At 45.1% G+C, this 138,854-nt stretch overlaps 11 protein-coding genes and 1 long non-coding RNA gene across 30 annotated transcripts in view; all 12 read left to right on the top strand.

The window, feature by feature from the left end:
* The window catches only part of pard6gb (par-6 family cell polarity regulator gamma b), a 39,653-nt gene extending 11,572 nt beyond the window's left edge, over nt 1-28,081 (top strand). The window contains exon 3 of the mRNA XM_081376739.1: nt 25,242-28,081. Within this exon, the coding sequence (XP_081232865.1) occupies nt 25,242-26,251 (1,010 nt within the window). The 3' untranslated portion in view covers nt 26,252-28,081. The remainder of the gene's footprint in view (nt 1-25,241) is intronic.
* A 251-nt stretch (nt 28,082-28,332) lies between these two features.
* Nucleotides 28,333-34,397, top strand: bloc1s4 (biogenesis of lysosomal organelles complex-1, subunit 4, cappuccino). Its single transcript, XM_081377146.1, has 5 exons — nt 28,333-28,728; nt 31,970-32,041; nt 32,709-32,810; nt 32,894-33,028; nt 33,124-34,397. The coding sequence occupies exons 1-5, from the start codon at nt 28,423-28,425 to the stop codon at nt 33,217-33,219; spliced, it is 711 nt and encodes a 236-aa protein (XP_081233272.1). The 5' UTR covers nt 28,333-28,422; the 3' UTR covers nt 33,220-34,397.
* A 5,222-nt stretch (nt 34,398-39,619) lies between these two features.
* On the top strand, nt 39,620-43,817 carry LOC308697904 (uncharacterized protein). 4 transcript variants are annotated; one of them, XM_081377579.1, is made up of 5 exons: nt 39,620-39,787; nt 39,876-39,925; nt 40,013-42,831; nt 42,973-43,407; nt 43,453-43,817. In XM_081377579.1, the coding sequence occupies exons 1-5, from the start codon at nt 39,759-39,761 to the stop codon at nt 43,741-43,743; spliced, it is 3,624 nt and encodes a 1,207-aa protein (XP_081233705.1). In that variant the 5' UTR covers nt 39,620-39,758; the 3' UTR covers nt 43,744-43,817. The 4 variants fall into 4 exon arrangements, with proteins under 4 accessions (XP_081233705.1, XP_081233706.1, XP_081233704.1 ...); XM_081377580.1 differs by having other exon boundaries at nt 40,013-42,975; XM_081377578.1 differs by having other exon boundaries at nt 40,013-43,407.
* Nucleotides 43,818-44,944: 1,127 nt separating this feature from the next.
* Nucleotides 44,945-50,761, top strand: LOC308697062 (uncharacterized protein). 3 transcript variants are annotated; one of them, XM_081376134.1, is made up of 4 exons: nt 44,945-45,077; nt 45,164-45,213; nt 45,301-49,116; nt 49,646-50,761. In XM_081376134.1, exons 1-4 carry the CDS (start codon nt 45,049-45,051, stop codon nt 50,377-50,379), a joined length of 4,629 nt encoding a protein of 1,542 aa, XP_081232260.1. In that variant the 5' UTR covers nt 44,945-45,048; the 3' UTR covers nt 50,380-50,761. The 3 variants fall into 3 exon arrangements, with proteins under 3 accessions (XP_081232260.1, XP_081232259.1, XP_081232258.1); XM_081376133.1 differs by having other exon boundaries at nt 45,301-49,452; nt 49,550-50,761; XM_081376132.1 differs by having other exon boundaries at nt 45,301-50,761.
* Nucleotides 50,762-51,853: 1,092 nt separating this feature from the next.
* On the top strand, nt 51,854-57,035 carry LOC308697938 (uncharacterized protein). 3 transcript variants are annotated; one of them, XM_081377655.1, is made up of 5 exons: nt 51,854-52,021; nt 52,110-52,159; nt 52,247-55,774; nt 55,968-56,401; nt 56,544-57,035. In XM_081377655.1, exons 1-5 carry the CDS (start codon nt 51,993-51,995, stop codon nt 56,736-56,738), a joined length of 4,236 nt encoding a protein of 1,411 aa, XP_081233781.1. In that variant the 5' UTR covers nt 51,854-51,992; the 3' UTR covers nt 56,739-57,035. The 3 variants fall into 3 exon arrangements, with proteins under 3 accessions (XP_081233781.1, XP_081233780.1, XP_081233779.1); XM_081377654.1 differs by having other exon boundaries at nt 52,247-56,289; nt 56,335-57,035; XM_081377653.1 differs by having other exon boundaries at nt 52,247-57,035.
* A 1,057-nt stretch (nt 57,036-58,092) lies between these two features.
* Nucleotides 58,093-61,316, top strand: LOC308697757 (uncharacterized protein). The gene is made up of 3 exons (XM_081377282.1): nt 58,093-58,293; nt 58,380-58,429; nt 58,517-61,316. The coding sequence occupies exons 1-3, from the start codon at nt 58,265-58,267 to the stop codon at nt 61,240-61,242; spliced, it is 2,805 nt and encodes a 934-aa protein (XP_081233408.1). The 5' UTR covers nt 58,093-58,264; the 3' UTR covers nt 61,243-61,316.
* Nucleotides 61,317-67,621: 6,305 nt separating this feature from the next.
* On the top strand, nt 67,622-73,213 carry LOC308697720 (uncharacterized protein). Its single transcript, XM_081377182.1, has 3 exons — nt 67,622-67,754; nt 67,841-67,890; nt 67,978-73,213. Exons 1-3 carry the CDS (start codon nt 67,726-67,728, stop codon nt 73,137-73,139), a joined length of 5,241 nt encoding a protein of 1,746 aa, XP_081233308.1. The 5' UTR covers nt 67,622-67,725; the 3' UTR covers nt 73,140-73,213.
* A 1,127-nt stretch (nt 73,214-74,340) lies between these two features.
* Nucleotides 74,341-74,959, top strand: LOC308697940. The gene is made up of 3 exons (XR_014031013.1): nt 74,341-74,473; nt 74,560-74,609; nt 74,697-74,959. It is a non-coding gene; the product is annotated as an uncharacterized lncRNA (long non-coding RNA).
* Nucleotides 74,960-90,213: 15,254 nt separating this feature from the next.
* Nucleotides 90,214-96,892, top strand: LOC308696873 (uncharacterized protein). 8 transcript variants are annotated; one of them, XM_081375798.1, is made up of 5 exons: nt 90,214-90,356; nt 90,443-90,492; nt 90,580-94,479; nt 94,865-95,065; nt 95,161-96,892. In XM_081375798.1, the coding sequence occupies exons 1-5, from the start codon at nt 90,328-90,330 to the stop codon at nt 96,816-96,818; spliced, it is 5,838 nt and encodes a 1,945-aa protein (XP_081231924.1). In that variant the 5' UTR covers nt 90,214-90,327; the 3' UTR covers nt 96,819-96,892. The 8 variants fall into 8 exon arrangements, with proteins under 8 accessions (XP_081231924.1, XP_081231920.1, XP_081231921.1 ...); XM_081375794.1 differs by having other exon boundaries at nt 90,580-95,079; nt 95,173-96,434; nt 96,480-96,892; XM_081375795.1 differs by having other exon boundaries at nt 90,580-95,775; nt 95,825-96,194; nt 96,240-96,892.
* A 1,127-nt stretch (nt 96,893-98,019) lies between these two features.
* Nucleotides 98,020-103,013, top strand: LOC308696871 (uncharacterized protein). The gene is made up of 3 exons (XM_081375787.1): nt 98,020-98,152; nt 98,241-98,290; nt 98,378-103,013. The coding sequence occupies exons 1-3, from the start codon at nt 98,124-98,126 to the stop codon at nt 102,937-102,939; spliced, it is 4,641 nt and encodes a 1,546-aa protein (XP_081231913.1). The 5' UTR covers nt 98,020-98,123; the 3' UTR covers nt 102,940-103,013.
* Nucleotides 103,014-104,098: 1,085 nt separating this feature from the next.
* On the top strand, nt 104,099-108,903 carry LOC308697437 (uncharacterized protein). 5 transcript variants are annotated; one of them, XM_081376666.1, is made up of 6 exons: nt 104,099-104,273; nt 104,362-104,411; nt 104,499-107,773; nt 107,819-107,930; nt 108,028-108,445; nt 108,539-108,903. In XM_081376666.1, exons 1-6 carry the CDS (start codon nt 104,245-104,247, stop codon nt 108,708-108,710), a joined length of 4,056 nt encoding a protein of 1,351 aa, XP_081232792.1. In that variant the 5' UTR covers nt 104,099-104,244; the 3' UTR covers nt 108,711-108,903. The 5 variants fall into 5 exon arrangements, with proteins under 5 accessions (XP_081232792.1, XP_081232793.1, XP_081232790.1 ...); XM_081376667.1 differs by having other exon boundaries at nt 104,499-107,738; nt 107,884-108,445; XM_081376665.1 differs by having other exon boundaries at nt 104,141-104,273; nt 104,499-107,412; nt 107,462-108,276; nt 108,326-108,903.
* Nucleotides 108,904-110,031: 1,128 nt separating this feature from the next.
* LOC308697368 (uncharacterized protein) lies at nt 110,032-114,457 on the top strand (the record flags this gene model as incomplete). Its single annotated transcript, XM_081376547.1, has 3 exons — nt 110,032-110,164; nt 110,251-110,300; nt 110,388-114,457. Exons 1-3 carry the CDS (start codon nt 110,136-110,138, stop codon nt 114,455-114,457), a joined length of 4,149 nt encoding a protein of 1,382 aa, XP_081232673.1. The 5' UTR covers nt 110,032-110,135.
* Between the last annotated feature and the right edge of the window lie 24,397 nt (nt 114,458-138,854).

Raw genomic sequence — 138,854 nt, 5'->3', positions numbered from 1 at the left:
TATTTGGAATCAAACTTCACTGGTTGTGCAAGGCATGTTGCAGTGTAAAACATTTAAAAATGGAACCGTTCTTAACTATTTTCATATCGCAAAATAAAGCTTTATGGGCTCCTTGAAGTGCCTACAAGGTTCTACTACAGCAACAGTCTTAACACACATGGACAAAACAGTTTCTTTGTATGCCCCCTGGTTCCAACAAAGCTCTAAAAACTCACAAAACTTTATATTTCTCTTTTCTTTTTCTTCCTTTCTTTTTCCGCTCCCTTTAACTTCCTCAGAGAGGTCAGCAGTGGAGACTTCCTTTATTTAAATGCACTATAAAGATGAAAAAAAAAAAAAAACACACACAAAAAAAAAAACACAGCTCAGGCAGTCTGGGTTAATTTCCTTTTCTTGAGTTCAGCCAGACATGGACTTGATCTCATGTTGCAGACACTGACTCAGGGCTTTCTAATGCCCAGACCCAGAAGCAGATCTCACCCCTGCAGAGACAGACACTGGGGACTTCCACACCAGAGCATTGTGGGAAAGACCCACCTGATGTGCACCTGTCCTGGCCTGTGGTTGGCCAGATGCACAGAAACGCCCCCTAGATATCTGGGTAATGACTAATCTAGGGTCAGAGGAAATGAATGTAACGGGTTCTTGCACATATTCAACTAACTAAAAGTAGCAATGCTACTTATTTAACTAAATTTTTCAGTAGTGTGACAGTAGTTTGGCTGTTGAAAATGACTTAAGATTTCCAGTAACAAATAACTTGAATTTTTTTTCCGTCACATTATATTGTGTACACAGCCGTCCAATCAATCAAGCTGATCATGTGCTGATCAAAGGATCATGTGACGCTGAAGACTGTTGTAGTGGATGCTGAAAGGCTTTTATATCAAAAATCTTACTGACCCCAAACTTTTGAACAGTAGTGTGGTTATGACTCCGTACAATTAATGAGTGTTAAAATAAGTTAATTGTTTGTTTCTTAGTTACTTGAAGTGCATCTAACTACTTTTTTATTCTCTCTATCTCTTTTCTCTATAAGATTAGAGGATTGTTTTGAATTTGCATGTATAGTAATTACGGAAGGGAAATGAACAAAATTCATAGGTCTGGGAACATGACCCAGAAGTTTTGTTTTCCTTATGTAATCCGCTCCATCATGTCTTTGTTTGTGACCATAATAAACTGAAGAAAAATCTGCTGTCCTGTTTTGAAGCTTCAGACTGTTCATCTTTGTCATGCAGCATCTGTTGCCTAAAAATGAATGTTTGAATCATAAGTGTTTTTTTTCTCCCTTACTGTGAAAGTTAGGAAAGAGGATAAAAACACAGACTGTGTTCTTAGTTTTTTTTTTCAAGCCCAAATTAGAAATGAAGTTGACTGAGAACACATGTCCTGTCGGAAGTCTTCATAGCGTGTTAGAGGGGAGGCTACAACTTTATGGTCGATGTAAAATAAGGTTATGTATCATAATTGACTCTCTTGTTCTTTACTTGTCGTTTGGCAGTATATGTTATATCTGTGGCCTTTGTTTCTGCTGGTCAATCATAACCATAACTGACCAATCATGTAAAAATATCTTGTTAAAAGAATGTTAAAGGTTAAACAAGTTAAGTTTTGTGTCATGCTGTTGAATACTACTGACAGTAATTTCAACTTCAGTCCCTGAGTTTGTAAAAACAAACAAAATGTATGTTGTTGAACTGTCTAAATCTGTTCTGGGCGGATGAGCTTCTGGTTGTGGGTCACAGACGTTATTCCTGTGGGTGGATGTTTCTCTATGTAAACAACTTCTTTCTGTTATTTTTGTGTATGTTATTATTAATGCTCAAATGTCACTCCGTGTCTTTACATCACTCATATATTTGATACTACTTGTCAGTTTGCTAACGGTTTATTTAAAACTTGCTGCTGTATCAAATTGTCCATTCAAATTTATATGAAAATCATTCAATTCACAGCACTGCAAATTGGAGCATTAGAAAGTGTGGTGTCTTCGAACTCACTAGTGATCAAGCATAAAGGAGTTTTACTATTGAAATTAAATTATAGATGAAGGCTATTTCTTAAAATGGTTATTGTTTATCTATTATTATTATTATTATTATTATTACTTTGAGAAGTGAATTCGAAACAATAGTAATATATTTCTGTCAAAATTTCATGAAATGCTTGTGAAGTAACTCAGTGAAGTTCATGTTCTCATATGATGAGACTGCAGATGCTGAAAACACCACACGCGTCATGCATGCTTGAGTATGAGTAGTAGACAAAACTGCACCATTTATTCACACAGAGACATGCAGACTTCGTATTTAATTAAAAGTCTAGTCAAATACTAGTTCATATCACCATTTGATCTTGATTTATTAATCCAAATTTTGCGACATTTTGCATTATACAGTAAATTCAATTTTTATGGCTGGTTTCTGTGATTTCCACATTGTGGAAACCATACTGTGATAGATGTAAAAGATGTATAAGACTGTATGAATGAGGTTATTCAAGTTCACAGTGACCTACTGTAGATACATCAAGGCTGAGACTAAATACAGGACACACAGAACATCAACAAACATGAAGGTGTCCTATCTGTGGCTTGTTGCTGCTGTTTTTGGAGACACAGACTATACTAAACTGATAAACCCCTCTTTCAGACAAAAGATAAAAAAGTTTAGATTTATGTAAATGTAGATAGTGGTATAGGAAATGTGGACAGAGGTCTTTTAAACAAGGTTTGTGTCCCACATATGTGTTTTGACTGTTTCACTAATGCCAAAACTGTCACTTGAGCAAACTGACCTCGGGTTAGAAACCACTTAACTTCTACATTTGGCTTCTAAATTTGGCTACTTTTTCCTGTTTTTTTTTTTTTTTCTTCTACACAAAACACCAATTGTAAATCTGTTATTCACAATATAGACTAGCCTATAGTTTGACATTTGCATTTCTGTTAATAGGATTAAGCCCCTTTCTGACTCGTAAAAATCTAAAACAATGAACTATTGTGTCATTCTTTCATGCTTAAAAAATGAACGGCATTTTGACAGCATGGCATTCGGCCGTGCTTGTTAAAGGGGGTAAACGTCTTTATTTGCATGCACTTGTAAATGTGCCTTTTAATCTATACTGGAATGATCTTCAAAGTCTGCCTGTTAAAACTGCAGGAAATTGCTTTTTAAGACATTCTCTGGCATTGCTAGTTTTGTGCACTTTTAATAGCTAATTTTAGAAGAGTAGCACACTTAGTTTCTTCCAAAGAGGAAGACAGAAGTGGGGAAAGTCTGAAACAGTCCATGAGGGATGTCTTAGACCATGACGTGAATAGTACAGGTGTCAGGGAATCGAACAGTGAGAAGATAGAGAAAGCTCAGTTTCTTTTGAAAATGAGTCATGGACTATCTTTATGATTGGTCTTCATTTTGATAGTCATGGACTGTTTATGATTGGTCTTCATTTTGATGACCTGATATTGATTCTTAAAATGATTCTTCTGTTAATGTGTGAACAAAACTTCACAAAACAATACTTGTAGCACAACTACCATCCAAAAATTGCATAAAGTTTTGAGTTTTGTACTTTTGATATGTTGCTTTCAAATTCTGTAAACTTTATGAAATTCATTCAATAAGCTGTTTTGGCCCTCTTAGTGAGCGGCACCACGGAGCGCACATGAACCAATCATCTCTTCCTCTTTACTACTAGTTATAGCATGAAATAAACATCAATTAACACCAGAAGGTATGTTTAAAGATACATTAGTATACATTTTATCAAAATGTATCAAGTCTAATGTAATTGCTCAGTCAGTTTACAGTTGTAAACAGTCACGTAACTTCCATAGCCTTTTTTAACATTTTATTAAATTTTCATTAAATTTTACTTAACCTGTTAGTGATGAACCTTCATTATTTAATGTTTGTTTGAATAAATCTGTCACGAATGCAAATTTTTATTACAGACACTGTTTAAATGTCAAACGAATTGGAAACATAACTATATTAGGCTTGCTGCGATAGTCTGTGTTATCGGTGTTCAGCCGTAACACCGGTTACATCACTTGCCCACCACGGCACCACCCCCACTGTCGTTTAGATTTTTTTTTATAGTAATAAAAATAATTAGAGAACAGACTCTACAATTAAAAACCGAACGTGTCTGCTCAATGCAGCGTGAGCTGAACGACAGTCGCAGCACAGATCAGCAGCAGGAGTCATTTATCACGAGAGTGAGAAGCTGACTGACAAGACGATGGTGGAAGATTTGGTTTCAAAGTGCCAATATTTGTCAATATTTGGGATTTAAGCCCATTGCTAAAAGGGGAACCTGCAAAGGATTAGTTGTGTTTTTCTAGTTGTTGTTTTTTTTTTCATTAAGGATAAAAATGAACCCACTATTCAAGCAATGTCCACCCCCAAATTGGTGCTACTTCGTGCATTCATAACGGTGCGTGTCCACTGGTGCAGAGCAGAGCAAGTTTTTTTCAGTTAATTCCTATGGAAGCTCAACTTTCATTGGAATTAATTGAAAACGCTCTCTCTGCTCCACACCGTTATGAATGCAAAACTCCGAGCTCTGTAAGTTGTTTACGTTCATTATTATTGTAATGTTATGTGCTTTGAGACATGAGGTAATTTAACGCAGTCTCTCATGATGCTTTGCAGACTCTTCATGTGTTTTGAAGGAGGCGTGGCTTTGTAAAGCATTCTGAAGGGAGGGTGGGATCTCGTGCTTTCAAAGCTAGCTTGCTATTGCTAGCCTCTCTGAAATTGCCTAACCTACCTTTAAGTGAGCGATAGTTGATGGCAAAGGTATTCTAAATGTAAAAATAGGGGAAATTAGCATGAACAAATAATATCTAATTTTGGCAGAGAACAATATGGTTCTGATAAATTAATAAATAAATGACATCTGATTAAGGAGTTTTATTTGGTTTCACAAATCTGTAACAAAAGGCAATATATTTGTAGCTCTTCAGAATTTCACTATAATGTGTTTAAATCCTCCATGACATTATTTTTCATACAGTCTAAACTGTTCCTTCATCCTCCCTCTTCTAAGTGTGCTTGTTATTTTTGGAGGAGAACGACAGGCGTCCCAAACTAATTTCGGTAGCATTTTGATTTTCATTGTTTTGCACACGCGTCTCAAATCTCCACCACAAAGTGTTAGTTTTAATGTCTTTTGTACAATGCTTGTGCCCTAAAATGAGTTAGTCCTCCTGATGTTTCATAAGTGAATCACTTAAATAGCGGTGCTTTTTACAGCATAAATCCTTCTAGAAGGTTCTGTCGTGTTTTCTTCTGTTTCCCCGTCTGTCTGCAGCGGCAGCCAACCACAGGGAACCGTTTGCACATCTGGCTGGTCGAGGCAGCAGAGCCCAGGGGCTTCTGGGAAATCTGTAATGGGAGAATGCCTGGCCTTCCACACATACAGCTTACCCACAGCTGTTTGTTCTCACCATGTGTCGCCGCCACGAGCAGGCCTGAAAAATCACTGAACTCGGAATTCAGGAGCAGAAATTAATCTCCCCTCGCTGTGAGATTATTACATCCATGATTGTTTTGATATGGTGTTTATATGCGCCAAAAAGCTGTGTTCCTTTCTGTGCTGTGACTCTTATGTAAGGACAGCAGTGGATTATGCAATTCACGTGCTGCTGGCGAGCAAAGTCGCGTTTGGTCAAGTCCCGGGACAGAGGGTCGGTCCTGCTGAGATTTTTTTGGCACTCATGGAGCTAGAGCAGGACTATGTGTTTCCTCTTTCATATGGGGGAAAATAAATAATAAAATGATACTAGAGGTTGAGTTCTTCATATTCTGGCTGAGTTTAAAGCGTTAGTCACAGTAGCGCGGCTTCACTCCTTTTGTTAGTGGTTACTCTGGATAACGTGCTGCTTTTGTCTGCACAGTGGAGATGAGCCTGAGGCGGTACCATTAACAGCAACGATTCTCGGAAACATCATAAACGTTATTCATAGATTGCCTTTATTTATTTGTTTTTTAGGGGAGATGGCAGCTGTCAGGCCATGCAGTGTCTTTCTGTCTTTCCAGTATAAGTGCTGACCTCTCCAAAACAGTGGGGCATAGCAGTCATTTTAAAGGGTTAGTTCACCCAAAAATTAAAATTAGCCCATGATTTACCCACCCTGAAGCCATCCTATGTGTATATAACATTGTTCTTTCAGAAGAATACAATCGGAGTTATATTAAAAAATGTCCTGGCTCTTCCAAGCTTTATAATGGGAGTCAATGGGTATATTTTTTTGCTTCTCAGACTGTTGTCTATTGACAGTGGTTAAGAGTCTTCTTTGTAATTAAGTCCTCCAAAATTAGCTCAGTGGTAGAGTTGGAGGGGGGTCACACCTACAGCTTTAATAGCCTCAGGTTTGGTTTTAAGCTATGAAACTTTCAGGATGTTTTAATGGTACAAAAATGTCTTGTATGTCAAACGGAAAATTTGATTTGCAAGGTCATGACCCCTTTAAAACCTGTGTAGTTTTTCCTTTCACACTAAAATCATGATATTGAACACTGATATTGTTTCCCTTCTTGTGGCTATACTTTTAAAATCGTGATTATTTTAACATTTACAAATTGACAAATTTTCACTTCCATCTTTAAAAGTGCCTTACTATAACAAAGTAAGCCCTGAGCCCAGATGGACCACTCATACTTGGTCAATCAAAAATGACAACAAGCAGTCTTCAATTTGCATCTCCAGACTATTTTATAACATCAGGCATGAGGACTTTCTTCTGTACTAAGAAATGAACAAACCTTTCCACAATTGTTCATCCAGTGTACAGTTATTGGCAAAGGCTGGGGGTGAACCAACTCTAGGATAAGGCTAGAAGCGATTGCTCCTTAAAAACACATCAAAATAGAATGTCATGAAATATTTGTCGCACATCAACAACCTACACATCCCAGTATAAACGCTGTTGTTATTAAAGTGGTTATGTTCACAAACCACTATAAATTGAACAGGCAAGCATGTGATTTGGCATGGCAGTCAGTTCTAATAATAAATAGCCTAACCATTGTCTTACCTAATGCAGCGAAATATACATTTTATTCTGAATGGATTATATAGGCTATTGCCTTGAAAGCGTGCATAAAAGCTCTCTCTTCATAACCACTAGCTATCACTAATCTTAATTCATCCTGATCTAACAAAGTTCTGCTAATCGATTAAGCTGACTGTACAATGAATAGCCTATCTTTTTAGCCTACATAATGTCTACGCTTTTTTGTTACAAGTTAAATTATAACGAGAGGATTTGAGTGCGTAACACTGTAAAATGCATAAAAAGTGTAATGCAACGTGTTGATCTAAATTGAATGCCGCAATCGACACTTTCATTTTCATTTTATTACTAGATTTAGTTTAAAGGTGCTTTATGTAACTTTTTCACTCTACTAAAGCATAAAAATACCATAATATGTTTGCATATATGGAGTTCACATACTCGTTTCTCTGAAAAACACTTCTATATATCTCACATAATGCTGTAAACATACAGAGATCCCTATCAGCTGGTATTATTAAAGGTTAAAAATTAACAAATTAAATTAAATATAATTTGGTTTTCATTATAATAACAATTATGACACAATAAAAAATATAATACAAATGTAATATAGTGCACATATTTAGCAAAATACAACTCTCTATAGCTATTTTTCTAGTCAACTAACGTGTTGGTCATTAAATGGCTTTCCTGAGGTAAATGTAACGTTCTGTGACATAATTGTTCACCTGCAGTTTTATTGACCTCTTTCCGTGGTTGAAAAACACTGATTGATCGATATTATGTATGAGGCATAAATACCTTTCGGTAAGTTGTACTGTATCTTTAAATAAAAAGTAACAGATGATCGGTTTACTTCATAGACGTTTACTTGAACTGAGGCGCTAGGCAACAGCGATCGGTCACGTCACATTTGCAAGCGCCAAAACGGTATTTATTGTCTGAATTTCGTAATAAAATGGACAGAACATGAGAGCTGAGAATTGTTTTCATATCAAAAGTAACCTGCTCTGTCTAGTCTGTCGGGTGTCAGTGTCCTCTTTGCTCCGCGATGTTTCTCTGTGTGAGAAAATGGATGTGTGGTGCGAGAGCGTGTGAAAAGTGTAAATTGCGTGAGTCTCACGCTGAAGAGTAGAGTTGACAGCCCTGCTTTTAGAAGGGGGATAAATCGACGGCAGCGTTCCCCCTTCCGCCGTGCTTCTTTTCCATGTGAGGATTGTTTACATTAGACTAGAGTGCGCACTGCACCGCAGTGCTTATACATGTGGGGATTGTTTACATCAGAGTGCGCACGTGTTTCGCGCAGCATATACGCAATGTTTGTTTGAGCGGTTGATGGAAAATAAGCTAATGTGCGTTTTATAAATCTAAATTCTGATCTATTATTTTTCACGGTATTTTGAAAAGCCCTTGAAAACAATATCGTGCATATTCATTACCGCGATTTATCGCATTACCGAATACCGGCACATGTCTATCTACCCAGTTATTTTACTTTGAAATGTGCGTTTCCAGGCTGGAATGTTTGATATTGTTTTGGTCTGTGATACTGCACGTTGCCAATTTGCCAATTTTCATTGTCCATTGTGCTCGTTCCTGTTGCGTGTACTCAAACTGGCAACCTCTGTGAGCACCGTCCAGTCTGAGGAGCGATCTCCGATATTTTGAATTCGACTTCAGTGCCTATTTCGACCACTGGTTGTCATTCTTACATACTGCACCTTTAAATGTGCAGGGGCATTTTTGGCCCAAGCCCCCTTTAATTTTTGACCCGTTGCTAGGCCTTCCCCAGCATTACACACACTCCACCTATGGTTGTTGGGCTGTAACCTGACTGATTCTAGTCTCATTTTGTGGTGGTTACAGTTGCTCTGTGTTCTTTTGCCAAGTGTAGCCTACACTGAAGCCACTAGATGACTGCTGTAGAATGTAGTTGATGTTGTGTGGTCCAGCGTGTGTGGCACATTTAAAGGATGCTGTTAAAGAAAGAAAGAGGGCAGACACTGTGTGAGCTCTTTGTGTCACACAGGTGGATTTTAATGGAAACTCTGACACACATTTTCCTGGTGGAATTTCTGAACAGTGACTAGCATAGCTGACATTTCGTATTCACCTTTTTGTTGTTTGTTCTTTCGGTTTCCATTTTAAAGAATAGATTATATTCTTTCACTTTGAATTTTGTTATAAAGTCCCTTTGTTTTTGAAGGATTTTTTTTTTCTTTTTCTTTTTTTCAGCGTTCTGTAAACCATCCAAAATCAAAATAGTTTTAAACAGGTTTTAATTCCTGGATTCTTCCGTCTTGCGGCCTATAATGTCTCTCTGTTTTACCACAAACCTTCCTTCTTACCAAGAAAACTTTTCCAGCCTTAAAGGAATATTCCTGGTTCAAAACAGTTTAAGCTCAGTCGACACATTTGTGGCATAATGTTGATTATCACAAGAAATAATTGACTTTTGACTTGTTCCTCATTTTCATTAAAAGCAAAAATCAAGATTATTCCAAGGCACTTATAATTGATGTAAATGGGGTACATTTTTTAAGTATTGAAAAGCCAGCTTTTAATGTTATAAAGCACTTAAATTATTTTTTTCTGTTAAATTAAAACTTGTGTATTTTATCTGTAAAGCTGTTTTCAACATTTCTGGGTTGTTTTTGGCATTATGTTATGGTTTTAAAAGGTTTTAAAGTGATTGTTTTCCACAATAAAAATAGCACACAAAAAATATAAAAAAATGCAAGCTTCCTGTTGATTGTGGAGTGGCAGGTTTAATTAATCGGAGAATTCTAGCTTACATCACCAAAGATAAATCTTACATTTTCACAGGAAAAAAGGTTCAAAGGTTTCACAAGGTCAAAAAAAAAAAAAAAAAAAAAAAAATTGACGTACATACATGGATGAATCTTTAACAATAAAAACTAAACTAAACTAAAACATGCATTTACAAAGTAGATAGGATGTATATCAATTTCATCTAGAGTTTTAAACGATTGTTTTGGCCAGTTCTTGATTCTTCAGGTCAAAGGATTTATTGCTAAGAAGTAATGCTTTTGAATCTCCAGCCTTGCCTGTAACTGTTCACAATAAGAAACCATTTTTGGGTAAGTTTGGCTTCCAAATGACCTTTCAGCTCACATTGTTCTTCTCCAATAGGGTGTTGTCGAGTGATGCCAAATCAAAGTGAATTCACACAGTCATAAAATACACATCCCCACTTACCAAATCAGAAAGTGACTCTGAAAGAATGAAACTTGTGTGTTGTCCGGTGTCTAGGTTCTCTGCCTGTTGTTGCAGGGAGGAAGGAAGTGGCGTTCACCAGGATTCTGGAGGCTATAGTTGTTTATCGCCTGGAGCAGAGGTTTGTGGCTTCTGGATTCAGCCCAGTGCCGTGCGGTTGGACTGAGATTTGAGGCCTCAGCCCTGTTCAGGGTGTGTGCACCCGGAGAGGTGCATTCTGGGTGACGGTGGTTTAGCCACTCTTCTGAAATTTAACTCGAGGCGCCTGGCTGAGCAAGAGTAGCTGGTTTTTGCAAAGCTTATTCCTGTTCCTTGCTAATTAAGGCTGCTCTCTGGGACGAGACCAGACATGTAGAGCACATGAGCTGTTTATCCTACCACAGCGCTGCTCTTCAAGGGATCTACTCACTTTGATTCAGAGTTTTAAAGGCATGTGTGTGCTTGTTTATCTGAGATTACGCTACACTATTTGAAAAGCAAATGGGTCAGTTTTGAATCATGCAGATGGAAAAAAGTACCTGACGTTATTCTCAAACTGACTGCGTAATCGGATCCGTCTAACAGCTGTCTGTATAAAGCGACATTTAGACGCATGACTAAAATGTTATTTAATTACTGCCTCAAAGACTGCCTTTGTGCCCTTTTTAAAAAAAAATATTATCAAGTGAACAACTCCTGTATCATTAGTGTTTTTCCTCCCCACATTCAAAAACTTCTTCAACCTGATTCTTAAAATTCTCATTTGCAGACAGGCTGTCTAGACCATTTCAGACTATTTTTGGTAACAAGACGTGGATGTGTCTTTCGCATATTCTTTCTGACACAGTCTTCTCTTTTGCAAAGGTTTTCTCATCTCTCAGTCAAGACAGAAGTCTGAAATCTGCACCTGATATAATATTGTGTTCTAGAGCAGTTCATTTTTACATTGTTTTCTTTTTGTCCTTACAAAAAGGAGACTTTAAATTTTGTATTTGTGTAATTTTGTGCAGATATAAGTTGTAATATAATGTATATAGTGTAATGTCTAAACAATTAGCTGAATTAATGATACAGTATATATGATTAACCTCATATAAGATGGTTTGTATGGAAGTTTGTTTCCGCCAAAGAATAAAAAAGGTAATTGCGACTTTCTGTCTCACAATTCTGACATTTTTTTCTCGTAATTTAGAGTTTACATCTGACTTTTATTTTCTCAGAATTGCGTGATATAAAAAGTCGTCAGTCTTTGTCTTTCAGTCTAAAGACTGAAAAAAAAGTCAGTCTTTATTTTCTCAGAATTGGACTTTATATCTTGCAATTGCAAGAAAAAGTCAGAATTGCAAGATAAGCCGCTATTATCTTTTAAATAGTTTTATTCCGTGGCAGAAACAAGCAATTACTTAAAACAAATTCTTTCTAGGTTTTTCTTCTTAAGTTTTAGTGCATTGTTATTATCTTGCAATGTTCTTTTTTCCTCGTCATATTTTTATAAACGATGCGTTTTAATTTAAAATCCTTTAATTATCATAATGAGACACATTTTTTTTTGTTTTATCTTAATTGTTGACCAAAAAAAACTTCATAAATGAATAATTTTGGCTGTACACTTATATTAGTACCTGTCTGGCTCATTTCCTTTGCTTCTCAGACTGTTGTCTATTGACAGTGGTTAAGAGTCTTCTTTGTAATTAAGTCCTCCAAAATTAGCTCAGTGGTAGAGTTGGAGGGGGGTCACACCTACAGCTTTAATAGCCTCAGGATATCGCTGGCTTTGAGTTTTTTGTTTTGTTTTTTCTCAATTATTAGAGAGAAATGGAGATTGCAGTGAAAAGAGTTGAAGATCTTAACTAAAAGATTCTAGGTTTGTTGCCCCACCAGGACAATCCATTCCAATGTGTCATTACCACTGTGCCCTTTGCAATGTTCCTAAACACAGGTAGGTGATTGTCCTGGTAACAATTTAGTGTCTGCTAAATGAATACTTACTAAGTCAAATCAGAAGGTCACAGTAAACAACCTGTGACTAGGGAACAGTACACATCCTACTGGAATTCCTTATGGAAAAACAAAGACAGGGACCCGATAAGGTGGTCCCGGAAAACCTGTATTCCCTCTATTCCAGTGGATGAGTAACAGCTAGTGACCAGTCATTCAACAGTGAAAGAGTAAAGGCCTTGATAAACTTCAGGTGAAGTCAAAGAACGAACTGGTGTGATGTCATTTTGAACAAAATTAGGTCCAAACAAAGTTGTCTTGCAGTTTATTTCTGGAGTTTATTTCTGCTGCCTTTGACATTGAAATCTTCTCTGATTAATTTCTTCTGTTCAGTCCGTCGAGGTCAGGCTCGAGTGAAGCATTCTAGGAACTCCATTTGGAGGAACTAATTTAGGTCCTACTTCAGAGTAGGGTCTAAACCAGCACTATAGGAACTACCCATGACGTTAGTGTACGCTGATTGACCGAACGCACGCAGAACACCAGCACCCGCCATTTTTAAAACAGCTAGAATGTAAACACACAGATTATAGCCTATATGTACTCCATAAACTAACTGTACAAACATGGAAAACAGTGATAGATGGGTCTCTAAACCTTTATGCTGAAGAGAAAATCCAACGCAACTTTGAGGGGACCAAGCCAAACATGATTATGTTTATCTGCCCAGCTAGCAACACTGGACATCAACCACACGGCATAAGCTAATAACCTTTTTTTCATATACTGTCTACTTTCTATAACAGTTCTATCTAATAACATGTTTAACAGCACTGTTAGACAGATCGCTAATAAACACAGAGAATGCGAGCATTGTTTGCTCAGGTGTTCTCAGCGCCGCCAAAATAAAGGTCCGTCGCTCTGTCAAAATAAAAGTCACCGTGCTTGCGTCACTCCCTTAGCCCTCCTACCAGTTCCTATGGCCACTTGGCCAGTGCGAACGCAAACAGCAAAACCGAGTTTGAGGGAGAGTAGTTCTTAGAACTGTTTAGAAGTGGACAGTTCCTAAGTTCCTGTAACTACTTGGTCGGAAAGCGGCTAATGTTAAAAGCGCGAGACGCAAGAAAAAAAGTGCAAGGTCTAGAGATGTCTTTTTTTAAAAAAACTTCTTTTAACTTGAGCAGCACCCTAAGTGAAGAACAAAAATAAACTTCGCTGTGAGTATATTGGGGCCCCTTTTCCACCAATTTCTGGACCTACAACCTTCTGGTAACCAGCAAAGATCTTAAACAACTGTGCCACATCACCCCCTGATTTCAGCTGCAAACCTTATCATCTCCATTTCTGTCTAATAAATTAGCTGAATCTCTGAGCCAGCGGTACACATGAGGTCATGAGAACTGCAGTAATGACCCTGCCACCCAGCTCATTTAGGTGGACTTAATTACAAAGAAGACTCTACACCCCCACAGTTACACAGACACACCCTTTAGTGAGATGGCTGTTTATGGATCGTTCACAGAACGGGCGTGCTCCTGCCTCTTATGTTTTTGGGAGGCTGAGGGCCAAATGTATATTAATTTCTGACCGCACCGTCTGGCTACGCATCCCACACACAGCAGTTGCCTCAGATCCCCCCCGTCCCTCTGTCACCCTCTACCTCCCTCTGTCCATTCCTGCATGCATGGGATGAAATGGCTGGAATACTCCCCATCTTCCTGTTGTCTGTGTAAGAAGAGCACACATGAATCTTGAGTGAGTTCACAGAAGTTCACGTGGACTATACTGTCATCCATTTTTGCAAAGTTTAGTAAGATTAGGATCTCTGTGTTTCTGCTTTTAAAGGATTAGTTCACCCCAAAATAAGTTCTGTCATCATTTACTCACCCTCATATGATTCCAAAACTATCTGGCTTTATTTAATATATATGCTCACTTTTAGATACACTCATAATTAAGCTTTGAATAGGACACCAAAAGCACCATAAAAGCATCATAAAGTCTTGTGCGCTATATCCCAAATCTGTTCATGTCATATATGATTTGTGTGACAAGCAGATTAAAAGTAAGTTATTAAACACTGATGATTTTTGCTTTTAGTGGGCTGTTTATCATTGCGAACAGATTGAGTCAGTAAGTTGAGCTTGAGAAGTGGATAAATTCGCCTTGTGAAGTAATCATTCAGGCAGGGTTTTAAACTGGATCAACTGATTCATTGAATAGACTGCCATTGGAACTTGGAATCGAGAATTGTCCAATTTTACTGGTATTTGAAATGTTGGTGTCATAAACTTATTCGAATACAAGTTTACATGGGTCAAAAATAATGAAAACTGTTTACTTTTTTTGTGGTGGGGCCACAAAATAAAAATGTAACCACTGGCCTATCCGGCCAGTAGAATAAAATCCTAAGCGTTGAGGCATGAATTATGGTTTTAATCATCAATGTGCCAATGAAATCTGGTGCAAAAATGTGGAATCATCACAATTTTTATGTAATAATTTTGTGCGAGTTCACATATGACATGAAGTCCTATTCAGTATTCAGAAACTTGGCCCGCTATGATTACAAATGTATAGTTTAGCCAGTCATAACAGGTCATTTACATGTTCATACTTAGACAAATGTTCACTATGAAATTTGGTGCAATAAGCATTTTAATTTGAATGAACGGCTATTAATACGTCTGTTCAGACTGACACAAACATTTGCATGCAGTCAATGACAGATTTTTACCTGTGAAAAAAGCTAATCAACTAAAAGAAAATTGTGCTTTTGGTCAAAAGAAACAGTGAAAAGGAACCAGCTTTTATCTCTGTACTCTTCTATTTGGTGTTGTTTGGTAAGCACCATAGTGAATTCAAAAATCTGAAAGGCTGTTAAACATATGAATATACTGTTTGACTTCCTTTGTTATTCATAAGTGGGTGTCAGAAATGAAAAGTTGAGTCTCTTTTTTTTTTTTTTTTTTGCTTTGGTCTGAACAGACTAACTGAATACAAAAATCATGCAGATTATTTTATTTTGGTGTGAACAGGCTTTAACAGGTTAATGTTACAAAAATGTAGTCTGGCCTCTTAAAGTTTTCACTACTAATTTTCTCTCATTATATTGTTAACATTACGCGCATCAAAAAGTAAACACACTTGACCACTGATAGATTTACTGCAGCCTTTAGCGGTCACGTGAGAGCCTAAGTTGGCTCAGGAGACAACTTAATCTGTCATCTCTCTTACTCAGTCTTTCACATATATGAATACATACAAACATATGACAGCTTAAAGAACGCAGTTTAAATTGGCTTTGTCTGTATGTGTCATGCTTCACAGGCAGTATCCCTCATGTGAGCAAACAAGGGAAATGAATCTGAACTCTTTGTTTTGTGTTTGGTTTGTCTTTTTTTGTGTGTAGGGGGATGGGGAATGGCTTTTTGAAAATCCTACTTAAATCCTTTCAGCTGTAGTGGTTGGACAGACCACATTCCTCATGCCTTTCCTGCCGCTTTCATTGCAGTCTATTGTTTAAGCTGTCGTACAATATGTAATTCTGAAATCATACTGGCCTATTAGTGGTTTGCAGTTGGATTTCTGTAAGCCAATTTGGCTTAAGCATGCTAAAAGAGGGGTGCGGGGGTGGACGCATTGTGGACGTTCATTTAAAAAAACAATTAGACTCTGTGAATGGTGGGGCACAATGGAAGCCACATATATAGGTCAGAGACCTTTAAAACAATGAGCTCCCCCTCACTGTGAGGGCACCTTACAAATAATGGCACTGGAGCAGAGGCGTTATCTCATTGGTTGCTGGGAGACTGGTGAGCTGTCATTTAGGTTGATCTGATTGGCTTGGTCCCAGTTCCACTCTCAACTGCTGACAACCAAATGTGACAAGGGAGGTATCCCCCCCTCCCTCATGTTTACATTGCACTGATGTTTACATTGTAATTCCCTTAGAAACATCACTGCATAAGGGCTCATACATCTTAATTTCAACATGCTCGGATTTGGGACATAATAATTACTACTACATAATGCAGTATGCACATTGTTACACTGCACTGGTTTCAGTCTTTGTATAGAGTGGTGCAGGTATGACATCACTTTGTAGGCTAAAATGCAGAAGCGAGTTAGCATTCTTAGCACATCCGGTTCAATCATCCCGAAGTCAATGGTTTTTTTTGAATGGGGGTCTGGTTAAATGGCTGAAATAAGGAATGTGGAGAACACAAGCTCAAGACACTTTCACGTTTTATTCCATGACATAAAATACATCAATATTACCCCACTCGTGATTTTTTATTTTTTTTGTAAAGCTGTTATGTGCTTTGAAAAAGGCGGTTGCTAACAAGTGGCTAAATGGGACTACAGAGGCTGTCAAGGAGATTAAACGTCATTACGCCGAAAAGATAAACTCAGTCTGCTTTTACAGCATTGTTTATGCTTATAATTGTGCTCTTACAAACTATTCTAACGTTCTGGGAAAATATTTTTAGATAACTTTGTGTCTAGCTTAGCTTAGTGATGGTGACGTTGAATTTGTGGGGCCGTGGTGTAGTTCGTTTATAGCCTACCTTTAGCTTTTTACTTCTGGCGACTGCATTTAGGCTTCAAAATTCATAAGTTGTTCATCTGTGATTGATTATCTTGATGGAAAAAACATGCAAGTATCATAAACTTTTGTTGATCACAAAGTTTGATTTTAGCGATAATCCAACAGTCTCTTGGAAAATCCTATTGGTTTTTTTGTCGAGGGAACCAGTGTGATGCTGACTGACGGCTGGCCTACAAAATTATGTCACACCTGCACCACTCTATTATCTAATGAGAAATCAGAGAAGAAGAAAAAGACAAAATCCTGCTTGGCCTATACAAATAGGATCCATGGATGGAGGTCTTTTCTGTTTGGCCACTGAGTCTGAAATACTTAGCCAAATCTGTTGGTTGTTGCTTGCCAATTAGCAGTGACTTTTATCTACAGTTACTTTACAGTCCACTGACTAGAGGGGCAGCGAAGTAACAAAGTAACCTTAGGTTAAGTGGTTTGTGTAAGGGCACAATAACAACTGAGCACAATTGTTATGCTAGTAATTCTTTCTCGTGGTGGAACCTGCATCTTTAACCATTAGGCTTCAGAAGTGTATCATGGATCTGCCTTTCATCTAATGACTTTGATTCAGTGTGTAACTCCTTAGTAGATAAGATTAAGTTGCCCAGCTTTGAAAACAAAACAGATTAATTTATCTGTAGAAATCTGTGGGCCACCTGCAAATCTCTGCTGCCATGCAGTTCAGGAGTTCAGCTGTGAATGTGGGAGAAGCCAGTTAAACCAGATCAGGCTGAAAAATTGACAGCTTGAAGCATTTGATAGGACCTTTGGCTGAATCTGCTGTAGCAAAACTCTGGCCATGACGTGTCATTATATTTTTATCATAGAACATGACATGCAATTTTACGCTCATGTTTCTTAGTTCATATTTTTCTGCTCTTATTTCAAAATATTAGATAATAAGATCACTTTCTAATAGTATCTTGCTTTTAATACATTTGGACCTTATCTGTGTGAGCTATTGAGTGTGTGTTACGTGTTGTACGTGTCTACACGTGAGGGTCATCACGGCAAACAGAGGCAGCGGAGTGAGATGGAATCTGAGATCTTGGCACACAATTTCAGCAGGTCTGATTCAGGAAGTGGGTTGTGAAAGGGAGTGTGTTGAGTACAGGTGTGGAAGACCAGCCTGAACCTGCCCAGACCTTGAGAAGACTCTCTCAATAACAGCAGGGAGAAAGAGGCTCGTCCTGACAAGAGACAATGCATGACTGCCTCATGTGGCCAACACTCCTGGCACCAGCCATAAATCTATTTTATGTAGTTGTACTTTTTAAAAACTCTTGTTGTTGAATCTTTTACTTAGACTCCTGCTAATTTACCTGCAAGTCTGTTTTTGTGTGGGAATGTGACTCAGGACCCTCACCAAAAGTAAACATGATTCTTCCAAGAGTTTTAACTTGCGCTGAGTTGCAGTATGTTCTAATTATTTATGTGAAGACTGCAGCATCATTTTCAATCATAAACCGCAGTATAATTCAAAGCTTAGACTCTGCAGAAGAGCAAATCGCAGTTTAAGCATTTTTTTGCTGTGGTTTGGAATCATTTTCATTGTTGGTTTCACAACATTGTTTTTTGCCTTGCATTGCGAATAATTCATTTTTAATGGAAGATGATACAGTATAGCTATGTAGTTACTGTTTCCAAACCAACATATCCTTTTTCTTCTGCATTTTCCATTGTTTCAGCTTTTTTTTATGTTTAAAATTTGGTTGTTATTACGAATGTGTAAAAGTTATAAGTACTTGCAAAACGTGTGGCTATTTAAAAAAAAAGAAAACTATAACCTCTAATCATAGTCCAGTAAAAGTTTATTTTCATTTTTAATATTGTAGCAACGCTTTGTGGATTGCCAGCACCAGTAGAATATACAACATCTTTAAAAAAAAAGTTATTAAATAATTACAGTATATGTGATATTTGAATGATTGAAAAGGCTACTATACACATATGGGTAATTATTCTGTAATATGATGTATTTCAGAGTGAAACAGGATCTTCAATGAAAATTCAGGATGCACTTGGCTGAAACTTGCACTTTTTTATTTTTTTGTATTTTTTTTGTGTAATTGTATTCATATCTGACTCTTTAATCAATTTCATGAATTTTATATAAATAATTTTATATATATAAACGAAATTAAATTGTTTGGAAAATGAAAATAAGCTTAAACATTTTTTTTAATTAATTAATTAATCAATCACATTTATTTAAACAGCAAGGGATTAAAGACCGTATGAAGTTTTTTTTTCACGCATCAACAGAGAACCGCATAGACTAAAAAATTGATCTTGAGATTTAAGAATCCCTATTATTATCAAAAATATATTTATATTAAAATTGAGAAATCAATATTGTCACAGAGTCCTAGAGTCCAAACAGCTGACACGTTTAACTGTTGTAGTTTGTCCACATTGTGAGCACAAAATAAATGCTGAACAGTAAAAAATAATCGCTAATTAAACAACTATTTCATTCAAATATTTAGTCCCTTCAAAACACTTTCGGCCCGAAACCAAAAATTTGCTGTTACGGCCAAAAATGTCCTTGTAGTTTAGCTTGTTTTGGATGCTATGAAACTTTTCACCCCATTTATCTGATTAGCCTAGTTTTTCTTTCCTCCACAAACAGGTTTAAAGGGACAGATTGCGAGTGCCATTTAACACCTTAATCCTCTCTCATTCCTGCACCCCCTCTAAACTCGTTGCTGTTTGGTGTCACCCATGACAGTGAGAGATTAGAGAGCAGATCTGGAACGTCTCACTTAGCAGCTTGTTTGGGGGTTGGGGATCATCTCAAAAGCAGGATGATGTCAGAGCCAGATGAGGACTCACCCCTCATCACTGATGACTCAAACTCACCGCTTGACCTCTGTGAGCACCGCAGGAGTACGGTGTAGCAGATAGCAAATCAGTGGATTAAACTTAAAGGGAGTAAAAGGAGGATATCATTGCGCCATCCACTTGCACTGCATCTGCATATTGTTTATTTGTTGTTTTTTTTGTTGCATGATTTGTGAAATTAAGTTCTTTTAAGTGTCGCCTTACCACAGTAAAGTGTGATAAAATAAATAAGACTTAGATTTTAGAAAAAAATAATGGTGAAACGATGCTAGGGTGTTGTGGGGCGTTGCCAGGGTGTTGCCAGGCAGTTTCTATGGTGTTCTGAGTGGAGTATTAGTCGCCAAAACAAAAGCATCACCACCCCCTCGCAAAAGTATCTTTTTATGCAAATGGTCGGGGTCCCTCTTTCAATCTAAGTCTATGGCAATTTTTTTGGGCCTGTTTTAGTTTAATAATTGCTATGTAAGTGACTTTTTTTTTCAGTAATTATATTGACTTATTAATGTAACATCACAGTGGAGGGCAAATCTCTCAGGCAATTTTCATTATAAATCTTGCTGGATGATTTCCAAATGCAGTTTTGTTTCTTATATTACCTGTTTTCTTCTTGATTGATTATTTCAGCTAATCATAACTATTCCCTTGCTTGTCTTGGCAACAGATGGTGACCGGTGAATACGAACACAAGGTTTACACTGCCAAGCATAATAGTAATCTATTTCTCTTTTCTTACTGCCTTTAGGGTCACACCAGCATCAGGCTGCACAAGCTTTGATCCTGGTATCAGGCCCAGAGACCCCGGCAAAAGCTAGTATGGTTTGCTTACAGTCTTAATAGTTTCTGCATTTTTCTTTGTTCATCAGGACTGAAACTGGTCAGTTTCCTCTTGCTCATGTGAATGAGGTCAAACGCACCACCGACATGCACCATAGCGTGAAGAGGGCAGCCAGTGCATCCTGAACCATGTTCTGCTTCCTGACAGTCATCCTCAGTTCCCCACATCTTTTCCATTCTTGTCTCTTTTTGTCAGCTCCGCACACACTTCATAACCAAACATTTACTTTCAGCATCAGAGCTTTGTGTGATTTCTTTTAATAATCTTTATTTAAATTTCTGTGGACTGTATGTACTGGCAGCTGCTGTAATTATGTAATGTAAAGAAAGGACAAGCTTAGTTAGGTTGGGCCTAAAGGACTCTTAGCATTCATATCCGAAACTTGACCACACTTGCAGAACATATGGGGGGTGGAGAACAAGGTTAAATACTAAGCATATGTTTTCATGTAGAGATGGCTTATGTGTAAAGCTGCATTGAGAAGCATGTGAATGGCACAGTAGACGCACTACCTGTATTTGAGCTGAAATCGTCTCCAGACCAGGGTAGAGTTGGTGGAATGTCTAAAATAAATTTCGTAGTTTGTCTATCTGTTAAAAGCAGTCCTTATGCAACATTGCAAAAAGATGGCAAGGAAGTTTAATCTCCCGACACAGTCTCCACCCTTCACTGCTGCTGTTAACTTCTCCCAGATGTGTTCGCCAGTGCACTGTGGGTATCACAAGTTAAAACCCATAGGGGTGTGTAGGAGCCTGCACAGAGAGCTCTGCTGAGTGTGCACTAGTGAAGGAGGGGCTTCCTCCTTTAATCTCTTTCAGGGCTACAGAGAGAAGCCAAAAGCCATCGCTCCATTCAGCCAGGGAAATTTGAGTGCGACGGTTTAAAGCAAACACAGACGGACTCTCCCAGGGGGCTCTGTCTGAGAGGACATTACCCTGATCCTGCACTGCGGTGAACCCTCGGGTACCTGTGTCTGCTTTATATATATGATCGGATAATATATGCAATTCACACTAGAGTTCCCGAGTTCACCGGGCATGTAGTTTGGTGTATGTTATCTCAAGCAGGGTATTGTTATACACAATTACTTTAGCGCTACCTGACACTCAATGCTAATGCACATCATTTTATTCACTCATGTCATCGGCAGATGACTCCTACGAAGAGCATTATTCAGCAGCAATGCAAATAATAGACCCCAGACAGGAATTTGTGCAGGGAGTCATGGAGATAGGAATGAGAATCGAATTGGCAGTTTCTCCAGAACAAGCAGTAGGAAATGCAGGAGAAAATGGGAAAATAAACCCTGTTGGGTGGCATAATGATTGGCCATAAAACTCTTTTGAGGCCTGCTTTTATGAGCGTTTGTAAAAATCCAAAAGAACTTGGAAAAAGACCCTTTCAGTGTGGAAGTTAACGAGAGGTGGGACAACATAACAAAGCCCTGAGACCTCGCCCACTCCTCTTTCTCACACCCACCCATGGGTGACTGATGGGGACCATACCGCTTTATCGTCAACTGATGAATTATGCTTCAAATATGTTGTAGGTCATCTCGGTTAAGTTGTGGAGCAACTTCTGCATTCCTAGTTGAGGCACTGTGGTGGAATGTGTAGGGTCTATTCCTTTCTGACCAGGCTCACCCACCACATCTCCAGTGACCTCTGCCCTGACTCTGGGGCCGGGCCCCTCCCCATGGAGTCCTGTCAGGTGACTGCAGTGCCAGGGACAGCACTGAAGCGTTACTTCATTCACTTGAGCTGTCTATTTCTGATTGACAGCATATGAGAAATTCTTTCACTGGTTTCTTTGTGCTGAGTTAACTGTTTGCAGGCTTTGTTTACTTTATTTATTTCTGCCTCCATCTCAACAATTCTGTTATTTTTAATGCATGTTTTATGTTGTTTTCTGGTTGTGATTTTTATTGGTAAGGCTGAGTATCCTAGATATTATGTTGTATTAACATTAGAATAGAATTTTAGAACTTTATTATACAAAAATGTATATAATTATCAATTATTTAGGTTTAATCTGTTATGGAATACTTTATTTTAAAATTGTTTTGGTGGAGCAAAGTTATACAATAATAAAATGATAAAACAAGGGAGGACTGTGTCTCTCTCGCTGTGCGTGTGCGTCCGCCATTCACAGATGGTTTCGTTCTTAATTTAAAGGTCAAAATAGCTGTTGAGTAAAGTGTAGAATTATTATAAAAAATAAACTATAAATTAAGTGTTCAATTTATTGTGCCTTCAAGCAGTCAGGACATTTCCATGAAAATTAGGAGTTTTGTAGGCTGAGCTGTTTTAATCTAAATACTTTTTTTCTTGGTCTTTGCAACCTCAAGACAAATTAGGGTTTGGAAATAAATGTTTTCCTAAAAAATAGAGTTTTTTCTAAAGAGAAAAATAGTTTTGCCCTTGAGTTAGAATTGTGGATGTCCATAACCTCAAATTTCAAGAATCTGCCATTTAGTGCCTAAACCTTTAAATAAATAAAAAGTTAATGTGGCTTGCTGTATTTGTTTGTACAAAAGAATGTATGGAATGATTTAAGCACATTGTTAATCACCATTGAATCACCATCCCTCTCTTTTATGAAAACTTCCATTTAATAAAACTTTCTTGGGCAACACCGTTGCCTTCCTTGAACCTGTAGTCTTTGTTTTCTGTCTGGTAGGCACTGTGCCATTCACTTTCCCCTGGAAATGTCTGGAAACTGTCCTTTGATCACTGAGCTGAATTTATTTTCCCATCATGCATCAGTGCAGTGAGGATTACTCTGTCAGGAGTAGTTTAGGCTTGGTGACTTAGTGGCTTGCCCTCACTCTCAGTCCTTTTGGAGGTTCAATAATCCACACTGGGTCCATGCCGATACCAGTCTGGACTGGACACCAGGAGTCAGAATGGAAAATCCAGTGGAGACTAGTTTCTGCCAGGCAAAAAAAAAAAAAAAAAAAATCTAGTGCTCTAGCTCCAACTCCCTGGCTCCAGACTTCAGGTTTAACTTATGTAACTAACGTAAGTTAGTCCCTAAGTTTCTACATGTTCTGCTAGGTGTTCATAGTTTTACTCAGAAGAAGACAGTTGAGGGTGTACATTTGGAGAGAACGGTACCCTTCCTAATGAAGGCCAGAAGCAGAAACACTTCAATGTGTTTCCTATCAAGAGACTTGCAATTGTGGCTGAAATTCCAGGACATAATAAAAGTCTGTCTGGACTCAATCAAAATAATCAGGCCGCCAAAGAGCCAAACTAAGAACAACTGCATCTGGATGCTTTGATGAACATTCGGAAGCTTTGTGTAAGCATTTTTAAAAATTGATTTTAGAGTAATTGAACAGAAGGTGGGCATTTTCTTGCCTGTCTTTCTTGAGAACTCATGCTGGGAAGTCAGATAAACTTGCTCTGGAAACTATGCCTTATATCCAAAGCGAACAGTCCACGTGTGGTTGATGGCTGTCTGATGTAGCACAGAGAGGGTGTTGTTGGACTAAGTTATGTTAGTGTTTAAATAAAAGCCTTATTAAAACACTGTAACTTGGTAAGCGTGTCCTTGGTCTTATGGGACATTTCAATATTGCGCTTCTGTTTTAAGATGTGTTGTCTTTTTCAGTAGGACTTTAAAGAAGACCTTGTGATCACATTTGATCTCTAAATCTATGTGCTTAAATAGTATGCTGTTCTTACCACACTTATCGGCGTATATCAGATAGATAACTTCATCTCTGATAAATACCTTCAACAGAGACCTTTGTGTTCTGTCAGTAGTTAAGGCCACATTTTTGTAATGAAGCGATAAGGTGGCCTCATGTTTTGGTTTAGCATGCCAGAAAAATCATGTTACTCCATAATACATGGAGTATCTGAGGGATATAAACTGTCCAGCAGGTCTGATTAGATTTGCATGCTTGTCCTCATCCACAACTTCATATGAAGCTTTACCTTTTAACAGTACTAACGCTGAAGTTTATCACCCTAATCTCAGCTTCCTTTACCACGCGGTTGTACAAACCTACTCCAGGAGAGCCATTGTCCTGCAAAGTTTAGCTCCAACCCCATTTAAACACACCTGAACCAGCTAATCAGTGTCTCACTAGGCATACTAGAAACTTCCAGGCAGGTGTGTTTAGGCAAGTTGGAGCTAAACTTTGCAGGACAGTGGCCCTCCAGGACTGACTTTGGACACCCCTGCTTTACCGTGTTGATGTACATTTCCATATTTTTGGCCTAAAGGGATAGTTCACCCAAAAATGAAAATTCTATCATCAGTTACTCACCCTCATGTCGTTCCAAACCCGCAAGACTTTCTTTCATCTTCGGAAAACAAATTAAGATATTTTTGATAAAATCTGTGAGATTTCTATCCCTCCATTGACAGCTATGCAACTACTACCTTGATGCTTCAAAAAGTTCATAACTATATTGTAAAACTTATCCATATGGATTGAGTGGTTTAGTCCAAATTTTCTGTAGAGACATTTAGGCTTTTTATTCACATATAAACATTGATCAGCAAACATAGACAGAAGCTCAGATTTCATAAAAAATATCTCCATTTGTGTTCCGAAGATGAACGAAAGTCTTGCGGGTTTGGAACGTCATGAGGGTGAGTAAACGATGGCAAAATTTTCATTTTTGGGTGAACTATCCCTTTATGGAAATGGTCCTTCTTTGTACTTATGAGACATGTTATGTCACTAGATTCAGTTGTAATGAATCATAATTTGCATATTTAATCAACTTAAGCATCATTTTCGTTTACTCTTGCAGAAGAGGTTGACTACAGCAACTTCGGCACCAGCACTCTGACTCGGAAAAAGAAGGCAGTGGTCACTCTTCGGAATGACCTGATCCGCAAACGGCCCCACATCCGCATTGGCATGCCTCAAGATTTCCGTCCTGTATCGTCCATTATTGATGTGGACATCCTTCCTGAATCTCACAGAAGAGTGCGGCTCTACCGGCACGGCTCGGACAAGCCCCTTGGATTCTACATCCGTGATGGCACCAGTGTTCGTGTTACACCCCACGGCTTGGAAAAGGTCCCGGGTATCTTCATTTCCCGCCTGGTACCTGGAGGCCTGGCCGAGAGTACGGGCCTGCTGGCCGTCAATGATGAGGTCCTGGAAGTCAATGGTATTGAGGTGACAGGAAAGACATTGGACCAGGTGACTGACATGATGATCGCAAACAGCCACAACCTTATTGTGACCGTGAAGCCGGTGAACCAGCGCAACAATGTGGTGCGCAGCAGTCGTATCTCGGGCAGCTCGGGTCAGTCATCTGACAGCAGCGGTTCGGTGGGATACCCCGCCATCACCGCTCCCACCGGTGCCACCGCCATCTCTCATGGCTACAGCCCAGAAGATCTGGAGAGTGACGAGGAGTCGGACATCGTAATTGAGAGCAACATCAAGCGGCCATCACGACGCTCCAATGCCTCAGTGGCTTCAACCGCATCCCGGTCCCAGACGCAAACAACCACCATAACCCCACCCAGCCCCCCTACACGACCCCAAACGAGACCTCCATCCACTGTGTCCACGGCCTCTTTCCACTCTCAACCAAGCTTTAATGGCACAGTGCACAATAGTTTGAGTTACAAGTTGCACAAGGACCTTACCCTCCAAAACAACCCCTATCACAGCAGCAACCCCGTTATGCGGGAAAGCAATGGCAGCCTACACAAAATCCTCAGTAGCCTGAGGACAGACCCCCGTCACAGCCTGGCTTTACCCAGAGGAGGGGTTGAGGAGGATGGCACAGTCATCACTTTATAATACAGTCACATATAAAATCCAGACCACCCAGAGACTCGGTTTTTCAGCCTGGGACATCAGACTCAACTTTGAACCTCACCAAACTTTAAGGGTTTTGTAAAATGACTAATTTAACAGAAACAATATCTGGAATTTTACTCTTTTAAATGTTTTTTTTCTTTTTTTCTTCTATGTGTTGTAATGTCTTATGTAAAAAAATGTGTCCAATTTAGTGGTATGTCTCTTTTTCCAAGCAGAGACACTTTTTATTTTGTCTATCAGTGTTTCTCAGTTGTTGTTTAGAGGTTAATTTTAATCATGTTATCTAAATGTGTCTTGGGACCAGAAATTGGGTTTAGACCTGCGTGTGCGTACTGTTGTCTTCTGTTTACGGTTTGTACCTGAAAACAAACATTTGTTCCTGGTATAATGAAAAAGCTGATTATATTATGCAAATGCCAAAATGAATTTACTCTTAATCAGCACACCCCCCCCCCTTTTTTTGTGGCCCTGTCTAATTAAGTTAATAACTGAATAGAATTAATCATCTTTATTATTAACTTTCAGTAATGAATGTCTGCTGTATGTTTAATACCTTTATATGCAGTAATTCACAATTTGGCAGATTCCCTCAGAATGTTTGTTTCCGAATATTTAAATATCACTTGTGTCAGCATTACAAAAAGGCTTTTTGGAAATTGTGGATGTTTTTATTTAGACAAGAAACTCACATCACTTTTTTGAGACATTTACTACTACAGTATGTTGATTTTGGCCCTGTGGGATTTCATTTGACTATGTTTCTGGTTTATTTGACTGCAGTGGAGTGTAATTGGTCATCACATATAGGTATTTCACACTTGTATGTCCTCTTGAAGCCCTCTTGACTTCAGGAGACCAGTGGAATGTAAGTTGCTTCCCTCTGTTTTATTCTGTACACATATTTGCTGTCACCTCACTGTTAATGAACCCTCACCTCTGACCTCCACTCAAATCGCCACAGCTGAACAGACTGCTGTCTCATACTAGTCAATATCCTTAATGGCTTTAATGTTAATGCTGCCACTGAGCATACGGTCCAAGCAAACTTCAGGTATAAAATTAAGTCTTATATCATTTTTTTCATGGGAACACACCAGTTCATTCTTAATTTTGTTTTATAGAGAGAGAGTCTGTGGAATACATTTGTATATAATTTAAAACCACTGTGGATCCCTTCATTTTGCTTTTAGGTTGACTGCATTGTATTTGTCTTCTTAAACAAAGACTTACCTTCATATCCACCATTTTTGTGCCTTACTGCCCCTCCTACAGACATAGTTCACTCAAACAGACTAAGTATTTGGATCTGACCACTGGAAATATTTTCATTTTGGTAAAAGCAAGGGCATGGTATAACATGTGTGAGTCAAAATACATTTGTTCTGTGTCGCCATCTGTTGGTCACTGCCTGAACTGCGTCTATTTAGCTAAGAATCACTTTATATTTTGCATTAATTATTTGCCATTCGTATCATTGTTGTTGTCTTGGATCATCTGTATGTCTGTGTATCATCAACACTGAATAAATTTAACAAATTCAAAACAGGATGAGCTAAAAATGAGATTACTTAAAAAAAATTAAAATAAAAGGGATGACAGATTGTGTCTTCGGTCAGTCGTGTTAGGACAGCTTCAGAGTGCCGGTTACTATAGACCAACATTTCAGTGTCTAAATAGCCAGGCAGTCAAACCACACTTAAAATGGTAGTTACAATACAAAATACATGTAAATAATGTCTATATGGTTTTTACTGATGGCAGTCTTTTTTTGTTTGTTTAATAAAATAAAATTGAGATGGACAAAACATTCTATAGTGTTCTTTACATTCATAGTTTTTGTTAAGATCAACGACCAGGCTTAAGATTGCATTGCACAGCAATTTCCTGGATCCTTAATGAACCATATTTTTTTAAATAGTTTTAAATATAATTAGGAAGTAAACGCTATCTGTCTGATTTATTGACGTGTCAAAAATTTACCATTTTTAAAGTCATCTATCCCTTTGAGTCTGTCTGCTTTGACCCTTATATATATCACATGACCAACATGTGGCCAACCCGTTCTCTGATTGGCTATTAAACTTGCGCATGCGCACATGCTGGTCTGCGTTCACTTCCACATAAACAAGAGCTGTAGTGGATAGCGAAACATGGAGCATCGCTTTGACAGGGCAGCAGCGGTGCTGTCACCCCTGGAGGAGTCCAGCGCAGAGGTGAGCAGAGACAGCGGCATCGTGTCCCAAAGCGCCAGCAGCTTGTCTATGGTGAGTGAGGCCCTGAGCAGCGGTACCGTGTCTCAGAGCCCGAGCTTCGGCGCTGCAGTGGCCCAGAGCCCGATCTCAGCAGCCGGAGAAACCCAGGACCAGAGCCAGCCGGAGCAGACACAAGACGACGAACTACTGAGACACACGGCCATCACATACTCCTCTTATATCAGAGCCAACGCGGAAGAAGAGGTAAGGACACATGCAAAGTCCTTCTTTGGCATGCCTGTTTAACATGATAATGCATAAACTTCAATACACACAATAAAAGCAGGATAGAAAAAATGTCAGTTTATCATCAACATCATCATCTTCGTCTTCATTATTATTAGCCTATATCACATGTAAGCATGTTGTTCTTCTGAATATGTGTACTGCTCTGATTCGGCCATACTGCAGCACGAGTGTGAATATGATCTTGATGCAACATATTTAAACAAGGAATGATTATTGATATCAACTTGTATTTTCAAAACAGTTTTGCCAGTTCCCTGTCTATATTTTTAAGGAATATATTAAAGAAAATCGTTCTAAAAGAAGCCACAGCATAATCAACTTCTGAGTAACACCCAGTAGTGATGTTTCATTCCTGAATGAATCGGAATAAAGGATTCAATTACTCACTCATAAACACACTAGTCCTGCGTCCGATTATGCCTACTTCTTTACTATATAGTAGGTAAAAAAAACCGTATGTTAGTGGAGTAGCATGTCCGAATTCATAATATTCATAAAACAGTTGGTGAAAAATACCTGGATGATCTACTACTTTTTGAGATTCTGAAGTTCGCATCCATTGGACAGTGGACACTTTGTTATCCCGTCCGGCCATGGAGAAGTGAAGTAATGCAACTGACACAGTAGGTCAGATGACAGTGACAACATGGATGTTGTAATATGTCTTAATTGCATGCATAGCAGTTGTGCCCTTTCAGTCGGATTGCAGTGCCCCCGGAAGCAATTTCAACATGCATACTATATTGAAGAAACATGTTTTAAAAGTAGTAGGCTACCTACTAGACGCCGGTTTATGCAGCACAGGTCTTACTACGTACGTAAACAATAGTTTGTACATGATGTGTGTAAGCATGTGTGAATTAGGCTCAATTGGTGATTTTTTTTTTTTTTTTCATGAGAAGTTTTGTGTACAAAAACAAATAATCTACGCAATTATTAGTGAATGAGACCCAGTGTCTCCACCTACTGGTATAGCGATGTAACCTTCAGAAAGTGTCACTGAAAACTCTCCACAGCTAATGCACAAACACTGAATTGGTAGTGTTTCACTGTTTGTAACACTACATAAACTGATAAATTGTTGAATATCTGAATGCCATTTCGAATGAATGGCAAGTTGCTTTAGATGAACCATAGTGTGTGACTCATGTTGGCTTGCAGTATGTGGTTACTCCCATGAGTACAATATCACATTGTTTCCCTGCATAACAACACTTTATAATGCTATTTGTAATAAGGTGATTATGATGGAAGTACAGTTGTGATCGGAGTCCTCTATCTAGAAAAAAAAACCATTGAAACAAATATCACATCTTTTATTTTTTAAAATCATCTTTCTTTGAGAAAGTATGGGAACCTTTAGGATCAGCTCATATAAAGAGGTCATAAGTCAGTTGTTTCATGTGATTACAATCATGTGAGTTTTAGCACCCCCTGCCCAATGAAGAACATGAACCTGGGTTTGGCCATGCCTCTGTCGGAAAAGTTTAACCAGGCTGGATAAGATTATAAAACTATTTCTGCAATTGGATAGAGAACGATGTGAAGAAATTCAAAACAGGGTTGCAAAGAACTTTAGGGGAGCATGTCATCTGCACACCACTCTAGCATTCATGAGTCCACCATCATCAAATACTGAAAAAGAATGTGTCTATGGCAGGATAGTTTGAAGAAAACCATTGCTTTCAAAGAAGAACACTGCTGCTCATTTAAAGGGTTTGTTCACCCAAAAATAAAAAGTCTGTCATTAATTACTCACCCTCATGTCACTCCAAACCCGTAAGACTTTGGTCTTCAGGACACAAATTATTTTAATTTTTTTTTTTTTTTTATGAAATCTGAGAGCTTTCTGTTCCTCCATTGATAGCTACGCAACTACCACTTTGTTTGACGCTTCAAAAAGTTCATAAAGAGATTATAAACTAATACATATGATTTGAGCAGTTTAGTCTAAATTTTCTGAAGAGACACAATTGCTTTATATGATAAACCGATTGAATTTTGGATTTTATTCACATATAAACATTCATCAACGCACACATCCGATCAGGTAAACGGAAGTTCCAACATGTTCGCTTGATGTGAAAAAAACATTGAGGTTCATTCTCGTGTGTTACGAAGCACGTTTGAGCTTCAGCAAGAACCAAAGAGGTTTGTTCTTGCGAGTCAAGCAGGTTCGGTTGACCTTTATGACCTTTTATGTTGGCTGATTAATGTTTATATGTGAATAAAATCCCAAATTCAATCGGTTTAACAAGCAATTGTGTCTTCAGAAAATTTGGACTAAACTGCTCAATTCATATGGATTAGTTTATGATCTCTTTATTAACTTTTTGAAGCGTCAAAGTGATAGTTGCGTTGCTGTCAATGGAGGAATAGAAAGCTCTCCGATTTCAGCAAAAAGATTTTCATTAGTGTTCTGAAGATGAACGAAAGTCTGACACGTTTGGAACGACATAAGGGGGTGACAAATTAATGACAGAAAACAAAAAATTTTGGGTGAACTTTCCCTTAAGGTTTGCCTTGTGGATGACCAGAACATTTTAGGGCCCAAGAAGGGCCCAAGTCCTGAATGTATCATAAGCCGAACAAATTCAGGATTAGTTTTAGTTTGACAGAACCCAACAAATTCATTCAGTCTCAATCAGTAGAATATACATTATCAACTTTCTCTGTCAACTCAGGATTTAATTTAATGTGTGCACATGAAAATGTCTTTCATTAGCTTAATATTACTTTTCAAACTTGAATTGCTCCCATATAATGGATTAAAGGGATAGCTCACGTTAGTCATTTACTCACTTTTGTCATTCCAAACCTCTATGACATTCTTCTGTGGAACACAAAAGATATTTTGAAGAATGTTTCACTGAATGAACAAAAAAACGCTTTTCTAAAAATAAGTCTCTTCAATGCATCTGTATACTCGTCCTGTTGGAACACAGTGTAGTTATCAAGCCTAATTTGTCAAGCATGATATGGGTTAAATAAAGACTGACTTGTTGTCTGTGCTGCTGACTGAATTATGTTCCTAACACCGACTGCTTTTTACATTCTTAACGGTCCTCTGTTATTTATTTACAAGGCAGTGAAGCAACTGTTTATCCCTGTGACATGTACATCACATGCACACTATGTATGTACAGTCTGTCATGTGTTTTGTTTTCTTGATGTTTATCACATATTTGCTGTGCAGGTCCTGTGCTTGGAGAAAAGCCTGGAAGAAATGCTTACAAGAGTTGATGAGTTTGTTGGTATGCTTGATATGGTAAGATCAATGTCTTTTTCCCCCATTTGTGAAGTTGCTATTAAAATAATTTAAACTAAACTGAAATATAACAAATAAATTAAAGCTTACAAGAACAATAAAAAAACGAATAAAAATGAAACAACTTTTAGCTAAATTAACAAAATATAATTTGATTGGACAGAAGATGTGATAAGAAGCTAAAGTCATGATGTCATAAAAATCTGTGATCCATTTTAGCAGAAGTGAGAGACTTTTGTCTTTGTTTTGGAACACCAGCTTATTCATAACCCCAACATACTCATACTAAAAGCTAAAACATTCAAATTGATTTCAGGGGGCTTTTAAGTTCCTGTTTACACCTGGTATTAATGTGTTTTAATCTATCTGATCTCAAGTAAACGAGGGAGACGCATACCCGTTTACACCTGGTATTTTAATACGTCTCTTTTGTCCACTTTCAACCACTTCTGTCCTGATTTCTTCGAGGGGCGGGTAAATGTATGGGCTTTTTCAGATCTTTTGATCTAATGGACAAAATAAGCTCACACAATTTACATCTTCCCTCAAATTTTCCACAGACTCTGCTGTGGCCCGATGCAACCCCTGCACTGTTGCCAAAGGTGTTTAACTGACCAGTCTGCAAATACTTTAACTGAAAAACATGCTATAACTTGTTGTTTTATAGATTCGAAATGACACCTCACAGGTGGTCAATGAGAACCTACCACAGATACAAAGAAAATCGGAAGAGATGAGAGAGATTTACCGAAAAATCGACAAATTGGAGGTACTAACTTTAAAAAATGCCTGAACCATGGTGATGGATTGACGTTTTCTTTTGTTGCTTCAAGTGTAGCTTCTAATTCTCAGGGCTTTGTCAAAATGGTTGGAGCCAATGTCAATGCAATGGAAGAACAAGTAACTCAAGTTGAAGGTGAAGTTGGAACCCTACCAGGCGCCTTCAAAAAGATCTTTCGCACAATGGCCGTGCCAGGTTTTTTAAATGTGAGCTCTTTACATGTGTATGTACATGCTTGCCATAGTAGTTGGCATAGAACTGGCACCAAATGTTTACTGCCTCTTCTTTTTTTCGTCTTCAGAAACCTGCAAGCCCAAGAAGGCAATCACAAAGACACCAAGAGCTTCCCAGTGTATTTAGAACAGACGATTACTTTAAACCTCAGTCTGAGCAGTAACGGAGAGATTATCGTATTGACTTTATGAAGTACCGACCAAGACCAGGGTTCTCCAACATCAGCAGTGCTGCCTGCTTCGAGGTGCAAACACCTGCTGGGATTGCTAACACAAACATTTCACAGTCACTCTATCTGCAATTTATTAAAATGAATCCTGATCAAAGCCAAGTGTTATTTTAGTAGGCAGTCTAATGGCAGCTAGTTTTCTAAACAACAGAAGCTTTGGTTTTAAATAACTTATTTTTTTTCTGAAGTGCCTCTCCAGGAAGTCTGACACTGTTTCTTATAATTGGGAAAGCATGCTTGGAAAATGTCAGAACATTAGTTCAAACGTTTATATGATTTTTATTCGAACTTGTACATAGTTTTACAGCTTTATAATTATTTTGCCCTTTGTCTTTTCTTCCAGTGCTTGAGATCTTTTTGCACTATTTTCACTATTGCTATTTATCACTGATATATCTTATTAAGGTCTAAAGTTCGATGTCTGGCACATGTTGACGATTAATATTTAATTAATTCATATAACCAGTGTTAATTGACTCTGGGTTATGTAGCATTCAGTGCCGCACTCAGCCAAACAATCGCCACAACAAATATTGTTTTTCATGGACCATTTACTTTTATACTAATATGTCCATGGACAGTTGTTATGCTAATTGTTACATGATGATAAATGTGACTAATGATTGTCTGTTTGTAATAAATTTTCAAATGTAGCCTATAGCATAAAGTGACTACATTTCATTACTGATCAGTTGTTGTTTTTGGTCAGTTGAACAGCTTTGTTGAGTATTCCACAGAAATTATGAGAGTTTGCTCTCATCTGTTAATGTGTTGTTAAATTGTAGTGGGATTTACAAAAAATGTGCTTGCATGCACATTTATTTGTTAGAAGGATATTGATATTGAACCAATGTTGAGCCAAACCTACAACCATAAAATTGGATGACAAAGCTGTATTTTATAGGAAAAGAATACAAGGCTGATAAAGAATGCAAGCATTTTGAATACAATGAAAACAATGGGGAAAAGTTGTATTTCTTTCTGTGATTTACATTACATTACATTATATTACATGTAGATCTGAAGACACAAGAAATCACTTACATAATAGTTCAGCATTTGGACATATTATATCGGTTAAAATAAATTGTTTTTCTAAACTCCACGTGATTACTCCAAACTCATACTGATTACATTTTTCCTGTGTGAGTAAATAGTCCGTTTCACCAACGAATCGTTCTTTTGAACAGATTAATGTAATGATTCAGTCAAAACCTGCTGTTCACAAAGCGTTAGTCAATTACTATTTAACTTTATTCTTGTACAAACAGACACGTACCAGACAACAACATAGTGTCGGCCCAGATGAGGGCCGGATCTGGTACATGTGGATTCCACGTGTACCAGATGTGGCCCGGATCTGGGTGACACTATGTTGCTGTCTGGTATGTGATAAAGAATAAAGTTAAGCATTAGCCTATACTATCAATGAACTACATTTTTTTTTTTATCAGTTTTTTGTTTAACATGACACAATATAACATCGTGACTAGGCTATATGAAAAGAGGTTGTTTTACTGTTATAAAAAAAAAGGATTTGTGAGCATTAGTGGAACTGAAGGTTTTAGAATAAAAATTAAACGCATGTGATCGCTGTCATGTGGTGAATCAATGCCCATGCAGCCGCTCTAGAGAAGCTGCGCAGTTGAGCCAGCCGGCTGCTCTCGAATCGCTGTTGCAGTACTTGCATGTATATCAGTCACCTGGCGTCAGCGCTGTCTCAAGTCGGACAAAATTTCTAACCGGCATGCACTGCTTCAAGTCAGCCGCCGATCGGTTTGCGCCGAGCTGTATGAAGTTGAAAATACCTCATGTCTCTGCAGTACAAAAAGGGGGCGTTTCCAAATTTTGGGAGAGGAGGTTTTTTTTAAACTATCCAAAGGTACGGAAGCCTAAGAGGCCATTCATTATTTTTGTTTTTGTTTTTTTGTTTTCTCGTGATCGTACGAAGACCCTAAAGCAGGGGTGTCCAAACTCAGTCCTGGAGGGCCACTGTCCTGCAGAGTTTAGCTCCAACCCCAATTAAACACACCTGAACCAGATAATCAGACCTTGATTATCTGGTTCAGGTGTGTTTAATTGGGGTTGGAGCTAAACTCTGCAGGACAATGGCCCTCCAGGACTGAGTTTGGACACCCCTGCCCTAAAGGGACACGGTGGTGGACAAATTGGGGATGGGAGAATTATTTTATTTTTTTCAACACTTTTGCGTTCGTTCCCTCACAAAGATATTTGCGTTCCCTCTCAAAACCTGTTGTGAACTCAGAAAAACATCCTATTTAACGTCCCACTTGTGTTTCAGGCAGCTCCGTAGCCTACGCTAACAATGGAGCGGTTCAATGTTTGAACTTGGACTCAAATATAAAGAAAGTCAGTCAAGAAAGAAAGAAAGTCAGTGAGTGCTTAAGAGTTCAGTAAAGTTTGCCAAAAAAAAATAAAAAATATATATATATATATATATATATAATATTATAAAAAATAAAAATAAAAAAAAAGTTCTTTGTGACTACTGATGTGTGACTATTCTTTACAACTATAAATTCCAGTGTCACAGATGCTCAGTTTGCTATAATAATACCCTCACAGAACATGGTATAGTAATCAGCCATCCATGCAAATCAGTGTGGTGAACTGTAGGTACATCTGTGCAGGCCAACATCTGATGTCTTGATGCCTTCAGCTAGGGATCCCAGAAAACCTGCAATAGAAGTAGTACAGTTCAAAATACATACATACTCGTCTGTATTTGGTATCACAAATTATCATTCCAGGTTAAATTTATAGCTTTGCTCAATATATTCCCCTCTGAATATTCCTTTAGCATGGAATTTTGTGAGAAGTCCAGTGACCTTGTCACGTTTTCTTGTCATTTCCAGAAAAAAAAACTGGGGGAAAAAGACTTGTGCCTACAGTGTTTACCCCAGCCAATTATTCAGTCCAATAAACATTGTCAGAGTTTTACAAGAGTGAGAGGGACAGGAACAGATTTATGGTACTATTTATGAATGAAAGGTAGAGGATCAGTATTATCACAGACCCCTAATTGTCACGTAAAAGTTTTCTCAGTTTCACAAGTTCATTCATTTTTCAGACAGAATGGAAGTCTCTTTTCTTTTATTTCTTTCTTCCCTTTGTTTCGTTTACAATATTTGCGAATAAAATATTGTAAGAAAATATTGTGAGAAAATGGGACACGTGTGAGATCCGCATGTGCAGCAGTGACAGCAGAATCAAAGAACACAGGTAACAGAAAATGGCTCACTGCTCTTGACTAAAGTAAAGAATGTTTGTAGCTTTAATATTGATCAATCTACATTTAATTTATAATTTATGCAGTTAAGACTGTAAAGTTTTTTATAACTTTATTCAATTTCTGTATATTTACCTGTTAGACAGGTAGAAAGGGCACAGGTAAATATGACAATTATGGGCTTATGTAAAGATAGTTCACTTAAATTTTAAGTTGTTATATTTTTGGAGCCTAATTAATCTTAAATTTGATTGCTTTCAATTATACTGTAATATTGAATGGTGATAATTAATGTTTAAAATTGAAAAATAAATAAATAATTGAAGACATCAGTTGTAATGGTATCCATGATACTGGCCTTCATTCATAAAAAGATGCCATTAAACAATCATTTAAAATATACTGTCTTTATGCTGTTTCTACATAAATTTGGAGATTAACTGTAAAATTATAAAATATATTAAAAAACTTTTATTAACATAACATGCTTTGTTCTCTCCTGCGTTTACACCTGGAGATGAGTTTTGGTTGATCAGATCAAAAGTGCATGCTAAAAACAGGTGTAAAGGTGTTTAAAATGTTGAGCTTATATCCACTTTCAACAACTTCCAGAGGTAGTCGAATGCATTTGACTAGATTGCTTTCATAGAGTAAACACACATGTGGTCAACTGTCAAATGACCAACTGACCCAATGCATTAACATTATGGGAAGCATGCCACCCTTACAACAGTTTAAGTGTGCTATTAGTATACTTTTAAAACAAAGTAAACTGAAAGTATATAAAATACTTAAAATTGCACTTAAGTATACTTGACATGCTGACAGAAAAGTCTAAGTATATTTGGCCTATACTTGTACTCAATTTTTGATCTAGAACTGAAAGGTATTCTTGGCTGCTTGTTCACTGTTTCATAAATTTAGATTGTTAGATGATTGATTTTTTGGGGAAAATGTATGTTCCTAATTCTGAGTATCTGATTTTTTTTTTAGGATAGTACAATGCTAGTAGTATACATAGGAATTTACTTCAAATCTACTTCACTCTTTCCCCTCCATTGACTGAATTTTCCAGCCAGCCATGTGTTCACTGCTTTCACGGTAGGGGCGCTATAACACATCTTGGAAAGAGTACAGAATCTCCTGATGAAAACAGGGGTAAAGAAGCCACTGTAACAAGTGATAGAAGATTGCTTGCGCAAATGTAAATTAATGCCATCATCAAAAATCTAACAGCATACATATGTTCAAAACTGCCTAACGTTACAGAATGAAATGTTGGCCCAGGAAGGGTTAATGACTCTGAAGCTTTGGGGGGTGCTGATGGACTCGATCTTCTCCATCTGTTTTGATCATCATTCTGAATCCGATCCGAACGTAGTCTTTGACAAATATGTAATTCTCAAATTTTTGTTTAAAATGTTGTTTTTTTTAAATGAAACTTACCCACAGTTTTATTAAATATATATTTTAAATAAAATAATGTTCATACATAATTTTCATAAACTTAAACCTTTAACTTTTGCTTTTTAATCGGCAAAGGTTCTTCTTTAAAATGACACCAAATTTAAGTCTGTACTCCAAAGCTTAACATTATGACAGTATTTGACAGGGACATTTTTGTCCTCTAAGGACCTCAGAGTAATTTTTTATTTTATTTTACACCCTGCCTCACGCCAAATAATGACAGATTGCAAAATTGGAGCGTTTTATTCAACTCCAGATTTTGAGGGAGATCATAGTTTTCAGCCAGTTGGTTTCAAAATTCCACTTATTATTTCGAAATTAGAAAGCAGTATTAGAACGTTAATGTGGTCTTCATAAACATTCAAAGGATTTTAAACCGTTCACCTGCAAGAAGATGCGAAAGAACACGCGCGCTGTTTTCTGTGCATCAGCACACCATTACTGAATTGAACTCTCTTTTGTGTCTTGTCATGCTTACACGGATGAATACACTCGAAATTATGTCAAAATGGCAGTATCCTCCTAAGCCCAGACTCAGAGTTAAAATAAAAAGTCTTAATGTAAACAGTTGGGAGAAAATCAGATCCATGCATTTGGTCTTAAAGTGAAAGTAGCCTAAAACTCTGCTCAAATCTGCTCATGACGGAATAACTTTTAGCTTTAGTAAAGATTAATATATATAATTTCTACATTATAGTATTTTTTACCTAAATACTGTTAGGCCTACCTGAAATCTGTTTATTTCATTTGTATCTTTGTTATAATGTATTTATTTGTGCTATTACTTGTAATATGCTCATAAGTGTCTTTATTTAACATTATTCAAATATTATTCATTTATTTATAAGCTCCTTAGTGTTGAGCCTGTGTGTTTATATATTTCCTTTTAAGACCTGGTCTTTTTGTTATAAAAATAAAGTTATGTCCATTCAGCTGAATAAATAAATAAATAAATAAATAAATAAATAAATAAATAAATAAATAAATAAATAAATAAATAAATAAATAAATAACCTGATGAGAGTCTCATCTGAACACAGCTTTCACTACAGGAAAGCTTACAGGAATAGTCCTGCCAGATTTTTTGTGTTGGCATGTATTTACTCATAACAAATCTGAAATAAGATTACCAGTGTGCTCTAGTTTTCAAACAGTTTCAATAAAGACGAAGAAATATTTGTATTTTCACATTTGAGAAGTGCAGATAATGATGAGTTTAGCAACTCCTAAAGATACTTCAAACAAATCTGTTGACTGGTTAACACAACATAATGCCATAAGTACAAATTTGCAAGAAAAAAACATTTATAACATCTGTTATCATTGAATGAAATAGATTTTAATATAAAAATATATACGGCTGCTTGACCAAATCAATGCTAAGACTTTTGAACAATGAGCATACTGCTTCCTTAAATGCTTAAACGTATTCTCACTGAATAAAAAATAAAGTATTTTAATTAATCCCCAAAAAGTAATTTGTGTGCTGTCTTTTTGTCCAGTAATCATAGTATAAACAAGCAACTATCTTTAATGAAATGGCAGCTGTCATGATAAGAGTTGTAACACCTGAACCTAATAATTGAGTATTACATGTTCCCATGACAACTGATTGTCAGGAAACTATTGGTAAATGCCAGTTGCTGGCAATATAAAGAGTCCCTTCAGTCAACACTAATATGTGTTGGAGGTCAAGTATGTTTTTTATGAATTTTTACTGGTGTTGTTGAAGTGGTAGTTGTTTTTTTGTTTGGCCATGGAGGGTACCACTAGCCGACTCTTAAGGTATGATGATAATTGTAGTATTTGGCATTTAACTAGTGCCACTCATCTAATATATATATATATTTTTTTTAAAAAATTTCATCTACAGTTTTTCTCTGGCACTTCTCAGTCTTTGTGTCTGTGACCAGTTTGGAAGTGGTAAGGTTTATCCAGGCAAGTTCTATAATTCATGTTTGCTAGCATGTCTGTTTGATTCTTTCTTTTCCCTTTTCTATTTTCTTCTAGTTGGTGGCTTTGTCAGGAGTGGTTATCCTGTATACAATGAGGCTAGTTTCCCCATGCAGGATGTGAAGCCACGAAGTTCCTACAGCTGGTATGGCGCTGATGTATCAATGCCTATCAGTCCTCAGAGATCAAGGAGTAACACTTACAGTGCTGCACAAGTTAAGGGTGTGTATAGCAGTATAAGCTATAGTCCTCAAAATGGCTCTTCTGGTTTTGGACCAGTGACTACTGTATATAAGCCTGGTTCTGACTCTGATGCTAGTAGTCAACTTCAAGGATCTCTGATATCTTCAGCTGGTAGTGGCAGTCTTGTTTCTGGTTCTGTGACCACTGCAATGGGTACAAATATGCACATTGAGTCTCTACCTGAGCCAACACAGCTCAACTATGAAACTGTAGTACAGTCTAGTAATGAGTCTGTGGTGTCTAGTAGCCAGCAAATAGTGCAGAACAGCTCCCAGTCCAGTGGCCAAATAGTGGAAGTCAGCTACCAGTCTGCAGTGCAGCCCATTGTCAAGCCTCAGAGAAATAGACATCAAGTTGTTTCCAAGTTATTTTCCGGTAACAAGCCAGTCCAGATTTCAAGTTCTACCTTTTTGGTCAAGCCTTTGCAGCAGAGAAATGAGTCCTCACAACCCAGCTATCAGTTAGGGCAAGCCAGCTTTGGATATGGACTTGTGCCATTACTGAGTGGCCAGCAACTAGTGCAGTCACACTATGGTTCCACAGTTCAGCCTAGTGGTGTGCAGTTAGCACAGGCAAGATACCAACTTGTGGCCCGGCCCAGTCTCCAACAATCATCTCAAGCCAGCAGCCAGAACTCTGAACAAGCTGTCTCGGAATCTGTTGACCAGTCCAGTGGCCTGCAATCAGCCCAAGCCAGCTCTCAGTCTGTTTACCAGTCTGGCATCCCACAACCAGCCCAAGCCAGCTCAGAGTCTGTGGAACCATCAGGTAGTCTGCTGTCAGCCCAAGCCAGCTCAGAGTCTGTGGACCAGTCTGGCATCCAACAACCATCCCAAGTCAGCTCAGAGTCTGTGGACCAGTCTGGCATCCAACAACCTCCACAAGCCAGCTCACAGTCTGTGGACCAGTCTGGCATCCAACTACCATCCCAAGCTAGCTCTCAGTCTGTGGAACCATCAGGTAGCCTGCTGTCAGCCCAAGCCAGCTCCCAGTCTGCGGACCAGTCTGGCATCCAACAACCAGCCCAAGCCAGCTCTCAGTCTGCCCTGCCGTCAGCAAAAGCCAGCTACCAGTTTGTACCCCAGCTTGGTTTCCAAAAACCTACACAAACTGGCTCCCAATCAGGGAACTGGCCCAGTGGCCTGCAGTTAGCACAAGATAGATACCAGTCTGTGGTCTGGCCTAGTGACCTACATCCAGGACAGGCACGCTACCAGTCTGTGGTGCAGTCCGGTGGCCTGCAGTCAGCACAAGCCCGCTACCAGTCTGTGTTCTGGCCCAGCGGTCTGCAAGCAGCACAAGCCCGTTACCAGCCCAGTGGACTGCAGTCAGCGCAAACCAGCTCTCAGTCTGTGTCCCAGCTCAGTGGCCTGCAGTCAGCACAATCCCGTTACCAGTCTGTGGACCAGCCCAGTGGCCTGCAGTCAGCACAAGCCCGCTACCAGTCTGTGTTCCGGCCCAGCAGTCTGCAGTCAGGCCAAGCCAGATACCAGTCTGTGTCCCAGCCCAGCAGTCTGCAGTCAGCACAAACCCGTTACCAGTCTGTGTCCCAGTCTAGTGGCCTGCAATCAGCCCAAGCCAGCTCTCAGTCTGTGGAACCATCAGGTAGCCTGCTGTCAGCCCAAGCCAGCTCACAGTCTTTGGACCAGTCTGGCATCCAACAACCATCCCAAGCCAGCTCACAGTCTGTGGATCAGTCTGGCATCCAACAACCAGCCCAAGCTAACTCTCAGTCTGTGGAACCATCAGGTAGCCTGCTGTCAGCCCAAGCCAGCTCACAGTCTGTGGACCAGTCTGGCATCCAACAACCTGCACAAGCCAGCTCACAGTCTGTGGACCAGTCTGGCATCCAACAACCTGCACAAGCCAGCTCACAGTCTGTGGACCAGTCTGGCATCCAACAACCAGCCCAAGCCAGCTCTCAGTCTGGCCTGCCGTCAGCACAAGTCAGCTACCAGTTTGTGCCCCAGCTTGGTTTCCAAAAACCTACGCAAACTGGCTCCCAATCAGTTTACTGGCCCAGTAGCCTGCAGTTAGCACAAGCCCGTTACCAGTCTGTGGACCAGCCCAGTGGCCCGCTGTCAGTGCAAACCCGTTACCAGTCTGTGTCCCAGCCCAGTGACCTGCAGTCAACACAAGCCCGTTACCAGTCTGTGGACCAACCCAGCGGTCTGCAATCAGGCCAAGCCAGATACCAGTCTCTGTCCTTGCCCAGCAGTCTGCAGTCAGCACAAGCCCGTTACCAGTCGGTGGACCAGCCCAGTGGCCTGCAGTCAGCGCAAACCAGGTCTCAGTCTGTGTCCCAGCTCAGTGGTCTGCCGTCAGTGCAAACCAGCTCTCAGTCTTTGTCCCAGCCCAGTGACCTGCAGTCAGCACAAGCCCGTTACCAGTCTGTGGACCAACCCGGCGGTCTGCAGTCAGCACAAGCCCGCTACCAGTCTGTGTCCCAGCTCAGTGGCCTGTCGTCCGCACAATCCCGTTACCAGTCTGTGTCCCAGCCCAGTGGCCTGCAGTCAGCACAAGCCCGTTACCAGTCTGTGTCCCAGCCCAGTGGCCTGCAGTCAGCACAAGCCCGTTACCAGTCGGTGGACCAGCCCAGTGGCCTGCAGTCAGCACAAGCCCATTACCCGTCGGTGTCCCAGCCCAGTGGCCTGTTCTCAGCGCAAACCAGCTCTCAGTCTGTGTCCCAGCCCAGTGGCCTGCAGTCAGCACAAGCCCGTTACCAGTCTGTGTCCCAGCCCAGTGGCCTGCAGTCAGCACAAGCCCGTTACCAGTCGGTGGACCAGCCCAGTGGCCTGCAGTCAGCACAAGCCCGTTACCAGTCTGTGTCCCAGCCTAGTAGCCTGCAGTCAGCACAAGCCCGTTACCAGTCTGTGGACCAGCCTAGCAGTGTGCAGACATCACAATCCCGTTACCAGTCTGTGGACCAGCCCAGTGGCCTGCCATCAGTGCAAACCCATTACCAGTCTGTGTCCCAGCCCAGTGGCCTGCCGTCAGTGCAAACCCGTTACCAGCCTGTGTCCCAGCCCAGCAGTCTGCAGTCAGCACAATCCCGTTACCAGTCTGTGTCCCAGCTCAGTGGCCTGCTGTCAGCACAATCCCGTTACCAGTCTGTGGACCAGCTCAGTGGCCTGCCGTCAGCACAATCCCGTTACCAGTCTGTGTCCCAGCTCAGTGGCCTGCCGTCAGCACAATCCCGTTACCAGTCGGTGGACCAGCCCAGTGGCCTGCAGTTAGCAGAAGCCCGCTACCAGTCTGTGTCCCAGCCCAGTGGTCTGCAATCATCACAAGCCAGTTACCAGTCTGTGTCCCGGCAGTCTAGATTCCAGGTCTTTCCTAAGCCAGAGCAGTCAAGTTACATGTCTCTTTCCAGTCTTGGTTCCAAACCTTTGGCGCAACCTGGTAAAATACCACTTAAAGCTATGAGTTTGATGCAGTCTGTCCAGCCTGGCTTTCAAGATCCAGCATCTCTGCACTCTCAGACTACTCAAAATAAGCGTTCATCTCCAGGCATATTGAGGTTGTTGCATCAAGTGAAGTCATAGCTGCATACTTTGCCTTGTTTTCTTCATTTAGTGTTTGCTTTGTTTTTGAAAAAATAAACAACCTGTTACCTCAAGTGTCTACTGGGAGTCTCAGTATTGTTTGCACTGCATTAGCATGACCTCATCTTTGTTGAAACACTCAGAATTTAGAACCAGAATCAGAAGTGCTAAAATGCAAACCCATTTCCAGGGTTTGGTCTACAAAAATATTTCATGCTTTCACTCTATAGCATGTAAAGGTCACCCAGAAATTATAATGCTGTCATCACTTACCCCCAAGTTGTTTCAAACCTGTATGAGTTGGATGAAATGTCAGCCCAGGAAGGGTTAATGACTCTGAAGCTATACAATATTGTTGGGATCACTTTCAGAACGATTTTTTTCCATCTGTCGAACGATAAAACACTGACAGACAATCAGAATCCATTCTAATTTAAAGGTTTCACGCATTTAAAATGGATCTGGATCATCCGGGCGCGCGCCTGCTTAGAATAAAAAGATCGTTATCTGTCGCTTGTGTGGACGCATATATAGTTATCTTTATCGTTATCGTGCTTGGTGTGAACAGGCCTTAAGTCTGTACTCCAAAGCCTAGCATTATGACAGTATTTGACAGGGACATTTTTGTCCTCTAATGACCTCTGAGTCTGAGTAATATTTTTTAAATTTTAAAGATTACCAGTGTGCTCTAGTTTTCAAACAGTTTCAATAAAGACAAAGACATATTTGTATTTTCACATTTGAGAAGTGCAGATAATAATGATTTTAGCAACTCCTAAAGATACTTCAAACAAATCTGTTGACTGGTTAACACAACATAATGCCATAAGTACAAATTTGCAAGAAAAAAAACATAACATCTGTTATCATTGAATGAAATAGATTTTAATCTAAAAATATATACGGCTGCTTGACCAAATCAATGCTAAGACTTTTGAACAATGATCATACTACTGCTTCCTTAAATGCTTAAATGTATTCTCACTGAATAAAAAATAAAGTATTTTAATTAATCCCCAAAAAGTCATTTGTGTGCTGTCTTTTTGTCCAGTTATCATAGTATAAACAAGCAACTATCTTTAATGAAATGGCAGCTGTCATGATAAGAGTTGTAACACCTGAACCTAATAATTGAGTATTACATGTTCCCATGACAACTGATTGTCAGGAAACTATTGGTAAATGCCAGTTGCTGGCAATATAAAGAGTCCCTTCAGTCAACACTAATATGTGTTGGAGGTCAAGTATGTTTTTTATGAATTTTTACTGGTGTTGTTGAAGTGGTAGTTGTTTTTTTGTTTGGCCATGGAGGGTACCACTAGCCGACTCTTAAGGTATGATGATAATTGTAGTATTTGGCATTTAACTAGTGCCACTCATCTAATATATATATATATTTTTTAAAAAATTTCATCTACAGTTTTTCTCTGGCACTTCTCAGTCTTTGTGTCTGTGACCAGTTTGGAAGTGGTAAGGTTTATCCAGGCAAGTTCTATAATTCATGTTTGCTAGCATGTCTGTTTGATTCTTTCTTTTCCCTTTTCTATTTTCTTCTAGTTGGTGGCTTTGTCAGGAGTGGTTATCCTGTATACAATGAGGCTAGTTTCCCCATGCAGGATGTGAAGCCACGAAGTTCCTACAGCTGGTATGGCGCTGATGTATCAATGCCTATCAGTCCTCAGAGATCAAGGAGTAACACTTACAGTGCTGCACAAGTTAAGGGTGTGTATAGCAGTATAAGCTATAGTCCTCAAAATGGCTCTTCTGGTTTTGGACCAGTGACTACTGTATATAAGCCTGGTTCTGACTCTGATGCTAGTAGTCAACTTCAAGGATCTCTGATATCTTCAGCTGGTAGTGGCAGTCTTGTTTCTGGTTCTGTGACCACTGCAATGGGTACAAATATGCACATTGAGTCTCTACCTGAGCCAACACAGCTCAACTATGAAACTGTAGTACAGTCTAGTAATGAGTCTGTGGTGTCTAGTAGCCAGCAAATAGTGCAGAACAGCTCCCAGTCCAGTGGCCAAATAGTGGAAGTCAGCTACCAGTCTGCAGTGCAGCCCATTGTCAAGCCTCAGAGAAATAGACATCAAGTTGTTTCCAAGTTATTTTCCGGTAACAAGCCAGTCCAGATTTCAAGTTCTACCTTTTTGGTCAAGCCTTTGCAGCAGAGAAATGAGTCCTCACAACCCAGCTATCAGTTAGGGCAAGCAAGCTTTGGATATGGACTTGTGCCATTACTGAGTGGCCAGCAACTAGTGCAGTCACACTATGGTTCCACAGTTCAGCCTAGTGGTGTGCAGTTAGCACAGGCAAGATACCAACTTGTGGCCCGGCCCAGTCTCCAACAATCATCTCAAGCCAGCAGCCAGAACTCTGAACAAGCTGTCTCGGAATCTGTTGACCAGTCCAGTGGCCTGCAATCAGCCCAAGCCAGCTCTCAGTCTGTGGACCAGTCTGGCATCCAACAACCATCCCAAGCCAGCTCAGAGTCTGTGGACCAGTCTGGCATCCAACAACCATCCCAAGCCAGCTCAGAGTCTGTGGAACCATCAGGTAGTCTGCTGTCAGCCCAAGCCAGCTCAGAGTCTGTGGACCAGTCTGGCATCCAACAACCATCCCAAGTCAGCTCAGAGTCTGTGGACCAGTCTGGCATCCAACAACCTCCACAAGCCAGCTCACAGTCTGTGGACCAGTCTGGCATCCAACTACCATCCCAAGCTAGCTCTCAGTCTGTGGAACCATCAGGTAGCCTGCTGTCAGCCCAAGCCAGCTCCCAGTCTGTGGACCAGTCTGGCATCCAACAACCATCCCAATCTGTTGAACTGTCAGGTAGCCTGCTGTCAGCCCAAGCCAGTTTACAGTCTGTGGACCAGTCTGGCATCCAACAACCAGCCCAAGCCAGCTCTCAGTCTGCCCTGCCGTCAGCACAAGCCAGCTACCAGTTTGTACCCCAGCTTGGTTTCCAAAAACCTACACAAACTGGCTCCCAATCAGGGAACTGGCCCAGTGGCCTGCAGTTAGCACAAGATAGATACCAGTCTGTGGTCTGGCCTAGTGACCTACATCCAGGACAGGCACGCTACCAGTCTGTGGTGCAGTCCGGTGGTCTGCAGTCAGCACAAGCCCGCTACCAGTCGGTGTTCTGGCCCAGCGGTCTGCAAGCAGCACAAGCCCGTTACCAGCCCAGTGGACTGCAGTCAGCGCAAACCAGCTCTCAGTCTGTGTCCCAGCTCAGTGGCCTGCAGTCAGCACAATCCCGTTACCAGTCTGTGGACCAGCCCAGTGGCCTGCAGTCAGCACAAGCCCGCTACCAGTCTGTGTTCCGGCCCAGCAGTCTGCAGTCAGGCCAAGCCAGATACCAGTCTCTGTCCTTACCCAGCAGTCTGCAGTCAGCACAAACCCGCTACCAGTCTGTGTCCCAGCCCAGCAGTCTGCAGTCAGCACAAGCCCGTTACCAGTCTGTGTCCCAGTCTAGTGGCCTGCAATCAGCCCAAGCCAGCTCTCAGTCTGTGGAACCATCAGGTAGCCTGCTGTCAGCCCAAGCCAGCTCACAGTCTGTGGACCAGTCTGGCATCCAACAACCATCCCAAGCCAGCTCACAGTCTGTGGACCAGTCTGGCATCCAACAACCATCCCAAGCCAGCTCACAGTCTGTGGATCAGTCTGGCATCCAACAACCAGCCCAAGCTAACTCTCAGTCTGTGGAACCATCAGGTAGCCTGCTGTCAGCCCAAGCCAGCTCACAGTCTGTGGACCAGTCTGGCATCCAACAACCTGCACAAGCCAGCTCACAGTCTGTGGACCAGTCTGGCATCCAACAACCTGCACAAGCCAGCTCACAGTCTGTGGACCAGTCTGGCATCCAACAACCATCCCAATCTGTTGAACTGTCAGGTAGCCTGCTGTCAGCCCAAGCAAGCTTACAGTCTGTGGACCAGTCTGGCATCCAACAACCAGCCCAAGCCAGCTCTCAGTCTGGCCTGCCGTCAGCACAAGTCAGCTACCAGTTTGTGCCCCAGCTTGGTTTCCAAAAACCTACACAAACTGGCTCCCAATCAGTGAACTGGCCCAGTAGCCTGCAGTTAGCACAAGCCCGTTACCAGTCTGTGTCCCAGCCCAGTGGCCTGCAGTCAGCACAAGCCCGTTACCAGTCGGTGGACCAGCCCAGTGGCCTGCAGTCAGCACAAGCCCGTGACCCGTCGGTGTCCCAGCCCAGTGGCCTGTTCTCAGCGCAAACCAGCTCTCAGTCTGTGTCCCAGCTCAGTGGCCTGCAGTCAGCACAAGCCCGTTACCAGTCGGTGGACCAGCCCAGTGGCCTGCAGTCAGCACAAGCCCGTTACCAGTCTGTGTCCCAGCCCAGTGGCCTGCAGTCAGCACAATCCAGTTACCAGCTTGTGTCCCAGCCCAGCGGTCTGCAATCAGGCCAAGCCAGATACCAGTCTCTGTCCTTGCCCAGCAGTCTGCAGTCAGCACAAGCCCGTTATCAGTCTGTGTCCCAGCCCAGTGGCCTGCAGTCAGCACAAGCCCGTTACCAGTCTGTGGACCAGCCCAGTGGCCTGCAGTCAGCGCAAACCAGGTCTCAGTCTGTGTCCCAGCTCAGTGGTCTGCCGTCAGTGCAAACCAGCTCTCAGTCTTTGTCCCAGCCCAGTGACCTGCAGTCAGCACAAGCCCGTTACCAGTCTGTGGACCAACCCGGCGGTCTGCAGTCAGCACAAGCCCGCTACCAGTCTGTGTCCCAGCTCAGTGGCCTGTCGTCCGCACAATCCCGTTACCAGTCTGTGTCCCAGCCCAGTGGCCTGCAGTCAGCACAAGCCCGTTACCAGTCTGTGTCCCAGCCCAGTGGCCTGCAGTCAGCACAAGCCTGTTACCAGTCGGTGGACCAGCCCAGTGGCCTGCAGTCAGCACAAGCCCGTTACCCGTCGGTGTCCCAGCCCAGTGGCCTGCAGTCAGCACAAGCCCGTTACCAGTCGGTGGACCAGCCCAGTGGCCTGCCGTCAGCACAAGCCCGTTACCAGTCGGTGGACCAGCCCAGTGACCTGCAGTCAGCACAAGCCCGTTATCAGTCTGTGGACCAGCCCAGTGGCCTGCAGTCAGCACAAGCCTGTTACCAGTCTGTGTCCCAGCCTAGTAGCCTGCAGTCAGCACAAGCCCGTTACCAGTCTGTGGACCAGCCTAGCAGTGTGCAGACAGCACAATCCCGTTACCAGTCTGTGGACCAGCCCAGTGGCCTGCCATCAGTGCAAACCCATTACCAGTCTGTGTCCCAGCCCAGTGGCCTGCCGTCAGTGCAAACCCGTTACCAGCCTGTGTCCCAGCCCAGCAGTCTGCAGTCAGCACAAGCCCGCTACCAGTCGGTGGACCAGCCCAGTGGCCTGCAGTCAGCACAATCCCGTTACCAGTCTGTGGACCAGCTCAGTGGCCTGCAGTCAGCACAAGCCCGCTACCAGTCGGTGGACCAGCCCAGTAGCCTGCAGTTAGCACAAGCCCGTTACCAGTCTGTGTCCCAGCCCAGTGGCCTGCAGTCAGCACAAGCCCGTTACCAGTCTGTGGACCAGCCCAGTGGCCTGCAGTCAGCACAAGCCCGTGACCCGTCGGTGTCCCAGCCTAGTGGCCTGTTCTCAGCGCAAACCAGCTCTCAGTCTGTGTCCCAGCTCAGTGGCCTGCAGTCAGCACAAGCCCGTTACCAGTCGGTGGACCAGCCCAGTGGCCTGCAGTTAGCACAAGCCCGTGACCCGTCGGTGTCCCAGCCCAGTGGCCTGTTCTCAGCGCAAACCAGCTCTCAGTCTGTGTCCCAGCTCAGTGGCCTGCAGTCAGCACAAGCCCGTTACCAGTCGGTGGACCAGCCCAGTGGCCTGCAGTCAGCACAATCCAGTTACCAGCTTTTGTCCCAGCCCAGCGGTCTGCAATCAGGCCAAGCCAGATACCAGTCTCTGTCCTTGCCCAGCAGTCTGCAGTCAGCACAAGCCCGCTACCATTCTGTGTCCCAGCCCAGTGGCCTGCAGTCAGCACAAGCCCGTTATCAGTCTGTGTCCCAGCCCAGTGGCCTGCAGTCAGCACAAGCCCGTTACCAGTCTGTGGACCAGCCCAGTGGCCTGCAGTCAGCGCAAACCAGGTCTCAGTCTGTGTCCCAGCTCAGTGGTCTGCCGTCAGTGCAAACCAGCTCTCAGTCTTTGTCCCAGCCCAGTGACCTGCAGTCAGCACAAGCCCGTTACCAGTCTGTGGACCAACCCGGCGGTCTGCAGTCAGCACAAGCCCGCTACCAGTCTGTGTCCCAGCTCAGTGGCCTGTCGTCCGCACAATCCCGTTACCAGTCTGTGTCCCAGCCCAGTGGCCTGCAGTCAGCACAAGCCCGTTACCAGTCTGTGTCCCAGCCCAGTGGCCTGCAGTCAGCACAAGCCCGTTACCAGTCGGTGGACCAGCCCAGTGGCCTGCAGTCAGCACAAGCCCGTTACCAGTCGGTGGACCAGCCCAGTGGCCTGCAGTCAGCACAAGCCCGTTACCAGTCTGTGTCCCAGCCCAGTGGCCTGCAGTCAGCACAAGCCCGTTACCAGTCGGTGGACCAGCCCAGTGACCTGCAGTCAGCACAATCCCGTTACCAGTCGGTGGACCAGCCCAGTGGCCTGCAGTTAGCAGAAGCCCGCTACCAGTCTGTGTCCCAGCCCAGTGGTCTGCAATCATCACAAGCCAGTTACCAGTCTGTGTCCCGGCAGTCTAGATTCCAGGTCTTTCCTAAGCCAGAGCAGTCAAGTTACATGTCTCTTTCCAGTCTTGGTTCCAAACCTTTGGCGCAACCTGGTAAAATACCACTTAAAGCTATGAGTTTGATGCAGTCTGTCCAGCCTGGCTTTCAAGATCCAGCATCTCTGCACTCTCAGACTACTCAAAATAAGCGTTCATCTCCAGGCATATTGAGGTTGTTGCATCAAGTGAAGTCATAGCTGCATACTTTGCCTTGTTTTCTTCATTTAGTGTTTGCTTTGTTTTTGAAAAAATAAACAACCTGTTACCTCAAGTGTCTACTGGGAGTCTCAGTATTGTTTGCACTGCATTAGCATGACCTCATCTTTGTTGAAACACTCAGAATTTAGAACCAGAATCAGAAGTGCTAAAATGCAAACCCATTTCCAGGGTTTGGTCTACAAAAATATTTCATGCTTTCACTCTATAGCATGTAAAGGTCACCCAGAAATTATAATGCTGTCATCACTTACCCCCAAGTTGTTTCAAACCTGTATGAGTTGGATGAAATGTCAGCCCAGGAAGGGTTAATGACTCTGAAGCTATACAATATTGTTGGGATCACTTTCAGAACGATTTTTTTCCATCTGTCGAACGATAAAACACTGACAGACAATCAGAATCCATTCTAATTTAAAGGTTTCACGCATTTAAAATGGATCTGGATCATCCGGGCGCGCGCCTGCTTAGAATAAAAAGATCGTTATCTGTCGCTTGTGTGGACGCATATATAGTTATCTTTATCGTTATCGTGCTTGGTGTGAACAGGCCTTAAGTCTGTACTCCAAAGCCTAGCATTATGACAGTATTTGACAGGGACATTTTTGTCCTCTAATGACCTCTGAGTCTGAGTAATATTTTTTAAATTTTAAAGATTACCAGTGTGCTCTAGTTTTCAAACAGTTTCAATAAAGACAAAGACATATTTGTATTTTCACATTTGAGAAGTGCAGATAATAATGATTTTAGCAACTCCTAAAGATACTTCAAACAAATCTGTTGACTGGTTAACACAACATAATGCCATAAGTACAAATTTGCAAGAAAAAAAACATAACATCTGTTATCATTGAATGAAATAGATTTTAATCTAAAAATATATACGGCTGCTTGACCAAATCAATGCTAAGACTTTTGAACAATGATCATACTACTGCTTCCTTAAATGCTTAAATGTATTCTCACTGAATAAAAAATAAAGTATTTTAATTAATCCCCAAAAAGTCATTTGTGTGCTGTCTTTTTGTCCAGTTATCATAGTATAAACAAGCAACTATCTTTAATGAAATGGCAGCTGTCATGATAAGAGTTGTAACACCTGAACCTAATAATTGAGTATTACATGTTCCCATGACAACTGATTGTCAGGAAACTATTGGTAAATGCCAGTTGCTGGCAATATAAAGAGTCCCTTCAGTCAACACTAATATGTGTTGGAGGTCAAGTATGTTTTTTATGAATTTTTACTGGTGTTGTTGAAGTGGTAGTTGTTTTTTTGTTTGGCCATGGAGGGTACCACTAGCCGACTCTTAAGGTATGATGATAATTGTAGTATTTGGCATTTAACTAGTGCCACTCATCTAATATATATATATATATTTTTAAAAAAATTTCATCTACAGTTTTTCTCTGGCACTTCTCAGTCTTTGTGTCTGTGACCAGTTTGGAAGTGGTAAGGTTTATCCAGGCAAGTTCTATAATTCATGTTTGCTAGCATGTCTGTTTGATTCTTTCTTTTCCCTTTTCTATTTTCTTCTAGTTGGTGGCTTTGTCAGGAGTGGTTATCCTGTATACAATGAGGCTAGTTTCCCCATGCAGGATGTGAAGCCACGAAGTTCCTACAGCTGGTATGGCGCTGATGTATCAATGCCTATCAGTCCTCAGAGATCAAGGAGTAACACTTACAGTGCTGCACAAGTTAAGGGTGTGTATAGCAGTATAAGCTATAGTCCTCAAAATGGCTCTTCTGGTTTTGGACCAGTGACTACTGTATATAAGCCTGGTTCTGACTCTGATGCTAGTAGTCAACTTCAAGGATCTCTGATATCTTCAGCTGGTAGTGGCAGTCTTGTTTCTGGTTCTGTGACCACTGCAATGGGTACAAATATGCACATTGAGTCTCTACCTGAGCCAACACAGCTCAACTATGAAACTGTAGTACAGTCTAGTAATGAGTCTGTGGTGTCTAGTAGCCAGCAAATAGTGCAGAACAGCTCCCAGTCCAGTGGCCAAATAGTGGAAGTCAGCTACCAGTCTGCAGTGCAGCCCATTGTCAAGCCTCAGAGAAATAGACATCAAGTTGTTTCCAAGTTATTTTCCGGTAACAAGCCAGTCCAGATTTCAAGTTCTACCTTTTTGGTCAAGCCTTTGCAGCAGAGAAATGAGTCCTCACAACCCAGCTATCAGTTAGGGCAAGCAAGCTTTGGATATGGACTTGTGCCATTACTGAGTGGCCAGCAACTAGTGCAGTCACACTATGGTTCCACAGTTCAGCCTAGTGGTGTGCAGTTAGCACAGGCAAGATACCAACTTGTGGCCCGGCCCAGTCTCCAACAATCATCTCAAGCCAGCAGCCAGAACTCTGAACAAGCTGTCTCGGAATCTGTTGACCAGTCCAGTGGCCTGCAATCAGCCCAAGCCAGCTCTCAGTCTGTGGACCAGTCTGGCATCCAACAACCATCCCAAGCCAGCTCAGAGTCTGTGGAACCATCAGGTAGTCTGCTGTCAGCCCAAGCCAGCTCAGAGTCTGTGGACCAGTCTGGCATCCAACAACCTCCACAAGCCAGCTCACAGTCTGTGGACCAGTCTGGCATCCAACTACCATCCCAAGCTAGCTCTCAGTCTGTGGAACCATCAGGTAGCCTGCTGTCAGCCCAAGCCAGCTCCCAGCCTGTGGACCAGTCTGGCATCCAACAACCATCCCAATCTGTTGAACTGTCAGGTAGCCTGCTGTCAGCCCAAGCCAGTTTACAGTCTGTGGACCAGTCTGGCATCCAACAACCAGCCCAAGCCAGCTCTCAGTCTGCCCTGCCGTCAGCACAAGCCAGCTACCAGTTTGTACCCCAGCTTGGTTTCCAAAAACCTACACAAACTGGCTCCCAATCAGGGAACTGGCCCAGTGGCCTGCAGTTAGCACAAGATAGATACCAGTCTGTGGTCTGGCCTAGTGACCTACATCCAGGACAGGCACGCTACCAGTCTGTGGTGCAGTCCGGTGGCCTGCAGTCAGCACAAGCCCGCTACCAGTCTGTGTTCTGGCCCAGCGGTCTGCAAGCAGCACAAGCCCGTTACCAGCCCAGTGGACTGCAGTCAGCGCAAACCAGCTCTCAGTCTGTGTCCCAGCTCAGTGGCCTGCAGTCAGCACAATCCCGTTACCAGTCTGTGGACCAGCCCAGTGGCCTGCAGTCAGCACAAGCCCGCTACCAGTCTGTGTTCTGGCCCAGCAGTCTGCAGTCAGGCCAAGCCAGATACCAGTCTCTGTCCTTACCCAGCAGTCTGCAGTCAGCACAAACCCGCTACCAGTCTGTGTCCCAGCCCAGCAGTCTGCAGTCAGCACAAGCCCGTTACCAGTCTGTGTCCCAGTCTAGTGGCCTGCAATCAGCCCAAGCCAGCTCTCAGTCTGTGGAACCATCAGGTAGCCTGCTGTCAGCCCAAGCCAGCTCACAGTCTGTGGACCAGTCTGGCATCCAACAACCATCCCAAGCCAGCTCACAGTCTGTGGACCAGTCTGGCATCCAACAACCATCCCAAGCCAGCTCACAGTCTGTGGATCAGTCTGGCATCCAACAACCAGCCCAAGCTAACTCTCAGTCTGTGGAACCATCAGGTAGCCTGCTGTCAGCCCAAGCCAGCTCACAGTCTGTGGACCAGTCTGGCATCCAACAACCTGCACAAGCCAGCTCACAGTCTGTGGACCAGTCTGGCATCCAACAACCTGCACAAGCCAGCTCACAGTCTGTGGACCAGTCTGGCATCCAACAACCATCCCAATCTGTTGAACTGTCAGGTAGCCTGCTGTCAGCCCAAGCCAGCTTACAGTCTGTGGACCAGTCTGGCATCCAACAACCAGCCCAAGCCAGCTCTCAGTCTGGCCTGCCGTCAGCACAAGTCAGCTACCAGTTTGTGCCCCAGCTTGGTTTCCAAAAACCTACACAAACTGGCTCCCAATCAGTGAACTGGCCCAGTAGCCAGCAGTTAGCACAAGCCCGTTACCAGTCTGTGTCCCAGCCCAGTGACCTGCAGTCAACACAAGCCCGTTACCAGTCTGTGGACCAACCCAGCGGTCTGCAATCAGGCCAAGCCAGATACCAGTCTCTGTCCTTGCCCAGCAGTCTGCAGTCAGCACAAGCCCGTTACCAGTCTGTGGACCAGCCCAGTGGCCCGCTGTCAGTGCAAACCCGTTACCAGTCTGTGTCCCAGCCCAGTGACCTGCAGTCAACACAAGCCCGTTACCAGTCTGTGGACCAACCCAGCGGTCTGCAATCAGGCCAAGCCAGATACCAGTCTCTGTCCTTGCCCAGCAGTCTGCAGTCAGCACAAGCCCGTTACCAGTCGGTGAACCAGCCCAGTGGCCTGCAGTCAGCACAAGCCCGTTACCAGTCTGTGTCCCAGCCCAGTGGCCTGCAGTCAGCACAAGCCCGTTACCAGTCGGTGGACCAGCCCAGTGGCCTGCAGTCAGCACAAGCCCGTGACCCGTCGGTGTCCCAGCCCAGTGGCCTGTTCTCAGCGCAAACCAGCTCTCAGTCTGTGTCCCAGCTCAGTGGCCTGCAGTCAGCACAAGCCCGTTACCAGTCGGTGGACCAGCCCAGTGGCCTGCAGTTAGCACAAGCCCGTTACCAGTCTGTGTCCCAGCCCAGTGGCCTGCAGTCAGCACAATCCAGTTACCAGCTTGTGTCCCAGCCCAGCGGTCTGCAATCAGGCCAAGCCAGATACCAGTCTCTGTCCTTTCCCAGCAGTCTGCAGTCAGCACAAGCCCGCTACCAGTCTGTGTCCCAGCCCAGTGGCCTGCAGTCAGCACAAGCCCGTTATCAGTCTGTGTCCCAGCCCAGTGGCCTGCAGTCAGCACAAGCCCGTTACCAGTCTGTGTCCCAGCTCAGTGGTCTGCCGTCAGTGCAAACCAGCTCTCAGTCTTTGTCCCAGCCCAGTGACCTGCAGTCAGCACAAGCCCGTTACCAGTCTGTGGACCAACCCGGCGGTCTGCAGTCAGCACAAGCCCGCTACCAGTCTGTGTCCCAGCTCAGTGGCCTGTCGTCCGCACAATCCCGTTACCAGTCTGTGTCCCAGCCCAGTGGCCTGCAGTCAGCACAAGCCCGTTACCAGTCTGTGTCCCAGCCCAGTGGCCTGCAGTCAGCACAAGCCCGTTACCAGTCGGTGGACCAGCCCAGTGGCCTGCAGTCAGCACAAGCCCGTTACCCGTCGGTGTCCCAGCCCAGTGGCCTGTTCTCAGCGCAAACCAGCTCTCAGTCTGTGTCCCAGCCCAGTGGCCTGCAGTCAGCACAAGCCCGTTACCAGTCGGTGGACCAGCCCAGTGGCCTGCAGTCAGCACAAGCCCGTTACCAGTCGGTGGACCAGCCCAGTGGCCTGCAGTCAGCACAAGCCCGTTACCAGTCGGTGGACCAGCCCAGTGGCCTGCAGTCAGCACAAGCCCGTTACCAGTCTGTGTCCCAGCCTAGTAGCCTGCAGTCAGCACAAGCCCGTTACCAGTCTGTGGACCAGCCTAGCAGTGTGCAGACAGCACAATCCCGTTACCAGTCTGTGGACCAGCCCAGTGGCCTGCCATCAGTGCAAACCCATTACCAGTCTGTGTCCCAGCCCAGTGGCCTGCTGTCAGTGCAAACCCGTTACCAGCCTGTGTCCCAGCCCAGCAGTCTGCAGTCAGCACAAGCCCGTTACCAGTCCGTGGACCAGCCCAGCGGTCTGCAATCAGGCCAAGCCAGATACCAGTCTCTGTCCTTGCCCAGCAGTCTGCAGTCAGCACAAGCCCGCTACCAGTCGGTGGACCAGCCCAGTGGCCTGCAGTCAGCACAATCCCGTTACCAGTCTGTGTCCCAGCTCAGTGGCCTGCTGTCAGCACAATCCCGTTACCAGTCTGTGGACCAGCCCAGTGGCCTCCCGTCAGCACAATCCCGTTACCAGTCTGTGGACCAGCCCAGTGGCCTGCAGTTAGCAGAAGCCCGCTACCAGTCTGTGTCCCAGCCCAGTGGTCTGCAATCATCACAAGCCAGTTACCAGTCTGTGTCCCGGCAGTCTAGATTCCAGGTCTTTCCTAAGCCAGAGCAGTCAAGTTACATGTCTCTTTCCAGTCTTGGTTCCAAACCTTTGGCGCAACCTGGTAAAATACCACTTAAAGCTATGAGTTTGATGCAGTCTGTCCAGCCTGGCTTTCAAGATCCAGCATCTCTGCACTCTCAGACTACTCAAAATAAGCGTTCATCTCCAGGCATATTGAGGTTGTTGCATCAAGTGAAGTCATAGCTGCATACTTTGCCTTGTTTTCTTCATTTAGTGTTTGCTTTGTTTTTGAAAAAATAAACAACCTGTTACCTCAAGTGTCTACTGGGAGTCTCAGTATTGTTTGCACTGCATTAGCATGACCTCATCTTTGTTGAAACACTCAGAATTTAGAACCAGAATCAGAAGTGCTAAAATGCAAACCCATTTCCAGGGTTTGGTCTACAAAAATATTTCATGCTTTCACTCTATAGCATGTAAAGGTCACCCAGAAATTATAATGCTGTCATCACTTACCCTCAAGTTGTTTCAAACCTGTATGAGTTGGATGAAATGTCAGCCCAGGAAGGGTTAATGACTCTGAAGCTATACAATATTGTTGGGATCACTTTCAGAACGATTTTTTTCCATCTGTCGAATGATAAAACACTGACAGACAATCAGAATCCATTCTAATTTAAAGGTTTCACGCATTTAAAATGGATCTGGATCATCCGGGCGCGCGCCTGCTTAGAATAAAAAGATCGTTATCTGTCGCTTGTGTGGACGCATATATAGTTATCTTTATCGTTATCGTGCTTGGTGTGAACAGGCCTTAAGTCTGTACTCCAAAGCCTAACATTATGACAGTATTTGACAGGGACATTTTTGTCCTCTAATGACCTGAGTCTGAGTAATATTTTTTAAATTTTAAAGATTACCAGTGTGCTCTAGTTTTCAAACAGTTTTAATAAAGACAAAGACATATTTGTATTTTCACATTTGAGAAGTGCAGATAATAATGATTTTAGCAACTCCTAAAGATACTTCAAACAAATCTGTTGACTGGTTAACACAACATAATGCCATAAGTACAAATTTGCAAGAAAAAAAACATAACATCTGTTATCATTGAATGAAATAGATTTTAATCTAAAAATATATACGGCTGCTTGACCAAATCAATGCTAAGACTTTTGAACAATGATCATACTACTGCTTCCTTAAATGCTTAAATGTATTCTCACTGAATAAAAAATAAAGTATTTTAATTAATCCCCAAAAAGTCATTTGTGTGCTGTCTTTTTGTCCAGTTATCATAGTATAAACAAGCAACTATCTTTAATGAAATGGCAGCTGTCATGATAAGAGTTGTAACACCTGAACCTAATAATTGAGTATTACATGTTCCCATGACAACTGATTGTCAGGAAACTATTGGTAAATGCCAGTTGCTGGCAATATAAAGAGTCCCTTCAGTCAACACTAATATGTGTTGGAGGTCAAGTATGTTTTTTATGAATTTTTACTGGTGTTGTTGAAGTGGTAGTTGTTTTTTTGTTTGGCCATGGAGGGTACCACTAGCCGACTCTTAAGGTATGATGATAATTGTAGTATTTGGCATTTAACTAGTGCCACTCATCTAATATATATATATATTTTTTAAAAAATTTCATCTACAGTTTTTCTCTGGCACTTCTCAGTCTTTGTGTCTGTGACCAGTTTGGAAGTGGTAAGGTTTATCCAGGCAAGTTCTATAATTCATGTTTGCTAGCATGTCTGTTTGATTCTTTCTTTTCCCTTTTCTATTTTCTTCTAGTTGGTGGCTTTGTCAGGAGTGGTTATCCTGTATACAATGAGGCTAGTTTCCCCATGCAGGATGTGAAGCCACGAAGTTCCTACAGCTGGTATGGCGCTGATGTATCAATGCCTATCAGTCCTCAGAGATCAAGGAGTAACACTTACAGTGCTGCACAAGTTAAGGGTGTGTATAGCAGTATAAGCTATAGTCCTCAAAATGGCTCTTCTGGTTTTGGACCAGTGACTACTGTATATAAGCCTGGTTCTGACTCTGATGCTAGTAGTCAACTTCAAGGATCTCTGATATCTTCAGCTGGTAGTGGCAGTCTTGTTTCTGGTTCTGTGACCACTGCAATGGGTACAAATATGCACATTGAGTCTCTACCTGAGCCAACACAGCTCAACTATGAAACTGTAGTACAGTCTAGTAATGAGTCTGTGGTGTCTAGTAGCCAGCAAATAGTGCAGAACAGCTCCCAGTCCAGTGGCCAAATAGTGGAAGTCAGCTACCAGTCTGCAGTGCAGCCCATTGTCAAGCCTCAGAGAAATAGACATCAAGTTGTTTCCAAGTTATTTTCCGGTAACAAGCCAGTCCAGATTTCAAGTTCTACCTTTTTGGTCAAGCCTTTGCAGCAGAGAAATGAGTCCTCACAACCCAGCTATCAGTTAGGGCAAGCAAGCTTTGGATATGGACTTGTGCCATTACTGAGTGGCCAGCAACTAGTGCAGTCACACTATGGTTCCACAGTTCAGCCTAGTGGTGTGCAGTTAGCACAGGCAAGATACCAACTTGTGGCCCGGCCCAGTCTCCAACAATCATCTCAAGCCAGCAGCCAGAACTCTGAACAAGCTGTCTCGGAATCTGTTGACCAGTCCAGTGGCCTGCAATCAGCCCAAGCCAGCTCTCAGTCTGTGGACCAGTCTGGCATCCAACAACCATCCCAAGCCAGCTCAGAGTCTGTGGAACCATCAGGTAGTCTGCTGTCAGCCCAAGCCAGCTCAGAGTCTGTGGACCAGTCTGGCATCCAACAACCATCCCAAGTCAGCTCAGAGTCTGTGGACCAGTCTGGCATCCAACAACCTCCACAAGCCAGCTCACAGTCTGTGGACCAGTCTGGCATCCAACTACCATCCCAAGCTAGCTCTCAGTCTGTGGAACCATCAGGTAGCCTGCTGTCAGCCCAAGCCAGCTCCCAGTCTGTGGACCAGTCTGGCATCCAACAACCATCCCAATCTGTTGAACTGTCAGGTAGCCTGCCGTCAGCCCAAGCCAGTTTACAGTCTGTGGACCAGTCTGGCATCCAACAACCAGCCCAAGCCAGCTCTCAGTCTGCCCTGCCGTCAGCACAAGCCAGCTACCAGTTTGTACCCCAGCTTGGTTTCCAAAAACCTACACAAACTGGCTCCCAATCAGGGAACTGGCCCAGTGGCCTGCAGTTAGCACAAGATAGATACCAGTCTGTGGTCTGGCCTAGTGACCTACATCCAGGACAGGCACGCTACCAGTCTGTGGTGCAGTCCGGTGGCCTGCAGTCAGCACAAGCCCGCTACCAGTCTGTGTTCTGGCCCAGCGGTCTGCAAGCAGCACAAGCCCGTTACCAGCCCAGTGGACTGCAGTCAGCGCAAACCAGCTCTCAGTCTGTGTCCCAGCTCAGTGGCCTGCAGTCAGCACAATCCCGTTACCAGTCTGTGGACCAGCCCAGTGGCCTGCAGTCAGCGCAAACCAGGTCTCAGTCTGTGTCCCAGCTCAGTGGTCTGCCGTCAGTGCAAACCAGCTCTCAGTCTTTGTCCCAGCCCAGTGACCTGCAGTCAGCACAAGCCCGTTACCAGTCTGTGGACCAACCCGGCGGTCTGCAGTCAGCACAAGCCCGCTACCAGTCTGTGTCCCAGCTCAGTGGCCTGTCGTCCGCACAATCCCGTTACCAGTCTGTGTCCCAGCCCAGTGGCCTGCAGTCAGCACAAGCCCGTTACCAGTCTGTGTCCCAGCCCAGTGGCCTGCAGTCAGCACAAGCCCGTTACCAGTCGGTGGACCAGCCCAGTGGCCTGCAGTCAGCACAAGCCCGTTACCAGTCGGTGGACCAGCCCAGTGGCCTGCAGTCAGCACAAGCCCGTTACCAGTCTGTGTCCCAGCCCAGTGGCCTGCAGTCAGCACAAGCCCGTTACCAGTCGGTGGACCAGCCCAGTGACCTGCAGTCAGCACAAGCCCGTTACCAGTCGGTGGACCAGCCCAGTGGCCTGCAGTCAGCACAATCCCGTTACCAGTCTGTGTCCCAGCTCAGTGGCCTGCTGTCAGCACAATCCCGTTACCAGTCTGTGGACCAGCTCAGTGGCCTGCCGTCAGCACAATCCCGTTACCAGTCTGTGTCCCAGCTCAGTGGCCTGCCGTCAGCACAATCCCGTTACCAGTCGGTGGACCAGCCCAGTGGCCTGCAGTTAGCAGAAGCCCGCTACCAGTCTGTGTCCCAGCCCAGTGGTCTGCAATCATCACAAGCCAGTTACCAGTCTGTGTCCCGGCAGTCTAGATTCCAGGTCTTTCCTAAGCCAGAGCAGTCAAGTTACATGTCTCTTTCCAGTCTTGGTTCCAAACCTTTGGCGCAACCTGGTAAAATACCACTTAAAGCTATGAGTTTGATGCAGTCTGTCCAGCCTGGCTTTCAAGATCCAGCATCTCTGCACTCTCAGACTACTCAAAATAAGCGTTCATCTCCAGGCATATTGAGGTTGTTGCATCAAGTGAAGTCATAGCTGCATACTTTGCCTTGTTTTCTTCATTTAGTGTTTGCTTTGTTTTTGAAAAAATAAACAACCTGTTACCTCAAGTGTCTACTGGGAGTCTCAGTATTGTTTGCACTGCATTAGCATGACCTCATCTTTGTTGAAACACTCAGAATTTAGAACCAGAATCAGAAGTGCTAAAATGCAAACCCATTTCCAGGGTTTGGTCTACAAAAATATTTCATGCTTTCACTCTATAGCATGTAAAGGTCACCCAGAAATTATAATGCTGTCATCACTTACCCCCAAGTTGTTTCAAACCTGTATGAGTTGGATGAAATGTCAGCCCAGGAAGGGTTAATGACTCTGAAGCTATACAATATTGTTGGGATCACTTTCAGAACGATTTTTTTCCATCTGTCGAACGATAAAACACTGACAGACAATCAGAATCCATTCTAATTTAAAGGTTTCACGCATTTAAAATGGATCTGGATCATCCGGGCGCGCGCCTGCTTAGAATAAAAAGATCGTTATCTGTCGCTTGTGTGGACGCATATATAGTTATCTTTATCGTTATCGTGCTTGGTGTGAACAGGCCTTAAGTCTGTACTCCAAAGCCTAGCATTATGACAGTATTTGACAGGGACATTTTTGTCCTCTAATGACCTCTGAGTCTGAGTAATATTTTTTAAATTTTAAAGATTACCAGTGTGCTCTAGTTTTCAAACAGTTTCAATAAAGACAAAGACATATTTGTATTTTCACATTTGAGAAGTGCAGATAATAATGATTTTAGCAACTCCTAAAGATACTTCAAACAAATCTGTTGACTGGTTAACACAACATAATGCCATAAGTACAAATTTGCAAGAAAAAAAACATAACATCTGTTATCATTGAATGAAATAGATTTTAATCTAAAAATATATACGGCTGCTTGACCAAATCAATGCTAAGACTTTTGAACAATGATCATACTACTGCTTCCTTAAATGCTTAAATGTATTCTCACTGAATAAAAAATAAAGTATTTTAATTAATCCCCAAAAAGTCATTTGTGTGCTGTCTTTTTGTCCAGTTATCATAGTATAAACAAGCAACTATCTTTAATGAAATGGCAGCTGTCATGATAAGAGTTGTAACACCTGAACCTAATAATTGAGTATTACATGTTCCCATGACAACTGATTGTCAGGAAACTATTGGTAAATGCCAGTTGCTGGCAATATAAAGAGTCCCTTCAGTCAACACTAATATGTGTTGGAGGTCAAGTATGTTTTTTATGAATTTTTACTGGTGTTGTTGAAGTGGTAGTTGTTTTTTTGTTTGGCCATGGAGGGTACCACTAGCCGACTCTTAAGGTATGATGATAATTGTAGTATTTGGCATTTAACTAGTGCCACTCATCTAATATATATATATATTTTTTAAAAAATTTCATCTACAGTTTTTCTCTGGCACTTCTCAGTCTTTGTGTCTGTGACCAGTTTGGAAGTGGTAAGGTTTATCCAGGCAAGTTCTATAATTCATGTTTGCTAGCATGTCTGTTTGATTCTTTCTTTTCCCTTTTCTATTTTCTTCTAGTTGGTGGCTTTGTCAGGAGTGGTTATCCTGTATACAATGAGGCTAGTTTCCCCATGCAGGATGTGAAGCCACGAAGTTCCTACAGCTGGTATGGCGCTGATGTATCAATGCCTATCAGTCCTCAGAGATCAAGGAGTAACACTTACAGTGCTGCACAAGTTAAGGGTGTGTATAGCAGTATAAGCTATAGTCCTCAAAATGGCTCTTCTGGTTTTGGACCAGTGACTACTGTATATAAGCCTGGTTCTGACTCTGATGCTAGTAGTCAACTTCAAGGATCTCTGATATCTTCAGCTGGTAGTGGCAGTCTTGTTTCTGGTTCTGTGACCACTGCAATGGGTACAAATATGCACATTGAGTCTCTACCTGAGCCAACACAGCTCAACTATGAAACTGTAGTACAGTCTAGTAATGAGTCTGTGGTGTCTAGTAGCCAGCAAATAGTGCAGAACAGCTCCCAGTCCAGTGGCCAAATAGTGGAAGTCAGCTACCAGTCTGCAGTGCAGCCCATTGTCAAGCCTCAGAGAAATAGACATCAAGTTGTTTCCAAGTTATTTTCCAGTAACAAGCCAGTCCAGATTTCAAGTTCTACCTTTTTGGTCAAGCCTTTGCAGCAGAGAAATGAGTCCTCACAACCCAGCTATCAGTTAGGGCAAGCAAGCTTTGGATATGGACTTGTGCCATTACTGAGTGGCCAGCAACTAGTGCAGTCACACTATGGTTCCACAGTTCAGCCTAGTGGTGTGCAGTTAGCACAGGCAAGATACCAACTTGTGGCCCGGCCCAGTCTCCAACAATCATCTCAAGCCAGCAGCCAGAACTCTGAACAAGCTGTCTCGGAATCTGTTGACCAGTCCAGTGGCCTGCAATCAGCCCAAGCCAGCTCTCAGTCTGTGGACCAGTCTGGCATCCAACAACCATCCCAAGTCAGCTCAGAGTCTGTGGACCAGTCTGGCATCCAACAACCTCCACAAGCCAGCTCACAGTCTGTGGACCAGTCTGGCATCCAACTACCATCCCAAGCTAGCTCTCAGTCTGTGGAACCATCAGGTAGCCTGCTGTCAGCCCAAGCCAGCTCCCAGTCTGTGGACCAGTCTGGCATCCAACAACCATCCCAATCTGTTGAACTGTCAGGTAGCCTGCTGTCAGCCCAAGCCAGTTTACAGTCTGTGGACCAGTCTGGCATCCAACAACCAGCCCAAGCCAGCTCTCAGTCTGCCCTGCCGTCAGCACAAGCCAGCTACCAGTTTGTACCCCAGCTTGGTTTCCAAAAACCTACACAAACTGGCTCCCAATCAGGGAACTGGCCCAGTGGCCTGCAGTTAGCACAAGATAGATACCAGTCTGTGGTCTGGCCTAGTGACCTACATCCAGGACAGGCACGCTACCAGTCTGTGGTGCAGTCCGGTGGCCTGCAGTCAGCACAAGCCCGCTACCAGTCTGTGGAACCATCAGGTAGCCTGCTGTCAGCCCAAGCCAGCTCACAGTCTGTGGACCAGTCTGGCATCCAACAACCTGCACAAGCCAGCTCACAGTCTGTGGACCAGTCTGGCATCCAACTACCTGCACAAGCCAGCTCACAGTCTGTGGACCAGTCTGGCATCCAACAACCTGCACAAGCCAGCTCAGTCTGTGGACCAGTCTGGCATCCAACAACCATCCCAATCTGTTGAACTGTCAGGTAGCCTGCTGTCAGCCCAAGCCAGCTTACAGTCTGTGGACCAGTCTGGCATCCAACAACCAGCCCAAGCCAGCTCTCAGTCTGGCCTGCCGTCAGCACAAGTCAGCTACCAGTTTGTGCCCCAGCTTGGTTTCCAAAAACCTACACAAACTGGCTCCCAATCAGTGAACTGGCCCAGTAGCCAGCAGTTAGCACAAGCCCGTTACCAGTCTGTGTCCCAGCCCAGTGACCTGCAGTCAACACAAGCCCGTTACCAGTCGGTGGACCAACCCAGCGGTCTGCAATCAGGCCAAGCCAGATACCAGTCTCTGTCCTTGCCCAGCAGTCTGCAGTCAGCACAAGCCCGTTACCAGTCGGTGAACCAGCCCAGTGGCCTGCAGTCAGCACAAGCCCGTTACCAGTCGGTGGACCAGCCCAGTGGCCTGCAGTTAGCACAAGCCCGTGACCCGTCGGTGTCCCAGCCCAGTGGCCTGTTCTCAGCGCAAACCAGCTCTCAGTCTGTGTCCCAGCTCAGTGGCCTGCAGTCAGCACAAGCCCGTTACCAGTCGGTGGACCAGCCCAGTGGCCTGCAGTCAGCACAAGCCCGTTACCAGTCTGTGTCCCAGCCCAGTGGCCTGCAGTCAGCACAATCCAGTTACCAGCTTGTGTCCCAGCCCAGCGGTCTGCAATCAGGCCAAGCCAGATACCAGTCTCTGTCCTTGCCCAGCAGTCTGCAGTCAGCACAAGCCCGCTACCAGTCTGTGTCCCAGCCCAGTGGCCTGCAGTCAGCACAAGCCCGTTATCAGTCTGTGTCCCAGCCCAGTGGCCTGCAGTCAGCACAAGCCCGTTACCAGTCTGTGGACCAGCCCAGTGGCCTGCAGTCAGCGCAAACCAGGTCTCAGTCTGTGTCCCAGCTCAGTGGTCTGCCGTCAGTGCAAACCAGCTCTCAGTCTTTGTCCCAGCCCAGTGACCTGCAGTCAGCACAAGCCCGTTACCAGTCTGTGGACCAACCCGGCGGTCTGCAGTCAGCACAAGCCCGCTACCAGTCTGTGTCCCAGCTCAGTGGCCTGTCGTCCGCACAATCCCGTTACCAGTCTGTGTCCCAGCCCAGTGGCCTGCAGTCAGCACAAGCCCGTTACCAGTCGGTGGACCAGCCCAGTGGCCTGCAGTCAGCACAAGCCCGTTACCCGTCGGTGGACCAGCCCAGTGGCCTGCAGTCAGCACAAGCCCGTTACCAGTCGGTGGACCAGCCCAGTGGCCTGCAGTCAGCACAAGCCCGTTACCAGTCTGTGTCCCAGCCTAGTAGCCTGCAGTCAGCACAAGCCCGTTACCAGTCTGTGGACCAGCCTAGCAATGTGCAGACAGCACAATCCCGTTACCAGTCTGTGGACCAGCCCAGTGGCCTGCCATCAGTGCAAACCCATTACCAGTCTGTGTCCCAGCCCAGTGGCCTGCCGTCAGTGCAAACCCGTTACCAGCCTGTGTCCCAGCCCAGCAGTCTGCAGTCAGCACAATCCCGTTACCAGTCTGTGGACCAGCCCAGTGGCCTCCCGTCAGCACAATCCCGTTACCAGTCTGTGTCCCAGCTCAGTGGCCTGCCGTCAGCACAATCCCGTTACCAGTCTGTGTCCCAGCTCAGTGGCCTGCCGTCAGCACAATCCCGTTACCAGTCTGTGTCCCAGCCCAGTGGTCTGCAATCATCACAAGCCAGTTACCAGTCTGTGTCCCGGCAGTCTAGATTCCAGGTCTTTCCTAAGCCAGAGCAGTCAAGTTACATGTCTCTTTCCAGTCTTGGTTCCAAACCTTTGGCGCAACCTGGTAAAATACCACTTAAAGCTATGAGTTTGATGCAGTCTGTCCAGCCTGGCTTTCAAGATCCAGCATCTCTGCACTCTCAGACTACTCAAAATAAGCGTTCATCTCCAGGCATATTGAGGTTGTTGCATCAAGTGAAGTCATAGCTGCATACTTTGCCTTGTTTTCTTCATTTAGTGTTTGCTTTGTTTTTGAAAAAATAAACAACCTGTTACCTCAAGTGTCTACTGGGAGTCTCAGTATTGTTTGCACTGCATTAGCATGACCTCATCTTTGTTGAAACACTCAGAATTTAGAACCAGAATCAGAAGTGCTAAAATGCAAACCCATTTCCAGGGTTTGGTCTACAAAAATATTTCATGCTTTCACTCTATAGCATGTAAAGGTCACCCAGAAATTATAATGCTGTCATCACTTACCCCCAAGTTGTTTCAAACCTGTATGAGTTGGATGAAATGTCAGCCCAGGAAGGGTTAATGACTCTGAAGCTATACAATATTGTTGGGATCACTTTCAGAACGATTTTTTTCCATCTGTCGAACGATAAAACACTGACAGACAATCAGAATCCATTCTAATTTAAAGGTTTCACGCATTTAAAATGGATCTGGATCATCCGGGCGCGCGCCTGCTTAGAATAAAAAGATCGTTATCTGTCGCTTGTGTGGACGCATATATAGTTATCTTTATCGTTATCGTGCTTGGTGTGAACAGGCCTTAAGTCTGTACTCCAAAGCCTAGCATTATGACAGTATTTGACAGGGACATTTTTGTCCTCTAATGACCTCTGAGTCTGAGTAATATTTTTTAAATTTTAAAGATTACCAGTGTGCTCTAGTTTTCAAACAGTTTCAATAAAGACAAAGACATATTTGTATTTTCACATTTGAGAAGTGCAGATAATAATGATTTTAGCAACTCCTAAAGATACTTCAAACAAATCTGTTGACTGGTTAACACAACATAATGCCATAAGTACAAATTTGCAAGAAAAAAAACATAACATCTGTTATCATTGAATGAAATAGATTTTAATCTAAAAATATATACGGCTGCTTGACCAAATCAATGCTAAGACTTTTGAACAATGATCATACTACTGCTTCCTTAAATGCTTAAATGTATTCTCACTGAATAAAAAATAAAGTATTTTAATTAATCCCCAAAAAGTCATTTATGTGCTGTCTTTTTGTCCAGTTATCATAGTATAAACAAGCAACTATCTTTAATGAAATGGCAGCTGTCATGATAAGAGTTGTAACACCTGAACCTAATAATTGAGTATTACATGTTCCCATGACAACTGATTGTCAGGAAACTATTGGTAAATGCCAGTTGCTGGCAATATAAAGAGTCCCTTCAGTCAACACTAATATGTGTTGGAGGTCAAGTATGTTTTTTATGAATTTTTACTGGTGTTGTTGAAGTGGTAGTTGTTTTTTTGTTTGGCCATGGAGGGTACCACTAGCCGACTCTTAAGGTATGATGATAATTGTAGTATTTGGCATTTAACTAGTGCCACTCATCTAATATATATATATATTTTTTAAAAAATTTCATCTACAGTTTTTCTCTGGCACTTCTCAGTCTTTGTGTCTGTGACCAGTTTGGAAGTGGTAAGGTTTATCCAGGCAAGTTCTATAATTCATGTTTGCTAGCATGTCTGTTTGATTCTTTCTTTTCCCTTTTCTATTTTCTTCTAGTTGGTGGCTTTGTCAGGAGTGGTTATCCTGTATACAATGAGGCTAGTTTCCCCATGCAGGATGTGAAGCCACGAAGTTCCTACAGCTGGTATGGCGCTGATGTATCAATGCCTATCAGTCCTCAGAGATCAAGGAGTAACACTTACAGTGCTGCACAAGTTAAGGGTGTGTATAGCAGTATAAGCTATAGTCCTCAAAATGGCTCTTCTGGTTTTGGACCAGTGACTACTGTATATAAGCCTGGTTCTGACTCTGATGCTAGTAGTCAACTTCAAGGATCTCTGATATCTTCAGCTGGTAGTGGCAGTCTTGTTTCTGGTTCTGTGACCACTGCAATGGGTACAAATATGCACATTGAGTCTCTACCTGAGCCAACACAGCTCAACTATGAAACTGTAGTACAGTCTAGTAATGAGTCTGTGGTGTCTAGTAGCCAGCAAATAGTGCAGAACAGCTCCCAGTCCAGTGGCCAAATAGTGGAAGTCAGCTACCAGTCTGCAGTGCAGCCCATTGTCAAGCCTCAGAGAAATAGACATCAAGTTGTTTCCAAGTTATTTTCCGGTAACAAGCCAGTCCAGATTTCAAGTTCTACCTTTTTGGTCAAGCCTTTGCAGCAGAGAAATGAGTCCTCACAACCCAGCTATCAGTTAGGGCAAGCAAGCTTTGGATATGGACTTGTGCCATTACTGAGTGGCCAGCAACTAGTGCAGTCACACTATGGTTCCACAGTTCAGCCTAGTGGTGTGCAGTTAGCACAGGCAAGATACCAACTTGTGGCCCGGCCCAGTCTCCAACAATCATCTCAAGCCAGCAGCCAGAACTCTGAACAAGCTGTCTCGGAATCTGTTGACCAGTCCAGTGGCCTGCAATCAGCCCAAGCCAGCTCTCAGTCTGTGGACCAGTCTGGCATCCAACAACCATCCCAAGCCAGCTCAGAGTCTGTGGAACCATCAGGTAGTCTGCTGTCAGCCCAAGCCAGCTCAGAGTCTGTGGACCAGTCTGGCATCCAACAACCATCCCAAGTCAGCTCAGAGTCTGTGGACCAGTCTGGCATCCAACAACCTCCACAAGCCAGCTCACAGTCTGTGGACCAGTCTGGCATCCAACTACCATCCCAAGCTAGCTCTCAGTCTGTGGAACCATCAGGTAGCCTGCTGTCAGCCCAAGCCAGCTCCCAGTCTGTGGACCAGTCTGGCATCCAACAACCATCCCAATCTGTTGAACTGTCAGGTAGCCTGCTGTCAGCCCAAGCCAGTTTACAGTCTGTGGACCAGTCTGGCATCCAACAACCAGCCCAAGCCAGCTCTCAGTCTGCCCTGCCGTCAGCACAAGCCAGCTACCAGTTTGTACCCCAGCTTGGTTTCCAAAAACCTACACAAACTGGCTCCCAATCAGGGAACTGGCCCAGTGGCCTGCAGTTAGCACAAGATAGATACCAGTCTGTGGTCTGGCCTAGTGACCTACATCCAGGACAGGCACGCTACCAGTCTGTGGTGCAGTCCGGTGGCCTGCAGTCAGCACAAGCCCGCTACCAGTCTGTGTTCTGGCCCAGCGGTCTGCAAGCAGCACAAGCCCGTTACCAGCCCAGTGGACTGCAGTCAGCGCAAACCAGCTCTCAGTCTGTGTCCCAGCTCAGTGGCCTGCAGTCAGCACAATCCCGTTACCAGTCTGTGGACCAGCCCAGTGGCCTGCAGTCAGCACAAGCCCGCTACCAGTCTGTGTTCCGGCCCAGCAGTCTGCAGTCAGGCCAAGCCAGATACCAGTCTCTGTCCTTACCCAGCAGTCTGCAGTCAGCACAAACCCGCTACCAGTCTGTGTCCCAGCCCAGCAGTCTGCAGTCAGCACAAGCCCGTTACCAGTCTGTGTCCCAGTCTAGTGGCCTGCAATCAGCCCAAGCCAGCTCTCAGTCTGTGGAACCATCAGGTAGCCTGCTGTCAGCCCAAGCCAGCTCACAGTCTGTGGACCAGTCTGGCATCCAACAACCATCCCAAGCCAGCTCACAGTCTGTGGACCAGTCTGGCATCCAACAACCATCCCAAGCCAGCTCACAGTCTGTGGATCAGTCTGGCATCCAACAACCAGCCCAAGCTAACTCTCAGTCTGTGGAACCATCAGGTAGCCTGCTGTCAGCCCAAGCCAGCTCACAGTCTGTGGACCAGTCTGGCATCCAACAACCTGCACAAGCCAGCTCACAGTCTGTGGACCAGTCTGGCATCCAACAACCATCCCAATCTGTTGAACTGTCAGGTAGCCTGCTGTCAGCCCAAGCAAGCTTACAGTCTGTGGACCAGCTCAGTGGCCTGCAGTCAGCACAAGCCCGTTACCAGTCGGTGGACCAGCCCAGTGGCCTGCAGTTAGCACAAGCCCGTGACCCGTCGGTGTCCCAGCCCAGTGGCCTGTTCTCAGCGCAAACCAGCTCTCAGTCTGTGTCCCAGCTCAGTGGCCTGCAGTCAGCACAAGCCCGTTACCAGTCGGTGGACCAGCCCAGTGGCCTGCAGTCAGCACAAGCCCGTTACCAGTCTGTGTCCCAGCCCAGTGGCCTGCAGTCAGCACAATCCAGTTACCAGCTTGTGTCCCAGCCCAGCGGTCTGCAATCAGGCCAAGCCAGATACCAGTCTCTGTCCTTGCCCAGCAGTCTGCAGTCAGCACAAGCCCGCTACCATTCTGTGTCCCAGCCCAGTGGCCTGCAGTCAGCACAAGCCCGTTACCAGTCGGTGAACCAGCCCAGTGGCCTGCAGTCAGCACAAGCCCGTTACCAGTCTGTGGACCAGCCCAGTGGCCTGCAGTCAGCGCAAACCAGGTCTCAGTCTGTGTCCCAGCTCAGTGGTCTGCCGTCAGTGCAAACCAGCTCTCAGTCTTTGTCCCAGCCCAGTGACCTGCAGTCAGCACAAGCCCGTTACCAGTCTGTGGACCAACCCGGCGGTCTGCAGTCAGCACAAGCCCGCTACCAGTCTGTGTCCCAGCTCAGTGGCCTGTCGTCCGCACAATCCCGTTACCAGTCTGTGTCCCAGCCCAGTGGCCTGCAGTCAGCACAAGCCCGTTACCAGTCGGTGGACCAGCCCAGTGGCCTGCAGTCAGCACAAGCCCGTTACCCGTCGGTGGACCAGCCCAGTGGCCTGCAGTCAGCACAAGCCCGTTACCAGTCGGTGGACCAGCCCAGTGGCCTGCAGTCAGCACAAGCCCGTTACCAGTCTGTGGACCAACCCAGCGGTCTGCAATCAGGCCAAGCCAGATACCAGTCTCTGTCCTTGCCCAGCAGTCTGCAGTCAGCACAAGCCCGTTACCAGTCGGTGAACCAGCCCAGTGGCCTGCAGTCAGCACAAGCCCGTTACCAGTCTGTGTCCCAGCCCAGTGGCCTGCAGTCAGCACAAGCCCGTTACCAGTCGGTGGACCAGCCCAGTGGCCTGCAGTCAGCACAAGCCCGTGACCCGTCGGTGTCCCAGCCCAGTGACCTGCAGTCAACACAAGCCCGTTACCAGTCGGTGGACCAACCCAGCGGTCTGCAATCAGGCCAAGCCAGATACCAGTCTCTGTCCTTGCCCAGCAGTCTGCAGTCAGCACAAGCCCGTTACCAGTCGGTGAACCAGCCCAGTGGCCTGCAGTCAGCACAAGCCCGTTACCAGTCGGTGGACCAGCCCAGTGGCCTGCAGTTAGCACAAGCCCGTGACCCGTCGGTGTCCCAGCCCAGTGGCCTGTTCTCAGCGCAAACCAGCTCTCAGTCTGTGTCCCAGCTCAGTGGCCTGCAGTCAGCACAAGCCCGTTACCAGTCGGTGGACCAGCCCAGTGGCCTGCAGTCAGCACAAGCCCGTTACCAGTCTGTGTCCCAGCCCAGTGGCCTGCAGTCAGCACAATCCAGTTACCAGCTTGTGTCCCAGCCCAGCGGTCTGCAATCAGGCCAAGCCAGATACCAGTCTCTGTCCTTGCCCAGCAGTCTGCAGTCAGCACAAACCCGCTACCAGTCTGTGTCCCAGCCCAGTGGCCTGCAGTCAGCACAAGCCCGTTATCAGTCTGTGTCCCAGCCCAGTGGCCTGCAGTCAGCACAAGCCCGTTACCAGTCTGTGGACCAGCCCAGTGGCCTGCAGTCAGCGCAAACCAGGTCTCAGTCTGTGTCCCAGCTCAGTGGTCTGCCGTCAGTGCAAACCAGCTCTCAGTCTTTGTCCCAGCCCAGTGACCTGCAGTCAGCACAAGCCCGTTACCAGTCTGTGGACCAACCCGGCGGTCTGCAGTCAGCACAAGCCCGCTACCAGTCTGTGTCCCAGCTCAGTGGCCTGTCGTCCGCACAATCCCGTTACCAGTCTGTGTCCCAGCCCAGTGGCCTGCAGTCAGCACAAGCCCGTTACCAGTCGGTGGACCAGCCCAGTGGCCTGCAGTCAGCACAAGCCCGTTACCCGTCGGTGGACCAGCCCAGTGGCCTGCAGTCAGCACAAGCCCGTTACCAGTCGGTGGACCAGCCCAGTGGCCTGCAGTCAGCACAAGCCCGTTACCAGTCTGTGTCCCAGCCTAGTAGCCTGCAGTCAGCACAAGCCCGTTACCAGTCTGTGGACCAGCCTAGCAATGTGCAGACAGCACAATCCCGTTACCAGTCTGTGGACCAGCCCAGTGGCCTGCCATCAGTGCAAACCCATTACCAGTCTGTGTCCCAGCCCAGTGGCCTGCCGTCAGTGCAAACCCGTTACCAGCCTGTGTCCCAGCCCAGCAGTCTGCAGTCAGCACAATCCCGTTACCAGTCTGTGGACCAGCCCAGTGGCCTCCCGTCAGCACAATCCCGTTACCAGTCTGTGTCCCAGCTCAGTGGCCTGCCGTCAGCACAATCCCGTTACCAGTCTGTGTCCCAGCTCAGTGGCCTGCCGTCAGCACAATCCCGTTACCAGTCTGTGTCCCAGCCCAGTGGTCTGCAATCATCACAAGCCAGTTACCAGTCTGTGTCCCGGCAGTCTAGATTCCAGGTCTTTCCTAAGCCAGAGCAGTCAAGTTACATGTCTCTTTCCAGTCTTGGTTCCAAACCTTTGGCGCAACCTGGTAAAATACCACTTAAAGCTATGAGTTTGATGCAGTCTGTCCAGCCTGGCTTTCAAGATCCAGCATCTCTGCACTCTCAGACTACTCAAAATAAGCGTTCATCTCCAGGCATATTGAGGTTGTTGCATCAAGTGAAGTCATAGCTGCATACTTTGCCTTGTTTTCTTCATTTAGTGTTTGCTTTGTTTTTGAAAAAATAAACAACCTGTTACCTCAAGTGTCTACTGGGAGTCTCAGTATTGTTTGCACTGCATTAGCATGACCTCATCTTTGTTGAAACACTCAGAATTTAGAACCAGAATCAGAAGTGCTAAAATGCAAACCCATTTCCAGGGTTTGGTCTACAAAAATATTTCATGCTTTCACTCTATAGCATGTAAAGGTCACCCAGAAATTATAATGCTGTCATCACTTACCCCCAAGTTGTTTCAAACCTGTATGAGTTGGATGAAATGTCAGCCCAGGAAGGGTTAATGACTCTGAAGCTATACAATATTGTTGGGATCACTTTCAGAACGATTTTTTTCCATCTGTCGAACGATAAAACACTGACAGACAATCAGAATCCATTCTAATTTAAAGGTTTCACGCATTTAAAATGGATCTGGATCATCCGGGCGCGCGCCTGCTTAGAATAAAAAGATCGTTATCTGTCGCTTGTGTGGACGCATATATAGTTATCTTTATCGTTATCGTGCTTGGTGTGAACAGGCCTTAAGTCTGTACTCCAAAGCCTAGCATTATGACAGTATTTGACAGGGACATTTTTGTCCTCTAATGACCTCTGAGTCTGAGTAATATTTTTTAAATTTTAAAGATTACCAGTGTGCTCTAGTTTTCAAACAGTTTCAATAAAGACAAAGACATATTTGTATTTTCACATTTGAGAAGTGCAGATAATAATGATTTTAGCAACTCCTAAAGATACTTCAAACAAATCTGTTGACTGGTTAACACAACATAATGCCATAAGTACAAATTTGCAAGAAAAAAAACATAACATCTGTTATCATTGAATGAAATAGATTTTAATCTAAAAATATATACGGCTGCTTGACCAAATCAATGCTAAGACTTTTGAACAATGATCATACTACTGCTTCCTTAAATGCTTAAATGTATTCTCACTGAATAAAAAATAAAGTATTTTAATTAATCCCCAAAAAGTCATTTGTGTGCTGTCTTTTTGTCCAGTTATCATAGTATAAACAAGCAACTATCTTTAATGAAATGGCAGCTGTCATGATAAGAGTTGTAACACCTGAACCTAATAATTGAGTATTACATGTTCCCATGACAACTGATTGTCAGGAAACTATTGGTAAATGCCAGTTGCTGGCAATATAAAGAGTCCCTTCAGTCAACACTAATATGTGTTGGAGGTCAAGTATGTTTTTTATGAATTTTTACTGGTGTTGTTGAAGTGGTAGTTGTTTTTTTGTTTGGCCATGGAGGGTACCACTAGCCGACTCTTAAGGTATGATGATAATTGTAGTATTTGGCATTTAACTAGTGCCACTCATCTAATATATATATATATTTTTTAAAAAATTTCATCTACAGTTTTTCTCTGGCACTTCTCAGTCTTTGTGTCTGTGACCAGTTTGGAAGTGGTAAGGTTTATCCAGGCAAGTTCTATAATTCATGTTTGCTAGCATGTCTGTTTGATTCTTTCTTTTCCCTTTTCTATTTTCTTCTAGTTGGTGGCTTTGTCAGGAGTGGTTATCCTGTATACAATGAGGCTAGTTTCCCCATGCAGGATGTGAAGCCACGAAGTTCCTACAGCTGGTATGGCGCTGATGTATCAATGCCTATCAGTCCTCAGAGATCAAGGAGTAACACTTACAGTGCTGCACAAGTTAAGGGTGTGTATAGCAGTATAAGCTATAGTCCTCAAAATGGCTCTTCTGGTTTTGGACCAGTGACTACTGTATATAAGCCTGGTTCTGACTCTGATGCTAGTAGTCAACTTTGTAAGAACTGATTTTCCTGTTAAAACAAAACTCACCCTGCAATAACGCCATAAAATGCACCCTGGACAGCGGACAACAAAGGCAGAGCACAGAACCTTGTACTGCCCAAACTTATCTCATTGTTCCCCTGTTTGACTTCAACTCATCCCCCCTCTCCCTCCTCAAGGCACTGAAAGTTCATTAAGAATGTCTATATATCACATATGATGTATCTTGTGAATATGTTGTTTTTCCTTTTCATGTTTGGTGTCATTTTAAAGGGCACAGTGCGATTGGTAAAATGGTCTTAATTTCATTGCAGTCATTGGTTTAATGAAAAAGATTGAAGAACTTAGGAGAATCCTGTATCTCCTCTCTGGCTGATATCTCTTTACGATATCTCAAGAAACCAGGTGCTACCCCCCTGGGGTACATGGATTGGCCCAACCAACTCTAAACAACATTTGTTTAACCCCTTTTGTTCTGGTCTGGTATTTAAGGTGAGGGGACAGAGCAATCATTGGGAATCTTTTACCGGGATCATCCCCCACACAGTAATGCATGGCAGTATTTTCCTGTTGGAAAATCCTGACACATTACTGTGTGTCTTTGTCAGGAGAACATTGCTTACTTTTAGATTCATCTTTGAGTAAATGTATATTTGAATTGGCTTTTAATAAATTACTTCTGTAATTGGCATAATACATTTTTACCTGACAAATAAATGTTACATCTTGATTTATTCTGAAGTATTCTGAAATCATTATTTTAATATATTTAAGGAGGCTGGTGCTACCGCAAACTTAGTTAAGGTAGGTCAAACTACAGGCACATGAATGAACGGAGCAGTAGGCACGTCATCTTGGAGACCTGTTGATTTCTGTCTATCACTGGTTTAGCAAGTTGTATGGAAATGGCTAAAATAAACTACACTCTCTAGTCCGTAAGCAGTAGGCGACTGACTTTAGGGGTATATTAGCAAACCCTACATCCTCTGACTCAAATCAGAATTAACAAGTTTGTGTCCGTGAGAAACACGAATTGGCCGACGTGATCTCTGTGCGGCATTCGGGTCCATAACGTATTAATAACTGAAAGTATGGGATAATCAGGATAATCAAAGATCTAAATTAATTCATAATCGATGTTTATGATTAATTTCTAATCAGAAATACGATCTAAATTTGATTATCATTTGAAATTGGAGTCAGATCAAACGTAGAGCTAAAGTAATACTAAAACTAAGTTCCAATAGATTAAGTAAACTTCACTGGAGCGCTGAAAAGACATACACGCTTTAAACCTTCGCCAGGCCGTTGGATTCCGTCGTTGGGCCAATGGGTGGTCCTTACAAAGTGGTGACAGTCCCTCCGTGATTCTCCAGGTTGCGAGTGTCTTTTCAGCGAAATATTGGGACTTGCAACAAGTAAGAGAAAAAAGATGTCCTTCTCTTTCTTCAGCCGTTTGGTAAGTCAATTCTCTTTTGCCTTTTAGAAGTGTTGAGGGAAAATTCAGACGCACCTCACATAGACACATTTGTAGAATGGGTCGGCATACCCAGTTAGACCGGAGAACGCAAAATCCGGTGGGGCTTGAGAATTAGATAAAACCACATATCAGGGACATGATAGCGGCAGTGTAGATGAGAAAAGATATCCCTTGCTTTAACTTTACCTCCTTGTTTGCCAAAGCAACAAGTGATGAAACCTAAATTGGAATAACATCATCCAAATTTTATTCTGGTACTCAACAGAGGGTTGAAAACTAAAAACTTAAATTCTGAGGTAAATAATGTTGTTACATTTAATTATTTGCTTTGTTGCAACAACATTGCAACACTGGAAATAAGAAAATGGTCACGCTAACTTGTGAAAAAATCTTGTGATTTGATGAGCTAAAAGATAACAAGTAAAATTGTCTCACTTGAATCCTTTGTGTGTGAAGTGTAAAGTTGGACAAAACAGTGCAATGCAATTAGAATATTTCAAAAGAAATTATCTGGGAAAATGATTCCAGTCCTAGAGAACAGCTGCTATGCAGGAGTCCTAGGCTGAAATTTGGAAAAATACGCTAAATTTTAAAACTGATGCATATAATGACAATTATTGTGTTACTAGAGGCTTGTAACCAGGCCTGATAGTGTCAGAGGACATGCACAGCTTGTCCTTATCTTATGAGATAATTTAGACAAAGACCTATATGAATTACATCAAAGTAATCATGGTTCTTTGAAAATCTTTTAATAGTGTCAAAAAGTTCATGACTGATGTCCCGTATATGGTTTAAACAACACCATTTAAGGCTCAGTCTTATAAAACATAGCTTTAATTTGGTTTTATACCAGACTTTGCAATCACTGCATTATTGTATGCTTTCGAGGTCTCAAAAGAGACTGATAAAAGCAACAAGCCATAAAACAATCTTGGCGCCCTCCATGAGACCTGTTTGTCCAACCTTTCTTTCATATTTAAATAAGATTCTTAAAAGAATGCAACTGATAACATCTCAGCCTAAAATAAGATAATTGTGTCCAATTCTAAATTGTAGTCACAAAAATCTTTAAATTGAGCAATGATTTGACCCATGTTTCTCAATGCCTGCAGTCCATTGAATGTTCACAGCATCGAAGCAGCTGTAACTGGTTTCCAGTTTGGGTGTTGCTGTGTACACAATGCTAATGCCAGCACAGCTGGAGCTGCAGGGCCAATCACCTTCTAAAAGATCAGTGAGAAGATAACAAGTCAGTTTGGACAAATTACTCAGTAGAAACCCCCGAGACCAGAAAATAAAATTGGTTTGATTTATACAATTTTATAAAATATAATTTATATTATGACCAGATTGTAATATATCTTATATTGTAATGGCCAAGAATGGCTTTAATCTCGTGATGATTCAGCATTGGGTTAGAAGAAAAAAGAATGTTTAATGAGAATTAAAAGAATCAGAATGTAGAAAGATGGTACGTGTATGTAGGGAACAAGAAGGAGGAACACTACTAGTGTTGGGAGGAATGAGATAATAAATGGTTAGAGAAAGTATTGGTAAGAAAGGAAACTGAAAGGAAGAATGAATCAGAAAGAACTTCTTTACCTTCTATTTGTGCAAAAATCTTTAATGAGAGAAATTACAATGCCCAGTATATACCAACTAAAATGATCAACCTGATTACCATGTCTTAAATGTCCATCCAAATCCACAGGATGATTTCATTTTGATCTAATAGATCTTTAACCCAGTAACAAGGGGAGGTACAAATTTAAATTTTCTCTTGCAACAAAACCACAAACAAAGTGGTGCAAGTGTTAAACTCCTCTCTAGGAGCTTCATCTCACATGGGATCTGATCAGGAAAGGTATTTTACTGTACATGTAAGAACAGTTGTGTGAATTTAAATATCAGGCAGAAAATCTACAGTCTTTATGGACCACAGAGATCCAAATGGTCAAGAGTTGAATGGCACCATAAATTCCAAAGGCTAAAACAAACAAGCACAGCACCACCCCTGGTGATCTAATTGCTCTAAACACAGATCTGGCTAGTGTAAATAAACAACATCATGTAAAGAGATTTCCCTAGCAGACCTGAGGGTCCTAATGCTCACAACACAGCAGACTGTTTGAGTTTAGATGCAATAGCAGTCAGATCTGACTATTATCACTGTTTAATTGACCTTTTCTTTGCAAACACATGATCATGAGAATGATACATGTCTTTGTAAACAAAAACAAATTTTCTTCTAATGGCGTAAAATCTTAACAGATCAAAGCCATCAGTAACAACTGTCTGGCTAAAGCCATCAAATAAATATTGAGATAGACCATCTATCTTAAATGCAATTTGTATAAAGGCTCAAGATTAAACTGTGTTTTCCTCTCTAGGTCTATTTCCCTACAGGCTGACAAATGACTTTCTTTAGAACCAGATTCCACAAGGGTCTGGTTCTGCCTGCCTTAAGCAGGACACACAACTTTACATTAGGAGATGGGGGTGGAGAAACTTCCAAGGGGCCGCTCACACCTCATAACACTACAGAAGCAGCTCCTGTATGTGGCCTCCCGGTGTAGCACTGGAACTAAATTATGCAACACAAATTATGGTAGGATAAAACACCACCCATCTCCTGTACACAAACATACACAATACACACCATCACTATGGCAATCTTAGAACATCTCTACCTGGCATAGATCATAAGACTAACCAGGCCAAAATTATTCACATCATGCAATACATCATTTACCTTCATACATATAGGACAAGGAAAATTATTTTAATAATTTCTTTTCAGCATTACAGTCTTGTCAACTTCCTGTATGTAAATACTGTGCTGTGCATAGGACATGCATGGCTGTGGTCACACATCAATTGATTTAAATCCACATAAAAAATCTTATTGAGACCTATTAATTAATGCAACTGGTCTTTGGACAAAATATTTTTTATGTCCAGTCGTTAGCGTTGTTGCAAACCAGGAGGGCCCCCTAGTTTCCAACAAATGACTAATGACAATGATCTAAACAGCTAAATTTAAAATGCAGGCATTTCTATTTGTCAACTGAACAATTCAGACCTGCACTATTGAGTGTGACCTAGCCTGTAAATCAAATGCACAGAGGATGATTACAAAAGTTAAACCAGAAATTTAAATCTCTGTTTCTATACATTTCATTCTCTAATTGAATCGATTAAAACATTAAGTTTCATTGATGATTTGCACTTATAACAACTAATGTAGACAATTTTACAATTATGAAATTGTGTATTTCCATGTTTAATTATGTGATATACTCTAATTACTCTAATTATGCATACAACTAGTAAATATACTAGTTATGGTGACTTTCTGCTACCCGTCCTTGATTCATCCAGACCAAGTCTAAATCCCACTACCAGATCACTGCGGTAGTGAAGAATTTGGTGATCAAATTACACCTGTTCATTAAATATATGATTTTGAAGAAGAGACCATATTTACCACTCGCACCTTTGACTTTTGGGTTTCATATTTTTGAGTACATCATGTTTTGTTATCTTGTGTTCTTGTGTTTATCCAATAACTTTTCCTCATCTTACAATAACCACAAATACATCAGTGTTCAATTATTGCATGGTCATTCAAAAGTTGTTCAGGTGTCTTACACGCAGTGGAGCGTCATCAGTGAAATGATTCCTTCAACAATGGAGTTCTGATCTACCCGGCAAATGAAACCTTCTGCTTGAAGGTGACCGAGGACTTCTCAAATGGTCAGTTAAAACATCCTAGGGAGGACAAAGATGTTTCCGCAAAGCGTTATAATGACACTTTCCAATGACACTTTCTGATCATGCTGACCAACGCAAACAGACTTGATACAACGAGATCATTCTACAGACTGAATACCAACGCAGCCAAGTGCAGGTGGAAGCAAACCCGGCCAAGAGGGTCATGTGACACCCAGTCCGGCTGCTGCAGAATCCACACATTCTGCCATGCTTTCATTTTAATGTTCAACCTGTCGTAATGTTGTTATTTCAGGTGACGACTGGATTCCTGCACCAATCGACTAACACTGCAAACTACAGTGGTCAGGTCTGTGAACACTAAAAATGTGGAAACAGGAAAATGTCCAAAAAATGTCCCCTTAGGCCTGATCTAAATCTGTCCCAAGGGGCCAGGGGCCGTCTGTAAGAACTGATTTTCCTGTTAAAACAAAACTCACCCTGCAATAACGCCATAAAATGCACCCTGGACAGCGGACAACAAAGGCAGAGCACAGAACCTTGTACTGCCCAAACTTATCTCATTGTTCCCCTGTTTGACTTCAACTCATCCCCCCTCTCCCTCCTCAAGGCACTGAAAGTTCATTAAGAATGTCTATATATCACATATGATGTATCTTGTGAATATGTTGTTTTTCCTTTTCATGTTTGGTGTCATTTTAAAGGGCACAGTGCGATTGGTAAAATGGTCTTAATTTCATTGCAGTCATTGGTTTAATGAAAAAGATTGAAGAACTTAGGAGAATCCTGTATCTCCTCTCTGGCTGATATCTCTTTACGATATCTCAAGAAACCAGGTGCTACCCCCCTGGGGTACATGGATTGGCCCAACCAACTCTAAACAACATTTGTTTAACCCCTTTTGTTCTGGTCTGGTATTTAAGGTGAGGGGACAGAGCAATCATTGGGAATCTTTTACCGGGATCATCCCCCACACAGTAATGCATGGCAGTATTTTCCTGTTGGAAAATCCTGACACATTACTGTGTGTCTTTGTCAGGAGAACATTGCTTACTTTTAGATTCATCTTTGAGTAAATGTATATTTGAATTGGCTTTTAATAAATTACTTCTGTAATTGGCATAATACATTTTTACCTGACAAATAAATGTTACATCTTGATTTATTCTGAAGTATTCTGAAATCATTATTTTAATATATTTAAGGAGGCTGGTGCTACCGCAAACTTAGTTAAGGTAGGTCAAACTACAGGCACATGAATGAACGGAGCAGTAGGCACGTCATCTTGGAGACCTGTTGATTTCTGTCTATCACTGGTTTAGCAAGTTGTATGGAAATGGCTAAAATAAACTACACTCTCTAGTCCGTAAGCAGTAGGCGACTGACTTTAGGGGTATATTAGCAAACCCTACATCCTCTGACTCAAATCAGAATTAACAAGTTTGTGTCCGTGAGAAACACGAATTGGCCGACGTGATCTCTGTGCGGCATTCGGGTCCATAACGTATTAATAACTGAAAGTATGGGATAATCAGGATAATCAAAGATCTAAATTAATTCATAATCGATGTTTATGATTAATTTCTAATCAGAAATACGATCTAAATTTGATTATCATTTGAAATTGGAGTCAGATCAAACGTAGAGCTAAAGTAATACTAAAACTAAGTTCCAATAGATTAAGTAAACTTCACTGGAGCGCTGAAAAGACATACACGCTTTAAACCTTCGCCAGGCCGTTGGATTCCGTCGTTGGGCCAATGGGTGGTCCTTACAACTTCAAGGATCTCTGATATCTTCAGCTGGTAGTGGCAGTCTTGTTTCTGGTTCTGTGACCACTGCAATGGGTACAAATATGCACATTGAGTCTCTACCTGAGCCAACACAGCTCAACTATGAAACTGTAGTACAGTCTAGTAATGAGTCTGTGGTGTCTAGTAGCCAGCAAATAGTGCAGAACAGCTCCCAGTCCAGTGGCCAAATAGTGGAAGTCAGCTACCAGTCTGCAGTGCAGCCCATTGTCAAGCCTCAGAGAAATAGACATCAAGTTGTTTCCAAGTTATTTTCCGGTAACAAGCCAGTCCAGATTTCAAGTTCTACCTTTTTGGTCAAGCCTTTGCAGCAGAGAAATGAGTCCTCACAACCCAGCTATCAGTTAGGGCAAGCAAGCTTTGGATATGGACTTGTGCCATTACTGAGTGGCCAGCAACTAGTGCAGTCACACTATGGTTCCACAGTTCAGCCTAGTGGTGTGCAGTTAGCACAGGCAAGATACCAACTTGTGGCCCGGCCCAGTCTCCAACAATCATCTCAAGCCAGCAGCCAGAACTCTGAACAAGCTGTCTCGGAATCTGTTGACCAGTCCAGTGGCCTGCAATCAGCCCAAGCCAGCTCTCAGTCTGTGGACCAGTCTGGCATCCAACAACCATCCCAAGCCAGCTCAGAGTCTGTGGAACCATCAGGTAGTCTGCTGTCAGCCCAAGCCAGCTCAGAGTCTGTGGACCAGTCTGGCATCCAACAACCATCCCAAGTCAGCTCAGAGTCTGTGGACCAGTCTGGCATCCAACAACCTCCACAAGCCAGCTCACAGTCTGTGGACCAGTCTGGCATCCAACTACCATCCCAAGCTAGCTCTCAGTCTGTGGAACCATCAGGTAGCCTGCTGTCAGCCCAAGCCAGCTCCCAGTCTGTGGACCAGTCTGGCATCCAACAACCATCCCAATCTGTTGAACTGTCAGGTAGCCTGCTGTCAGCCCAAGCCAGTTTACAGTCTGTGGACCAGTCTGGCATCCAACAACCAGCCCAAGCCAGCTCTCAGTCTGCCCTGCCGTCAGCACAAGCCAGCTACCAGTTTGTACCCCAGCTTGGTTTCCAAAAACCTACACAAACTGGCTCCCAATCAGGGAACTGGCCCAGTGGCCTGCAGTTAGCACAAGATAGATACCAGTCTGTGGTCTGGCCTAGTGACCTACATCCAGGACAGGCACGCTACCAGTCTGTGGTGCAGTCCGGTGGCCTGCAGTCAGCACAAGCCCGCTACCAGTCTGTGTTCTGGCCCAGCGGTCTGCAAGCAGCACAAGCCCGTTACCAGCCCAGTGGACTGCAGTCAGCGCAAACCAGCTCTCAGTCTGTGTCCCAGCTCAGTGGCCTGCAGTCAGCACAATCCCGTTACCAGTCTGTGGACCAGCCCAGTGGCCTGCAGTCAGCACAAGCCCGCTACCAGTCTGTGTTCCGGCCCAGCAGTCTGCAGTCAGGCCAAGCCAGATACCAGTCTCTGTCCTTACCCAGCAGTCTGCAGTCAGCACAAACCCGCTACCAGTCTGTGTCCCAGCCCAGCAGTCTGCAGTCAGCACAAGCCCGTTACCAGTCTGTGTCCCAGTCTAGTGGCCTGCAATCAGCCCAAGCCAGCTCTCAGTCTGTGGAACCATCAGGTAGCCTGCTGTCAGCCCAAGCCAGCTCACAGTCTGTGGACCAGTCTGGCATCCAACAACCATCCCAAGCCAGCTCACAGTCTGTGGACCAGTCTGGCATCCAACAACCATCCCAAGCCAGCTCACAGTCTGTGGATCAGTCTGGCATCCAACAACCAGCCCAAGCTAACTCTCAGTCTGTGGAACCATCAGGTAGCCTGCTGTCAGCCCAAGCCAGCTCACAGTCTGTGGACCAGTCTGGCATCCAACAACCTGCACAAGCCAGCTCACAGTCTGTGGACCAGTCTGGCATCCAACAACCATCCCAATCTGTTGAACTGTCAGGTAGCCTGCTGTCAGCCCAAGCAAGCTTACAGTCTGTGGACCAGCTCAGTGGCCTGCAGTCAGCACAAGCCCGTTACCAGTCGGTGGACCAGCCCAGTGGCCTGCAGTTAGCACAAGCCCGTGACCCGTCGGTGTCCCAGCCCAGTGGCCTGTTCTCAGCGCAAACCAGCTCTCAGTCTGTGTCCCAGCTCAGTGGCCTGCAGTCAGCACAAGCCCGTTACCAGTCGGTGGACCAGCCCAGTGGCCTGCAGTCAGCACAAGCCCGTTACCAGTCTGTGTCCCAGCCCAGTGGCCTGCAGTCAGCACAATCCAGTTACCAGCTTGTGTCCCAGCCCAGCGGTCTGCAATCAGGCCAAGCCAGATACCAGTCTCTGTCCTTGCCCAGCAGTCTGCAGTCAGCACAAGCCCGCTACCATTCTGTGTCCCAGCCCAGTGGCCTGCAGTCAGCACAAGCCCGTTATCAGTCTGTGTCCCAGCCCAGTGGCCTGCAGTCAGCACAAGCCCGTTACCAGTCTGTGGACCAGCCCAGTGGCCTGCAGTCAGCGCAAACCAGGTCTCAGTCTGTGTCCCAGCTCAGTGGTCTGCCGTCAGTGCAAACCAGCTCTCAGTCTTTGTCCCAGCCCAGTGACCTGCAGTCAGCACAAGCCCGTTACCAGTCTGTGGACCAACCCGGCGGTCTGCAGTCAGCACAAGCCCGCTACCAGTCTGTGTCCCAGCTCAGTGGCCTGTCGTCCGCACAATCCCGTTACCAGTCTGTGTCCCAGCCCAGTGGCCTGCAGTCAGCACAAGCCCGTTACCAGTCTGTGTCCCAGCCCAGTGGCCTGCAGTCAGCACAAGCCCGTTACCAGTCGGTGGACCAGCCCAGTGGCCTGCAGTCAGCACAAGCCCGTTACCAGTCGGTGGACCAGCCCAGTGGCCTGCAGTCAGCACAAGCCCGTTACCAGTCTGTGTCCCAGCCCAGTGGCCTGCAGTCAGCACAATCCCGTTACCAGTCTGTGGACCAGCCCAGTGGCCTGCAGTCAGCACAAGCCCGCTACCAGTCTGTGTTCCGGCCCAGCAGTCTGCAGTCAGGCCAAGCCAGATACCAGTCTCTGTCCTTACCCAGCAGTCTGCAGTCAGCACAAACCCGCTACCAGTCTGTCTCCCAGCCCAGCAGTCTGCAGTCAGCACAAGCCCGTTACCAGTCTGTGTCCCAGTCTAGTGGCCTGCAATCAGCCCAAGCCAGCTCTCAGTCTGTGGAACCATCAGGTAGCCTGCTGTCAGCCCAAGCCAGCTCACAGTCTGTGGACCAGTCTGGCATCCAACAACCATCCCAAGCCAGCTCACAGTCTGTGGATCAGTCTGGCATCCAACAACCAGCCCAAGCTAACTCTCAGTCTGTGGAACCATCAGGTAGCATGCTGTCAGCCCAAGCCAGCTCACAGTCTGTGGACCAGTCTGGCATCCAACAACCTGCACAAGCCAGCTCACAGTCTGTGGACCAGTCTGGCATCCAACAACCTGCACAAGCCAGCTCACAGTCTGTGGACCAGTCTGGCATCCAACAACCATCCCAATCTGTTGAACTGTCAGGTAGCCTGCTGTCAGCCCAAGCCAGCTTACAGTCTGTGGACCAGTCTGGCATCCAACAACCAGCCCAAGCCAGCTCTCAGTCTGGCCTGCCGTCAGCACAAGTCAGCTACCAGTTTGTGCCCCAGCTTGGTTTCCAAAAACCTACACAAACTGGCTCCCAATCAGTGAACTGGCCCAGTAGCCTGCAGTTAGCACAAGCCCGTTACCAGTCTGTGTCCCAGCCCAGTGACCTGCAGTCAACACAAGCCCGTTACCAGTCTGTGGACCAACCCAGCGGTCTGCAATCAGGCCAAGCCAGATACCAGTCTCTGTCCTTGCCCAGCAGTCTGCAGTCAGCACAAGCCCGTTACCAGTCTGTGGACCAGCCCAGTGGCCCGCTGTCAGTGCAAACCCGTTACCAGTCTGTGTCCCAGCCCAGTGACCTGCAGTCAACACAAGCCCGTTACCAGTCTGTGGACCAACCCAGCGGTCTGCAATCAGGCCAAGCCAGATACCAGTCTCTGTCCTTGCCCAGCAGTCTGCAGTCAGCACAAGCCCGTTACCAGTCGGTGAACCAGCCCAGTGGCCTGCAGTCAGCACAAGCCCGTTACCAGTCTGTGTCCCAGCCCAGTGGCCTGCAGTCAGCACAAGCCCGTTACCAGTCGGTGGACCAGCCCAGTGGCCTGCAGTCAGCACAAGCCCGTGACCCGTCGGTGTCCCAGCCCAGTGGCCTGTTCTCAGCGCAAACCAGCTCTCAGTCTGTGTCCCAGCTCAGTGGCCTGCAGTCAGCACAAGCCCGTTACCAGTCGGTGGACCAGCCCAGTGGCCTGCAGTTAGCACAAGCCCGTGACCCGTCGGTGTCCCAGCCCAGTGGCCTGTTCTCAGCGCAAACCAGCTCTCAGTCTGTGTCGCAGCTCAGTGGCCTAGAGTCAGCACAAGCCCGTTACCAGTCTGTGTCCCAGCCCAGTGGCCTGCAGTCAGCACAATCCAGTTACCAGCTTGTGTCCCAGCCCAGCGGTCTGCAATCAGGCCAAGCCAGATACCAGTCTCTGTCCTTTCCCAGCAGTCTGCAGTCAGCACAAGCCCGCTACCAGTCTGTGTCCCAGCCCAGTGGCCTGCAGTCAGCACAAGCCCGTTATCAGTCTGTGTCCCAGCCCAGTGGCCTGCAGTCAGCACAAGCCCGTTACCAGTCTGTGTCCCAGCTCAGTGGTCTGCCGTCAGTGCAAACCAGCTCTCAGTCTTTGTCCCAGCCCAGTGACCTGCAGTCAGCACAAGCCCGTTACCAGTCTGTGGACCAACCCGGCGGTCTGCAGTCAGCACAAGCCCGCTACCAGTCTGTGTCCCAGCTCAGTGGCCTGTCGTCCGCACAATCCCGTTACCAGTCTGTGTCCCAGCCCAGTGGCCTGCAGTCAGCACAAGCCCGTTACCAGTCGGTGGACCAGCCCAGTGGCCTGCAGTCAGCACAAGCCCGTTACCCGTCGGTGGACCAGCCCAGTGGCCTGCAGTCAGCACAAGCCCGTTACCAGTCGGTGGACCAGCCCAGTGGCCTGCAGTCAGCACAAGCCCGTTACCAGTCTGTGGACCAACCCAGCGGTCTGCAATCAGGCCAAGCCAGATACCAGTCTCTGTCCTTGCCCAGCAGTCTGCAGTCAGCACAAGCCCGTTACCAGTCGGTGAACCAGCCCAGTGGCCTGCAGTCAGCACAAGCCCGTTACCAGTCTGTGTCCCAGCCCAGTGGCCTGCAGTCAGCACAAGCCCGTTACCAGTCGGTGGACCAGCCCAGTGGCCTGCAGTCAGCACAAGCCCGTGACCCGTCGGTGTCCCAGCCCAGTGACCTGCAGTCAACACAAGCCCGTTACCAGTCGGTGGACCAACCCAGCGGTCTGCAATCAGGCCAAGCCAGATACCAGTCTCTGTCCTTGCCCAGCAGTCTGCAGTCAGCACAAGCCCGTTACCAGTCGGTGAACCAGCCCAGTGGCCTGCAGTCAGCACAAGCCCGTTACCAGTCGGTGGACCAGCCCAGTGGCCTGCAGTTAGCACAAGCCCGTGACCCGTCGGTGTCCCAGCCCAGTGGCCTGTTCTCAGCGCAAACCAGCTCTCAGTCTGTGTCCCAGCTCAGTGGCCTGCAGTCAGCACAAGCCCGTTACCAGTCGGTGGACCAGCCCAGTGGCCTGCAGTCAGCACAAGCCCGTTACCAGTCTGTGTCCCAGCCCAGTGGCCTGCAGTCAGCACAATCCAGTTACCAGCTTGTGTCCCAGCCCAGCGGTCTGCAATCAGGCCAAGCCAGATACCAGTCTCTGTCCTTGCCCAGCAGTCTGCAGTCAGCACAAACCCGCTACCAGTCTGTGTCCCAGCCCAGTGGCCTGCAGTCAGCACAAGCCCGTTATCAGTCTGTGTCCCAGCCCAGTGGCCTGCAGTCAGCACAAGCCCGTTACCAGTCTGTGGACCAGCCCAGTGGCCTGCAGTCAGCGCAAACCAGGTCTCAGTCTGTGTCCCAGCTCAGTGGTCTGCCGTCAGTGCAAACCAGCTCTCAGTCTTTGTCCCAGCCCAGTGACCTGCAGTCAGCACAAGCCCGTTACCAGTCTGTGGACCAACCCGGCGGTCTGCAGTCAGCACAAGCCCGCTACCAGTCTGTGTCCCAGCTCAGTGGCCTGTCGTCCGCACAATCCCGTTACCAGTCTGTGTCCCAGCCCAGTGGCCTGCAGTCAGCACAAGCCCGTTACCAGTCGGTGGACCAGCCCAGTGGCCTGCAGTCAGCACAAGCCCGTTACCCGTCGGTGGACCAGCCCAGTGGCCTGCAGTCAGCACAAGCCCGTTACCAGTCGGTGGACCAGCCCAGTGGCCTGCAGTCAGCACAAGCCCGTTACCAGTCTGTGTCCCAGCCTAGTAGCCTGCAGTCAGCACAAGCCCGTTACCAGTCTGTGGACCAGCCTAGCAATGTGCAGACAGCACAATCCCGTTACCAGTCTGTGGACCAGCCCAGTGGCCTGCCATCAGTGCAAACCCATTACCAGTCTGTGTCCCAGCCCAGTGGCCTGCCGTCAGTGCAAACCCGTTACCAGCCTGTGTCCCAGCCCAGCAGTCTGCAGTCAGCACAATCCCGTTACCAGTCTGTGGACCAGCCCAGTGGCCTCCCGTCAGCACAATCCCGTTACCAGTCTGTGTCCCAGCTCAGTGGCCTGCCGTCAGCACAATCCCGTTACCAGTCTGTGTCCCAGCTCAGTGGCCTGCCGTCAGCACAATCCCGTTACCAGTCTGTGTCCCAGCCCAGTGGTCTGCAATCATCACAAGCCAGTTACCAGTCTGTGTCCCGGCAGTCTAGATTCCAGGTCTTTCCTAAGCCAGAGCAGTCAAGTTACATGTCTCTTTCCAGTCTTGGTTCCAAACCTTTGGCGCAACCTGGTAAAATACCACTTAAAGCTATGAGTTTGATGCAGTCTGTCCAGCCTGGCTTTCAAGATCCAGCATCTCTGCACTCTCAGACTACTCAAAATAAGCGTTCATCTCCAGGCATATTGAGGTTGTTGCATCAAGTGAAGTCATAGCTGCATACTTTGCCTTGTTTTCTTCATTTAGTGTTTGCTTTGTTTTTGAAAAAATAAACAACCTGTTACCTCAAGTGTCTACTGGGAGTCTCAGTATTGTTTGCACTGCATTAGCATGACCTCATCTTTGTTGAAACACTCAGAATTTAGAACCAGAATCAGAAGTGCTAAAATGCAAACCCATTTCCATGGTTTGGTCTACAAAAATATTTCATGCTTTCACTCTATAGCATGTAAAGGTCACCCAGAAATTATAATGCTGTCATCACTTACCCCCAAGTTGTTTCAAACCTGTATGAGTTGGATGAAATGTCAGCCCAGGAAGGGTTAATGACTCTGAAGCTATACAATATTGTTGGGATCACTTTCAGAACGATTTTTTTCCATCTGTCGAACGATAAAACACTGACAGACAATCAGAATCCATTCTAATTTAAAGGTTTCACGCATTTAAAATGGATCTGGATCATCCGGGCGCGCGCCTGCTTAGAATAAAAAGATCGTTATCTGTCGCTTGTGTGGACGCATATATAGTTATCTTTATCGTTATCGTGCTTGGTGTGAACAGGCCTTAAGTCTGTACTCCAAAGCCTAGCATTATGACAGTATTTGACAGGGACATTTTTGTCCTCTAATGACCTCTGAGTCTGAGTAATATTTTTTAAATTTTAAAGATTACCAGTGTGCTCTAGTTTTCAAACAGTTTCAATAAAGACAAAGACATATTTGTATTTTCACATTTGAGAAGTGCAGATAATAATGATTTTAGCAACTCCTAAAGATACTTCAAACAAATCTGTTGACTGGTTAACACAACATAATGCCATAAGTACAAATTTGCAAGAAAAAAAACATAACATCTGTTATCATTGAATGAAATAGATTTTAATCTAAAAATATATACGGCTGCTTGACCAAATCAATGCTAAGACTTTTGAACAATGATCATACTACTGCTTCCTTAAATGCTTAAATGTATTCTCACTGAATAAAAAATAAAGTATTTTAATTAATCCCCAAAAAGTCATTTGTGTGCTGTCTTTTTGTCCAGTTATCATAGTATAAACAAGCAACTATCTTTAATGAAATGGCAGCTGTCATGATAAGAGTTGTAACACCTGAACCTAATAATTGAGTATTACATGTTCCCATGACAACTGATTGTCAGGAAACTATTGGTAAATGCCAGTTGCTGGCAATATAAAGAGTCCCTTCAGTCAACACTAATATGTGTTGGAGGTCAAGTATGTTTTTTATGAATTTTTACTGGTGTTGTTGAAGTGGTAGTTGTTTTTTTGTTTGGCCATGGAGGGTACCACTAGCCGACTCTTAAGGTATGATGATAATTGTAGTATTTGGCATTTAACTAGTGCCACTCATCTAATATATATATATATTTTTTAAAAAATTTCATCTACAGTTTTTCTCTGGCACTTCTCAGTCTTTGTGTCTGTGACCAGTTTGGAAGTGGTAAGGTTTATCCAGGCAAGTTCTATAATTCATGTTTGCTAGCATGTCTGTTTGATTCTTTCTTTTCCCTTTTCTATTTTCTTCTAGTTGGTGGCTTTGTCAGGAGTGGTTATCCTGTATACAATGAGGCTAGTTTCCCCATGCAGGATGTGAAGCCACGAAGTTCCTACAGCTGGTATGGCGCTGATGTATCAATGCCTATCAGTCCTCAGAGATCAAGGAGTAACACTTACAGTGCTGCACAAGTTAAGGGTGTGTATAGCAGTATAAGCTATAGTCCTCAAAATGGCTCTTCTGGTTTTGGACCAGTGACTACTGTATATAAGCCTGGTTCTGACTCTGATGCTAGTAGTCAACTTCAAGGATCTCTGATATCTTCAGCTGGTAGTGGCAGTCTTGTTTCTGGTTCTGTGACCACTGCAATGGGTACAAATATGCACATTGAGTCTCTACCTGAGCCAACACAGCTCAACTATGAAACTGTAGTACAGTCTAGTAATGAGTCTGTGGTGTCTAGTAGCCAGCAAATAGTGCAGAACAGCTCCCAGTCCAGTGGCCAAATAGTGGAAGTCAGCTACCAGTCTGCAGTGCAGCCCATTGTCAAGCCTCAGAGAAATAGACATCAAGTTGTTTCCAAGTTATTTTCCGGTAACAAGCCAGTCCAGATTTCAAGTTCTACCTTTTTGGTCAAGCCTTTGCAGCAGAGAAATGAGTCCTCACAACCCAGCTATCAGTTAGGGCAAGCAAGCTTTGGATATGGACTTGTGCCATTACTGAGTGGCCAGCAACTAGTGCAGTCACACTATGGTTCCACAGTTCAGCCTAGTGGTGTGCAGTTAGCACAGGCAAGATACCAACTTGTGGCCCGGCCCAGTCTCCAACAATCATCTCAAGCCAGCAGCCAGAACTCTGAACAAGCTGTCTCGGAATCTGTTGACCAGTCCAGTGGCCTGCAATCAGCCCAAGCCAGCTCTCAGTCTGTGGACCAGTCTGGCATCCAACAACCATCCCAAGCCAGCTCAGAGTCTGTGGAACCATCAGGTAGTCTGCTGTCAGCCCAAGCCAGCTCAGAGTCTGTGGACCAGTCTGGCATCCAACAACCATCCCAAGTCAGCTCAGAGTCTGTGGACCAGTCTGGCATCCAACAACCTCCACAAGCCAGCTCACAGTCTGTGGACCAGTCTGGCATCCAACTACCATCCCAAGCTAGCTCTCAGTCTGTGGAACCATCAGGTAGCCTGCTGTCAGCCCAAGCCAGCTCCCAGTCTGTGGACCAGTCTGGCATCCAACAACCATCCCAATCTGTTGAACTGTCAGGTAGCCTGCTGTCAGCCCAAGCCAGTTTACAGTCTGTGGACCAGTCTGGCATCCAACAACCAGCCCAAGCCAGCTCTCAGTCTGCCCTGCCGTCAGCACAAGCCAGCTACCAGTTTGTACCCCAGCTTGGTTTCCAAAAACCTACACAAACTGGCTCCCAATCAGGGAACTGGCCCAGTGGCCTGCAGTTAGCACAAGATAGATACCAGTCTGTGGTCTGGCCTAGTGACCTACATCCAGGACAGGCACGCTACCAGTCTGTGGTGCAGTCCGGTGGCCTGCAGTCAGCACAAGCCCGCTACCAGTCTGTGTTCTGGCCCAGCGGTCTGCAAGCAGCACAAGCCCGTTACCAGCCCAGTGGACTGCAGTCAGCGCAAACCAGCTCTCAGTCTGTGTCCCAGCTCAGTGGCCTGCAGTCAGCACAATCCCGTTACCAGTCTGTGGACCAGCCCAGTGGCCTGCAGTCAGCACAAGCCCGCTACCAGTCTGTGTTCCGGCCCAGCAGTCTGCAGTCAGGCCAAGCCAGATACCAGTCTCTGTCCTTACCCAGCAGTCTGCAGTCAGCACAAACCCGCTACCAGTCTGTGTCCCAGCCCAGCAGTCTGCAGTCAGCACAAGCCCGTTACCAGTCTGTGTCCCAGTCTAGTGGCCTGCAATCAGCCCAAGCCAGCTCTCAGTCTGTGGAACCATCAGGTAGCCTGCTGTCAGCCCAAGCCAGCTCACAGTCTGTGGACCAGTCTGGCATCCAACAACCATCCCAAGCCAGCTCACAGTCTGTGGACCAGTCTGGCATCCAACAACCATCCCAAGCCAGCTCACAGTCTGTGGATCAGTCTGGCATCCAACAACCAGCCCAAGCTAACTCTCAGTCTGTGGAACCATCAGGTAGCCTGCTGTCAGCCCAAGCCAGCTCACAGTCTGTGGACCAGTCTGGCATCCAACAACCTGCACAAGCCAGCTCACAGTCTGTGGACCAGTCTGGCATCCAACAACCATCCCAATCTGTTGAACTGTCAGGTAGCCTGCTGTCAGCCCAAGCAAGCTTACAGTCTGTGTCCCAGCTCAGTGGCCTGCAGTCAGCACAAGCCCGTTACCAGTCGGTGGACCAGCCCAGTGGCCTGCAGTCAGCACAAGCCCGTTACCAGTCTGTGTCCCAGCCCAGTGGCCTGCAGTCAGCACAATCCAGTTACCAGCTTGTGTCCCAGCCCAGCGGTCTGCAATCAGGCCAAGCCAGATACCAGTCTCTGTCCTTGCCCAGCAGTCTGCAGTCAGCACAAGCCCGCTACCATTCTGTGTCCCAGCCCAGTGGCCTGCAGTCAGCACAAGCCCGTTATCAGTCTGTGTCCCAGCCCAGTGGCCTGCAGTCAGCACAAGCCCGTTACCAGTCTGTGGACCAGCCCAGTGGCCTGCAGTCAGCGCAAACCAGGTCTCAGTCTGTGTCCCAGCTCAGTGGTCTGCCGTCAGTGCAAACCAGCTCTCAGTCTTTGTCCCAGCCCAGTGACCTGCAGTCAGCACAAGCCCGTTACCAGTCTGTGGACCAACCCGGCGGTCTGCAGTCAGCACAAGCCCGCTACCAGTCTGTGTCCCAGCTCAGTGGCCTGTCGTCCGCACAATCCCGTTACCAGTCTGTGTCCCAGCCCAGTGGCCTGCAGTCAGCACAAGCCCGTTACCAGTCTGTGTCCCAGCCCAGTGGCCTGCAGTCAGCACAAGCCCGTTACCAGTCGGTGGACCAGCCCAGTGGCCTGCAGTCAGCACAAGCCCGTTACCAGTCGGTGGACCAGCCCAGTGGCCTGCAGTCAGCACAAGCCCGTTACCAGTCTGTGTCCCAGCCCAGTGGCCTGCAGTCAGCACAATCCCGTTACCAGTCTGTGGACCAGCCCAGTGGCCTGCAGTCAGCACAAGCCCGCTACCAGTCTGTGTTCCGGCCCAGCAGTCTGCAGTCAGGCCAAGCCAGATACCAGTCTCTGTCCTTACCCAGCAGTCTGCAGTCAGCACAAACCCGCTACCAGTCTGTCTCCCAGCCCAGCAGTCTGCAGTCAGCACAAGCCCGTTACCAGTCTGTGTCCCAGTCTAGTGGCCTGCAATCAGCCCAAGCCAGCTCTCAGTCTGTGGAACCATCAGGTAGCCTGCTGTCAGCCCAAGCCAGCTCACAGTCTGTGGACCAGTCTGGCATCCAACAACCATCCCAAGCCAGCTCACAGTCTGTGGATCAGTCTGGCATCCAACAACCAGCCCAAGCTAACTCTCAGTCTGTGGAACCATCAGGTAGCATGCTGTCAGCCCAAGCCAGCTCCCAGTCTGTGGACCAGTCTGGCATCCAACAACCTGCACAAGCCAGCTCACAGTCTGTGGACCAGTCTGGCATCCAACAACCTGCACAAGCCAGCTCACAGTCTGTGGACCAGTCTGGCATCCAACAACCATCCCAATCTGTTGAACTGTCAGGTAGCCTGCTGTCAGCCCAAGCCAGCTTACAGTCTGTGGACCAGTCTGGCATCCAACAACCAGCCCAAGCCAGCTCTCAGTCTGGCCTGCCGTCAGCACAAGTCAGCTACCAGTTTGTGCCCCAGCTTGGTTTCCAAAAACCTACACAAACTGGCTCCCAATCAGTGAACTGGCCCAGTAGCCTGCAGTTAGCACAAGCCCGTTACCAGTCTGTGTCCCAGCCCAGTGACCTGCAGTCAACACAAGCCCGTTACCAGTCTGTGGACCAACCCAGCGGTCTGCAATCAGGCCAAGCCAGATACCAGTCTCTGTCCTTGCCCAGCAGTCTGCAGTCAGCACAAGCCCGTTACCAGTCTGTGGACCAGCCCAGTGGCCCGCTGTCAGTGCAAACCCGTTACCAGTCTGTGTCCCAGCCCAGTGACCTGCAGTCAACACAAGCCCGTTACCAGTCTGTGGACCAACCCAGCGGTCTGCAATCAGGCCAAGCCAGATACCAGTCTCTGTCCTTGCCCAGCAGTCTGCAGTCAGCACAAGCCCGTTACCAGTCGGTGAACCAGCCCAGTGGCCTGCAGTCAGCACAAGCCCGTTACCAGTCTGTGTCCCAGCCCAGTGGCCTGCAGTCAGCACAAGCCCGTTACCAGTCGGTGGACCAGCCCAGTGGCCTGCAGTCAGCACAAGCCCGTGACCCGTCGGTGTCCCAGCCCAGTGGCCTGTTCTCAGCGCAAACCAGCTCTCAGTCTGTGTCCCAGCTCAGTGGCCTGCAGTCAGCACAAGCCCGTTACCAGTCGGTGGACCAGCCCAGTGGCCTGCAGTTAGCACAAGCCCGTGACCCGTCGGTGTCCCAGCCCAGTGGCCTGTTCTCAGCGCAAACCAGCTCTCAGTCTGTGTCGCAGCTCAGTGGCCTAGAGTCAGCACAAGCCCGTTACCAGTCTGTGTCCCAGCCCAGTGGCCTGCAGTCAGCACAATCCAGTTACCAGCTTGTGTCCCAGCCCAGCGGTCTGCAATCAGGCCAAGCCAGATACCAGTCTCTGTCCTTTCCCAGCAGTCTGCAGTCAGCACAAGCCCGCTACCAGTCTGTGTCCCAGCCCAGTGGCCTGCAGTCAGCACAAGCCCGTTATCAGTCTGTGTCCCAGCCCAGTGGCCTGCAGTCAGCACAAGCCCGTTACCAGTCTGTGTCCCAGCTCAGTGGTCTGCCGTCAGTGCAAACCAGCTCTCAGTCTTTGTCCCAGCCCAGTGACCTGCAGTCAGCACAAGCCCGTTACCAGTCTGTGGACCAACCCGGCGGTCTGCAGTCAGCACAAGCCCGCTACCAGTCTGTGTCCCAGCTCAGTGGCCTGTCGTCCGCACAATCCCGTTACCAGTCTGTGTCCCAGCCCAGTGGCCTGCAGTCAGCACAAGCCCGTTACCAGTCTGTGTCCCAGCCCAGTGGCCTGCAGTCAGCACAAGCCCGTTACCAGTCGGTGGACCAGCCCAGTGGCCTGCAGTCAGCACAAGCCCGTTACCCGTCGGTGTCCCAGCCCAGTGGCCTGTTCTCAGCGCAAACCAGCTCTCAGTCTGTGTCCCAGCCCAGTGGCCTGCAGTCAGCACAAGCCCGTTACCAGTCATTGGACCAGCCCAGTGGCCTGCAGTCAGCACAAGCCCGTTACCAGTCGGTGGACCAGCCCAGTGGCCTGCAGTCAGCACAAGCCCGTTACCAGTCGGTGGACCAGCCCAGTGGCCTGCAGTCAGCACAAGCCCGTTACCAGTCTGTGTCCCAGCCTAGTAGCCTGCAGTCAGCACAAGCCCGTTACCAGTCTGTGGACCAGCCTAGCAGTGTGCAGACAGCACAATCCCGTTACCAGTCTGTGGACCAGCCCAGTGGCCTGCCATCAGTGCAAACCCATTACCAGCCTGTGTCCCAGCCCAGCAGTCTGCAGTCAGCACAAGCCCGTTACCAGTCCGTGGACCAGCCCAGCGGTCTGCAATCAGGCCAAGCCAGATACCAGTCTCTGTCCTTGCCCAGCAGTCTGCAGTCAGCACAAGCCCGCTACCAGTCGGTGGACCAGCCCAGTGGCCTGCAGTCAGCACAATCCCGTTACCAGTCTGTGTCCCAGCTCAGTGGCCTGCTGTCAGCACAATCCCGTTACCAGTCTTTGGACCAGCCCAGTGGCCTCCCGTCAGCACAATCCCGTTACCAGTCTGTGTCCCAGCTCAGTGGCCTGCCGTCAGCACAATCCCGTTACCAGTCTGTGGACCAGCCCAGTGGCCTGCAGTTAGCAGAAGCCCGCTACCAGTCTGTGTCCCAGCCCAGTGGTCTGCAATCATCACAAGCCAGTTACCAGTCTGTGTCCCGGCAGTCTAGATTCCAGGTCTTTCCTAAGCCAGAGCAGTCAAGTTACATGTCTCTTTCCAGTCTTGGTTCCAAACCTTTGGCGCAACCTGGTAAAATACCACTTAAAGCTATGAGTTTGATGCAGTCTGTCCAGCCTGGCTTTCAAGATCCAGCATCTCTGCACTCTCAGACTACTCAAAATAAGCGTTCATCTCCAGGCATATTGAGGTTGTTGCATCAAGTGAAGTCATAGCTGCATACTTTGCCTTGTTTTCTTCATTTAGTGTTTGCTTTGTTTTTGAAAAAATAAACAACCTGTTACCTCAAGTGTCTACTGGGAGTCTCAGTATTGTTTGCACTGCATTAGCATGACCTCATCTTTGTTGAAACACTCAGAATTTAGAACCAGAATCAGAAGTGCTAAAATGCAAACCCATTTCCAGGGTTTGGTCTACAAAAATATTTCATGCTTTCACTCTATAGCATGTAAAGGTCACCCAGAAATTATAATGCTGTCATCACTTACCCCCAAGTTGTTTCAAACCTGTATGAGTTGGATGAAATGTCAGCCCAGGAAGGGTTAATGACTCTGAAGCTATACAATATTGTTGGGATCACTTTCAGAACGATTTTTTTCCATCTGTCGAACGATAAAACACTGACAGACAATCAGAATCCATTCTAATTTAAAGGTTTCACGCATTTAAAATGGATCTGGATCATCCGGGCGCGCGCCTGCTTAGAATAAAAAGATCGTTATCTGTCGCTTGTGTGGACGCATATATAGTTATCTTTATCGTTATCGTGCTTGGTGTGAACAGGCCTTAAGTCTGTACTCCAAAGCCTAGCATTATGACAGTATTTGACAGGGACATTTTTGTCCTCTAATGACCTCTGAGTCTGAGTAATATTTTTTAAATTTTAAAGATTACCAGTGTGCTCTAGTTTTCAAACAGTTTCAATAAAGACAAAGACATATTTGTATTTTCACATTTGAGAAGTGCAGATAATAATGATTTTAGCAACTCCTAAAGATACTTCAAACAAATCTGTTGACTGGTTAACACAACATAATGCCATAAGTACAAATTTGCAAGAAAAAAAACATAACATCTGTTATCATTGAATGAAATAGATTTTAATCTAAAAATATATACGGCTGCTTGACCAAATCAATGCTAAGACTTTTGAACAATGATCATACTACTGCTTCCTTAAATGCTTAAATGTATTCTCACTGAATAAAAAATAAAGTATTTTAATTAATCCCCAAAAAGTCATTTGTGTGCTGTCTTTTTGTCCAGTTATCATAGTATAAACAAGCAACTATCTTTAATGAAATGGCAGCTGTCATGATAAGAGTTGTAACACCTGAACCTAATAATTGAGTATTACATGTTCCCATGACAACTGATTGTCAGGAAACTATTGGTAAATGCCAGTTGCTGGCAATATAAAGAGTCCCTTCAGTCAACACTAATATGTGTTGGAGGTCAAGTATGTTTTTTATGAATTTTTACTGGTGTTGTTGAAGTGGTAGTTGTTTTTTTGTTTGGCCATGGAGGGTACCACTAGCCGACTCTTAAGGTATGATGATAATTGTAGTATTTGGCATTTAACTAGTGCCACTCATCTAATATATATATATATATTTTTTAAAAAATTTCATCTACAGTTTTTCTCTGGCACTTCTCAGTCTTTGTGTCTGTGACCAGTTTGGAAGTGGTAAGGTTTATCCAGGCAAGTTCTATAATTCATGTTTGCTAGCATGTCTGTTTGATTCTTTCTTTTCCCTTTTCTATTTTCTTCTAGTTGGTGGCTTTGTCAGGAGTGGTTATCCTGTATACAATGAGGCTAGTTTCCCCATGCAGGATGTGAAGCCACGAAGTTCCTACAGCTGGTATGGCGCTGATGTATCAATGCCTATCAGTCCTCAGAGATCAAGGAGTAACACTTACAGTGCTGCACAAGTTAAGGGTGTGTATAGCAGTATAAGCTATAGTCCTCAAAATGGCTCTTCTGGTTTTGGACCAGTGACTACTGTATATAAGCCTGGTTCTGACTCTGATGCTAGTAGTCAACTTCAAGGATCTCTGATATCTTCAGCTGGTAGTGGCAGTCTTGTTTCTGGTTCTGTGACCACTGCAATGGGTACAAATATGCACATTGAGTCTCTACCTGAGCCAACACAGCTCAACTATGAAACTGTAGTACAGTCTAGTAATGAGTCTGTGGTGTCTAGTAGCCAGCAAATAGTGCAGAACAGCTCCCAGTCCAGTGGCCAAATAGTGGAAGTCAGCTACCAGTCTGCAGTGCAGCCCATTGTCAAGCCTCAGAGAAATAGACATCAAGTTGTTTCCAAGTTATTTTCCGGTAACAAGCCAGTCCAGATTTCAAGTTCTACCTTTTTGGTCAAGCCTTTGCAGCAGAGAAATGAGTCCTCACAACCCAGCTATCAGTTAGGGCAAGCAAGCTTTGGATATGGACTTGTGCCATTACTGAGTGGCCAGCAACTAGTGCAGTCACACTATGGTTCCACAGTTCAGCCTAGTGGTGTGCAGTTAGCACAGGCAAGATACCAACTTGTGGCCCGGCCCAGTCTCCAACAATCATCTCAAGCCAGCAGCCAGAACTCTGAACAAGCTGTCTCGGAATCTGTTGACCAGTCCAGTGGCCTGCAATCAGCCCAAGCCAGCTCTCAGTCTGTGGACCAGTCTGGCATCCAACAACCATCCCAAGCCAGCTCAGAGTCTGTGGACCAGTCTGGCATCCAACAACCATCCCAAGCCAGCTCAGAGTCTGTGGACCAGTCTGGCATCCAACAACCATCCCAAGCCAGCTCAGAGTCTGTGGACCAGTCTGGCATCCAACAACCTCCACAAGCCAGCTCAGAGTCTGTGGACCAGTCTGGCATCCAACAACCATCCCAAGCCAGCTCACAGTCTGTGGATCAGTCTGGCATCCAACAACCAGCCCAAGCTAACTCTCAGTCTGTGGAACCATCAGGTAGCCTGCTGTCAGCCCAAGCCAGCTCACAGTCTGTGGACCAGTCTGGCATCCAACAACCTGCACAAGCCAGCTCACAGTCTGTGGACCAGTCTGGCATCCAACAACCATCCCAATCTGTTGAACTGTCAGGTAGCCTGCTGTCAGCCCAAGCAAGCTTACAGTCTGTGGACCAGTCTGGCATCCAACAACCAGCCCAAGCCAGCTCTCAGTCTGGCCTGCCGTCAGCACAAGTCAGCTACCAGTTTGTGCCCCAGCTTGGTTTCCAAAAACCTACACAAACTGGCTCCCAATCAGTGAACTGGCCCAGTAGCCTGCAGTTAGCACAAGCCCGTTACCAGTCTGTGTCCCAGCCCAGTGGCCTGCAGTCAGCACAAGCCCGTTACCAGTCGGTGGACCAGCCCAGTGGCCTGCAGTCAGCACAAGCCCGTGACCCGTCGGTGTCCCAGCCCAGTGGCCTGTTCTCAGCGCAAACCAGCTCTCAGTCTGTGTCCCAGCTCAGTGGCCTGCAGTCAGCACAAGCCCGTTACCAGTCGGTGGACCAGCCCAGTGGCCTGCAGTCAGCACAAGCCCGTTACCAGTCTGTGTCCCAGCCCAGTGGCCTGCAGTCAGCACAATCCAGTTACCAGCTTGTGTCCCAGCCCAGCGGTCTGCAATCAGGCCAAGCCAGATACCAGTCTCTGTCCTTGCCCAGCAGTCTGCAGTCAGCACAAGCCCGTTATCAGTCTGTGTCCCAGCCCAGTGGCCTGCAGTCAGCACAAGCCCGTTACCAGTCTGTGGACCAGCCCAGTGGCCTGCAGTCAGCGCAAACCAGGTCTCAGTCTGTGTCCCAGCTCAGTGGTCTGCCGTCAGTGCAAACCAGCTCTCAGTCTTTGTCCCAGCCCAGTGACCTGCAGTCAGCACAAGCCCGTTACCAGTCTGTGGACCAACCCGGCGGTCTGCAGTCAGCACAAGCCCGCTACCAGTCTGTGTCCCAGCTCAGTGGCCTGTCGTCCGCACAATCCCGTTACCAGTCTGTGTCCCAGCCCAGTGGCCTGCAGTCAGCACAAGCCCGTTACCAGTCTGTGTCCCAGCCCAGTGGCCTGCAGTCAGCACAAGCCTGTTACCAGTCGGTGGACCAGCCCAGTGGCCTGCAGTCAGCACAAGCCCGTTACCCGTCGGTGTCCCAGCCCAGTGGCCTGCAGTCAGCACAAGCCCGTTACCAGTCGGTGGACCAGCCCAGTGGCCTGCCGTCAGCACAAGCCCGTTACCAGTCGGTGGACCAGCCCAGTGACCTGCAGTCAGCACAAGCCCGTTATCAGTCTGTGGACCAGCCCAGTGGCCTGCAGTCAGCACAAGCCTGTTACCAGTCTGTGTCCCAGCCTAGTAGCCTGCAGTCAGCACAAGCCCGTTACCAGTCTGTGGACCAGCCTAGCAGTGTGCAGACAGCACAATCCCGTTACCAGTCTGTGGACCAGCCCAGTGGCCTGCCATCAGTGCAAACCCATTACCAGTCTGTGTCCCAGCCCAGTGGCCTGCCGTCAGTGCAAACCCGTTACCAGCCTGTGTCCCAGCCCAGCAGTCTGCAGTCAGCACAAGCCCGCTACCAGTCGGTGGACCAGCCCAGTGGCCTGCAGTCAGCACAATCCCGTTACCAGTCTGTGGACCAGCTCAGTGGCCTGCAGTCAGCACAAGCCCGCTACCAGTCGGTGGACCAGCCCAGTAGCCTGCAGTTAGCACAAGCCCGTTACCAGTCTGTGTCCCAGCCCAGTGGCCTGCAGTCAGCACAAGCCCGTTACCAGTCTGTGGACCAGCCCAGTGGCCTGCAGTCAGCACAAGCCCGTGACCCGTCGGTGTCCCAGCCTAGTGGCCTGTTCTCAGCGCAAACCAGCTCTCAGTCTGTGTCCCAGCTCAGTGGCCTGCAGTCAGCACAAGCCCGTTACCAGTCGGTGGACCAGCCCAGTGGCCTGCAGTTAGCACAAGCCCGTGACCCGTCGGTGTCCCAGCCCAGTGGCCTGTTCTCAGCGCAAACCAGCTCTCAGTCTGTGTCCCAGCTCAGTGGCCTGCAGTCAGCACAAGCCCGTTACCAGTCGGTGGACCAGCCCAGTGGCCTGCAGTCAGCACAATCCAGTTACCAGCTTTTGTCCCAGCCCAGCGGTCTGCAATCAGGCCAAGCCAGATACCAGTCTCTGTCCTTGCCCAGCAGTCTGCAGTCAGCACAAGCCCGCTACCATTCTGTGTCCCAGCCCAGTGGCCTGCAGTCAGCACAAGCCCGTTATCAGTCTGTGTCCCAGCCCAGTGGCCTGCAGTCAGCACAAGCCCGTTACCAGTCTGTGGACCAGCCCAGTGGCCTGCAGTCAGCGCAAACCAGGTCTCAGTCTGTGTCCCAGCTCAGTGGTCTGCCGTCAGTGCAAACCAGCTCTCAGTCTTTGTCCCAGCCCAGTGACCTGCAGTCAGCACAAGCCCGTTACCAGTCTGTGGACCAACCCGGCGGTCTGCAGTCAGCACAAGCCCGCTACCAGTCTGTGTCCCAGCTCAGTGGCCTGTCGTCCGCACAATCCCGTTACCAGTCTGTGTCCCAGCCCAGTGGCCTGCAGTCAGCACAAGCCCGTTACCAGTCTGTGTCCCAGCCCAGTGGCCTGCAGTCAGCACAAGCCCGTTACCAGTCGGTGGACCAGCCCAGTGGCCTGCAGTCAGCACAAGCCCGTTACCAGTCGGTGGACCAGCCCAGTGGCCTGCAGTCAGCACAAGCCCGTTACCAGTCTGTGTCCCAGCCCAGTGGCCTGCAGTCAGCACAAGCCCGTTACCAGTCGGTGGACCAGCCCAGTGACCTGCAGTCAGCACAAGCCCGTTACCAGTCGGTGGACCAGCCCAGTGGCCTGCAGTCAGCACAATCCCGTTACCAGTCTGTGTCCCAGCTCAGTGGCCTGCTGTCAGCACAATCCCGTTACCAGTCTGTGGACCAGCTCAGTGGCCTGCCGTCAGCACAATCCCGTTACCAGTCTGTGTCCCAGCTCAGTGGCCTGCCGTCAGCACAATCCCGTTACCAGTCGGTGGACCAGCCCAGTGGCCTGCAGTTAGCAGAAGCCCGCTACCAGTCTGTGTCCCAGCCCAGTGGTCTGCAATCATCACAAGCCAGTTACCAGTCTGTGTCCCGGCAGTCTAGATTCCAGGTCTTTCCTAAGCCAGAGCAGTCAAGTTACATGTCTCTTTCCAGTCTTGGTTCCAAACCTTTGGCGCAACCTGGTAAAATACCACTTAAAGCTATGAGTTTGATGCAGTCTGTCCAGCCTGGCTTTCAAGATCCAGCATCTCTGCACTCTCAGACTACTCAAAATAAGCGTTCATCTCCAGGCATATTGAGGTTGTTGCATCAAGTGAAGTCATAGCTGCATACTTTGCCTTGTTTTCTTCATTTAGTGTTTGCTTTGTTTTTGAAAAAATAAACAACCTGTTACCTCAAGTGTCTACTGGGAGTCTCAGTATTGTTTGCACTGCATTAGCATGACCTCATCTTTGTTGAAACACTCAGAATTTAGAACCAGAATCAGAAGTGCTAAAATGCAAACCCATTTCCAGGGTTTGGTCTACAAAAATATTTCATGCTTTCACTCTATAGCATGTAAAGGTCACCCAGAAATTATAATGCTGTCATCACTTACCCCCAAGTTGTTTCAAACCTGTATGAGTTGGATGAAATGTCAGCCCAGGAAGGGTTAATGACTCTGAAGCTATACAATATTGTTGGGATCACTTTCAGAACGATTTTTTTCCATCTGTCGAACGATAAAACACTGACAGACAATCAGAATCCATTCTAATTTAAAGGTTTCACGCATTTAAAATGGATCTGGATCATCCGGGCGCGCGCCTGCTTAGAATAAAAAGATCGTTATCTGTCGCTTGTGTGGACGCATATATAGTTATCTTTATCGTTATCGTGCTTGGTGTGAACAGGCCTTAAGTCTGTACTCCAAAGCCTAGCATTATGACAGTATTTGACAGGGACATTTTTGTCCTCTAATGACCTCTGAGTCTGAGTAATATTTTTTAAATTTTAAAGATTACCAGTGTGCTCTAGTTTTCAAACAGTTTCAATAAAGACAAAGACATATTTGTATTTTCACATTTGAGAAGTGCAGATAATAATGATTTTAGCAACTCCTAAAGATACTTCAAACAAATCTGTTGACTGGTTAACACAACATAATGCCATAAGTACAAATTTGCAAGAAAAAAAACATAACATCTGTTATCATTGAATGAAATAGATTTTAATCTAAAAATATATACGGCTGCTTGACCAAATCAATGCTAAGACTTTTGAACAATGATCATACTACTGCTTCCTTAAATGCTTAAATGTATTCTCACTGAATAAAAAATAAAGTATTTTAATTAATCCCCAAAAAGTCATTTGTGTGCTGTCTTTTTGTCCAGTTATCATAGTATAAACAAGCAACTATCTTTAATGAAATGGCAGCTGTCATGATAAGAGTTGTAACACCTGAACCTAATAATTGAGTATTACATGTTCCCATGACAACTGATTGTCAGGAAACTATTGGTAAATGCCAGTTGCTGGCAATATAAAGAGTCCCTTCAGTCAACACTAATATGTGTTGGAGGTCAAGTATGTTTTTTATGAATTTTTACTGGTGTTGTTGAAGTGGTAGTTGTTTTTTTGTTTGGCCATGGAGGGTACCACTAGCCGACTCTTAAGGTATGATGATAATTGTAGTATTTGGCATTTAACTAGTGCCACTCATCTAATATATATATATATATTTTTTAAAAAATTTCATCTACAGTTTTTCTCTGGCACTTCTCAGTCTTTGTGTCTGTGACCAGTTTGGAAGTGGTAAGGTTTATCCAGGCAAGTTCTATAATTCATGTTTGCTAGCATGTCTGTTTGATTCTTTCTTTTCCCTTTTCTATTTTCTTCTAGTTGGTGGCTTTGTCAGGAGTGGTTATCCTGTATACAATGAGGCTAGTTTCCCCATGCAGGATGTGAAGCCACGAAGTTCCTACAGCTGGTATGGCGCTGATGTATCAATGCCTATCAGTCCTCAGAGATCAAGGAGTAACACTTACAGTGCTGCACAAGTTAAGGGTGTGTATAGCAGTATAAGCTATAGTCCTCAAAATGGCTCTTCTGGTTTTGGACCAGTGACTACTGTATATAAGCCTGGTTCTGACTCTGATGCTAGTAGTCAACTTCAAGGATCTCTGATATCTTCAGCTGGTAGTGGCAGTCTTGTTTCTGGTTCTGTGACCACTGCAATGGGTACAAATATGCACATTGAGTCTCTACCTGAGCCAACACAGCTCAACTATGAAACTGTAGTACAGTCTAGTAATGAGTCTGTGGTGTCTAGTAGCCAGCAAATAGTGCAGAACAGCTCCCAGTCCAGTGGCCAAATAGTGGAAGTCAGCTACCAGTCTGCAGTGCAGCCCATTGTCAAGCCTCAGAGAAATAGACATCAAGTTGTTTCCAAGTTATTTTCCGGTAACAAGCCAGTCCAGATTTCAAGTTCTACCTTTTTGGTCAAGCCTTTGCAGCAGAGAAATGAGTCCTCACAACCCAGCTATCAGTTAGGGCAAGCAAGCTTTGGATATGGACTTGTGCCATTACTGAGTGGCCAGCAACTAGTGCAGTCACACTATGGTTCCACAGTTCAGCCTAGTGGTGTGCAGTTAGCACAGGCAAGATACCAACTTGTGGCCCGGCCCAGTCTCCAACAATCATCTCAAGCCAGCAGCCAGAACTCTGAACAAGCTGTCTCGGAATCTGTTGACCAGTCCAGTGGCCTGCAATCAGCCCAAGCCAGCTCTCAGTCTGTGGACCAGTCTGGCATCCAACAACCATCCCAAGCCAGCTCAGAGTCTGTGGACCAGTCTGGCATCCAACAACCATCCCAAGCCAGCTCAGAGTCTGTGGAACCATCAGGTAGTCTGCTGTCAGCCCAAGCCAGCTCAGAGTCTGTGGACCAGTCTGGCATCCAACAACCATCCCAAGTCAGCTCAGAGTCTGTGGACCAGTCTGGCATCCAACAACCTCCACAAGCCAGCTCACAGTCTGTGGACCAGTCTGGCATCCAACTACCATCCCAAGCTAGCTCTCAGTCTGTGGAACCATCAGGTAGCCTGCTGTCAGCCCAAGCCAGCTCCCAGTCTGTGGACCAGTCTGGCATCCAACAACCATCCCAATCTGTTGAACTGTCAGGTAGCCTGCTGTCAGCCCAAGCCAGTTTACAGTCTGTGGACCAGTCTGGCATCCAACAACCAGCCCAAGCCAGCTCTCAGTCTGCCCTGCCGTCAGCACAAGCCAGCTACCAGTTTGTACCCCAGCTTGGTTTCCAAAAACCTACACAAACTGGCTCCCAATCAGGGAACTGGCCCAGTGGCCTGCAGTTAGCACAAGATAGATACCAGTCTGTGGTCTGGCCTAGTGACCTACATCCAGGACAGGCACGCTACCAGTCTGTGGTGCAGTCCGGTGGTCTGCAGTCAGCACAAGCCCGCTACCAGTCGGTGTTCTGGCCCAGCGGTCTGCAAGCAGCACAAGCCCGTTACCAGCCCAGTGGACTGCAGTCAGCGCAAACCAGCTCTCAGTCTGTGTCCCAGCTCAGTGGCCTGCAGTCAGCACAATCCCGTTACCAGTCTGTGGACCAGCCCAGTGGCCTGCAGTCAGCACAAGCCCGCTACCAGTCTGTGTTCCGGCCCAGCAGTCTGCAGTCAGGCCAAGCCAGATACCAGTCTCTGTCCTTACCCAGCAGTCTGCAGTCAGCACAAACCCGCTACCAGTCTGTGTCCCAGCCCAGCAGTCTGCAGTCAGCACAAGCCCGTTACCAGTCTGTGTCCCAGTCTAGTGGCCTGCAATCAGCCCAAGCCAGCTCTCAGTCTGTGGAACCATCAGGTAGCCTGCTGTCAGCCCAAGCCAGCTCACAGTCTGTGGACCAGTCTGGCATCCAACAACCATCCCAAGCCAGCTCACAGTCTGTGGACCAGTCTGGCATCCAACAACCATCCCAAGCCAGCTCACAGTCTGTGGATCAGTCTGGCATCCAACAACCAGCCCAAGCTAACTCTCAGTCTGTGGAACCATCAGGTAGCCTGCTGTCAGCCCAAGCCAGCTCACAGTCTGTGGACCAGTCTGGCATCCAACAACCTGCACAAGCCAGCTCACAGTCTGTGGACCAGTCTGGCATCCAACAACCTGCACAAGCCAGCTCACAGTCTGTGGACCAGTCTGGCATCCAACAACCATCCCAATCTGTTGAACTGTCAGGTAGCCTGCTGTCAGCCCAAGCAAGCTTACAGTCTGTGGACCAGTCTGGCATCCAACAACCAGCCCAAGCCAGCTCTCAGTCTGGCCTGCCGTCAGCACAAGTCAGCTACCAGTTTGTGCCCCAGCTTGGTTTCCAAAAACCTACACAAACTGGCTCCCAATCAGTGAACTGGCCCAGTAGCCTGCAGTTAGCACAAGCCCGTTACCAGTCTGTGTCCCAGCCCAGTGGCCTGCAGTCAGCACAAGCCCGTTACCAGTCGGTGGACCAGCCCAGTGGCCTGCAGTCAGCACAAGCCCGTGACCCGTCGGTGTCCCAGCCCAGTGGCCTGTTCTCAGCGCAAACCAGCTCTCAGTCTGTGTCCCAGCTCAGTGGCCTGCAGTCAGCACAAGCCCGTTACCAGTCGGTGGACCAGCCCAGTGGCCTGCAGTCAGCACAAGCCCGTTACCAGTCTGTGTCCCAGCCCAGTGGCCTGCAGTCAGCACAATCCAGTTACCAGCTTGTGTCCCAGCCCAGCGGTCTGCAATCAGGCCAAGCCAGATACCAGTCTCTGTCCTTGCCCAGCAGTCTGCAGTCAGCACAAGCCCGTTATCAGTCTGTGTCCCAGCCCAGTGGCCTGCAGTCAGCACAAGCCCGTTACCAGTCTGTGGACCAGCCCAGTGGCCTGCAGTCAGCGCAAACCAGGTCTCAGTCTGTGTCCCAGCTCAGTGGTCTGCCGTCAGTGCAAACCAGCTCTCAGTCTTTGTCCCAGCCCAGTGACCTGCAGTCAGCACAAGCCCGTTACCAGTCTGTGGACCAACCCGGCGGTCTGCAGTCAGCACAAGCCCGCTACCAGTCTGTGTCCCAGCTCAGTGGCCTGTCGTCCGCACAATCCCGTTACCAGTCTGTGTCCCAGCCCAGTGGCCTGCAGTCAGCACAAGCCCGTTACCAGTCTGTGTCCCAGCCCAGTGGCCTGCAGTCAGCACAAGCCTGTTACCAGTCGGTGGACCAGCCCAGTGGCCTGCAGTCAGCACAAGCCCGTTACCCGTCGGTGTCCCAGCCCAGTGGCCTGCAGTCAGCACAAGCCCGTTACCAGTCGGTGGACCAGCCCAGTGGCCTGCCGTCAGCACAAGCCCGTTACCAGTCGGTGGACCAGCCCAGTGACCTGCAGTCAGCACAAGCCCGTTATCAGTCTGTGGACCAGCCCAGTGGCCTGCAGTCAGCACAAGCCTGTTACCAGTCTGTGTCCCAGCCTAGTAGCCTGCAGTCAGCACAAGCCCGTTACCAGTCTGTGGACCAGCCTAGCAGTGTGCAGACAGCACAATCCCGTTACCAGTCTGTGGACCAGCCCAGTGGCCTGCCATCAGTGCAAACCCATTACCAGTCTGTGTCCCAGCCCAGTGGCCTGCCGTCAGTGCAAACCCGTTACCAGCCTGTGTCCCAGCCCAGCAGTCTGCAGTCAGCACAAGCCCGCTACCAGTCGGTGGACCAGCCCAGTGGCCTGCAGTCAGCACAATCCCGTTACCAGTCTGTGTCCCAGCTCAGTGGCCTGCTGTCAGCACAATCCCGTTACCAGTCTGTGGACCAGCTCAGTGGCCTGCCGTCAGCACAATCCCGTTACCAGTCTGTGTCCCAGCTCAGTGGCCTGCCGTCAGCACAATCCCGTTACCAGTCTGTGGACCAGCCCAGTGGCCTGCAGTTAGCAGAAGCCCGCTACCAGTCTGTGTCCCAGCCCAGTGGTCTGCAATCATCACAAGCCAGTTACCAGTCTGTGTCCCGGCAGTCTAGATTCCAGGTCTTTCCTAAGCCAGAGCAGTCAAGTTACATGTCTCTTTCCAGTCTTGGTTCCAAACCTTTGGCGCAACCTGGTAAAATACCACTTAAAGCTATGAGTTTGATGCAGTCTGTCCAGCCTGGCTTTCAAGATCCAGCATCTCTGCACTCTCAGACTACTCAAAATAAGCGTTCATCTCCAGGCATATTGAGGTTGTTGCATCAAGTGAAGTCATAGCTGCATACTTTGCCTTGTTTTCTTCATTTAGTGTTTGCTTTGTTTTTGAAAAAATAAACAACCTGTTACCTCAAGTGTCTACTGGGAGTCTCAGTATTGTTTGCACTGCATTAGCATGACCTCCATCTTTGTTGAAACACTCAGAATTTAGAACCAGAATCAGAAGTGCTAAAATGCAAACCCATTTCCAGGGTTTGGTCTACAAAAATATTTCATGCTTTCACTCTATAGCATGTAAAGGTCACCCAGAAATTATAATGCTGTCATCACTTACCCCCAAGTTGTTTCAAACCTGTATGAGTTGGATGAAATGTCAGCCCAGGAAGGGTTAATGACTCTGAAGCTATACAATATTGTTGGGATCACTTTCAGAACGATTTTTTTCCATCTGTCGAACGATAAAACACTGACAGACAATCAGAATCCATTCTAATTTAAAGGTTTCACGCATTTAAAATGGATCTGGATCATCCGGGCGCGCGCCTGCTTAGAATAAAAAGATCGTTATCTGTCGCTTGTGTGGACGCATATATAGTTATCTTTATCGTTATCGTGCTTGGTGTGAACAGGCCTTAATTCTGTACTCCAAAGCCTAGCATTATGACAGTATTTGACAGGGACATTTTTGTCCTCTAATGACCTCTGAGTCTGAGTAATATTTTTTAAATTTTAAAGATTACCAGTGTGCTCTAGTTTTCAAACAGTTTCAATAAAGACAAAGACATATTTGTATTTTCACATTTGAGAAGTGCAGATAATAATGATTTTAGCAACTCCTAAAGATACTTCAAACAAATCTGTTGACTGGTTAACACAACATAATGCCATAAGTACAAATTTGCAAGAAAAAAAACATAACATCTGTTATCATTGAATGAAATAGATTTTAATCTAAAAATATATACGGCTGCTTGACCAAATCAATGCTAAGACTTTTGAACAATGATCATACTACTGCTTCCTTAAATGCTTAAATGTATTCTCACTGAATAAAAAATAAAGTATTTTAATTAATCCCCAAAAAGTCATTTGTGTGCTGTCTTTTTGTCCAGTTATCATAGTATAAACAAGCAACTATCTTTAATGAAATGGCAGCTGTCATGATAAGAGTTGTAACACCTGAACCTAATAATTGAGTATTACATGTTCCCATGACAACTGATTGTCAGGAAACTATTGGTAAATGCCAGTTGCTGGCAATATAAAGAGTCCCTTCAGTCAACACTAATATGTGTTGGAGGTCAAGTATGTTTTTTATGAATTTTTACTGGTGTTGTTGAAGTGGTAGTTGTTTTTTTGTTTGGCCATGGAGGGTACCACTAGCCGACTCTTAAGGTATGATGATAATTGTAGTATTTGGCATTTAACTAGTGCCACTCATCTAATATATATATATATTTTTTAAAAAATTTCATCTACAGTTTTTCTCTGGCACTTCTCAGTCTTTGTGTCTGTGACCAGTTTGGAAGTGGTAAGGTTTATCCAGGCAAGTTCTATAATTCATGTTTGCTAGCATGTCTGTTTGATTCTTTCTTTTCCCTTTTCTATTTTCTTCTAGTTGGTGGCTTTGTCAGGAGTGGTTATCCTGTATACAATGAGGCTAGTTTCCCCATGCAGGATGTGAAGCCACGAAGTTCCTACAGCTGGTATGGCGCTGATGTATCAATGCCTATCAGTCCTCAGAGATCAAGGAGTAACACTTACAGTGCTGCACAAGTTAAGGGTGTGTATAGCAGTATAAGCTATAGTCCTCAAAATGGCTCTTCTGGTTTTGGACCAGTGACTACTGTATATAAGCCTGGTTCTGACTCTGATGCTAGTAGTCAACTTCAAGGATCTCTGATATCTTCAGCTGGTAGTGGCAGTCTTGTTTCTGGTTCTGTGACCACTGCAATGGGTACAAATATGCACATTGAGTCTCTACCTGAGCCAACACAGCTCAACTATGAAACTGTAGTACAGTCTAGTAATGAGTCTGTGGTGTCTAGTAGCCAGCAAATAGTGCAGAACAGCTCCCAGTCCAGTGGCCAAATAGTGGAAGTCAGCTACCAGTCTGCAGTGCAGCCCATTGTCAAGCCTCAGAGAAATAGACATCAAGTTGTTTCCAAGTTATTTTCCGGTAACAAGCCAGTCCAGATTTCAAGTTCTACCTTTTTGGTCAAGCCTTTGCAGCAGAGAAATGAGTCCTCACAACCCAGCTATCAGTTAGGGCAAGCAAGCTTTGGATATGGACTTGTGCCATTACTGAGTGGCCAGCAACTAGTGCAGTCACACTATGGTTCCACAGTTCAGCCTAGTGGTGTGCAGTTAGCACAGGCAAGATACCAACGTGTGGCCCGGCCCAGTCTCCAACAATCATCTCAAGCCAGCAGCCAGAACTCTGAACAAGCTGTCTCGGAATCTGTTGACCAGTCCAGTGGCCTGCAATCAGCCCAAGCCAGCTCTCAGTCTGTGGACCAGTCTGGCATCCAACAACCAGCCCAAGCCAGCTCAGAGTCTGTGGACCAGTCTGGCATCCAACAACCATCCCAAGCCAGCTCAGAGTCTGTGGAACCATCAGGTAGTCTGCTGTCAGCCCAAGCCAGCTCAGAGTCTGTGGACCAGTCTGGCATCCAACAACCATCCCAAGTCAGCTCAGAGTCTGTGGACCAGTCTGGCATCCAACAACCTCCACAAGCCAGCTCACAGTCTGTGGACCAGTCTGGCATCCAACTACCATCCCAAGCTAGCTCTCAGTCTGTGGAACCATCAGGTAGCCTGCTGTCAGCCCAAGCCAGCTCCCAGTCTGCGGACCAGTCTGGCATCCAACAACCAGCCCAAGCCAGCTCTCAGTCTGCCCTGCCGTCAGCACAAGCCAGCTACCAGTTTGTACCCCAGCTTGGTTTCCAAAAACCTACACAAACTGGCTCCCAATCAGGGAACTGGCCCAGTGGCCTGCAGTTAGCACAAGCTAGATACCAGTCTGTGGTCTGGCCTAGTGACCTACATCCAGGACAGGCACGCTACCAGTCTGTGGTGCAGTACGGTGGCCTGCAGTCAGCACAAGCCCGCTACCAGTCTGTGTTCTGGCCCAGCGTTCTGCAAGCAGCACAAGCCCGTTACCAGCCCAGTGGACTGCAGTCAGCGCAAACCAGCTCTCAGTCTGTGTCCCAGCTCAGTGGCCTGCAGTCAGCACAATCCCGTTACCAGTCTGTGGACCAGCCCAGTGGCCTGCAGTCAGCACAAGCCCGCTACCAGTCTGTGTTCCGGCCCAGCAGTCTGCAGTCAGGCCAAGCCAGATACCAGTCTCTGTCCTTGCCCAGCAGTCTGCAGTCAGCACAAACCCGCTACCAGTCTGTGTCCCAGCCCAGCAGTCTGCAGTCAGCACAAGCCCGTTACCAGTCTGTGTCCCAGTCTAGTGGCCTGCAATCAGCCCAAGCCAGCTCTCAGTCTGTGGAACCATCAGGTAGACTGCTGTCAGCCCAAGCCAGCTCACAGTCTGTGGACCAGTCTGGCATCCAACAACCATCCCAAGCCAGCTCACAGTCTGTGGACCAGTCTGGCATCCAACAACCATCCCAAGCCAGCTCACAGTCTGTGGATCAGTCTGGCATCCAACAACCAGCCCAAGCTAACTCTCAGTCTGTGGAACCATCAGGTAGCCTGCTGTCAGCCCAAGCCAGCTCACAGTCTGTGGACCAGTCTGGCATCCAACAACCTGCACAAGCCAGCTCACAGTCTGTGGACCAGTCTGGCATCCAACAACCATCCCAATCTGTTGAACTGTCAGGTAGCCTGCTGTCAGCCCAAGCCAGCTTACAGTCTGTGGACCAGTCTGGCATCCAACAACCAGCCCAAGCCAGCTCTCAGTCTGGCCTGCCATCAGCACAAGTCAGCTACCAGTTTGTGCCCCAGCTTGGTTTCCAAAAACCTACAGAAACTGGCTCCCAATCAGTGAACTGGCCCAGTAGCCTGCAGTTAGCACAAGCCCGTTACCAGTCTGTGGACCAGCCCAGTGGCCTGCTGTCAGTGCAAACCCGTTACCAGTCTGTGTCCCAGCCCAGTGACCTGCAGTCAACACAAGCCCGTTACCAGTCTGTGGACCAACCCAGCGGTCTGCAATCAGGCCAAGCCAGATACCAATCTCTGTCCTTGCCCAGCAGTCTGCAGTCAGCACAAGCCCGTTACCAGTCGGTGAACCAGCCCAGTGGCCTGTTCTCAGCGCAAATCAGCTCTCAGTCGGTGTCCCAGCTCAGTGGCCTGCAGTCAGCACAAGCCCGTTACCAGTCGGTGGACCAGCCCAGTGGCCTGCAGTCAGCACAAGCCCGTTACCAGCTTGTGTCCCAGCCCAGCGGTCTGCAATCAGGCCAAGCCAGATACCAGTCTCTGTCCTTGCCCAGCAGTCTGCAGTCAGCACAAGCCCGCTACCAGTCTGTGTCCCAGCCCAGTGGCCTGCAGTCAGCACAAGCCCGTTACCAGTCTGTGGACCAGCCCAGTAGCCTGCAGTCAGCGCAAACCAGGTCTCAGTCTGTGTCCCAGCTCAGTGGTCTGCCGTCAGTGCAAACCAGCTCTCAGTCTTTGTCCCAGCCCAGTGACCTGCAGTCAGCACAAGCCCGTTACCAGTCTGTGGACCAACCCGGCGGTCTGCAGTCAGCACAAGCCCGCTACCAGTCTGTGTCCCAGCTCAGTGGCCTGTCGTCAGCACAAGCCCGCTACCAGTCTGTGTCCCAGCTCAGTGGCCTGTCGTCAGCACAATCCCGTTACCAGTCTGTGTCCCAGCTTAGTGGCCTGCAGTCAGCACAAGCCCGTTACCAGTCGGTGGACCAGCCCAGTGGCCTGCAGTCAGCACAAGCCCGTTACCAGTCTGTGTCCCAGCCCAGTGGCCTGCAGTCAGCACAAGCCCGTTACCAGTCAGTGGACCAGCCCAGTGGCCTGCAGTCAGCACAAGCCCGTTACCCGTCGGTGTCCCAGCCCAGTGGCCTGTTCTCAGCGCAAACCAGCTCTCAGTCTGTGTCCCAGCCCAGTGGCCTGCAGTCAGCACAAGCCCGTTACCAGTCGGTGGACCAGCCCAGTGGCCTGCAGTCAGCACAAGCCCGTTACCAGTCGGTGGACCAGCCCAGTGGCCTGCAGTCAGCACAAGCCCGTTACCAGTCTGTGTCCCAGCCTAGTAGCCTGCAGTCAGCACAAGCCGTTACCAGTCTGTGGACCAGCCTAGCAGTGTGCAGACAGCACAATCCCGTTACCAGTCTGTGGACCAGCCCAGTGGCCTGCCATCAGTGCAAACCCATTACCAGCCTGTGTCCCAGCCCAGTGGCCTGCCGTCAGTGCAAACCCGTTACCAGCCTGTGTCCCAGCCCAGCAGTCTGCAGTCAGCACAAGCCCGTTACCAGTCCGTGGACCAGCCCAGTGGTCTGCAATCAGGCCAAGCCAGATACCAGTCTCTGTCCTTGCCCAGCAGTCTGCAGTCAGCACAAGCCAGCTACCAGTCGGTGGACCAGCCCAGTGGCCTGCAGTCAGTACAATCCCGTTACCAGTCTGTGTCCCAGCTCAGTGGCCTGCTGTCAGCACAATCCCGTTAGCTCCTCCTCGAGACCTAGAACCAGCGCGAGAAAGAGGACGCCACAGATCCAGAACTACAGAAAGAAGTAGAAAGACTTCGAAATGCCCTGCAAGATCTGCGCCTCGACACAGACCAAAGAGAACAGTTGGAGAGAGAAACCAGAAAAGAACTCGACGAAAAACTCCAACAAAGTGACGCTCTCCTAGAGAGAGCCGAGACTGAACGAAAAGAAGCAGAAGCAAAAGCCAGGGCCTGCGAAAAACATTTCTAAATGGCCCGAGCTAAAATCGGTGAGCTTACTCTGCAGAGAGACAAGCTCCAAGATGAACTTTACACTGTTCATGCAGAACTGAGACATTCTTACAGACTGCAGAGTGGCTGGAACGGAGAAACCCACATCACAGAGTTTCTCCCGCCCAGCCACCCCAACCCTTTCAGCCCAGAACCCAAAACTGAAAAGGGAGATGTAAGCCCACGGCTCAAGACATCACCAGCCAGCTTTCAAGAACACATGTCAGCAGCAAAAGGGGGAAGAGCCGTTCAGAAAACCCATGCCACTAACCACGGCACGACCCCCCGAGAACTTGACAAGCTAGCTCGAAACATTCCTATGTTCGATCCAGATTCTGCAGAAGGTTGTGACATTCATGCTTATTTAAAAGACATTGACTTTCACTTGCAAACTGTCGCCAACGTGACAGCTTGGGACAATTTGTATCTGTTAAGAATAACGGCTAGCAGTAATGTTCGTAGCTTCCTAGACCGTCAAACTGAGGCTGTCAAAACGGACTTCCAACAATTACGGCAAGCTTTGATCCGTGAATTCTCTGATCCAGACTCCGATCAAGGTTTCATCGTTGCTGTAGACCTCAAGCAAGGTCGGCGTGAACACCCCCAGATCTAATACAACCGACTCCGACAAGCCTTCTTCGGAGCACGGAATGAGCCAGGGATGGAACAGGATGTTACCTTTAAAACTCTTTTCCTGCGGAATCTCCATCCAACCTTATCCCATCATATTGGGGTTTTGGCCGATGCACGGACCATGTCTACCCAACAGCTGCGTGACTTAGCCCATAAAGCTTACACCAAGCAAAAGACTATTTCTGAAAAGACTGTAAAAAACCCCACAACCTACTCTGTCTCTGAGCACTGTTCACGTCACGCCAGCAGCAGAGAGCAACACAATCGCGGTGGTGCTCGTCCAAAGCACCAGAGCGAGCGCTCTGAAAGATTCCGGGAAGCCGGCCGGCGACCCAAGAAGAGCCGATCTCCACCGTCCAGGACAACAAGCCCCGACAGAGAGTGGAACCACTCTCGACACGACACTGGTAAGCTCAAGCCTGAGCTCACATCAGATAACCACAGTGCAGCCACGTCTGAGACAGCAGAGATCCTAAAGGTGCTGAAAGAGCTTCTTCACCAAAAACGTTGCAAGGAAGACAAGAAGGACGAGCCAGACATCTTATGTCTAAGCATAAGAACTGAAACCAAACCGTCTGTCCGCCATCTGACTGAGCCAAGCACCTCGAACACTGCTCATCATCCACAGACCACAGAGCTAACTGTCACATCACAAGGTGACAACATCACCAAAGCTCCACAGCTGACAGCTGCACACCCTGAACGAGACGGCACACTTCCTCACACCAGGTACCAAAATACCAAGGTACCAGGAAACGCTGTTCTGTCTAACTGCCTCCACAGCAAGCTACACGAGACCGGTCCTAACCACCCAACGACCGTCACACCTGCCATGCCAACATTCCTGGGCAACCTAATCAAAAAGGGGGTGGCCCAAAAACTCTACCTGAACATCACGTTGGAAAAGGAAGTGAGCATGGAAGCCCTGATCGACACAGGATCAGACATTACGGTGATCTCAAATCAACTTTTCAAAAGACTCCAATTTGAAGCTAAGAGACAAGATCAAACTCTTACACCTCAAACTTGTGAACTGAACGTACAGTCATACAGTCAACATGACATCCAGCTCGAACAGGTAGCCCACATTCACCTGACGATTGGTCCTTTGAGTCTAGTCCATCCCGTGTTCATCTCAAAAATGGACACTTTTCCGTTCCTCATCGGCAGAGACCTTCTAGATCGTTTTGAACCGTAACTGGACTTGAAACAGCTCAAAATCTGGGCTCAAGTACGAGAACTTTGCCCCCTCCAGTCACAGCCAGACGGTCAGGTCACAAAGGTCACAGAGTTCATGGGAACTCCCACAGCCAGCCAGGAAGACACAGACTTAGCATCAACTGAAGGTTCGAACCTGCTAACCTGCACCTTACAGCCCACCAAAGACTTTGACACTTGCTGCCTCAATGTCATGACTGACCTGCAATGCAATGACCTCACTCAAGCCATTGCCAAGCCTGACGCATTAAACAACAAGCTATGGTCATTTTTAACCCCCACCCACCCTCAAGGTTGAAAAGATTACACACAGCATAAAAACTTTACAAGCTACACCGCCTACCTCAGAGCCGCTTACGCTGGCTCCACTATTTGAAAAGACAACCATAATGGACATGCGGGCTTCTGACATCTACATAAAGACTTTAAATGACCACCTCTCAAAACCCTCCAACCACCCTCGCATGCCGTCTGACCTCACTGACAACCAGTGTCTCAGACCAGTGCATGACACAACGCACATGCTGCGCGTACAGAACAACATTGAGTTGTGCACCGATTGACATCACTATGCCAAGGCATGTAATGCCACGGCGCACAAAGGGGGATAAACTGCTAATGTTCATCTATAACGCATCATGTGCTGCACACCGCAGCACCAGAGACACTGACGAGACACTGAAGCAAGCGACAAGCCGACAGCAAGATGTGGCAAAACATGGGCCCAGGCGAACTAAACCCAGTCGCCGCCCACAAAGTAAAAAGACTGCCCTGTCCAATCAAAGACAACCCTTGCTGGCTTCTTCCTCCCCTTTCTCTCTCTCTCTCCCTGTTGTCTGTACCAGGTTGCTGCTGTGGTTCGCCATGCTGTACTGTCAGCCAACCAGAGGACAGCTGCCACAGAGAGAACGACCGAGACTCCAGATCACCGACGGCAGGACCTACACCCAGCAAGTGCATGTTCGACTCATCCAGCCCCGCCCGGTCTACAGAGCACACTACCCCAGCTCCGTAGCCCAATACATCTGGACAAGTGTCCGATGGACAGAGGACTCCCTCTCTCACGCCGAGGCCAAGGTCGAACCCATGTTCAACCAACTTGAGAAAGTGACTGTTGCACAATCGGGACTCCTAAGCACCAGCCACCACTCCAGCCAGTTCCTGGGAGCATTGCTCGGAACCGGAGCTGCCGCCAGAACTCTGTTTAACATTGGTGTGTCCAGTGTAAATGCAGCAAACCAGACCGCAAACTCCAGGAAGCCTCGGTTTACTGTCGTACAGAGTGACTTTGTCCAGACTCAGCTGGTTACAGCAGTAACGACAGACATGCTGTGGGAGGTTAGCTCCTCCAATGACAGCCTAGCCACAGGTGTAATTCCACCGTACCTGATATTAAGCCTGATGCCAACTGTGCTGGCCTACGCCATCAACACGCCAGCTGACCTTCTACAAAAACACCTGGCCTACTCTCTGGGTAGCGCCATCTCACTCTGCGTCGATCCCGAGCAGAGAGAAGCGGGCTTTCTCCTAAATCTACCTATCATCGAGTCAAGCCAAGTCTACAGACTTACAGACATTTGCAAGGTCAGGATTTGGGAACGCAACACCCACATCAAGATACGCACTCCAGACGTGGTGGCCTACCACGACAGCGACACACAACCGTACTCAGCCCCAAACCTGCACCTGTGCACTATGACCAAAGACATTCATTATCTCTGCCCTGCCGAAGCTAAGCTTTTTTTTAAGCTTTGTTTTCTAAGCACATTCCTGCCCATAACGTTCTTTGCTAAGCTTATCAGAGCTTGTAACCTCCTGACTTCGAAATTACAAATCATACGTTGGCTCGAGCTAGTCGGCAACAAATTGACTTTTACGACTTAAATTGCACCTTGGAGGATAATAAAAAGTCAACACATTCTCTTTACTTTGCAAAGTTCTACATTCCAAACCCCCTTCCCCTCTCTGGACCACAGAGAGATAACAAAACTTTCTGTGGGACACACGCACACGCACACGCACACGCACACAAACACACAAACACACACACAAACATCTGTTGTGTTTAACTTAATATCCTTTTAATGTATGTAACAGCCCGGTCTCACCCCAAAACGTCATGTACTGACGGGTCTTGACCATACGGCAACATACGACGAAAAGGGTACCCCTAAAACGTCCATATGAGACGAAGACATAAGCGCACCAGCAGCGCCTCCTAGCGGTACCCTAACGCATACCTAAACCTACCCATAACCCGAATCGTCACATATGGACGTTTTAGGGGTACCCTTTTCGTCGTATGTTGCCGTATGGTCAAGACCCGTCAGTATGTGACGTTTTGGGGTGAGACTGTGTTATATGTAACTCAGACTTGTATCTGAACTTCCTGTATGTATGTGTGATTAATGTTGTTGTGACCGTATAGTTATGATCTTCGAGTGTTGGCTCTGAAATGTATTTGTCTCTGAAGAATGTTCTCCAAGTAGAATCGCATCCTGTAACCCGATCTCATTGATAACGGGGGGTGCAACATTCCAACGCACACACCTTCCAAAACTCACAGATACACACAGACACGCACATTACCATATATGGACTTCCACTAGTAAAATTTCATTTTACCAACAGATTAAAGTCCGCGTGAACCGGAAGTTCCAAACGACTTTTCTCCAGTGTTGTGACGTATTTCTTAGTGAAAAATAATATTGAACAGAGGGCTGGGTTTTACTCTGGCGCTCCTCCTCTCCATCTCTCACTCATAGCAGACTAACGGTTTGAGGGGAGTGGTTAAAGGGACACTTCACCCATTTGCAATAAGCTTTGCATTGTTAGAAACCCAGTCATACTATTGAATGGTCATGCAACATTTTTTCATTTTCCCCCGAGACGAGAGAAATCTGTATTTAACTCTTTACACTTCCTCCTACAATGACGCAAAAATCGTCATTTTGCGTCATTGTAGGAGGAAGTGTAAGAGGGGGGGATTTCTGTTAAGACTACAAGCACTAGATCCACCCTTTCAAACCCGCCCATAGGGGGTTGGACCTAATGCGCTAACAGACCTATCACAGATCAGTGCCAGTGCGTTTGATTTCAACGCCAGAAACCTGCAGAAAACAGGGACGTAGAAAGCTGAGTAGTAGAACCATACTCTATTTCCCGGACATGTCCGGCCGTCGAGATCGACAAAAATGTCCGGGATTCAGCTTTTGCTTTCTGCGGTCGCCATCCATTGTTTACATGCTCACCTTTTGTTTCAATCTAACTGAATTCACCCCGATTGGTGAATCTGAATGTAATGTTTACATGAATTTAAACAAGTGATCGGTTGATTTGCGTTTTAACATTGCTAAGAAAATACCCGTACCTCCGTGAGAGATAGCCCATGAGACCGGTGCATCTCACAGGCGCGCTCATCAGTAATCACAGTAATACAGGGAGCAGGACGAGGCTAGCGCCGCGGGAGAAAGACGCGAGGCCGGTGGCGTGATCGGTTGAAAGACGCGAGGCCGGTGGCGTGATCGGTTGATGTGTGTTTTACCATTGCTAAGAAAATACCTGCTCCTCCGTGCGAGATACGAGAACAGTGCCTCACAGGTGTCGGTCGTCAGTAATCACGCCACCGGCCTCGCGCCGTTCTCCCGCGCCCCTCAGCCTCGTCCTGCTCGCCACAGTAAACATGATGAATGGCGACTGTAGAACGCAAAAGCCGAATCCCGGACATTTTGGGCAAACTCGTCACGGACACTCACTCGTAGCCTAGCCTTGCCTTGATGTTTTTGTTCTCAACTGCGCTGTCTTACCGGTAGGCGTGGCTTGGGAGTGGCCTTGTAGGGCAGCGAAGCAAGTGCATTCTGGGAGTTGTTGTCTTTCATCCACATAAGCCAAAAATACATTTTCTGGCTTTTCTCAGTCTAGAAAGCTCCAAATTCAAAAATAATTTCACATTTCTTCTACATAAATGACCCACTTTCAATACACATTCATGTCTCCACAGGTGAAATGACCCTTTAAGCGTTTCCCAACCCAAGCTGTCAAACCTACATCATCAGAGAAGGAACGCCATACCAGACCGGAAGAAACTTTTCAGACTTTGATTAAAGATTACGACGGCAAACAATGTTTTTCTGTGTATTAACTTGCACGGATTAATTTTTCACCACAAGACTAGTAATATGCGCTAACAAAGTAAATAGGGTCAATTCTGATTTCAGTTGGACTTTAAACTCGCTGCCAAATTAAACTCGCTGAGCAAATTCAACTTGTGCTCTCGCGAGAACTCTGGATTTCCAGGTACAATATAGTATAGTATATATTTATTGTCCCTTTAGGGAAATTCTTTTTCACATTTCCAGAAACGCTTTTCATTGTACATACTCACGGCAAATATAGACATACATATTTTCAAACACAGTAGACATTTGACACATACATATATGGGAAAAACATACATTATTTCACTGCAAAACAATTTATCTATCTGTGTGGCTTTGTCTTATTGAGTGTTTGGATGGCTAAAGGGATTAGACTTCTGCTGTAGCGGGTTTTATTGCATCTTATGCTTCTGAACCTCCTGCCGGAGGGTAAGAGTAAGAAGTAGCGGTTGAGTGGGTGAGTAATGTCCAGGGATATTACATGAGCGATACGTGTGATGGCTTTGGTGTTTAGTTCTTGTAGATTTGGAGTGGGCAAACCTATTATTTTGGTGGCAGTATTGGTTATCTGGGTAAGTTTGTTACGGTTTTTTATAGTAAGCATGTTGAAAAAACAGGTGGAACAGTATAATAGGATGGGTTGAACAATGCTAATATACAATAGTAGGAGTAGATGGGCGGCAACATGAAGTCCTTTTAGTTTACGCACCGCTGACAGTCTTTGGGTTCCTTTTTTCTGTATGTCTGTTGTGTGATGTTCAAAGTTGAGGTTATTGTCAATTGTGAGTCCAAGATATTTGAAGTGATCTACTGTCCCTACTGTTTCGTTGTTAATGATAATGGGGTGGTGGGATTGTGCCGATCCAAAAAAACATTTCTTTTGTTTTGCTGATGTTAAGTTTGAGATAGTTATTTCCACACCACTGCGTGAAGTGGGAGACTGTGTTAAGATATTCTTGGGTTGAATGTGTGTCTGTGAGGAGTCCAAGGATTGCAGTGTCATCTGCATACTTGAGGAATATGGTGTTGGGTGAGGGGCTGGTACAGTCGTTTGTGTAGAGGGTGTAAAGAAAGGGGCTTAAAACACAGCCCTGCGGGGCTCCTGTGTTGGAAGTCAGTATAGTTGTGGTGGTTGTGCTTACCCGTACAGCCTGTTGTCTGTTGGTGAGGAAATTGTGGAGAAGATGGATCAGGCGGGAGGGGACACTGAGGTGGAGCAGTTTCTGGATCAGTAGATGTCTCTGAATGGTGTTGAATGCAGAGCTGAAATCTGCAAACAGAATCCTGACAGTCGTGCCTGGAGAATCCAGGTGTTGTAGGACGAGGTGCAACAGGCATGCTACAGCGTCCTCAGTGCCTCTCTTGGCCTTGTAAGCAAATTGGAGGGGATCCAGATGTGGACGGACATGTGGCAGGATGGAATGTAGTAGCAAATACTCCAGACACTTCATCAGGATGGGTGTAAGAGCAATGGGGCGGAAGTCATTGAGTTCTTTGGGACGTGTTTTTTTGGGTACTGGAATTATTGTAGCTGTTTTCCAGAGGGTGGGGATTTTGCATTGATGATAGACTTCACAGAAGAGTGGGTGGATTATTGCAGAGAGTTCAGAAGCACAGGTCTTAATCACCCTTGCTGGGATCCCATCAGGCCCTGGGGCCTTGCCTGGCTTGCATCTCCTCAGTTGCCGCCTGACATCCTCCTTTGAGAAGGGGGCTGGGTCATTTGGGTCCAGCAGGGGGAGTACATCCAGCTGACTGCGACATTCCTCTGAGTAGTCAACTGAGTCGAACCGGTTAAAAAAGATGTTCAGTTGATGTCCTTGCTCTGGTGAGATTGGTGAGCTGGGCCTGGGTGCATTCCCTGTCAGTGTTTTGGTCATCTGAAAGGCTTGTCTGGTGTTCATGAAGCTGAATTTGTGTTCCAATTTATTCTTGTATTGTTGTTTGGCTTTAAAAACCTCTTTTTTTACTACTCTGTTTGCTGTATTAAGTGCTGTCCAGTCCTTGAGCTTGAAGGCTCTGTGTTTTTCCTTCAGGCTTTTTCTTAGCTGATGTGTAATCCATGGTTTAGAGTTAGGATATTTTTTTTATTTTCTTAACTGGTATAGTGGTCTGAATACAGAAGTTGATGTAATCTGAGATGATGGAGACTCTGTCATCTAATTCCCCATCAAAAATGTCCCAGTCAGTGCATGCCAGGGAGCCTTGGAGTTGCGCAATGGCGTCCTCCGTCCATTTAGGGGCGCTGTATGTCTCTGGCTTGTGTGTTTTGAGTTCCTGTTTGTATACCGGAAGTAAACAGATCATATTGTGATCTGCAAGTCTGAGTGGAGGGTAAGAGCGTGTGCGGTATGCATCGATAATATTACCGTAGCATAAATCCAAGATGTTATCCCTTCTGGTGGGGGTGTCAACATACTGGTGGAATGATGGCATAACAGATTCTAGTCTGCAGCTGTTGTAATCCCCCATGATAAGCACCGGAGCCCCCGGGTACTTAGCAAGCATCGAGTTAGCCTCTTCAGCCACCAGCTCAGATGCTGTCTTGGTGTTAACGTTTGGGGGGATGTAAACACAGCTAGACACAACAGTGGGGAATTCACGGGGGAGATAGTGGGGGCGCAGTGATACAGTCAACATCTCCAGATTGGGTGTACATATCTTTTGATGGATTTTGATATTAGTACACCATCTGTCGTTGATGTAAAAACAGACACCTCCCCCTCGCGTCTTCCCTGATTGAGCCGTTCTATCCGACCTTATGATGGTGAAGCTGTCCAGGGCTACCTCGTTGTCAGAGATCGCCTCGTCCAGCCAGGTTTCGGTCAAGGCGATGATGCAAATGTCTCTGAAGGCCCTTTCTAGACGGCATCGGGCATGTAGCATGTCCATTTTGTTGCGGAGGGACCGGGCATTTGCCAGGATGATGGAGGGAAGAGGTGGTTTGAAGGGACGTCTTCATATCCTGCTTCGGATTCTTCCCCGTTTGCCCCTTTTCCTGGGTCGGAGCTCCGGGGGTACGGCCGCCACGGGCTTGATGTTACTTGGTGGAGAGTCCCGTAATAATAGCAGGTCTTCTCGGCTGTAGGTGAGTAACTCTCCATCTATCACCGGTTGCACTGTAAGGCCGTCGCAGATAAACAGTTGTCTTGTAAACACCAGCACAATCAATAATGTAAGAGTTTTTGCCATAGTCGACAAATCGAGGACACAAACCGAGACAAGACAAACTTTAGACAGAACTTAGACAAGCCGTGGAGCTCGGACGAGACGCGTACGGAAACTGTGTTGTCGCAGCAGAGCATGCGCCAGATCATCATGTCAATATAATAATTTTGTAATAATATATCCAAAAATCATTTGCACAGTGTCATATATTTCCTGCAGTTGTGTACTTACAATATCCCCAAAGATTTTTAATTTCAGAGAAATTCCAATTTTAAATAATGGCTCGCTCGTCCCTGTTCACTTGTCGCCTGTAAATGATGCAATATCCACGTTATTCCTGGTTTCCATATGGTTTCCACATGTAAGTTACTGCCATACATGGTGACAGACGTGGACAACTGCGTTACGTCTAGCCGCATGCTCACGCTGTTGTTGTTTCGTTCAAACATTATGGACCATGGCAAGCAGACTTTGGGACAAAAGGAGAACTAAAACGAGGATCAATATCAGCGTGGCGTTTTCGAGATGCCGAGAGCTCCACGTCGATGACAAACTTCGACTTGACAGAGACGCGCACATGTAGAGGTGAGCAAATGTACATAAAACTAATCAATTTTATATAGCTCAACATGATGAAATGTTAGAATATGATCAGTATGTTATTCTAATGTTGATCTAGCTTACTGCTAGTCACATACAGACAGACTAACATTATAACTTTCAACACACTCAAAACCAAGTGAAACAGCGCTGTGTTGCCTCACAAGTTTCATTCGTCTAATAAACTGACCTGTGTGAGTATTAATTCTGCACTTGTGGGTAGTTCGGTAGAATGAAATGTCCTTATTCCTTTATATCCGCGGGACTTGCGTGTAGCGCTGATATCTGTTTCTCATTAGTAATCGTGCCATGCTTCATACCACAGTCATGTTAAAAACATCAATGTTTTCACTCATCCAGAAACATTATTAGATCCTTCGGCATGATGACAAGGCCCATAATTCTGCTTATGCTTCATCAACCTACGCCTTTGTTATTGTAAAATCCCATATTGTAGTTTTAAGTATAGCTTATGAACTACTGGTGCAATCTTACCGAGATGAATGGCCAAAATATTTCTGGAACATCTCAGTCTCTTTAGTGTGCATATGCTTTACACCACCATTTACTTTTCCACGAGTCTGAATTAACGAGAAATTTATTTCTTACTTTTCATCAGGCTTTGAATTGGAGACCGTCAAGAGCAACATTAGGATCCTGTTTGAAAATGTGGTAAACGCTTGATGACACACAGAAGAATCGGTTGCCTCCTCTCAGGTGCCTATGCTCATTTAGTTTTTGATTTAGTGCATTAATTACTGATAATATATAATTTTTATTATTATGATGATTTTTACATTCACTCTGTACATGATTTTTGTATTTCCAGGTGGACACGATTCAAGTCTGGTTTTGAGTGTTTTTGTTTTACCTGGTGTTGTGTGGCAGGTGACAGACTACATTGGCAGTGAACATCATGAGGTGAGCTTTACTCCAGAGGAGGGGTTCAGTGTGCTGGAGGAATTCATCATTCACTTGGAGAGTTATGACATCTTCACTACCGGTATACATGCCTCTGTTGGTGAGTACAAGAGTTCATCTCATTCATAAGACAATTGATGGGGCAATTTAAAGAGCAAGTCAATCAATCCCTTCAGTTAGGCTACTAATTTTCTCGTGTGGAGCACAGAATGTGAAATTTGATTTTCTTTTGCACATCTGCATATTCAGATTAGCACAACACATTTTAGTGAACTTAATTTCTATTTAACATTTGCAAAGCATTGATGATAAAACTATCCTGCTGTCATTGCACCCATAGACCTCAGCCAGTTAGCTACCATTCCTCTGCTCTACTCATTCAACCATGTGACTATGTGAATTCTCTGGATTAGACATAATGCTGGTCTGAAACTTGAAAAATGCATCGTCAGCATTATACTGCTTAGAAAATTATGGAAGCCCGTTTCCGCCACGTTGAGTAAAAAAAAAAAAAGATTCTTTAAGTCATAATAATGAGAAACTTTCTCATAATAATGACTTAACATCTCATAATAATGAGAAACTTTCTCATAATAATGACTTAACATCTCATAATAATGAGAAACTTTCTCATAATAATGAGAAACTTTCTCGTAATAATGACTTAACATCTCATAATAATGAGAAACTTTCTCGTAATTATGACTTAAACATCTCGTAATAATGAGAAACTTTCTCATAATAATGACTTAACATCTCGTAATAATGAGAAACTTTCTCGAAATAATGACTTAACATCTCGTTATTATGGAAGCCCATTCCCGCCACATAAAAAAAAAAAAAAAAAACGAGCATAAAAACTCGAAATTGACATTCTTAAGTCATTATTATGACATAAAATGTCGAATTTATGATTTACTAAATCGAAATTATGACTTTAAAAGTCATAATTATGTGATAAAAAGTCAAACTTTTGACAAACAAAGTCGAAATTTTGACATACTAAGTCGAAATTTTGACATACTAAGTCGAAATTATGACTTTAAAAGTCGTAATTATGAGATAAAAGTCAAAATTGTGACATACCAAATCGAAATTATTAGATTAAAAAGTCGAAATTATGACTTTAAAAGTCAAAATTATGACATAACTAAATCGAAATTTTGACTTGTCGACTAGCTTATTGATCTTCAGGCTTCACTCGACAGGACACGACTGTCTGTCGCTAGAGCGCCTATTGAGATCAGAGGAGTGAGGTTTACTCGCACAGCAACTACTAGCTGGCCTCCGTTACACGAGCACCCACGGAAAATACCGAGCACCCACGTGTGCCAGACTGCCAGTAGGCGCTCTGTCTACATTCATTTAAAATTAATCATTGCAGTCGGTGATATGTGAAGCGTCTGTCACACTGTGATTGGTTATGTCGCAGTCAGTCGAGTAGTATCGCCCATATCTATGGTATCGCCTGCTCCATATCCTATCCACCAATCACAGCGTTTCTCGGATGAAAAGCCTCTTTAGTGACTCTGCTCTGTACGCAGCTGCAGCGCAGTTCTTTTAATTCTGTTCCTTCTGAAGAATTAACCGCAATGGTGAGTTAACAAAGCTAATTTTTACTGTTTGGACTTGTGTGACAGAGTCCTGCGCGGGTTTGGGTAGCCTACCTGCAAATTTTGCTCAAACTGGTGCGGGTCGGGTCGGGTCGGACACCGGGGAAACACGGGTCTAAACATGGGTTTAAAACAATCATGTGCAAACGTACAAATATATGCACATCTTTAGGAACACATCTACAAAAATATGCCCGTATTTCAAGTTAAAAAAATAATAATTTAAAATCCACATCAGTTTATTTGTGCCCACGCCCTCCCAACTTTTAAAAAGTCATCATAACCGCGCGCGCACGCGATCTGCTTGCAGTTGTCGAGATGGATGCTGAGGAGTTGAAGAAAAGAATAGCTAGATGGTAAAGTTGTCGACAAAACTGAAGAAAACAATGTTGTGAAAGGCTTTGCTGCATGCATTTTCGTGTTGGATAGCCGCAAATGTGGAACTTTATCGCGGAGGAAGAACGCAGATAACTGTTACTGTGGTAACAAACCAAGCAGTTCTATCGAACAGTATTTTTCTAATTTAACACTGTTAAGTGTCGGCTGCTGTCCATTTCCTAAGGTTCTGAAGTGCAAAAAAATTTACTTTTTTTTTTTTTTTTTTTTTTTTTTAAAGGGCGTACGCCCATGAGCACCCACGGAGGAAAACATAAATCGGCGCCTATGCCCCAGGTAAGTCATAAAGTAGCCTAGGCTACACAGAAGTAGGCTATTGCATAATTGCACATAAGTAAAGAATCACAAAATGAAGATTATAATTCACGTAGCCTATATAGATTTTTTTTAAAAACTAATGAATTCAGTTTTGTTGTAAAAGACTTGGATTTAACCAAATCATAAGACTTGGCCTTTTTCAGTGTGATTTCTATCGTTCGTTCAAATGTGTGTTGTACTGTACACTATAGGGCAAAACGAATGGACCGATCTTATTCCAGCTAACTCCAGAGTTTGTTATAATATTTTTTATATATCATTATGTCTGTTCTTCTAGGATGGATGACCTTTGGGAGTTTTTGGGAGTCAAGAAACGTCTCTGATGACACCATACAGCGAATGCAACAGGATAAGGTAATCATGAAACTGATAAATATGCATCACAAGTGCAGTCCAAAAATAAAAATATGAAAAATCATGTTGAGATTTGTTCATTTATGTCCATGAGAAGGGTTGAATATGTGATAAATGAGTTTTCTTCATTTTTCCATTTACAAGACAAAACGAGAAATCAAATTATCCAATAAGTTATGACAATAAGTCACCTTTATTTCTATTGTTCTTAATACAATACAGATTGGCCTGGTTTCACAGCAGGGCTTAGATTAAGCCAGGATTAGGCCTTAGTTCAGTTAGGCAATTTAAAGTCGGCATGAAATCAAATTTGACAAATCTTCTTTTTATATGTAATATTGTAGTGTTTATTATAAATGATTTATCTGTGCTCTTCATTATTTTTTTAAAGTTCATGGTACCCTTGTAATCTTTAATCAAATACATTACCCTTCCCTTCCCCCTCGAAACGACCTCTCTTCTCTTTCGGTCACGTGCCATGGCGAAAGGGTGCGGCCAGAGCCGATGAGGGTGCGGCTATCGAGATGCTCTCGAGGGTGAACTTGACTGATAACAGAGAATGTCTAATAAGGCTGATAACTTGACTTGACTCATCTTGGTTCGCGGGAATAATAAAATAAAATAAAAAATCCTTCATGGGAGGGTAACGGTGGGGAGTCCGGTGGAGAGAAATCCTCCACAACTGAATGTAAACTGGCATTCAAATCTGCCTCCATTTTGTTTGCAACGCCCAACCTCCAACGATCCAATCAATTCCCGAAGGACAAATCAAGCCCCGCCCTACATTTTTTTTCTAATTTCAGAAGCCGTTTCACTCAGATATACATAACAACAAGGAAAAAATTACAATCTCAACTTCCGTTTCATGCCGACTTTAAGTAGGCTAGCTTTAATATATGTGCCTTAGAAAAAAAAAAAAAATTTAGCCCACTGGTCTGCATCTTGAGACAAACAATGCCACAGACGTATTTTAAGATATATCAGTGCAAGTTGTTTTCAGCTAAAACAGCTCAATAACGCATTTTAGTCTGGGACTACACTGTTAGACCTTACCAGGTTTTTTTTTACAGTAAAATACTGTCAACACTGTTGCCAGTAATATACTGTTAATTGTACAGTTATTTACTGTAATCTGCAGTATGTTACTGTAAAAATGCACTAAATTAAAACTCGAGTTCACTTGAGTTCACTAATTTCACTTGGAGAAACCAACTGCCTTGAATTGACCAACTGTCATTTAAATGTATTATATATTTAATGCATAAATAATGTGAGCAAAGTATTACTGTGAACTTATTTCATTTGAGGCCAATAAAAAAACTATTGAACATAAAAAGATTTCCACTGGACCAGCAACTACACAGTCACCGCCTGTTAAATAAAGCAACATGCAGCATATCATCAATGTTTGTAGATCTTCTCCTGGACTGAAGCACAGGCTCTACTCTTCAGCACAATGGTGACCCAAAAAACAACATTTTGTAACTGTGTACAGTGTTGCCAGTATTTTACTGTAAAAAAAGCCTGATAAGGTCTAACAGTGTACCTCACAGGGTAACTGTCATCAGAGAATTGTAAACTTATATCTAAAGTGTTTTAAATTGTATTCTTTTTGCAGATTGATTGCAGTGTCATAAAGCTTATGACATGATGACCAGCTGAAGGAATATCTGCCTTCCTATGGTGACAGACTGGCTGCATGGATACTGCAGACGAAAAGAACAAGATCCCAGAGGCCGAAAATCTAAACTTTTTGATCGGCTTAGAACCAGGCTAGCAAGAAGCAGAGGTGACACTGACAATGTATATGAAAAAAGGTCAAAAAGTGCTCAAAAGAGTATGCGAAATATTGAAATGGGATGGATGCATTTTCGAGAAGGGAATTTTATTCAGGTCCGAACAAAAAAAGGTGGGGGTACACGTAAAATTTGCATGATAAAGGACTGTACAAAAAAGGATCTAGTTGAAAAGGCTGCCGAGTTGTTTTTTTCCAGGTGAAAAATGTTCTGTGGGAAGCTTCACAGATTTTGTGGTCGATATAACAAACTTTCAAGAGCAAACTATAGATGACCAGATTACAGTTGGAGAACTTTATGAGCTGACCAAATTACCAATCTTGCGTTTTTACTTGACAACCAAGAAGAAAGCCATCGCTAGTGACACACAGTTACACACAGTTGAACTTCAACAGCGAAACAATTGCACAGGGAGGGGGAAATAGGCAAGATTCCAGATCTCCCATACGTACCAGCCAATCCCCTCTGCTGACTGAGCAAGATTCCAGATCTCCCATACGTACCAGCCAATCCCCTCTGCTGACTGAGCGAGATTCCAGATCTCCCATACATACCAGCCAATCCCCTCTGCTGACTGAGAATGTAGAGTCAGACCTAATTTATGTAGGGAGTAGCACTTTAATTGAAACAGGCAGTGATGATGTTTTATTGTCAGACTCCATAATTAGCATGACTGATCCATCAAGTGTGTTTGAAATTGATGCAGCCAGAGGTGGACAATTTGGAGGATAGTGGCACTGTAACAATCTCCACAGGACTTATCTCTGGGCTGGAAGACACTGCGCTTGATGACACATTACCTATTTTTGAGGAATCGTATTCTGTACCTTCTCCAATTGATAACTCACTGGAGCCCTTTGTTCAGAGTGAAAGAGTGAAGAAAATTCTTGTTATTCATCGCCTTTCCTGTTATTCAGGCCTTTCGACAGCTTATTGAACATTTTTGTGACGAAAGTGTCTTGACGGATGACATATCTATGAAAGTCATTCTTCTCGATGGAAGGCTGGAAAATGCTGTTGATGAAGGGGGGGTTTTGAGGGATGTGCTTTCAGAGTTTTGGCATGACTTTTATGAGCAATGTACTTTGGGAAATAGTTTTAAGATCCCTTATCTACGACACGACTGTGGTCAACAACAGTGGGAAATCATTGCATTTGGTTGGCAAAGAGATAAGTACCTGCCTGTAAAAATAGCACCTGTAATGCTGGAACAGGCGACCCATGGATGTGTCACAACCAGTCTTGTGGACTGCTTTCTCAGATATGTTACGGAATCAGACAGAATGATCCTAGAATCATGTCGTTCACATTTTGAAGATGTGGACAAAGAAGAGCTCTTTGAGGTCATGGATCATCATAACTCTCGGAGAGTCCCAACAGCAGATAATATTGAGCAGCTCTTGGAGGAGATGGCACATCAGAAGCTGATTCAAGAACCTGCGTTTGTGATAGAGCAGTGGCATAATGTGCTTGCCCCTATGAGAATTGAGCTCCAGGACATTGCAGCTGCCTATGATGAACTACAACCGACATCAAGAAAGGTCATGAAATCAATAGCCTACCCTGCTACAATGAATTTACAATAAAAACACACTGGCAGGTATCTAAGTACATTTCTTAGAGAATCAGATAAACAACACCTGTCCCTCTTCCTTCGGTTTTGTACCGGGTCAGATTTGTTCCTGGGAAAGACCATCACCGTTAGCTTCACACAGTTGGAAGGCTTTCAGAGACGACCCATTGCACACACATGTGGCTGTTACCTGGAGCTGCCTGTGAATTGACAACTACCCAGAGTTTCGCCATGAAATGAACAAAGTGTTAGAGAGCAACATATGGGTCATGGATATAGTCTAGTACGCTACAGACTTACTATTAGTAAGATTAAGCTTCAATTGAAGTTAAGCTTCAACAACATTGAGGTCACAACATGCTTTATTTCTTGATGTTTTTTTCAAGATGTGTTTTACATGTTCACATTTCCAAAGTTCCTGTTAGTACTCTCTCTGAGGCACAAGGTTTGAAATGGTCAGTTACAAAGCTTGTACCATAATTTATTTTGCCATGTATTTTGATAAAAAAGAATGTTTTTATTTGAATGCACTTTATTATACAACACTTTACTTTTGTTTTTCTAGTATTCATTTCTAGCATCACTGTTCAGTCATGCCCATAACACAAGTACAGATTATTGTACAGTTTTTTGTTCTACAATTTTGGAAAGTGTTATTTTGAGTCAATTAAACCATTCCCTGGTTAAAACACAACCTGTTTGTCTTCCCTACTGACTCTTACAAATCTCAAATGTTGTCTTAAGCAACACATATTTTTTTAGATATGACGCTCCAACTCACTTTTAATTAGCACTCTTAGAGTTATGTACAAGTCCACTGCTGCAAACACATCATTTGTATGGTTCAAATCATGCACTGACATAAGATCAACACACACGTTAAAAGTGTCTTCATCGCATGGAAGGTCCTTGAAAACACACTCTTCTAAACAGACTTGAACCTTCTCCAGACACACTGGAATCTGGATGCAGATGGTCTGTGGCTCCATATAGATGAGGCACAAAACTTGTAAATTATTTCTTTAAACCACACATTATTCCCTTTTTGATTATATTAAAGGGGTGGTTGATTGCTATTTCACTTTTTTCATTTTAAATACTGTGTAATGTTGCTGTTGGTGCATGAACAGTATCTGCAAAGTTGCTGTGCTGAAAGTTCAACGTAAGCAGAGATATTGTCTTTTAAAAATCAGGAAGTTTAATGCCTACAAAAACGACTCGAATGGGACTACAACGAGATACTTCCCGGGTTTTATATGTAATGGTGCATTCAAGTCCTCCTGGGAAGTTCATACGTACGAGGTGGGAATCTCAAAAGCTAACAAACAGCAGTAGCATTTTCAAGTAACAGCATGTGGAAATTCTTTGAGAAAATAATAATAATTAAAAAAAAATTACCATTCAGAAACGTTTAGTAGCCGTGTTTGCGGAGGTTCTGCTTGACTCTCTTCATCACCGCTCTCTGGGTCTGACTCTGGCTCAAACTGATGAGGCAATATTGACACTATTACATTTGACCGGGCCAGGAGCACATGCAACTGTCGCCCGTAAAGGTAATGGGCGTGAAGATTCCGGACGCAGTTTAGCCAATTACAACACACCGGCTGAACTAACCAATCTGAGCCCATTGCCTGTTTCTGAGGGAGTGGTTTCATAGACTCAGGAAGTCAACCGGTCGTTCAAATGACAGAGGAGGAAGCGGCTTACAATAAAGGTGAAATTTATGAAAAATAAGGCGTTTTTTAACAAACGAAACACGAAGACATGATATATTGCAGCCCATAAACACAATCAAGCAAAGAAAAAAGGCAGTAAACCACCCCTTTAAGAATACTTTTGTAACGTTTAATGTCTAAGCCAAATTATTTTGAATACAGTATCATGACATAAATTTAGGTATTATTATTATTAGGCCTACAGAACACAGATAATTTAATATTAGAGACTACAATCTTCTCTATATAAATTAAAAGATGTTAATGTAGGCTATAGGCATGCAAGGCAATTGAGATAAGTGAAATAAACTCACCTGAATTTTGTTAAGGAAACAGAACTGCACTAAGGATTTGTCCAAAAAAGTGTCTGCGAAGTGCCCGTCCTCTCTCAGCTTGTCAAAGAGGTCTATCCAAAATTGGACACATTCACTTCGCAAAGTGAGCAACCATCTTTCGATGCGCTGGTTTCCAGTGCTTGGGCCAAAAGTAACATGGTCTGTTTCAGGTCGATCCTCAGAAAAAGTCAAAAATCTTTGCATCTCAGCCACATGAACATTTTCTGTTCCTACATCTAGCCTCACTCTAACAGGACAACCCCCATCTTTAATGACTGCATCCATGAAGTATCCAGCAATAAGTCTTGGATCATTGTCGGTCTTGTATGCCTCAAGCCATATCATGCTCCTGGAAAATCCATCGATACATCCACTTATTCCAATTCCAAATGGCTTCAGCTTATCATAGCCATCTATATTCCACACAAAGTTAGGACCACGGCTATGATACACACGCCGCCTCAGTCGATTTCGTGACCTCAGATCAACCCCTTCACCATCTAAAAAGCCGCAGCAGAACTCTCACTGTTTCCCTGTCAGTTACAATCCCATTAATCCAACATTTTTGGTGCATCCATCTATAGCCATGACATTGCCCAGATGTTTGAAGTTGTTGTTCTATGAAAGCTGCCACCTCCGCCACATCCGTTTTGTTCTTTCTGCGCCAAAGTTTGTTCTTGCTTAAAATCCTCTCAAGAGTGCGTTTGCTCAGAGCTATTGCATGCCGTTCCGCTAGTACGGCAAGAATTTCATCATTTGTAAAACCACGATCGAAATACTCCTTAATCTGTTCATAATTCATCATGTGTCGGGTCGCGTGCGTCAGATCAATGAGCGTGCCAGTTGGCAAGTCATAATTTCGATTTAGTTGCCATAATTTTGACTTTTAAAGGGGTCATGACATGTTTTTTTTTCTTTTCTTTTATTGTGTTCCCTTAGGTGCAATTATAGTATTACTATAGTTTTTTGGACAAAAAAAACATTTAAAATTTAGTGATTTATGACCTTTTCCCACCCTGTTTCTCATGCTCTGATTCAAACAGTCTGTTTTGGGTTTTTTTCCCCTTTAAGAGTTCAGTGTTAGCACCCACTGTTATGATTGGGTAACGTCAGTGCCTATGCATAAATTGTTAACGCCCCCTTTTCAAAACGTGCGGATTTTGTGGAGCTGTGTTTACCGTAACGGGTGATGCGTGCGAGACGATGGCGATTGCAATGATGTTTGAGTCGGAATCAGAGGAAATGAGCTATCAACACAACTAAGAATGCATCTGCCCGTCCACATAGAAAGTGTGAAACTATTTTGTCAGTTTAACAGCCTACATCTTTTAATAGCCTACGGGGCATGAACATGACGGTTATAAAACAATAAGTAGGCTAAAAAACACGGTGATTATTCATAATGAATTAAACTGCAATTAACGTTTTAAAAATTTTTTAAGTTTTAAATAGCCTACATTACAGTTTGCGTCGTCGTTGTGTAGCCCAGAATAGTCCACACGGCCTTATCTTGTACAAAAGTTTTCTGGCAAAGCCAGCATCAAACTGCGATTGTTCTCAACTGTCACTCATCCTTGAAATGTGGAGAACACACGCTTAAATGAACACTGCCGTGACTGGGACGTCCGCAAAAAATAAACTGCATCCATCTTCCCCTGACGTCTGGATCTTTCAGCAGCGTATTATTCAAACATGTTGTTTGTCCACAGCCAGGAACAGCACATCTGCGTGTCGTGACATCGCAATCTTCTTGTAAATAGACCCACTCGCTGCACGTCGACTGAACACAACACATGTGAAGCGCGTGACAGATGCGATGATGAAATGAGGCTAGTTATCTTGCGCTTGAAGCGTAGTTGTCTACGCTGGAGGCGGTCATATGCAAACGACTGCTACGTCACTTCGTACCGTGACGTCACTTCATACCATGGATCCAGAACGAGCTGTATTTAGAGCTAGATTAAATAAATGATTTGTTTATAATGGGGAGGACGTCTTAAGCTATGAAACTTGCAGGACGTTTTAATGGTACAAAGACCTCGTATATGCCAAAAGATCAAGGCAAATTTGGTTTCTCATGTCATGACCCCTTTAAAGTCATAATTTCGACTTTTTAATCTCATAATTTCGATTTGGTATGTCAAAATTTTTACTTTTTATCTCAAAATTATGACTTTTAAAGTCATAATTTCGACTTAGTATGTCAAAATTTCGACTTGGTATGTCAAAAGTTTGACTTTTTATCACATAATTATGACTTTTAAAGTCAGAATTTCGATTTAGTAAATCATAAATTCGACATTTTATGTCATAATAATGACTTAAGATGTCATAATGTCATAATTTCGAGTTTTTATGCTCGTTTCTTTTTTTCTTATGTGGCGGGAATGGGCTTCCATACTTCTGTAGTTCTGTAACAGTCTTGAAGCAACTTTTGTAGAATTATTAGGTGTTTATTATTTTTTATTAGTCAAGAAATAAATGGCACACCCCGTTCAACAAGCTGCCTGATTTGTGGCATCAATTATATTTGTAGCACAAACCGAAACCGTACTGGATGACTTGCATGCAAAAGTTTAATACTTGGGGTTAGAACAAATCAAAAGTATGAACAAAAGTAGCCATGCTTGCAATGGCGCCACTAGGGGCCACCCTTGGCCGACTCCTGGCCACCCCACTGGCCACCCCGCTGGCCCAGGCCCGGAGTGGGTAATCGGGAGAATCGGGAGTATTCCCGGTGGGCCGCTTCACTTTTGGGCCGGTCGAGGATTTTTTTTTTTTTTTTTTTTTTTACATTTCAATGTCACATTAGTTACATTAGGATACACACGTTCCGCATTCTGCCACCACAGCGCGCAACTCAGCATGGGTTGTATCCATGTGAGGGAGTTCTCCCCTCCCCTCCTATAGAAATGGTTGGGTCCATAGCCCGTCTTTTCAAAACGTTTTGTCAGGGAGGCTACCGCGGCTCCGCCGGCGCCTACTGATAGCTGGGCCGGCCGTAACGGTACGCGTCAGGGAGGATGGATGGGAGGAAGAGGCCAGGAGGTAGGCTATGGAAGCTTTGTTTCCGCCACAGAATAAAACATTTTAAAAGATAATTGCGACTTTTTATCTCGAGTTTACATCTCGCAATTCTGACTTTTTTTCTCAGAATTGCGAGATATAAAGTCAGAATTGCCTGAAATAAAGTCGCAATTGCGTGTTAAGTCAGAATTGTGAGATATAAAGTCAGAATTGCCTGAAATAAAGTTGCAATTGCGTGTTATAAAGAATTGTGAGATATAGAGTCAGAATTGCGTGATATAAAGTCAGAATTGCAAGATATAAAATCAGAACTGCCTGAAATAAAGTCGCAATTGCTTATAAAGTCAGAACTGCAAGATATAGAGTCAGAATTGTGTGATATAAAGTCATAAAACGTGTTATAAAGTCACAATTGCAAATTATAAAGTCAGAATTGTGTGAAATAAAGTCGCAATTGCTTATAAAGTCAGAACTGCCAGATAGAGTCAGAATTGTGTGATATAAAGTAGCAATTGCGTGTTATAAAGTCAGAATTGCGAAATATAAAGTCAGAATTGCGAAATATAACGTCAGAATTGTGTGAAAAAGTTGCAATTGCTTCTTATGCTTCTTATAAAGTCTAAGTGAATTATTATTTAACCTTTACATTATTTGTTAACCCATGGTATTAATACTAATAGTACGAGCTGAACTGTTGCTTCATTTATCCAATTTTAAAAAAGTGCTAATTTGGAATTCCACCATGGAAAAAGTGGGCCGGTCTTGGGCCTGAAACTCCCGGGCTGAAAAGTGGCCCCACTCCGGCCCTGCGCTGGCCAGTATAAATTTTAGTAGCATCTAGACCTTCGATCGCACACAGTAGCCAGTACTCCCCCGCCCATAGACTGTAAAAAAAAAATAGCCCCCGCCCCTCCGTCAATGCCGCTGTTGCGCGCTCAGACAGCAACAGCTCAGTGCGTGCCCGTCGGTCAACAATTTCAAAAGAAGTTAAGAAAGAAGACTACCGCGTCGGTTTGGGTGACAAAGTCATCTGAAGTCATTCCATAGCTTAATGTGAGGGACTGAAGTCTATTTACATCATTAAAGTATACGGAAACTCGTTTTCCCTCCTCTGTGGCGGTCAATCATTCTCCATTAACTATTCAAACAGCGCGCGCGCCTCTGCCGGTTGGATGCACGGTAAAACTCTATCCAATATGATATATTCACATTATAATGCATTATCTGTAGATAAAAGGTTGTGGATTTGCATAAAATGACTTTATTTTGTTGGAGTTTGTTGCTGTTTTTAAACGACTCACTACCGTGTGCTTGTTAGATCACACACATCAAAAGGACTATGAATTGGCATCAAACGCACAATAACTGGAATTTAAAACTGTTAAACACATGATCAATACACTGTTAGACAGATAGACACTAGGATTTGTGTGCTCGACATTTCTTTGCTTTGCTTTGTGCCGTGAACTTTTAAATGCTCACTTGTTCAGCGCAGCGCTGCACACTGTGACTCCATGTTGCTTTGAGCACATCATTCTGCACCCGCGATGCGCATACGCGCTTTGTGCGCTCTGTTTTGAAGCATTTCATATTATCATGGTTTTGCGCACTGAAAGATTATTAAAAGCCTATATTTTTTATACCTTGCCTGCTCAATACATTTAAAATAAGCATAATTTAATTGTATATTATTTCTTTGTAGTGTAGGCTATACAAATGTATACACTTCTGAATTCTTGACATTAATATATAAATATAATATATTTGTATCTGCTTTTCCCCAGTAACTGTTTTGTTTGCAATAAATGTACACCTTATGCCAAATATAATTGCTAAATAAAACAGAATTGTTGTGCAACTCAAAATGTTAACTGTACTGGTATTAGTCTATGCATATTATATCATTAGTAACATTAAATATAACACAATAAACCATCATATAGTATATCAGTAGGAGTTTCCTTAAGTCTTTCTGATAGTTTTCTACAGGCCGGTTTACTACAACAGTAGAAAAAAAAAATCTGAAATTATGGTTTATACTAAGTTTTGGTGTGCCACCCCAAGATTTTAAGTGGCCCCATCTGGCCACCCCTATGAAAAATTTCTGGAGGCGCCACTGCATGCTTGTCTTGGCAGTGTGACTATAGAGTCTGAGCTCATAGCCACTAGATGGCAGCAGGAACATTCAGTGATCTCTGTTTTTTAGGCGTGTACCTACCTGATATCAAAGTACATCCGTGAGAAGACAGAGAGCGTTGTGATTTTCTCAGGTGACGGTTCGGATGAGCTGACAGAAGGATACTTCTACTTTAAGGTACATGCTATTGTATGATTAACTTGTGTATATTTACAGTGTCTCTAAAAAGTATTT

Source organism: Scardinius erythrophthalmus (genome assembly GCF_964197995.2).
Source record: "Scardinius erythrophthalmus genome assembly, chromosome: 10".
In the NCBI taxonomy this organism is placed as follows: Eukaryota; Metazoa; Chordata; class Actinopteri; order Cypriniformes; family Leuciscidae; genus Scardinius; species Scardinius erythrophthalmus.
Note: the sequence above shows the minus strand (reverse complement) of the source record. Positions and strands in the feature narration are given on the sequence as shown.

Bases quoted from the DNA above. Each gene is read 5' to 3' on its own strand.
- LOC308696871 (XM_081375787.1), top strand. From the start codon at position 98,124: ATGGAGGGTACCACTAGCCGACTCTTAAG. The intron at 98,153-98,240 runs GTATGATGATAA...TTTCATCTACAG, and splicing joins ACCACTAGCCGACTCTTAAG to TTTTTCTCTGGCACTTCTCA. The intron at 98,291-98,377 runs GTAAGGTTTATC...ATTTTCTTCTAG, and splicing joins CTGTGACCAGTTTGGAAGTG to TTGGTGGCTTTGTCAGGAGT.
- LOC308697720 (XM_081377182.1), top strand. From the start codon at position 67,726: ATGGAGGGTACCACTAGCCGACTCTTAAG. The intron at 67,755-67,840 runs GTATGATGATAA...TTTCATCTACAG, and splicing joins ACCACTAGCCGACTCTTAAG to TTTTTCTCTGGCACTTCTCA. The intron at 67,891-67,977 runs GTAAGGTTTATC...ATTTTCTTCTAG, and splicing joins CTGTGACCAGTTTGGAAGTG to TTGGTGGCTTTGTCAGGAGT.
- LOC308697938 (XM_081377653.1), top strand. From the start codon at position 51,993: ATGGAGGGTACCACTAGCCGACTCTTAAG. The intron at 52,022-52,109 runs GTATGATGATAA...TTTCATCTACAG, and splicing joins ACCACTAGCCGACTCTTAAG to TTTTTCTCTGGCACTTCTCA. The intron at 52,160-52,246 runs GTAAGGTTTATC...ATTTTCTTCTAG, and splicing joins CTGTGACCAGTTTGGAAGTG to TTGGTGGCTTTGTCAGGAGT.
- LOC308696873 (XM_081375791.1), top strand. From the start codon at position 90,328: ATGGAGGGTACCACTAGCCGACTCTTAAG. The intron at 90,357-90,442 runs GTATGATGATAA...TTTCATCTACAG, and splicing joins ACCACTAGCCGACTCTTAAG to TTTTTCTCTGGCACTTCTCA. The intron at 90,493-90,579 runs GTAAGGTTTATC...ATTTTCTTCTAG, and splicing joins CTGTGACCAGTTTGGAAGTG to TTGGTGGCTTTGTCAGGAGT.
- LOC308697062 (XM_081376132.1), top strand. From the start codon at position 45,049: ATGGAGGGTACCACTAGCCGACTCTTAAG. The intron at 45,078-45,163 runs GTATGATGATAA...TTTCATCTACAG, and splicing joins ACCACTAGCCGACTCTTAAG to TTTTTCTCTGGCACTTCTCA. The intron at 45,214-45,300 runs GTAAGGTTTATC...ATTTTCTTCTAG, and splicing joins CTGTGACCAGTTTGGAAGTG to TTGGTGGCTTTGTCAGGAGT.
- bloc1s4 (XM_081377146.1), top strand. From the start codon at position 28,423: ATGGAGCATCGCTTTGACAGGGCAGCAGCGGTGCTGTCACCCCTGGAG. The intron at 28,729-31,969 runs GTAAGGACACAT...TTTGCTGTGCAG, and splicing joins GAGCCAACGCGGAAGAAGAG to GTCCTGTGCTTGGAGAAAAG. The intron at 32,042-32,708 runs GTAAGATCAATG...GTTGTTTTATAG, and splicing joins TTGTTGGTATGCTTGATATG to ATTCGAAATGACACCTCACA.
- LOC308697904 (XM_081377577.1), top strand. From the start codon at position 39,759: ATGGAGGGTACCACTAGCCGACTCTTAAG. The intron at 39,788-39,875 runs GTATGATGATAA...TTTCATCTACAG, and splicing joins ACCACTAGCCGACTCTTAAG to TTTTTCTCTGGCACTTCTCA. The intron at 39,926-40,012 runs GTAAGGTTTATC...ATTTTCTTCTAG, and splicing joins CTGTGACCAGTTTGGAAGTG to TTGGTGGCTTTGTCAGGAGT.
- LOC308697437 (XM_081376663.1), top strand. From the start codon at position 104,245: ATGGAGGGTACCACTAGCCGACTCTTAAG. The intron at 104,274-104,361 runs GTATGATGATAA...TTTCATCTACAG, and splicing joins ACCACTAGCCGACTCTTAAG to TTTTTCTCTGGCACTTCTCA. The intron at 104,412-104,498 runs GTAAGGTTTATC...ATTTTCTTCTAG, and splicing joins CTGTGACCAGTTTGGAAGTG to TTGGTGGCTTTGTCAGGAGT.
- LOC308697757 (XM_081377282.1), top strand. From the start codon at position 58,265: ATGGAGGGTACCACTAGCCGACTCTTAAG. The intron at 58,294-58,379 runs GTATGATGATAA...TTTCATCTACAG, and splicing joins ACCACTAGCCGACTCTTAAG to TTTTTCTCTGGCACTTCTCA. The intron at 58,430-58,516 runs GTAAGGTTTATC...ATTTTCTTCTAG, and splicing joins CTGTGACCAGTTTGGAAGTG to TTGGTGGCTTTGTCAGGAGT.